The following is a 121,896-nucleotide window of genomic DNA, read 5'->3' on the forward strand; positions in this document are numbered from 1 at the left end:
TGCACAGCAAATCACTAAAGCCATGAGATTTATGTTCGCATTTGATGTGCGTCCAATTTCCCCCATCAATGCATCAGGGTTTAGCAGATTAGTTGAGGTCACATGTCCATGATACCAAATTCCATCTCGATTACTTTTCTCCCGAGCTGAAAATCCTCACCATACAATGCCAGGTCATTCACAGGCAAGCTACTCTTTGTAACACTGCTTTAACTTAGTCACTTACTAGTGTAAATCTGTTGGAAAATGCAGGTAAATGTTACAGCAAAATGACTCAAGAATCCTCTGTATTCCTAGTTGCCGATAAGGGAGCGAACATTTTGTGTGTATTATGAATGGGTGAATTTCAACTTGTACTATGCATTGTGCACACAATAAATTTGGTGGATCAGAATTTCTTAAAAAATGAAAGGTCAGTGCAGGAAATGCTTTCTGTGGCCTGTACACTTTCTGGGCATTTTCAGAATTCAGCGACCCCATATAGAACATTGCAGCAGCTGCAAAAAAATGTATCATCTGCCATGCCACCAACTTATTCAAGAGGTAGTAACAAGGTGGAATTCCACACGTTATATGCTTGAGCGACTAGAGGAGCAGCAACAAGCCATCAAGACCTACACATCAAAGCATGAGATTGGGAGATGGGGGATACGTTACCTTACTCCAGCTCACTGGGAAATCCTTCCAGTTTTATGCAAGTTACTCAAACCATTTGAAATTGTAACATATGAAGTGAGTTTAGACACTGCCGGCCTGGGTCAAGTCATACCCCTAATCAGACTACTGGAAAAGCAGGTAGAGAAGCTGAAGGTGAAGATGAAAGTGGTTCTGCTAAGTATGTTGGCCTTGTAGATTTTTACTCACGTCACCATTTGCAGCATTCTGAAATTGGATCACTGCATTTTGGCAACCATGCTGGATCCTAGGTTTAAGTAACATGTAATGTCTGTCTTTCCAACTGATTCAATTATTCACAGATGCAGATTCTTATGAACAAGTTGTGGGCTTCCAGTGGGGATAAACTAATATTTTGTGATGATGATCTTGACATCATTGATGAGGATGATGATGAGGGTGATCACGGTTAGCCTGATGCCCATTAGTAAATAATTAAAATCTGTATCTAATCTACAGTTCAACAAGCAACAATCAAAATGTTCTCTTTTGTGGAGTCCCCCCAAAAATCAAGTCATTCAGCCACATTCCCTGTCGCTGAAGCGTTTGGTTTCTTAAGTTCTGCAGGTCCTTTTTAACATATGGGTGGGTGGCAGGTCAATTCCATCTTGCACTATTTTACATTATGGCCTTTGCTCACCTTGGTCTATCGTTTTGTCTAATTATATAATTATTCACTAAAGACACTTATTTACACTTTCCTCCTTCAAACGTACACTCAAAACTCACCTCTTTCTCAAAGCCTACCAACCATCAACTTAATCCCCATCTCCTCCGCTCATTCTCTCCTCTCTCCCATTCCCTCAACTGGCTCCTCTTGTGCTTGGTCTGTTTAACCCTCCCTTAGGATGTAAGCTCGCATGAGCAGGACCCTCTTCCCTCCTGTCTCCTTACCTGTTCTTCTGCTCCGTGTCTATTGCATCTGCCTGCCTGGAGTTTCTGAAGTATTGGTACTTTTGTTTATTGTTCTGTACTGTTACACTAACCTAGTCTACTGTTTGTACTATGTGCGGCGCTGCGGAAACCTTGTGTCGCCTAACAAATAAAGGATAATAATAATAATAATAATTCCTATTGATGCAGCTGAAATTCGTCTAAAGAGCTATTATTACTGCCTCTCAACAATATGTCATACATGCTGTCTAACACTGCCAATTACAAATAAATGCATTGTCTTTCTCAAACTATTTGACTTCTGGGTGCAGGATACCATGGTCTATGTGCTTTTCTAAAATGACTATTGATGCCACTGCTATCCGTCTAATGAGATTTTATTACTGTTGCTGCTCTTTCTGTCTTCAATGTGTCACACATGCTGTCTGACATTGAATACAAATTAGTCCATTGTCTTTCTCCCATCATTTCACTTCTGGGTGAGGCCCACCTTGGTCTATCTTATTTTCTAAAATGACCATTCTATAGTCCAGTTCTCTGCCTGTATGTATTAAAGGTGTCCTTTTTCTTTATTAAACTGCCATTCTATCTGCTACTGCTGTGCCACTGTGTTTTCATAGGGATCATATCTTTAACTTGCCATGGTTTTGTGCCTCTGCTCTGTCACTATTTTTAGCCAACTAGCTTGCTGCAGGTCTTTGGTCAATATTGGGGAAAATATTGAAAGTGATGAGGTGGTCATAAGAAAATAGACTGTAAATGAGTGTAAGTTAATGTTAATTATATAAATACTAATGTAGGAACAAAAACAACTCAAACTTTGATTGTACCTTCACAATTTTTAATGAATCCAGATTCAAAACATGAAGCGCGAATATGGTTTTAGAACAAAATCCAAAAACACGGGGGGCTACGCACATCTTTCGCCCCAACACGTTCCACTCTTCCCATCAGAAGGAGCAAAAAGTTGTTCCTCAGCACACATGGTCTAACAAAATGATATTTGTTAACCCTTACACCATTGTTCACGTTAATTTTGGAATCAAGGCCACCTCCTTCAGTCTCTTAACTTAGATGTGAATACAAGATGTGATGTCAATGACCATTGTATTTGTAGTTTGTGTTTGTGTAAGATGCTCTAGAAGATATTGTATACTGCTATAATGTCTTGACGGTCCTTGGTGCACTACATTTACCACATGCTTACCAAACTTGGATATAAATAACAGTTAAGAAAATATTCCTTTTTAGTAGATATGAAATTAAAGAGCATAGAGAGTCTGTGAACAGCAGCAGGATCTATATGGCCATAGAAGTGCTCCAAGAGTAGAAAGGTGAGACAAAAACATGATCTAATCTTTGGACAACATCTTCTGCCAGGTAAGTCCATCAACTTTCCAGTATCCCAGCTACATTGCAATAAGTGTTGTGGTGCATCTGGGCCTTTCCTACACCTTTAAATAAATGTACACATTTCAGAAATAAATTCTAAAAAAGTTTAAGTTAACTCCAATCATGAAATAGTTTTGCTTTAATTTAGGATTTTTTTAGTATAGAAAAGAGAGAATAATAAAGGAGCAGTGGTAAAAAAATGCACAGTAACCAATCACAACCAATAAAATATTCGCTTTTAATGTTTAACTTGTTCTAGATTAATCAGAGATGAGTAATTGCTATGATTACTCAGCTATGATTCTTACCAAGACTGCACATCTACATCATCTGCTGGATCCAGTGGCCTCCACAGATTTATGGACCATACCACCTTCATATGAGGTGGGGAAGTTACAGGTTCTCTTTGAGAGATGAACGGGGGCTTAGTCACTTCCTATAGCATAAAACGTTACTGGGGGGACAAAAGAGTTAAGTTCGTGAACTTTTTGTTTCATTGTACTTTTTTCTCTCATTTCTATTTTACCACTAGGTCACCTTTACCCTCTCTTATTTAAGTTCATTTCATTGTATTTATTTACGGCATCTGATTTTATTTTTATTTCAAACTTTATTTTTTGCTTACTGGTACTCCATTTTGTCTCTGACTCTGCCCTTCTATTCTGCTCTTAGCATCCTCGCCCTAATCTTTTCGTCTTCCACTTTGCCATTGTCTTCCATGTTGCCATTGTCTCTCACTTTGCCATTGTCTCTCACTTTGCCATTGTCTCTCACTTTGCCATTGTCTCTCACTTTGCTATTGTCTCTCGCATTGCCATTGTCTCTCATATTGCCATTGTCTCTCATATTGCCATTGTCTCTCATATTGCCATTGTCTTCCACATTGCCATTGTCTTCCTTATCGCTATTGTCTCCCTGGTATTATTCTTACCTGTTATTCTCTATCTTTTTATCTCACTGTTCTGCTACTCCTTGCCCTCCCTGCTCTATTTCTGTTTTGTCTTCCTAGCCCTCCTTGCCTTATCCTTAGCTCCATCATTCTAGGCCTCTCTTACCGACCTCATCCCTTTTGCTCTTGGTCTCCCTTCCTCCTCCTTCCACCCTCTTTTCTGCCCTGCTCCTTTCCGTCACCCCCCCCTCTCTCTCCCTACTATGCCTCCCCACTCTCGCTCCATACCCATACTCTTCCCCCGCCCTACCTCTCCTGCCCCTCACCGCCCTCCCCAGCGCTTTGCCCATCTTGCTAACCTCATCCCCATCTCCCCCCTCTCCTCTCCCCCTTTCTCTTGTGCCCTCTGGAACGCTAGATCAGTTCGCAACAAGCTGACTGCTATCCACGACCTCTTTTTATCCACCTCCCTTAACCTTCTCGCCCTTACTGAAACCTGGCTCTCCGACTCTGACACCGCCTCCGCCGCTGCCCTCTCCTATGGTGGCCTCTCCTTCACCCACTCCGCCAGACCTGGTGCCCGCCCAGGTGGGGGAGTGGGCCTCCTCCTATCCTCCTCCTGCACTTTTCGTGTCATTCCCCCTGAACCCTCCCTCTCCTTCTCCTCCTTTGAAGCCCACTCCATCCGCCTCTTTTTCCCCATCCATCTCCACGTCACTGTCATCTACCGCCCCCCTGGCCCCACCTCCCTCTTCCTTGATAACTTCGCTGCCTGGCTTCCTCACCACCTCTCCTCTGACCTCCCCTCCATCATCCTCGGCGACTTCAACTTCCCCATGGACAATCCCTCTGACCCTGCTTCCTGCAAACTGCTCAACCTTTCTTCCTCCCTTGGCCTTACCCAATGGACCTCCTCCTCTACCCACTCCCTTGGCCACTCCCTTGATCTTGTCTTCTCCTACCTATGTATTCTCTCTGACTTCTCCCTCTCTCCCTTTCCTCTATCTGATCACCATCTCCTCTCCTTCTCTCTCTCCTCCTCTCCTGCTCCCCCCCCTGCGCAAACCTACTCTATCCATACGCAACATCGATGCCCTTGACCCGGCCACTCTGTCCTCCTCTCTTGATACTCTCCTTTCTCCCCTTTCCCGCCTCTACAATCTCACCCTCACCTCTGCTCTGGATGCGGTCGCCCCTGCCCACTCCGTCCACCCCCGCTGCTCCAAACCCCAACCCTGGCACTCCAAACTTACCCGCCTCCTCCAAAAATGCTCCCGTACTGCTGAACGCCACTGGAGAAAATCCCGCTCCCTGGCTGACTTCCTCCACTTCAAATTCATCCTATCATCCTACAGTTCTGCCCTCTCACTCGCTAAATAATCTTTCTTCAAGTCCCTTATCCTCTCCCAATCCTCTAACCCCCGCCGCCTCTTCGCCACCTTCAGCACTCTCCCCTGTGTCTCTCTGTCAGTCTTCCCCTCCCCTTAGATTGTACGCTCCTTCGAGCAGGGTCTTCTCTCCTCCTGTCTTCACCACTTTTACTCTGCTCGCCAGCTACCTAGCCTTACTCCTTGAGGTCCCTCTTCCCCTGGGGGTCTCCCTCTAATCCGTGCCCTCCCTCCTTGGTGCCGTTGTTGTCTGACCTTCCCCCGCCCCTCTAGCTGTGCCTTGAGCTCACTGAGTACTGTGATTATTGTTTACTGTTCTGTGCCGTCTCTCCTCGTATTGTTATTTCGTTTGTCTCTGTACGGCGCCGCGGACACCTAGTGGCGCCTTGTAAATAAAAATTAATAATAATAATAATAATAAAGTGAAGGAGCTGACTGTAAATTTATGAGGTTGAAGAGTAGCAAGGTAACCCAGATAAATGATGGTTCTAAATGATGGAAGAATGTTGTAATTAAATTGGGGAGAGATAGATAGAGGCTCGGACAAGAGGTTGGCTCTTAAATAATATATCATACTATTTGGTGCATATCTCTCTTCCGTGGTTAATCTCGAACGTTCCAACACAGTCTTTTGTAGAAAGTCCTGTGTAAGCAAGAGTATGGAACCAGCATGAAGTATCTGAAGATAGACACATGACAAGTCCAAGAGATAATCTCCCGCAAAAGGAACCTGCCATATTGGGAGAGAAATAGGAAAATAATGCGTTAAGTAATTCTTTCTTGTTTATATATTGAAACATTTTATATGGATAATAATATAAATTTAGTGTAAATAACATGAACCATACTTTAATTAGTTTCTAAATTAAATCCCTTCCCCTACAGAATCTTTTCAAACTCCTCACCACCACTTACAAGGCTCTCTCTCAGTCTACTGCCCCTTACATCTCTAACCTCCTCTCCATTCACACTCCCGCCCGCTCCCTGCGCTCGGCCAATGATCGCCGCCTCTCCTCCACTCTGATCACCTCTTCCCACTCTAGAATCCAAGACTTCTCCCGTGCTGCCCCCCTTCACTGGAACGACCTCCCTCGCTCCATTCATCTCTCACCCAATCTGTGCTCCTTCAAGCGGGCACTTAAAACTCACCTGTTCCTTAAGGCCTACCAACCATCCACTTAACCTCTCAACTCTTCTGGTTCTCCCCTGGCCTCTTTCTCTCTCCCCGTTGCTTCACTGGCTCCCTTTTGTGCCTGACTTTGCTTACCCTCCCTTAGGATGTAAGCTCGAATGAGCAGGGCCCTCTTCCCTCCTGTCTCCATACCTGTTCTTCTGCTCCGTCTCTACTGTATCTGCCTGCTTGGAGTTTCTGAAGTACTGGTACTTTGTGTTTATTGTCCTGTACTGTTTTACCCTGTATAGTCTACTGTTTGTACCATGTACGGCGCTGCGTAAACCTTGTGGCACTTAACAAATAAACGATAATAATAATAATAATAATAATAAATTATTCTTTGTACAGCTAATTTGAAGGTAAAAGCAAAGTTTATTTTGAGAGAGTCAAAGTAAGGAAGAGGAGGCTGGGTGACAACTGCACCATGGAGGTGGCTGCCAGGAAACCAGGCGGCAGCACAAATGAATTCTCTGTAGAAGGGAGAAGAATCAATTTGGACCATGGTTATGGATGTTCTAAGTTTCGCAAGAGTGGTCATCATGTGCCGCCAAATCTATTTGAATGGATCGTTAACTATGCCAATTGTTGTCAAAGATTGAAATTCTTAGAATAATATGTTGGGGGCAGATGAGGACCAGGGTTGAGAAATATTATTATTATTATTATTATTATTATTATTATTATTATTACTAAAGAAAGACAGGATGAGTGTCTTTACTTTTCATTATAACACACATTAAAAACCAAGATAAACATAAAAACATTAGCAACATATACATTAAAACAATGCAATTGTTCTAACTGATATAATGAAATAACAAACCGTGATTATTGCTGTACCAACAATCAGCATAGCAGGTATAGGGCCTGATGCACAGTTGGAAGCAATTTAATTGAGACATACTGTGCCCAAAATAAAAAGATGCATTCATGTTGGACGTACATTGGGCATAATAACGTTAACCTCTGAATATATGCTGAGCATTCATATTTTAGATGCAATGGCAAATGCATCTTCTCCTAACACTGTCTGTAAGTGCAAAATTATTTTGAGATGCTCTCTGGTGTATTATATGTCATATTTTCAAAACTTAAATTTATACTTTTCTAATGTTAAAATTGCAGTACATCACTCGGGTGCCTATTTAGAAAAGTACTTTTTAACCTAAAATAGCCGCAAAATAAAGTTTTGAAGTTATTAATAACTAAATGATCGCAGCAGATACCTCCGATAACTGCTGTGTCCCCATAGGTTTCTAAGGGGACTGCAGTTTTGCGTGATTTAACAAATTCCGAAAATCTTTGTCCATAATAGCTAACATCATCTGAAGATGGCATTAACCATTGATGCCTATGGGGAGAGCAATGTGGTAGAAGGATCATCGAATCCTTCACCGTAGCTTACCTGCAGGGCTGGACTGGCCATCTGGCACTTCTGGCATTTGCCAGAAGGGCCGATGGCTGTATGGGCCGATACCCCACGCAAGCGATCATGTGAGTTTTGTATACTCACATGATCGCGGCGCCTCAGCTCCTATGACTTCACTCTTGATTTTTTTTTTTTTTTCTTTTTAGTTATTTCTTTTTCGGCAGCGGGGCGGGTGCACGCGAGCGAGATCATGTGAGTCACATGATCGCAGTGCCTGCGTCCATCTCCCCCCTCCACTTGCACTGAATGTCGGGCGTGACGTCATCACGTCACACCCGACATTCAGTAAGGTGCGGCGACACGGAAGAGAGAAGAAAGAAGAGAGAAAAGAGAAGAAAATAAAATAAAATAAAGATGAAAGCAAGTAAGGTAAGTAAAAAAGTGGAGAAACAAAGAGAGGCACAAGCTGATGAAGAAATGGAGAGGGAGGGATAAAAGGCACACAGGGATAAAAGGCACACAGGGATAAAAGGCACACAGGGATAAAAGGCACACAGGGATAAAAGGCACACAGGGATAAAGAAGGGGGGATAAGAGGCACACAGGGATGAAGAAGGGGGGGGGGGATAAAAGGCACAGGATGTTATGCGGCTCACCAAGCTATTGATTATGTTTTATATTTTAATTTACTGCTTTTCAGAAATCTGTTCTTATTACCATGTGTTGCTGCTATTCTGATTTTTCAACTTAATACAGTAATGTATTAACAGCAAATAGTCAGATTGTACTTTTGAAGCTAAACAAATTATATTACTACCATGGAAAGTTGCATATAACATGGCAGAAAGGCATATTAACTTTTAATCATCATGTCACAGCTTATTAATTTTTCTATGGGCGAGTATTCCGAGTGGGATGTTTTCCGTTGTAAATAAACATTATTTATTAGTTTACCTTGTATTATAATCATATCTGCAAATATCTTTATTAGCTTGTAGTGTAATTTGCAAGAGCTGTGTAAGTCTTGTTATGTAGTCATAGGGGAAATGTACCAGTGTCTTTCCCCTGTAAACTAACCTTTGTGGAAAAATGTTTATGAGCTGTATCAATACTAATGTTGCTATGTAATATGGATCTATCTCTGTTGATATCCCACACTTGCTAATATCTTTGATAATAATTTCAGGACTGGTCATCACACATTTTTTACTGCGCCTGCACTTCTCTGTGAAGGTTTCATGCTGGTAATCATTAGGCATGTAGGCACAAAGGTGATTTAAACCAATCTTTATGCTGCCATCAGCATAACTGACACTTCAACATTTTTACTACTAAAGTGTACATGTGTGCATTAGCAAAAAGAATAAGGTAAGCATGTGTTAGAAAAAGACTGGGCCCTCACTGAAATATGTTTATGTTTAGTAGATAAAATTTGGTGTGCAGAAAGTTTAGTGATTGCACAGTATTAGTCCAAAAGACCTTGCAATTATTTATTAACATCTGTTTATATAGTGCCAACATACTCAACAGAGCTTTACAATTGGTAACAAAAATAGTAACACAAAAAATATAGAAAGATAGGCGGTTGCTACAAATCGCATATTGGTCCAGTGAGATTGGAATGGAAAAAACTGCTTAGTGGGACTTTATGGCCTATATGATCCAGTCACACAGCAATGCTTGTTTAGGGGTGATAAAATTGTCTGAGTGTAAAAGGAGAATAAATGTAAGTTTTCAGTGAACTGTGTAAAGGGGTGGTAATGGGGTTGAATAACTTAGGGAGAGGTGAGTTTTCAGGGAATGCCATACTTACCAATATTCTGAACTTCCAATCCGGGAGCCTGAGTAGGAGGTGGGCGTAATGGGGGGGGCTCCAAAATGCACTTTATTTTGTACCCGCCCCCATGCCGTGATGACGCAAAACACGTCATTTGACAGTGGGGGCGTGGCCAAACGCCGCGATTCACCGGGAATCGCGGCGTTTGGGACTTAATTCTGCCCACTTCACTAGGAAGTGGGCAGAATTATCCTGATGCGGGAGATTGCCACACTCGCCTGGGAGTCCGGGAGACTCTTGCAAAATGCGGGAGTCTCCTAGACATTCCGGGAGAGTTGGCAAGTATGGGGAATGCTTGAAGATTTAGAGCATAGGGAAAAGTCTATTATACAAGGGAGGGAATTCCATAGAGTGTTCTGGACGATAAAAGTCCTGGAAATGGGAGCAGGCAATCACTGGATAAGTGAGTGGTATAGATTTTGGGCAGGGCTGGGAGGTCATTTTAGGATATTTTGAGACAATGATAAAGGTGTGTGTTTGTGCAGTTATGTTAATGGATGTGTTAGTAGAAGCATATTGGATTTGGTAAAATACAAGCAACCAGCATAGGGATTGAAAGGGCACAGTAGCAGAGGAATGTTTTTTGCAAGGAAAATTTTGCAGCTGCATTCAAAATGGATTGTGGGATGAAAGTCTGGGTAGGAAAAGACCAGTAAAAAGGGAATTGCAATAGCCAATGTTGGAGATTATGAGTACATGAATTAAGTATTTTTAGTGCCTTGTGTAAGATGTGTCTGTCTGTGTGTGTGTATGTTAGGGAATTTAGACTGTAAGCTCCAATGGGGCAGGGACTGATGTGAGTTCTCTGTACAGCGCTGCGCAATCAGTCGCGCTATATAAATAAATGGTGATGATGATGTGTGCATTCTGGAAAAATTCTTAGATTTATTTGACAGGATATGGATACAGTTGGGATGTAGGGAGCAAAGGACTGTTCTGAGTCAAGGATGACACCTAGGCTGCCTAGGAAAAGGCTTTATTGTTCTGTTGTCAAACAAATAGAGATATCATGTAGGTAACTTTTGTTGACTGGTGGGAAGATTATTGGATCTATTTCTGGTATTATTGAGAAATCAAAGGCACAGGGGGAGGAAGAAAGGGGGGAGAGACACAAGGCATAGGGGGATGAGGAAAGGAGGGGGGTACAAGGCACAGGGGATGAAGAAGGGTGGGAGAGATAAAAGGCACAGGGGGAGGAAGAAAGGGGGGGAGAGATACATGGCATAGGGGGAAGAGGAAAGGAGGGCGGTACAAGGCACAGGGGGGATAAAGAAGGGGGGAGCAGCATGGCACAGGGTGATAAAGAGGGACAAAAGCAGCATGGCAGAGTGTGAGGAGGGGCAAAAGCAGCATGGCAGAGTGTGATGAAGGGGGGGGAGCAGCATGGAGGGCGCAGTGCGATCATAAGGGGGCATAGCGTGGTGATGATGAAGGGGCACAGTAATGTGTATGTGATCGCACAGGGAGCTTTTGGCAATGTAGTGTGTGTGAGGTAGATGGTGGCTAATTAATGGGTGCTATTTTGTTTGCGGGGTAATGGTAGGGCAATGTAATAGTAGGGACTATTAATTTAAAATGGGGTAGTTTGGGGGCTATTGAATGTGAGGCTGAGTTTGGGGAGAATGAGGTCTCTTTATTAAATGTGACTATAAATTTAATGGCAGTGATGGTTGCAGGAAATAGGTATATTTATGAAATGTAAATACTATTAATTTAATGCTGGGGCTGTATGTAGGCAGGGAAATAGGTTTATTTATTAAATGTGAAAACTATTATTTTAATGTTGGGGCTGGAGTGAGGTCTAATTTTAAAACGTGGGTGCTATATTGATTTAACAGTGGTGCTGGTTGGAGTTTTCTAAATTTCATGTACCTATTTTTTTTTACAAATAGGGACACCAACATTTCAGGATCCAGACAAGCAGCAACTGATCTAAAGACACCAGCAGCCACAAGCGGTGAAAATGACAAGACAGGTAGGAAAAAGCAGGACAGTCTGCCAACTGTCCTGAATTTGGTGGGTGACTGTCCCGCTTAGTCAGGATTTGGTCTGACTGCAAGGACAGTTGAGAGGTATGTCCTACTTCACATTATACTGCTTGTGAAGGCAGAACTGTGTGCACCTAACAGTAGTGCTCACAGTATTGCCTGTGTATTTGTTGAAAATGTGTCTAATAACCATATTACATCATAGGAGCCCCCCTGTGTTAAGTGCCAAGGGCCCCCCGAGCCTTAATCCACCTCTGGTTAGCAGGAGGAATCTGATAGCTGCTCCCAGTTCCCGGACAGGACACAGCCTGCAGAGCAAGCCGAGGAGCTCTAAGTCGCATGAGATTTCTTAATCTTGTGTGACTAAGAGCTTCTCTGCTCACTCAACAGGAAGTTCCCACCCTGATGAATGTCAGCAGCAGCAGAAGCATAGATAAGTACAGTGGATTGGGGTGTTGTAATGTGTTTCTGGGGTGGGAGGTGGCGTGATGTGGATGGGGAGGACTTGAAAAATGTAATGTTTTTTTATAATGTATGTATCAATGCCCAATGTTGACCACGCTCCCAACATAATGTGGCCACACCCTTGGCGCCGCTGCGCCGCGGTAACACAGTTTTTTCCTGCTCATCAACAGAGGTGGGCCTGTCGGCTTTAAATGCCAGGGCTGATTTTTAGTCCCAGTCCGGCCCTGCTTACCTGTTCTCCCCTCCGGTCACTATCGCAAGTATGATCTAAGACCTTAGGTCACCCTTGTGCAAAGCAACATTGCCATGGTGCCCGCAGAGAACGGGAGTTTTAAGTTAAGTGAAATCATCACCGGAATGCGCTGTCCCGGGATTATTTTTTTATTAAATAGGGACGAAAAATCATCTGTTATCGCTTCTACAGATGAAAATTAACTGTGCAAAAGAGAGTCTAATAAATGTAAAAGAATACAACATTTTTTGGGGGGGTAACCAATTTATAAATATAAACTCCAATAACAATATCATTTTTTTTTAGCAAAAAATGTGACCAGCACTATTAAAAAAAAGTAGCAAAAAAAAATGGAACATTAGTCCTCCAGCAGCCTTTGGAAGTCATCCAGGATGTTGGCGCATACAGCACTGCGGCCCTTACGTGCTGGAGGAAGTACCGGTTCCTGACTTGTTGGCTGTGGTCCAAGAGGAATATACATCACATTATACATCATTGAATTGTATTGGTGTTAACTTACTGTAACCTCACAAATTCTAAACACACACTCGAGAAAACATTTTGAAAATTAATCATTGAGCCAAAGTGTTTGGTGGATACTCATCATTTAAGGCTACATTTCTGCAGATGTCATAAAGATGTTTTCTAAAGTTGATTATTGTTAAGCACACAAGTCAATTAAAAGAAGAAGTCTATAAAAAATGTAGATATGGCTAAATAATCACTTTTTGGGGGGCTGACTTTTGGGCTCAAATACAGTTTTATTGTGGGTTTAGTTACTCTTTATTTTGTTTGGCCATTCAAAAGAACAGAGCATTGCAAGAAAATGGAAAAGTGTTTTATAGACCCTTTTTTTGGAAAGACAAAAAAAACATTATCAGACCATATACTTACAAACAATAGAAAGAACATATTGGTCCGGATTCATTAAGGAAAGCAAGGCAAAATAATGACTAGGTTTTCTCCTGAACAAAACTATGTTACAATGCAAGGGGTGCATATTAGTTTATTATTCTGCACATAAATTAAGTACTGGCTGCTTTTTCATGTAGCACACAAATACTTGATAGCTTTATTCTTACACTGAAATTTAAAGTTGATCTAGGACATGCCCTACCCCAACTATAAACCTGTCCCCACATTTTAAATTTAGCTCCCCCTCCAATGCAACATGGTTTTGCAAGGGTGCAAAGTTACTAATTTTTTTGCCTTACTTTCCTTAATGAATCAGGCCTATTGATTTGGAAATTGACCATTCCAAGTGTGAATCATTTGTCTAACCAAGGGAGGAACAGTGCATTGCTGGGTCACATAGTACAATTTGGGTTGGGGCCACAGTAGGGGAAGGGGCCTCTTCTGTATATGCACTGAACAGACGCCTCTCTAAGGACAGAGCATAGCGAGAGCTTTGGAGAGGGAGATGACCCATCATTGCTTAGCCCCCCACACCTCTAGACCCTGCATCTGCCACACCACCTTTCTCCCTATTGTTACACCTCTGTCCCTAACTATTTAGCGATAGTGGTCAGGAAAACACAAGGAATGCAGGGTGACTGTATTGGGTGGGGGCAGGGGCAGACTGGACTGGGTGGCATCAGCCCCCCGGTCCAGTAGTATAGTAGGCTACCTTGAGCTGGGTCACTGGGCCACCTGCATTTTTTTCCCATTAAAATAGGCTGCTGAGTTGAGTCTTGCCCTCGGGATAAAATTTGCCAACCCCCCCCCCCTGGGTGGGGGATTACAGGTGTGCCATAAGAGTTGTAAAAAAATAAGGGCTGCTTTTTTGTTTAGGGATGTGTATGTCACATTAATATATTCATTACTTGTATGCAGACTTCAGATTATGATGTTCAAAATCTAAATTTAAAGATTTTTTTCTGCTTAGTGAAATATTTACACCCATATTTGACAAATTTTTACTGCAAAAGCATACATTTACTTGCATAACACATCAGACATTTATGTTATTTATGATATTAAATATACAATAATTACCTTGCTGGGTGCTAAGCTGGCTCCTCCTCCAGCCTTATGTCCACCACCTTCAAATCTGAGACGGAGCTGGCCAGCTCCACCTCCTGCCACCCCTCCTACTTCACCTCTGCTGGGGACTTAGTCTCCTCCACTTCTGTTACTGCTTAGGACGAAGCTCCTCAACTGCTGTTACTGCTGAAGACTAAGGCTCCTTCTTTGCTACTACTGCTGAGGGCCAATAGCTCCTCCATTGCTGTTACGGCTGAAGACTGGGGTTCCTCCACTGCTGCTACTGCTGAAGATTGGGGCATCCCCACTCCTGTTACTATTGGGGACTGGGGCTCCTTCATTGTTGCTGCTGCTGAGGACTGGGGCTTCTCCACTGCTGTTACTGCTGGGGACTGGGGCTCCTACACTGCTGCTACTGCTAAGGACTGGGTCTCCTACACTGCTGTTACTACTGGGGACTGGGGCTCCTCCATTGCTGTTACTTCTGAGGACTGGGGCTCATCAACTGCTGCTACTGCTGAGGACTGGGTCTCCTACACTGCTGTTGCTACTGAGGACTGAGACTCCTCCACTGCTTCTACTGCTGAGGACTGGAGCTCATACACTGCTGTTACTACTGAGGACTAGGGCTCATCCACTGCTGTTACTGCTGGGAACTAAGACTCCTACACCGCTGTTACTGCTGGGGACTGGAGTTCCTACACTGCTGTTACTGTTGGGGACTGGAGTGCCTTCAATACTGTTACTGCTGGAGACTGGGGCTCTTCCACTGCTGTTTCTGCTGTGGACTGGTGCTCTTCCTCCACTGTTGCCACTGGGAACTGAGGCTCCTCCATCACAGGTGAAGGTGTTTTGTAAAATATAATACATGACCATGTATATGTTCTGTATCATATGTGTTTGACTATTACAGATGACATTACTTCCTGAATGTAGGATAAGAATGCAGGTTCACACTTTGTATATTTACTAAACAGTGAGTTTGAAAAAGTGGAGATGTTGTTTATAGCAACCAATCAGATACTAGCTGTCATTTTGTAGAATGTAGTAAACAAATCATAAGTAGAATCTGATTGGTTGCTATAGGCGACATTTCCACTTTTTCAGACTCGCAGTTTAGTAAATATACAGCTAAGAGTCATTTTTTATGCAATACTCTGGAATTTTTCGTGTCATTTAACAAACAAAAAATTAGATTTTTTAAAACTAATTTTAAAAAAATCATAAATGGTCATCTACTATGACAAGGTGACCACATTCAGATTGATGGCCTAAATGTGGTCACAGCTTAACTTTTCACACTAGATGTAAATTTATATTTGATTCAAAATAGCCACTAAGAAAGTATATTTTATAGCACAGATTATTTAGAAATATTACACAGTTTAATACAGGTTTTTATTTAATACGGATTCTAACGTGTACTTCTACATTCAGCAGTAATGGACCTTTACATACATTATAAAACATCTGTTTTATGGCAGCAATACATTTGTGGTGAAAAGACATGTTTTTTATACCACATATTGGAATATTATTAAAAGACTTTTCAATTACACAAACAATGATGCCATAATAATATTAATTTTTTTATATACAAAAAAATAAATTCTCTCTTTTTCTGTCTATTTCTCTGTCCGAAAAATTATATTGTATAATAGAACAGTTGCATTGAGGATTTTAGAATGTTTTACATACCTGCTCTAATCATTATCCTCAGATGCCACAGCGCATCTGGCTGCCTGCAGTTCAGATTGTTCAACCGCTTTTGAAGTTGGGAAATAAAGCTATCCTTGTTTAGTTTGGTGAGGATTTTATTCCTTCCTGGAGGCAAAAATATTCCATTATTTTGTGGGAGAGACAGAAAATGCAAGGACTACAAGAAGTTCAGTGACTCCTGCCACACAACCATCAACTAGGCCCTTCAAGTCAACCCTGCAACCCAACCAACTGCCACAAGGAAAAAAAAGACAGCCACAATTTTTATCAGCAGGTGGATGTTCTAATTGACAATGTATGGACATGCCAACAGAAACATGACAGCAGCTGCCAGCTGATTCTTTGGCAAGAAATCAAAGAGAAAGTCAAGGCAGTGGCTCCCATAACATGGTTTGTAGAGGAAATAAAAATGATGGCAGGACTTCAAGCATCGCATCAAGGACAAATTCAGAGAACATAACAGACATGCTAGTGCCCAGCGTCAACTAACAACATTGGAGCAGAGAGCAATGTCCTGCATTCATCAAGGGCAGATTGAGGAACTGGGTGGAGTGGACAGCAATAGGCCTCCCTCTTCCCAGCAACAGCTAAAAATTTCTAAATACCATATTAACATCTTAGTAGCAAGGCCCTCTATCTTACTGTCTTCTTTTCCACTTCAACATGCTATGGACACTGATTTCTGTTTCCAATTTTAATCACATCATTTAAAAATAAATTCTTAATGAGATAACTACTGAGGAAACAAACAGACAAAAATTACCTTAGCTGCAACGGTTTTATGGTCTATGTCTAATGTCTGCAGATCGTAGCATTTAGCAATGTTCAACACTTGTCCTTAGCTGGCTCTGTTATAAGCTTCATCTCTCTTTTATGTACTATGCTCAATATATCTTTTAGTGTCTTTTGAAAACAACACATCTATCACTATTAGGTGTTACAGCTCTTTACAGTAACTGTGAAAATATTTTATTGCTTGTCTCATTTACATAGATGTGGAGGAATAATATTGCTCACCATCCCCAAGGTTGGACTTTCAATGTCCCTCACCACAAGTCACCACCACCACCAAACTCACCAGCCACAACACCTGCCGAGATACCTCTACAGCACAAAATTCTCTGGGAGCTACACTGAGACAACACTGTGCAAGAGAATATAATGACCATTTTGTGGAGATTTAGGGCCTGATTCATTAAGGAAAGTAAGGCAAATAACGGAGTAAGTTTTCTGCTGGATAAACCATGTTACAATGCAAGGGATGCAAATTAGTTTATTATTTTGCACATCAGTTGTTTTTTCATGTAGCACACAAATATTTCATAGTTTTATTTGTACTCTGAAATATAACGTTGATCTAGGACATGCCCTACCCCACTATAAATCTGTCATTACATTTTAAGTTGACATCCCCCTCTAATGCAATGTGGTTTTGCCAAGGTGCAAAGTTACTCCTTTTTTTTGCTTTACTTGCCTTTTTGAATCAGGCTGTTAGTGTCAATAACTCGCTCTCCAGGAAAGACAAGACGAAGATGTGGGGGTAAATGTAGCTGGCGGGTTTGAAAAGTGGAGATGTTGCCTATAGCAACCAATCAGATTCTAGCTGTCATTTATTTAGTACATTCTACAAAATGATAGCTAGAATCTGATTGGTTGCTATAGGCAATATCTCCACTTTTCAAACCCGCCGGAAAACTCTCAGCTTGATACATTTACCCCGTGGTATGTTAAAAATAAAAAGTTGCCAGATACTATTTTTTTTATTTACAATCTCATTAAAATGTACATATTATACTTATATTGGTGATTTTCTGCCTTTACAGGTGTTGGGGCTATTCTGTATAGATTGGCAACTACACAGTAGACAAAATGCCATACTGGAGGGAATGGTGTCTGTTTTACAAACAATAAGTGACCAAATTATGCTGACACCATTAGCGGCTCATCTGGCATGATTGAGCCTGAGCCTCGTGCACCCTCTGCTGCTAGGCTCAACTGTAGTCAAGTGAAGAACCAAGAGGCAACACACATGTTTGTGGGCAAATGCCTAAAAAAGAAAATGTTAAGGTCACAAGTCTACATTTCAAAATAATATTAATTTGACCCAAATGTGTCTTCAAATGACTTAAACAGCCATACATTAAGCACTTTATAAAGTATAGGGTATTGTGTACAGATAGGTCCCTACAATTATATTTTTAAGATATGACTGTCAATAACCATGTTATGGGGCAAGGTGTTTAACGTGGGGTGTCCATTAAAACTTTGGAGGGAAGTGTCTTATAAGTCTCTGAAACTAAGTGTAACCCCCTGTCACTGTGTGTAGTGTGGGGTGCAAAGGGTACACAGTGCACCTCCTTCTCAAGCCCTGGCTAGCTGATGGGCATGGGTGTAAATGATCAGGGGGTCCCTGCACATGCAGGTGTTTCTTTGTAGTTAGTGGGACACAGGTAATGTCACTTTGGTGCAGTGTAATAGAAGTCACAATAATTTGGGCGCCAGACCATCTCTATAACAACTGAACTTTTATTTACACTCTTCCTCCAGCACGATAATCATAATGGTTGCAGAATATATACATCTCCTTACTTTCTCCAGCACAGTTCTTAATGAGCAATACGAATATGGTTGCAAATATCTTATCACTCCTCCTGCACAGTTCTTAATGTTATCCAGATGTTAAATAACATAATTTACATGTCTCTTGCACTCCATACTCACTGCAGATCACCCTTTCTGCAGGGGCACATGCATGGATGCTAATAGGCAGGCAGCCTCTCCTCCATGCAGCTCTGACACACTCTGTGTACCTCTCAACTGCAGCTCATCCCTCCTCTGCGGGGATAATGTCTCCTGTGCTCTGACACGTCACTCTGTGTACTCTCAGCCTCAGGATCTGACACTACAGCTACCAGGCCTCTTGTAGCAGCCCTCACTCCAGGGCCTCTTCCATGCGAAGTGTCCCCCTCTCTCTTGGGTTCTCTATAGTGGCATGGAGTTCTCCCCCTCATCCAGGGCACACATTCCTTGCCCTGGCTCAGTCACCACGCTCAGACTTCCAGGGAATGCTGGGGGAGCCTGGGAACTTCCACCCCAGGTCCCCAGCTACAACTCTCCTCTTGTGTCTCCCTTCTCAGTTCCTATCCCCCCTTAATGACAGCCCCTCCTTCCTCTCACTTAGTCTCACAGGCTGGGCTGGGTTATCACCATGGTAACCAGTTTATGTAACTTTTCAGAAACTTCTATCTTACCCTCTAGGTGACCCCTCCTCTATTCACTGAGGTAAAAGTTTAACTAAAACACCACTAGGGGGGTGTTACATAAGAGCTAGCAAAAAAATAGATGAACAGGATTTATAGACTGCTTCCATTACATGGACCATTTGTATTAGATTTTTGCATTGGTACCCCTTCCATTGCTACATATTCCACCATGGCCTCATCAGGAAGAAGTCTGTGTGATAAACTGCTAAGCACACCCATATTGTATACAAAATATTACATAAATCAAAACATATGAGGTACTTGTCTAACATCATATAAGTGGCATTTTACACAAAAGGTTAGGGTGTGAGTGTCACTGTAAACGTTGGAGGGTTTCATCTTATAAACCAATTAATGTATTTAATGTCAAACAACATATGACCAGGATTCTGAGTGGGGATGTAGCATTTTTCCTGGACCATAAGATGTTGTGACCAAGAGGCAAACATTATTACATTTACTTATCCAAGATATTACTTGATAACAATAATTGTTTAAGTGCTTTGCAATATAAATGACCATTCTTGCCAAAGCCAAATGTTGGCAGCAATGTATTTATATGTAGTATGCCAAAGCATACAAGTCTTTGCCTGGGGCAATGACATTTAGCACATCTGGGATGAAAGATTATAAACAACATATTACAGCCATTTAACTGCTTGCTACGCTTGCACTACAGAGAATATATTTTTAGTTGAGTTTTGTTTGTGAACATTAACAACACCCCTAATGCAGAACAGTTGTCATAAGGGTAAACTTTGATTCCAGACAAGGAGAAATGTTGGAGCTATATACCTGTATGTAGTTTAATACATTAATGTCCTAATTGTAGCCATGGACTTTGTGATTGAGCACTATACACACTTACTTACCTACTAGCCACGTTTCTTCACCTTGTCTTTTAGTTAATCCATAAAGATTGCCTAATTATGATGCAGTCATGGTTATTACCTAGATAATCAGCAATCATGCTATGGATTAGGAGAGATGCATCACATAGTATGTACACTGATGGAAAAATAGGGTTTCTGATTATGAAAGATGGCCTCAGGGTCTACATGTGTACCATCCACTGCTGCTATGACATGCAGAAAATTAGCAATATTATAAAATTGCAAATGAATAAACTGGCTGATGCGCTACAAAAATGCCCATAGTACCTGCTTCAGTCGCTGATTAAATGCAGTCTGGTACATTCCTGCCGCCACAGCTACTGTGGACTGGAATGCCAAAAATTTAGTTAGTGGTGATATTACTGTACAGATGTTGATCATAGGCTTCAAGTGCCCAATAGCCCAAAGTCTCCATGATGACATGAAGTCGAAGCCTGAACCAACATCTCACCTTGTTGTTAGGTAGTCCTTACATTTGACCGGTAAACATGCTCCCCATGCCTGGGCTATAGCTGATGTTGTTCCTGGTGACAGCGCCACCATGCAACTATGTATGTTTATATGACACATGAAATCAAAGAACAAAATAATGATGTCAGGTGTGTTCATTATGTAAACTTCATGTGATCACATTTACAAAACTTCTCATTTCAATAGTGAAATTTGTTTAATAAGTGTGTCAAACAGTATATATAATTATGGCATAGATTGTAAGCTTGCGAACAGGGCCCTCTTACCTCTTTGTTTGTATGTATTACTCAGTATTGTTTTTTACTGTTTGTTCCTAATTGTAAAGTGCTACGGAATCTGCTGTTGCTATATAAATAAATGTTGATGATGATGATGATGATATCTCATCCATGCAACATGTATGACATATGTGCAACATTTTGGAGCATGTTAGTATTTTACTTTTACAAAAAATTATTTTGCATAAATTGATTATATCAAATTAGATCTGTAACAAATCCTACATAATTTTATTGTAAGTAAACAGATCCAGAAGAAAAAGTAAGATTACACATTTTTTGTGCACATGTGAGGTATGAAAAAGCAAATTTTATGCAAAAAAAGAAGCATTTTGTCATGGTAACAATAAGCACAGTCAGTTACCTGGATCCAATGACTGGACCCCAAAGGCTGGTAGATCTGGAGTGTAGGCAGATGGTGCAGCAGGAAGACCAGAGATCAGCCTGGAATGCTGTAGGAAGGTGGATGAGAAGAAGGGGTCCAGTAGTGCAGCCCTTGATAAAGCTAGGGAATGCACCCAGGAAGACACAAAGAAAATTAAGCTTCATGGTTTATAATAGCATAGTCCATCGATCCAGCTGGGTCGGTATAGAGCAGGGGCGGATTGGCCATAGACCTTACAGGGAAGTTTCCCAGTAGGCCGATGGCCTAACGAGGCCACCTCAGATTTTCCCGGGGGGCTCGTTTGGATGCGGCGGGGGGAGGCACGTACAGGAAAGCAATCTAAAATATTGGTGTTCAGTGGGCAGCAACAGGCAGCCAATTGCTAGGCTCCCACGGTGCTGTTTGGCAGACAGGAAGTCTGACTTCACTTCCTGTCTACCTGATGTGAGAAGAGACGCTGCTCAGAGCAACTGAAGGTAAGTGAGGGGGGCTTAGTATACTATGCTATACTAAGGGGGGGTCCTATACTATACTAAGGGGGACTACCTATACTATGCTATACTAAGGGGGGCTGACTATACTATACTAAGGGGAGCTACCTATACTATACTATACGAAGGGGGGCAACCTATACTATACTAAGGAGGGCAACATATACTATACTATACTAAGGGGGGCTACCTATACTATACTATTGGGGGGCTACCTATACTATACTAAGGGGTGGCTGCCTATACTATACTAAGGGGAGCTACTCATACTATACTATACTAAGGGGGGCAACCTATACTATACTATACTAAGGGGGGCTACCTATGCTATACTATTGGGGGGCTACCTATACTATACTAAGAGGGGGCAGCCTATAGTATACTATACATTTGCCCTGCATGGCTTTAGAGATGACCCACTGTGTGTAAAGTCATCACATCTAGGTTTTCCTAAATGTTACTACAACAAAATTCCTGTAGTTCTAAATCCCGCCTACTTTTGTGTTGGCCCCACCTACAGTTATTTTGGTCCCGCCGACATGAGGCCACTTCAATAATTTTTTCCAGGGCCACTTTAAGTTCCCAATCCGCCCCTGGTATAGAGTACTGCAATTAGAGTACAAGCGAGATTTCAAAGGCTTAAACAGCAGCAAGTCCAATAATCCAAAGCTAAGTCTGTACACAGTGTAACAATATTAAACAAATGAGGTTCCAAAGGGTTAAATGGCAGCAAGTCCAGTAATCCAAAAGCCAAATCAGTACACAGAAGAATAAAAGCATATGATACAAAAGGCTGGATAAAGTTACAACAATTACCTTGCAGTGTTTGCCATGAAGAGGGTTCACTTTTATATGTCATGTGCATCTTGATGACATTGGCAGGAGTTCGGAATTCTGCGTATACACAGAACCGCTGCAATGGGTTGCCAGGCAATGCAGGAGGCTAGTATGAAACTTCCGTTGGAGAGTTTGAGCCAGGCTTGCAAAGACAAAAGAATTGTACAGGAGGGCAAGCCATGAGAAGATGTGGCATATCCAGAGTGGGTGCAGCATGTCCAGAGTGGGGAGGGACATGCCGTTGCTACAGTCCCCTCTGGCCATGACACATACGTCCATCTATACAGGAGCCCATTAGAGTAAAATATAAGACTTCTCAATCCAGAATACACACTTTAGTTCTGTAACAGTAGAATTATTATTTGGATTGAGAAGTTTATTAATTAACACTATGGGGTCTATTTATGATTGTGGTGTGGAAAGTATCAATATGTATTGCTGAAAATCAAAGCAATACAAAATGAAGTACTGCTTAAATTTACTAGGCTGTGGGTGCTCTGGGAACCCTAGCAAAGACCGGTTCCTCCATGAAGGTTTGAGCTATGCGCATGTGAGGCTGATGTTGGCGCATGCTCATAGCGATTTGAACTGTGAGGGATCCAACAAAGTCAGAGAGGTATCTGCTGGATCCCATTGTAAAAGTCAAGTAACACTATTGTGAGATCCTGTGATGGCGTTACTTTGCTGCAAAGCTTTGTGAAGAGGCATTCCCCGAGCCAGTGAAGAGAGCGAAAGAAAAGAGAGAGAAAAAAAAGATAAAGAAGCCAAGAAGACTAACCTGTCATGGGATCCATCAATGGCAAGTACTTCGGTTCTTCACAGGCAGCTAACAGCATAACATTTGCTGTTAGCTGCCTGCACCCCTTGACCCAGGTCCCTGGGCTCTAGCCCAGTTAGACCTCGGGCTAATCCGGGCCTTGTGCATCAGTGATACACTCACGCTCCTGGGTGTGAGGAGCTCCAATATAATTAATAAGTGATACATTCATGCTCCTGGGTGTGAGTGGTTCCTAAAAGAATTGCACAATGATAAACTTGCGCTCCTGTATCTTTATCATCAAGAGAAGCCAAATGAACAATACAGAAGTGACAGCTGTTCCAGGCGGGTTACCAGCAGCTTGACCATGTCCTAGACTTGCATTAAAGAAATTAAGAGATGTCAGAGGCTGGGAACCTGTGGTCCCCTGGCTGCTGTAAAACTACAAGTCCTACCATGTTCTATGAGCAAATTTGGGTATGGCTGAATGCTTGCATTGCATGCAGAAACTTGTAGTACCACAACAGCATTAGGGCCACAGGCTGCTATGTTTCTGACCTATTTTCTAACACTAAATGAATTGTTACCCCCATTTTTAAAACTGAATCTAATAAGCCCCACAAGTAATCTTCAAGTATAAGCATATACCCAAACTAGGGATGAGCGCGCTCGGATTTCTGAAATCCGAGCCCACCCGAACGTTGCGGATCCGAGTCGGATCCGAGACAGATCCGGGTATTGGCGCCAAATTCAAAAGTGAAACTGAGGCTCTGACTCATAATCCCGTTGTCGGATCTCGCGATACTCGGATCCTATAAATTCCCCGCTAGTCGCCGCCATCTTCACTCGGGCATTGATCAGGGTAGAGGGAGGGTGTGTTAGGTGGTCCTCTGTGCTGTTTAGTTCTGTGCTGTTTAGTTCTGTGCTGTTTAGTTCTGTGCTGTTTAGTTCTGTGCTGTTTAGTTCTGTGCTGTTTAGTTCTGTGCTGTTTAGTGCTGTGCTGTTTAGTGCTGTGCTGTGCTGTGCTGTGCTGTGCTGTGCTGTGCTGTGCTGTGCTGTGTTCTGCAGTATCAGTCCAGTGGTGCTGTGTGCTGTGCTCTGTCCTTCTGAGGTCAGTGGTGCTGCTGGGTCCTGTGCTGTGTCCTGTTCAGTCCAGTGGTGCTGTGTCCTGTGCTCTTTGCTTCTAAGGGCATAGTTATTTCCCCAATATTCCCCTGTGTTTAAAAAAATAAAAAAAATTTTTTTTTATAAAATACCAAAAACTACTTTAATATTTTTTAATTACCACAAAATTTTCACAACCAATCCTGCAGTATAAGCCCATTGGTACTGCAATATTACCAAGTTCACACATTCAGCAGTAAAAGTCCAGTGGTACTGCAATATTACAAAGTTTACACATTCTGCAGTATCAGTCCAGTGGTGCTGTGTCCTGTGCTCTGTCCTGCTGAGTTCCGTAGTGCTGCTGGGTCCTGTGCCGTGTCCTGTTCAGTCCAGTGGTGCTGTGTCCTGTGCTCTGTGCTTCTAAGGGCATAGTTATTTCCCCATTATTCCCAAGTTTGTAAAAAATAAAAAAAAAGTAAAAAAAAAAAAAAAATTAAAAAAAAAAAAAAAATATATAATAATTATAACCAAATTTGCAAAACCAATCCAGCATTATAAGTCCATTGGTACTGCAATATTACCAAGTTCACACATTCTGCAGTATCTTGTGCTACATATAATGGAGACCAAAAATTTGGAGGATAAAGTAGGGAAAGATCAAGACCCACTTCCTCCTAATGCTGAAGCTGCTGCCACTAGTCATGACATAGACGATGAAATGCCATCAACGTCGTCTTCCAAGCCCGATGCCCAATCTCGTAGTACCGGGCATGTAAAATCCAAAAAGCCCAAGTTAAGAAAAAGTAGCAAAAAGAGAAACTTAAAATCATCTGAGGAGAAACGTAAAGTTGCCAATATGCCATTTACGACACGGAGTGGCAAGGAACGGCTTAGGCCCTGGCCCGTGTTCATGACTAGTGGTTCAGCTTCACCCACGGATCTTAGCCCTCCTCCTCCTCCCCCCCCCTACAAAAAATTGAAGAGAGTTATGCTGTCAGCAACAAAACAGCAAACAACTCTGCCTTCTAAAGAGAAATTATCACAAATCCCCAAGGCGAGTCCAAGGGTGTTGGTGGTTGTCAAGCCTGACCTTCCCATCACTGTACGGGAAGAGGTGGCTCGGGAGGAGGCTATTGATGATGTAGCTGGCGCTGTGGAGGAACTTGATGATGAGGATGGTGATGTGGTTATTGTAAATGAGGCACCAGGGGGGGAAACAGCTGATGTCCATGGGATGAAAAAGCCCATCGTCATGCCTGGTCAGAAGACCAAAAAATGCACCTCTTCGGTCTGGAGTTATTTTTATCCAAATCCAGACAACCAATGTATGGCAATATGTAGCTTATGTAAAGCTCAAATAAGCAGGGGTAAGGATCTTGCCCACCTAGGAACATCCTCCCTTATACGTCACCTGAATAACCTTCATAGTTCAGTGGTTAGTTCAGGAACTGGGGCTAGGACCCTCATCGGTACAGGGACACCTAAATCCCGTGGTCCAGTTGGATACACACCAGCAACACCCTCCTCGTCAACTTCCTCCACAATCTCCATCAGATTCAGTCCTGCAGCCCAAGTCACCAGCCAGACTGAGTCCTCCTCAATACGGGATTCATCCGAGGAATCCTGCAGCGGTACGCCTACTACTGCCACTGCTGCTGTTGCTGCTGTTAGTCGGTCATCTTCCCAGAGGGGAAGTCGTAAGACCGCTAAGTCTTTCACCAAACAATTGACCGTCCAACAGTCGTTTGCCATGACCACCAAATACGATAGTAGTCACCCTATTGCAAAGCGTATAACTGCGGCTGTAACTGCAATGTTGGTGTTAGACGTGCGCCCGGTGTCCGCCATCAGTGGAGTGGGATTTAGAGGGTTGATGGAGGTATTGTGTCCCCGGTACCAAATCCCCTCGAGATTCCACTTCACTAGGCAGGCGATACCAAAAATGTACAGAGAAGTACGATCAAGTGTCCTCAGTGCTCTTAAAAATGCGGTTGTACCCACTGTCCACTTAACCACGGACATGTGGACAAGTGGTTCTGGGCAAACGAAGGACTATATGACTGTGACAGCCCACTGGGTAGATGCATCCCCTTCCGCAGCAACAGCAACAGCTGCATCAGTAGCAGCATCTACAAAATGGCTGCTCATGCAAAGGCAGGCAACATTGTGCATTACAGGCTTTAATAAGAGGCACAACGCTGCCAACATATTAGAGAAAATGAGGGAAATTATCTCCCAGTGGCTTACCCCACTTAGACTCTCATGGGGATTTGTGGTGTCAGACAATGCCAGTAACATTGTGCGGGCATTAAATATGGGCAATTTCCAGCACGTCCCATGTTTTGCCCACACCATTAATTTGGTGGTGCAGCATTACCTCAAGAGTGACAGGGGTGTGCAGGAGATGCTTGCGGTGGCCCGCAAAATTGCTGGACACTTTCGGCATTCAGCCAGTGCCTACCGCAGACTAGAGGCACATCAAAAAAGCTTGAACCTGCCCTGCCATCACCTCAAACAAGAGGTTGTGACGCGCTGGAACTCCACCCTCTATATGCTGCAGAGGATGGAGGAGCAGCAAAAGGCCATTCAGGCCTACACAGCCACCTACGACATAGGCAAAGGAGTGGGGATGCGCCTGAGTCAAGCGCAGTGGAGACTGATTTCCGTGTTGTGCAAGGTTCTGCAGCCATTTGAACTTGCCACACGAGAAGTCAGTTCCGACACTGCCAGCTTGAGTCAGGTCATTCCCCTGATCAGGCTGTTGCAGAAGCAGCTGGAGAAAGTGAGGGAGGAGCTGGTAAGCCATTGCGATTACAGCAAGCATGTAGCTCTTGTGGATGTAGCCCTTCGTACGCTTTGCCAGGATCCGAGGGTGGTCACTCTTTTAAAGTCAGAGGAATACATTCTGGCCACCGTGCTCGATCCTCGGTTTAAAGCGTATGTTGTGTCTCTGTTTCCGGCGGACACAAATCTACAGCGGTGCAAAGACCTGCTGGTCAGGAGATTGTCCTCTGAAGAGGACCGTGACATGCCAACAGCTCCACCCTCATTTTCTTCCACATCTATGGCTGCGAGGAAAAAGCTCAGTTTTCCCAAAAGAGGCACTGGCGGGGATGCTGATAACATCTGGTCCGGACTGAAGGACCTGCCAACCATTGCAGACATGTCTACTCTCGCTGCATTGGATGCTGTCACAATAGAAAAAATTGTGGATGATTACTTTGCTGACACCATCCAAGTAGACATGTCAGACAGTCCATATTGTTACTGGCAGGAAAAAAAGGCAGTTTGGAAGCCCCTGTACAAACTGGCTCTATTTTACCTGAGTTGTCCCCCCTCCAGTGTGTACTCGGAAAGAGTTTTTAGTGCAGCGGGGAACCTGGTCAGTGAGCGGCGAAGGAGGTTGCTTCCTCACAACGTTGAAAAAATGATGTTTATAAAAATGAATAATCAATTCCTCAATGAAGTACAGCACTGCCCTCCAGATACTACAGAGGGACCTGTGGTTGTGGAGTCCAGCGGGGACGAATTGATAATGTGTGATGAGGAGGAAGTACACACTGTAGGGGGAGAGGAATCAGAGGTTGAGGATGAGGACGACATCTTGCCTCAGTAGAGCCTGTTTAGTCTGTACAGGGAGAGATGAATAGCTTTTTTGGTGTGGGGGCCCAAACAAACCAATCATTTCAGTCAAAGTTGTTTGGTAGGCCCTGTCGCTGAAATGATTGGTTTGTTAAAGTGTGCATGTCCTATTTCAACAGCAGACCTCTCAACTGCAGCTCATCCCTCCTCTGCGGGGATAATGTCTCCTGTGCTCTGACACGTCACTCTGTGTACTCTCAGCCTCAGGATCTGACACTACAGCTACCATGCCTCTTGTAGCAGCCCTCACTCCAGGGCCTCTTCCATGTGCAGTGTCCCCCTCTCTCTTGGGTTCACTATAGTGGCATGGAGTTCTCCCCCTCATCCAGGGCACACATTCCTTGCCCTGGCTCAGTCACCACGCTCAGACTTCCAGGCAATGCTGGGGGAGCCTGGGAGCTTCCACCCCAGGTCCCCAGCTACAACTCTCCTCTCCTGTGTCTTCTCTCTCTTTCTGACACTTTAAAGATCGTGCCTTTAAATGAAAAAGTCAGTCTTCATTGCACGACTATGTGCAAGTGCAACAGGGACATTTTTTTGGGTTTACAAAGTCAAACAATAACACTACGACCCTGTCTGTCTGGGGTCTGTCAATGACGAATTGTCTGGAGCATGTTTTGAGGAGGTATTGTGGCCCCGGTATCAAATTGGGTACCGGGGCCACCCCACTATGCAGTCCAGATACTTGTTTGGTGGAATTCCGACACGTGGAGGGTTTTTAAATTATATTGTGGCCTCGGTACCAAATTGTGTACCGGGGCCACCACACTACGCAGTCAAGATACTTGTTTGGTGGAATTCAGACCAGTTGAGGGTTTTATTATTATATTGTGTGGACCACTCTATCTATACCACACTACAACTCTATACCACTCTATTTCCTACTTTAATTCTATTTAATTCTATTTCCTACTTTAATTCTATTACTAATTAATTACCATAAAGAGGAACAAAAAAAACCAATTTTACCAAAAGTATAATATGACTTAGACTTACAAACACTACACTTGAAAGATCGTGCCTTTAAATGAAAAAGTAAGTCTTCATTGCACGACTATGTGCAACAGGGACAGTTTTTTTCTTTACAAAGTCAACTAATAACACTTGGACCCTGTCTGTCTTTAACATACTTAATGGGATCTCAATGACGAATTGTCTGTAGCATGTTTGGAGGAGGTATTGTGGCCCCGGTATCAAGTTGGGTACCGGGGCCACCCCACTACGCAGTCCAGATACTTGTTTGGTGGAATTCTGACACGTGGAGGGTGTATTTATTTTATTGTGGCCCCGGTATCAAGTTGGGTACCGGGGCCACCCCACTACGCAGTCCAGATACTTGTTTGGTGGAATTCTGACACGTGGAGGGTGTATTTATTTTATTGTGGCCCCGGTATCAAGTTGGGTACCGGGGCCACCCCACTACGCAGTCCAGATACTTGTTTGGTGGAATTCTGACACGTGGAGGGTGTATTTATTTTATTGTGGCCCCGGTATCAAGTTGGGTACCGGGGCCACCCCACTACGCAGTCCAGATACTTGTTTGGTGGAATTCTGACACGTGGAGGGTGTATTTATTTTATTGTGGCCCCGGTATCAAGTTGGGTACCGGGGCCACCCCACTACGCAGTCCAGATACTTGTTTGGTGGAATTCTGACACGTGGAGGGTGTATTTATTTTATTGTGGCCCCGGTATCAAGTTGGGTACCGGGGCCACCCCACTACGCAGTCCAGATACTTGTTTGGTGGAATTCTGACACGTGGAGGGTGTATTTATTTTATTGTGGCCCCGGTACCAAATTGTGTACCGGGGCCACCACACTACGCAGTCAAGATAGATAGATGCGTATCATAGATAAAGTACATTCAGTGGTGTGGGGCAAATTGAAAAATATTCAAAATGCACTGACATTATCAAAAACAAGAGGTTGTCACACGCTAAAACTCCAACATGTATATGATGGAGAGGATGGAGGAGCAGCCGTATGTGTAGTGTAATGCAGACCTGTTGAAGGTTTTTTATATATTTTATTGTGGTGCCCAGTGCCCACTCCTCTACGCAGTCCAGGTACATTTATTGGTGCGATTCATAAAAGTTCAGGGTTTTTAATATATTGTGGTGACCCACTCCTCTACGCAGTCCATGTACATTTATTGGTGCGAATCAAACAAGTTGATGGTTTTCTTATTATATATATTGTGGTGACCCACTCCTCTACGCAGTCCAGGTACATTTATTGGTGCGATTCATAAAAGTTCAGGGTTTTTAAGATATTGTGGTGACCCACTCCTCTACGCAGTCCAGGTACATTTATTGGTGCGATTCATAAAAGTTCAGGGTTTTTAATATATTGTGGTGACCCACTCCTCTACGCAGTCCAGGTACATTTATTGGTGCGATTCATAAAAGTTCAGGGTTTTTAATATATTGTGGTGACCCACTCCTCTACGCAGTCCAGGTACAATTATTGGTGCGAATCATAAAAGTTCAGGGTTTTTAATATATATTGTGGTGACCCACTCCTCTACGCAGTCCAGAAAGATACCTTGTTGCAACGTTTTGGACTAATAACTATATTGTGAGGTGTTCAGAATACACTGTAAATTAGTGGAAATGCTTGTTATTGAATGTTATTGAGGTTAATAATAGCCTAGGAGTGAAAATAAGCCCAAAAACTTGATTTTTAAACTTTTTATGTTTTTTTCAAAAAAAATCCGAATCCAATACCTTAAATCCGAACCGAGACCTTTCGTCAAGTGTTTTGCGAGACAAATCCGAACCTCAAAAATAACGAAAATCCGGATCCAAAACACAAAACACGAGACCTCAAAAGTCGCCGGTGCACATCCCTAACCCAAACCAGGATTTATTTGAGTATTTGAGCCAAATAAGGTTTTTAGCTAAAATTTTGCTTCTTTGTAGAAAATACTTCATTAGTTCAGGATTTCTATTTGAATGGTTTTATTTTGTGACTGCCTTTAGATGGCAGCACGTTGGTGTACAGATAGAGATGCTGCAGTCTTGCATATGGCCATTAGGTGGAGACAGAATGTATGGTTTTCAGTATCTTATATATCAAGCTAATGACTGATTACTTGCACCTTTTCCCAGGACTATGTATTCTCTGCCACCTGGAAGCTTAATTCTTTGAATGGTCAATGTCACTTGCCCATTGCCCTAATTTTGTATTGTACATATACCTTGTATCTTGTATACTCAGCCTTAGCATCCAGTTAATACCCATTTTTGCATACCTAAGAAACTTATTTAATTTGGGATTCAAGCTTGCCGCTAAGCACGAAAAGGGAACATGGTCTCACTACACAGTGGACTTGCCACGTCACATTGGGGGCATGTGTCGTCCCGTTTTGGAAGCTCTAAGCCGCCCCCAGCCTTATTCCCCTCCCCTAAAATCATCCCTTCAATGCCACACACACCTGTGAGGGGTAAGTGGGGCACTCAGTCGACCATATTTCTCAACAGTCCCCGAATTGGGACAAAAGTCCTGCTACTTGGACCAGCGCTACAGTCCTTTCAAATTGCCTAATCGGTTGGGTACAGTTGGGAGGTATTTTTGTGTGACTGCCCTTGTCCAACTCTGTGGACCTTCCCTCACTCATTTGTTTTATTTTCAAGTGTCTGGACTGTGTCTGCCTTGCTCAGACTATCCTGGTCCCTGTTTGGTATCCTGTTCCCTAGCTTCAGTACTGTGTATCCCAGTTCTCTGTAGTCCCTGTGCTTGTCCATATTAGTTCATTTCTCTGTGTTCAGCTTGTTCATTATTGTTTATTATTACCTATATTTGTTCACTGTTTGTGTGCTATAGTCAGATAAATTACATAAAGAAAAAAAATGTTTTGCTATTTTTGTTCTATTGTCAGCCATTCACCTCAGTGTAGGAGAAGGTGACTAGAGGAATACGAAGCAACACCCATAATTACACTAAGCTCAGCTGGGAAGCTCCTCAACCATCAGCTTGGTGTGCAGAGAATTCAATCTCAGGTCTGTTTCACAAGAATGCTAACTTCATCTATTATTCATGCATTTAGGATGTGTGCAAACCACATGAAAATACATCTATGATATGGAATGTTTTTTTAAAAAAATAAGCATATATTTAAGTAATTTCTAATCTATCTACTTGTGAGCTGGAGATCAACCTGTGTTTTATGAGAATGGTCTGGTCTTTCATATCTCCCTCCCTGTTCAATTCACAACAACAGAAGTTGACAACTTGAATTCTATTTGATCAAAATGATTATTACTCATCCATCATAGTCATCTTATGTCTTCTAATCAGCTACAGGTAATTTACGTTCTCATGATCTAATCTCATAATGTGATCTAAAGCTTCTCTAGGATGGCAATGTGCAGCCCCTTCGTCTTGCTAACCACAGCCTTAGAACATCCCAGCCTGCACATACATCAACCAAATAATGATCACTGCCTATTCATTACCCGTCTCTGAAGGGTTTCAGGCAGGACCTTTCTTCCATTATATCTGGTTCTTGGTGTGGACTCCAGGTACAGTAGAAATGGCTAACAGACTCTCATGAAAGTGGGGATAAAAAAGAAGAACTGCTTCTTAGGACTTAAGTTATGGCTGTGGAGAAGTAACAGCATGACCGTCTACGGTAAACAATACAAATTTTTTGTGCAATCATAAAGGGTTAATGGACATATGATGATCTGTTACCCACACTGGAACACCCGTCTCCCTTTTTCTTACTCTTCTCCTCTTTCTCTCTCTGGTTACAGAGCCCCTGTATTGGCTTAGACCCCTTTAACCAGTCTTTGCAAGGACCTCTCTGCTAACAGCACCCACTGTACTCCGATTGGTGGAGAAATGAACGTGAACATTCTCTCAGACAAAAATCGCTCTCCTCTGTTAAAAGGTGATCAAGTGTGATGAAACAAGGGAGCATTAAAAAAGACCACCTAGAACCTCCTTCATTATAGGACACATAGCCTAAGGATGTGCTCACTATTGATTTTATTATTATTATTAATTTTTATTTATAAGGCGCCACTCAGTGTCTGTAGCGCCGTACAGGGACAAACAAGTACAGTACAAGGTGGGACGGCAAAATACAGTAAACAATAAGCACAGTAACTCAGTAAGCTCAGAGCACAGCTAGAGAGAGGGGGGAGGGAAGACCGGCAGGCGCCGGAGCCCAAGAGGAAGGGCGCGGGTGACGGGGAGACCCCCAGAGGGGTGGGGGGAAAGGTAGCTGGAGAGCAGAGTAAAAGGTGTAGGAAACAGGAGGAGAAATGGCCCTGCTCAAGGGAGCGTACAATCTAAGGGGATCTTAGCCCTTATGTTGCCCAAATATTCCCTGTCATCCCCCACAACTTTACAATGTTTTTATACATTGATCTGTATTGCTTCGACTGTGGTATTTTCCCTGTTCTACCAAATTCCACCGCATAGATGTATATGTCAGACTGACCAGCAGTGAGTGATATAATCTTTTGTTCCCAGAAACCCGTTTAAACTAGCGTGGGGTTAATCAATTTCCAGTTTTCGCAGGTGATAATGCTTCACTCAGAAAATTCTTCATGCACCAAAATCCAAATTCAAATTTTCATCTTACAATACAAAAAGGCGCAGGAGCGAAAAGTCCTATTCAGTTCTTACTTTTACACTCATGTAATGAATTATCCCATGAATCTGCTTACCACACGTTGGGTTATGAAAAGATACACAGACAGTGAGATTCAGGCACATTTGTAATTCATAATGAATGTATATTTTATTTAAAAATATATTTATTTTTAAATATATATTTGCCAGATTCCATCCAAACTGCTTGGATGACTTCTATGTAATTGATAATGGCTCCAGATTGGTCAGCATAGAACTGCCTCTCAGAAACAAATCAGACCTTGTGCGGAAAAGCAAATTGAAATGATTGACATCCTAAGAGTTGCAACCATATTGGTCCCAGAATAATGAACATTTGGGGCTAGATTTACTAAGCTGCGGGTTTGAAAAAGTGGAGATGTTGCCTATAGCAACCAATCAGATTCTAGCTGTCATTTTGTAGAAAGTACTAAATAAATGAAAGCTAGAATCTGATTGGTTGCTATAGGCAATATCCCCACTTTTTCAAACCCACAGCTTAGTAAATCTAGCCCTTGGTCCTTAAGATCCATGCCCATTATACCAAAATTATATAAATAGGTAAATAAAAGAGAGACATAGTTTAAAATAAGGGTTAATTAAATAAAACACTCCCTAGATCACATCCTATTTTAAAATATATTCTCTCTTTGTTCGCAATCTGTCCTAATCTATTAGTAAATACTTCTGTCTAATCTAATAGGAGAATCCCCTCCAAAACAGTTGGCACAGTTGCTATGAGCACCTGCTGCTGAATGACTGTGACCTGAAGTGACTGGGAGTGCTACTAGCTGCTCACTCAATCAAGCAGTTTCCCACATGGGCTGCTTCTGATTGGGAAATCCTATTTAAATCAGGTCATAGTTTTTCGGGTGCTCATAGAGAGATTTTACTTTACATTAAAGTGGTGAATGAGGGATTTTGGTGTTTTATTCAATGAAGCTTTATTTTAATATGAGTCTGTGGGTCTGTTTTTCTGTTATCATGGAATTACATGACCCACCAGCACTGACAATCATTGACTGGAAGGGGTATTATTGTTCTTGTGATTCAATGACCACCAGCATGCCCTTGCAGTCATTGGCTGGCAGTGCATACTGGGACATGTAGTTCTGAAATAAGTTAGGCAAAAAGTGTTCAAAGCTGAATGTGAAATGTTTTAGTTTTGCTTCCAACTCTCCTGCTGGCCAAGCCTTGTACTTTTCTTGTGAGGTCCGGTGTGCAGGCACTTCCATTGAAGTGGGGAATGCTTTTAAAACTGTAAGTGGAACTTATCTCTCCAAATTGAATCTATGCAGTCTCGTCAAAGTCTATGTGTTGTGATATGCTCGCAGCTGTAGGTGAAAAATCTACAGCGATTGACTATCCCAGATACTTTCTAAACAGAGATGTTCACTGACCCCTGTGTTTTGGTTCTGGTTGTGCATCTGGATTAAGTTCGTGTTTTGGTTTTGGCAAAACGCCTTCGCGTGGTGCAAGATGGAATTGTCCTTGGGCCGTCCCACCCACCCTTATGTCAGATATTGAAAAGGACATGTACAGTTTAATAACCAAAGCACTCCAGCGACAAGGAGTGCAACTTTTGTGGCTGAAGTGCTTTGTTTTGTTTGGGCCCCCACAAAACAAGCTTAGCTGCCTTAAGCCTAACAGTGCTGTCAATGAACTCTACATTATTAAACCATGTCTGCTCGTGCTGCATCTTTAATCTCCTTCTCCTCTGTGGATACCTCCCTCTTATCCCTGAAGAACTGCCAAACTTATGTAGACACAGGAATGGATATTACAACTGGAGTGCCATTAGATCTGCTTCAGACAGACTGTGACACGGAACATGTGGGCAGCATGGAATCTGTCATGTTGGAATACGCTGCATCGAACAGAGATTTAAACCAATATATAGACACAGTTGAGGTGAGTGTACTTGAGATAAAATGTTACCCACCGGATGAGATCCTGGATTTAAGAGAGCTTGTACACGAGAGATACACTGCACTTCAGAAGAGTAATACAGAGGAGGCCCTGAGGCAGGACGATAAATATGTTCAGTTTAAAAAACAGCTAAGAAACCTGAGAAAACAAATGGGTGTCACCGGCCCCTGCAGACGAAGCTTTGGAAGATGAAGAAGAGGACATCGCCATCACCCAGAGCACTCCTATAACACAGTTGGAGATGGGGAACCCAGTGAAAAAAAAGTATGTGGTCACACGTAAGAGAGAGAAGCAATTGAAAGGCTGATTGAAAACAAACTTCAGAAGGGTAAATCCGCCAGGTGTCCAAAAATTGACTGTAATCACTTTGACATGAGTATATCGGATCTTGTCCTAGACAATGCACTAAAAGAGCTGAGTTTCAAATCAGCCTCAATTCCCCAAAAATTTAAATATAGTTAGGTACCTTTGATGTAAAGTGCAGAATTACAAACACTTTGTGCAATACTGATGAAACAGCAGCAAAGTGGAAGGTTTGACTAATACATATACACGTCTATTTAGACATCCATGCTTACATTACTTCTGCAAGCAACATTGTTCTTTGTTAATAAAACTGTTGTCTTTCTACCGTTCAAAAAAATTAATAATAATCCTCCACCATTCTTTGGATGTTGATAGTTGACAGTAGACTTAAGTGGAGTTACAGCACAGGTGTCACTAATTTTGGTCAATTATTTTAAAGTAGACTAGACCAAATGTCAAAATGTTTTGCAAATCAAATCCAAGGTTCTCACCAACAAAAGCACAGGAGCAGGCTAGGTACAGAAAATGTTGTGCTGAGTCATCTGCATCATCAATGGGTGTCTTTAAATTTTGCAAAGCACACAATAGTATATAGCACATGTAAGCAACATTGGCACACAGTGATAGCTGAAAGGAAAAGTTGTGCAAAATGGTGCACACTGTTGTCAGGATTAAGGTAAAAATAATTCCACACATAAGAGGTACATTTTTTGGTCTTATGTCCAGGCATGACAATGGTCTTCTTCTTATCACGTGCAAGAACTGCTTCCACTGGTGCAGGACTTACACAAACAACATCATCCTCATCAACATCCTCATTAGCGCAGTCGTCAGCTACCAAAATATCCCCCTCATCCTGTTGCAATTCGAAAGTGGCATCCTCAATTTGTGCATCACCAGCTACACTTGGGCTGCTCACCCACACATCTGCAGAAATGCTGAAAGGAAATGAAAGGAGGCTTCTTTATGAGTACAGTATCATAAAGGTTAGGCTTACACACAGCACTCGTGAATAGACTCCCCTCAGGGATTGGTGTCATTTCTGAATCTGAACATACATTTTCTTCTAATGCCTTACTGTTTTCTTCCAGCTTGGCTTTTACACGTAAAAGTATTTGGGCACCACTTTTTGAGTCAGAATGACAAGGTCTTGCTTGGTCATGGCTGACCTTACAGGCAAATTCTACTGCATTATATAGGTAATTGTTGAAATAGAAATTATAGGCCTGCCTGGCTTGGGCTAAATCTGCAGTTACATTTTATTGTATCATAGCTCACTCAGAAACAGGAGAGGTGGCAGGGTTCAGTGCTGAAACAGAAATTGTAATAATAGGGCTGTCAGTGTTCTTTAAGTCTCCGTGACATTGTATTGTGCCATAGCTCATACAGAAACAGGAGGAGTGACATTGTTGGTGTCACTCTCCAGTCTCAGTCATGATGATACTAATCCCTCTAACTCATGTGCTAAAGCCTATGTTGAAGTGCATAGTGGTTTTAAGTCAGGGAAACAAAAATGTAAATAAAAAGCTTGTACCTTTTTAAAGAACAAAACCTCTCTAAAAAAGGTGAAAGTTTATTGTAGAAAAACATAAAATTGCCAAGATACCATTCTACCCAAAATATTACCAGGCATACCAGCATCAGGTAGCTCCCTTCTCTTGGCTAGATTTCAGCACCTGCTGCAATGTACACTGTCATCATATTCACCCTCATCATTGTGTACATCTTCCTCAAACAATACTAATTCATCCCCGGTGGAATGCACCATCATAGAAGTCTGTGTACTTTGATGTAATTGCCGATAATGGCCTTCCTTATGGAATTTGTAGTTCATTTTATGGCAGAGCTGTCACGATTTTTGGCCAATTCTTTTAGAGCAGAGCAATATCAAAATGTTGTGCTGACTCATCTGCATCACTACTGGGTGTCTTGAGAAAGCTAAGTTTTTTCCGACAAGCAGTTGCCAGAGAAACATAAGTAGACGTCATTACAAGATGTTGATAGCTCTTGGATCCTGGCGAAGCAAATTAAGTACTTAATCTACAATTACAATATAGTTAGCAGATTTACTTTGTTTTATTTCATCCATAAAATTTCTTTAGCTGCTTCTCAAAAAGTATAATTAAGGCAATCACTTGACTCAAGCTAACCGTGTCTGCACTCTCTTCACAGGTGACTACTTCGCTGGACTTAAGTACATTCCCTTCAAATGCTAGTCTTCTTGCAGCTGCTGCATTCTCCTACATGCTGTTGCAGAATCCCAAAAATGACTCTAAATTGTTCGGGACACAAACAGCATCTCCTGCATGTCATTGTCAGTTTTTAAAAGTTCTGTAACACCAAGTTAATTGTATGAGCAAAACAGGAAATGTGATGGAATTTTCCCCCGCTGTAATGCTCTAACAATATTGGCGTCGTTATCAGAAATCACATATCCTCAGGAGAGTCCAAGCAGGATTAGCCATGTCGCAATGGCATCCCTTACTTTTTGTAACAGATTGTCAGCTGTATGCCTCTTACTGAAGCCGCTGATACACAAAGTAGCCTACTTCTGAAAAATGTAACGTACTTAGGTACATGCTGCTGCTGTTCCTGCTAGTGAAGGCGAATCACCAACCCGGTGGTCTGTCACAGTCATATAATCTTTAGTTTGCCCAGTTCCTCTTGTCCCCATATCTGTGGTTAAGTGTACAGTGGGTAGAATGGCATTTTGTAGCCCAATAATTACTTTTTTATGAACCTTCTGGTAGAGGTGAGGAATAATTCTAGTAAAATGGTGTCGTGATGGAATTTGGTAATAGGGACAGAAGACCTCAAGTAACTGTCTAAAAGCAGCTGCATTAATAATGGACATTGGACGCAGATCTAATACTAGCATAGTCCCAATGGCGTCTGTGATCCGCTTTGCGACTGGGTGACAGCTTTCTTACTTTCTTCCTCTAGCAAAGGATTATTTAACAGTCAATTGTTGTAAACTACTACTAGTCTTCATCTGGGTTTAAGATCCACCCCCACCAGCAGCAGCAGCAGCAGCGGGACTAACACTCACTAATTCTTCAGATGATTCATGGTTAGTGGAGGAGTCATCTAGAATTAGGAACTTGGATGCAGGACTAACTCCCATCACTTGTGAGGATATTGATGATGAAGGTGTTGGGGGTGTAGATTGCAGGTGCTGGGATGTAGATGAGAGAAGGGAGGTAGATGATGCTGGGCTGCTTGTTGTTAATTTTTTAACATAAGTTTCTGATTTACCCAACAGCTTTCCATGAACTCGCTTAAAATGCCGTAACATGGATGAGGATCCTAGATGGTTAAGGTCATTACCTCTACTGAGTGTGGCTTTACAATGTTACAAATGGCTAGACAACTGTTGTCAGGATTTGTGTAAAAATAATTCCACACTTAAGAGGTGGATTTTTTGGTCTTATGCCCAGGCATGACAATGGCCTTTTTCTTATCACTGGCAAGAACTGCTGCAATCTTTGTTTGAAAGTGTATGAAAATAATATTGTGATCTGTGTGGTGGTCAAAATTGTATGAAAATTAATGGAAATTAGTGTTAGTGAGGTTAATAATAATGTAGGTACAAAATAATACCTAAATTATGTGATTTTAGCCCCAAAAATTTAATTTTGAAAAAAATAGCAAAACAAAACCAAAACCCGAAGGTAATCCAGATCCAAAACCAAAAGCAAAACACGGGGGTCAGTGAGCATCTCTAGTTTAAACACAGGAAGCTGCGGATCCAGAGATTGAATGGTAAATATACTGAAACTCAACCCAGCCTCCCCAATACCTGATAAGTACGTTGTGATGTTAGTTAAGTTTGTTTAAATCTTTTCTGTGTATTTTTATTGTGATTACATAATCTTTAGAATAACTTACAGTTTAATTTCCTTTTAGAAGTTGTCTGAGTACCTGTTTCCAGTGCTTCTGTGCGGTTATCGCTGCGTGCACATTCCCACATAAGAGACAAAGGAGTAGATTTACTAAGCATCGTGTTTGGTGGCGCTGCTAAACTGCCATACCTTGCCGGTGGTTTAGTGCTCCAAACTGCCGCGTTTACTACAGAGTGGTTTGAGGCTGGGATGTCGGGAATGAAACTCATGACGCCAGCACTGTGAGGCTGAAATGCTAATCACCGAGCCACCATGCTTCAATCATACTGATCTCTTAAATAAATAAGAACCTGTAAACACCATAGGATTGTGTTTCTCACTTGTACAACAGGTTCAGCTTAAAGCCTTCCACCTTCCTTTGCAGATATGTAAGGGTATTCATCAGACGTTGGAGCTTCCTGCTTTGGACTAATTCATTGGTGTGAAGCTTGACATAATTCCATGCAACTTCTTACCGGACCCGCAGAGCTCTAGTGGTGGTTGATGGTGAAGTGTGTCCACCATCTCCATGGTAACTACATCAACAGCCAAACACTGATCCTGAGAATCCTGACAATCCTACATAGTACACATTGTGTTCATGTATTATCTAGACATTGAACAATACGTTATTATCTCATGGGTTATTGGAGGTAGCTCCTCTTTGTTAGTGTTATGCACCCTCTACTATCAAGGACCTGTGCACTGTCACTCTACATAACCACACCAAACATCTCCATGGTCCACCATCCAACCTTGAAAAACAATGATCATTACATTTTTAATAAAGACCTTTATTTACAATAATTGCCTGAGGTAGAGACAGAAAGAGAATGGACATGGAGGAGAAAGAGAAGATTTCTTAAAAATAAAAACAGGATGAAAGATGAACGAAGAGAACCCTCACCAGCCAATGTCCTACTCTCTCAAGCCCCTTCCCTCACATAGTCAAAGCCCTGAAACAGGCTCTGTTCTGGTGGGTTTAAATTCCGTGGCTCCCGGGGAGGTGTCAGCTCTGGTCCTTCAGATGTGAATTCAGGGTCAAAGTTACTGATGTCGTGTGGTCCTTTCACAGATGGGGTAAATGGAGGAGGGAGGGTGCGGGCAAGGAGGGCTTTGAAATCCAGCTCCTGAAATAGAAAAAAATGATATTGAGACACTATGACCTAGCTTATCCCTGTACTGGTTACTGCTACAGTTACTGTACTCTTAATATACTCAGGGTCAGCATAGGAAATTCATTATGAAGGTATTTTCCTGCATGTGCTTGTACATTTTGGGAGAACCTATGATCAATGACCCTTCTGTTAACAATATGGACAATGGTTTCCACCTTCATAGGACTGTTATTTAGTGGCTAGGACATGTCCTCCTACAACTTTAACTAAGAGCATTGCTTCATCTTTCTAGCTTCTGTGTTGTTGAGCCATGTCTTTATATCATCAGAGAGAATATCCTGTTATACAATATGCTCTGCTGAGGTCTCTGCATATGACACATAATATATAATATATCCCAGGACAACAAAAATAAAACAATTCAAAGTAGTGTATTTAGTAAACATTGATGGAAGGCATGTTCCTGCCAGTAATCTAAGTTTCAGTCTAGTACGAATATTGAGAGATTCAAATAGCAGCTTGTAAGCATTAATATAATTGTTTGTAATGGGCCACACACAATGGGGCATATTTACTAAACTGCCTATAGCAACCAATCAGATTCAAGTTATCATTTATTTAGTACATTCTACAAAATGACAGCAAGAATATGGTTGCTATAGGCAACATCTCCACTTTTTCACACCCACAGTTTAGTAAATACACCTCAATGTCAGCTCCCTACTGCTGTTATTGGACATTTCCACGTTTTTATAAAATCCCATAGTTACTATTATAGATTTTCAGTTCAGCGTCAGATTGTGTAAATCATGGGTAGAAAACTGGGGTCTCTCTGGTAGTTGTGGAACTACAAGTCCCAGTATACCCCTAGCATACTGGGACATGGCTGACAGGGCATGCTGTGATTTGTTGTTCCACAAAAGCTGGAGGGCCACCAGTTGCTCGAGCGTTGCATAAATTAATTGTGGCTATGTGTCTAAAAAAGTTTTCATTTAAATTATTTTAATACTGAAATCCATCACGCAGTAAGTTAACAATTCAAACACCAGGGGGTAAATGTATCAATATGCGGGTTCTTCAACACCCGCGTGTTCAGCCTCTTCCGCGATTAAATTTCGAGCGGCGCTGCATTGAAAAGGGTTAACTTCCCTTTACAATGCGGCGCCGCTTGAAATTTAATCGCGGAAGAGGCTGAACACGCGGGTGTTGAAGAACCCGCATATTGATACATTTACCCCCAGAACTCACAAAAAGGTGGCAAGAAAACAATGTAAAATTACAATTTCTTCTGTTATTTTGTATTTTATTTTAAATATGTTCAATGCATGCTTTTTGTTACAATATTTATATATGCAACCACTTACCTTAAAGAAAGGCTGCTTCTTGACATCCTCAGCGTCTCTCTCTCCCGATCCCAGGCGCCTGTCCGGATTCCTGCGCAGAAGCTGGGGACACACAGATGGAGAGAATAGGCGCAAGTATTGAAAGCCAAATCTGTGATGAAGAGCACTGAATGGTCTGAGGTGATGTAAGTGACAGAACTTCTTTACACAAGTGACATTTCAGGTCATGGACATATTTGGTCCCAGCAGTATATGTCACACTAACAAATATGCTGCCATTGTGCTGATTTGTGTAATTACTTCAATTTGAATCTAGGCTGTAGATGCCAGAAGGGCTACTAGTTAGGGGCTTGGCCACTTTTTGACAACCTTAAAAATTTCTCATTGATTAAAAGAGGGGTGTCAGACTGCAATGCATTTGCTACATGTGGGATCTCCCTATTTGCTGTACAAGGGTAGGTGGGGGCTGGACTTATAGAGTGGATAACTGCTTTAAGACACACTTAGGGGTAGATTTATCAAATCTTCTAATACAGAAAAGTGGAGGTGTTGCCCATAGCAACCAATCAGGTTCTAGCTATCATGTATCTATTACATTCTAGAAAATGATAACTAGAATCTGATTGGATGCATTGGGCAACATCTCTACTTTTCACCCGCAGAACCGCAATACCCAGGCCCACCTCAGTTCAGGAGAATCTCGGTGCCACCGTGGTGCTGTAGCTTGTGCTTCTACCATGCTAATAGTTGAGAGAAGTTTGAAAGTAATATACCTGCATTGTAAGGCTGTCCATAAGCTTATTGGACAAGAACCAGTAGCTGTCCAATCAGCTTCATTGACATTCTTAAGACAGATGCCTCTTACTTTCTAACTGAGCCTTCAGGGAGCATCAGGTGTAACACACAGGTCAAGGTACCTTCTGAATCGCTGTGGTTTTTCGCTGCTATTCCCTAACTTAGCATCTGTATAGTTAATACATTTAATCCCGATGTCAGTTAATATGCATTTAATGCTATTACTGCAATATAGGAAAAGTTAATGCTCTCACCCTCCTCATGATTGCGATGGCTTCTGCAGAGAGGAATCGTGGGTATCGGACCTCATCATTAACAATACTGTCAAACACCTCCTCCTCTTCATCTCCTGGGAATGGAGACTGAGACACAGAGGGAGACGGTTAATAATGACAGGAAGAGAAACACAGGACGCAGACATATGGCAGCAGATAAAAGACATCAGGTCATGTAATCTGCCCAGCTACTGAAAAACAGCTCTGCTTTGAGAGCATACTGCTCTTTCTGCCTCTGGTTAATATTTACTATTACATTATGCTGAGTCCAAGGATTTTATAATTCTTTTACTAGCTTAGACTCAGCTTTTACGGATTGAAGCTTCTTGCTAGCATCCACTATCATCATCATCACCATTTATTTATATAGCGTCACTGATTCCGCAGCGCTGTACAGAGAACTGACTCACATCAGTCCCTACCCCATTGGAGCTTACAGTCTAAATTCCCTACCATACACACACACAGACAGACAGACAGACAGACAGAGAGAGAGAGAGAGAGGGAGAGAGAGACTAGGGTCAATTTTGATAGCCACCAATTAACCTACTAGTATGTTTTTGGAGTGTGGGAGGAAACCCACGCAAACACAGGGAGAACATACAAACTCCACACAGATAAGGCCATGGTCAGGAATTGAACTCATGACCCCAGCACTGTAAGGCAGAAGTACTAACCCCTTAGCCACCGTGATCCACTATGGTTTATGTATTCCTTCCTATCGCTTGCTCACTTATGCTGAAATATACTTCCCTGAAGAACCGTATAGAGTTCTCTAAGGTATGAAACCATATCTAACGTATCCCCATTCTGTCTTTTCTTTCCACCTTTCTGTAAACTGAGGTATTTGAGACAATTCAATAAGATAATTCACTATCCTAGTTGTTCTTCTGTAATTTTTGTTGTTAATGTCTATCATAGGTGCAGGCCCACAGCCGGGCTTTTGGAGCTGCTCATGGAAAATCAATCTCCACAAATGTGGGTCCGACTAGAAACATCCAAAGTGGAAAAAGAGAAAATGTCACTACAAAGACCTGTCTGCAAAAACTTTAGGACCTCCGCTTACATACACTTCTAATTTTCTGTTTTTCTCCTACAATATTGCTTGGTTTAATTTTATTTTTGTTTTAAATTAGTCATCAACGTGAGGGGACAATTTGCCTCATAGAAAACAGAAAGTACTCTTACCTCTCCAACCATCATCTTATAGTATACAGAAAGCACTCTTACATTTACAACCATCATCTCATTATTATTATTATTATTATTAATTTTTATTTATAGGGCGCCACTAGGTATCCGTAGCGCTGTACAGGGACAAACAAAATTACAATATGAGGTGAGACAGCACAGTACAGTAAACAATAAGCACAGTAACTCAGTGAGCTCAAAGCACAGCTAGGGGCGGGGGAGGGGAGAGGGGAAGGTCCGCATACGATGAAGCCCAAGAGGGAGGGCACGGATGACAGGGAGACCCCCAGAGGGGAGAGGAGGGAGCGAGAGGGGACGGGGGGAAGAGGGTCCTCGAGGAGGGCTAGGTAGCTGGAGAGCAGAGTTAAAAGTGGTGAAGACAGGAGGAGAGATGACCCTGCTCAAAGGAGCTTACAATCTAAGGGGTGGGGTAGACAGACAGACAGAGAGACATGGGGGAGAGAGGGAGAGAAGGAGGAACGGAGGATAAGGATAAGGATAAGGGAAGGGGAATGAAGTGGAAGAGGCTGAAGAAAAGGTAGGAAGTTAAGTGGGAGACTGGAAGGCTTTAAGAAAAAGGTGGGTTTTTAAAGCCCGTTTGAAACTGGAAAGATTAGGGGAAGTTCTGATGTAGGGAAGGAGCTTGTTCCAGTGGAGGGGGGCAGCACAGGCGAAGTCTTGGATACGCGGATTGGTAGAGGGGGGAGACATGTCTGTATCTCATAGTATACAGCAAGCACTCTTACCTTTCCAACAATTGTCTCATAGTATACAGAAAGCACTCTTACCTTTCCAACCATTGTCTCATAGAATAGAGAAAGCACTATTAACTTTCCAACCATCGTTCTCATAGCATACAGAAAACAATCTTACCTCTCCTACTATTGTCTCATAGTATACAGAAAGCATTATTACCTTTCCAAGCATTGTTTCATAGTATACAGAAAGCAATATTACCTTTCCAGCCATCGCCTCATAGAATACAGAAAGTACTCTTACCTCTCCAACCATTGTCTGATGGAATACAGTAAGTACTCTTACCTCTCCAACCATTGTCTGATGGAATACAGTAAGTACTCTTACCTCTCTAACCATCGTCTCAAAGAATACTGAAAGCATTCTTACCTCTCCAGCCATCAACTCATAGAATACAGAAAGTACTCTTACCTTTCAATCCATCACCTCAGAGAATACATAAAGAACTCTTACCTTTCCAACCTTCGTCTCATAGTACACAGAAAGCAATCTTACCATTCCAACTATTGTCTCATAGAATAGAGAAAGCACTATTACCTTTCCAACCATCATCTCATAGTATACAGAAAGCACTTTTACCTTTCCAACCATTGTCTCATAGAATAGAGAAAGCACTCTTATATTTCCAACCATCATTCTCATAGCATACAGAAAACAATCTTACCTCTCTAACCATCATCTCAGAGAATACTGAAATCCCTATTACCTTTCCAATCATCAACTCAGAGAATGCTGAAAGCGCTCTTACCTCTCCAACCATCATCTCATAAATCAGGACACCAAAGCCCCACCAGTCCACTGCACGAGTATAGGAGGCATCTGTAAGAACCTCAGGAGCCAAAAACTCTGGGGTTCCACAGAAAGTGGACGTGCGATCAGATGGACCCATACCTAAGTTAAATAGAGACATGAGTAAAATAGATTACATTATATAAGAATACATAATAAAAATAGCTGAAATGAGATTTGTGGAAGGGACCAACCTCTTAAAGATATGTTAAGAAAGAGAGTCTGAAACTGAATCAATTCAATAATATCTACAAAAAACTCCTATGTAAAAAAAAAAATAAGACTGTCCTCCTTAAGACTAATGTGTATTCCTGAAGAAAGTTTCAACAATTTAATATTTCCTCACACAGAATCCTAATGTCTTAGGCTATTGTCAGATGGGTGACTTTGAATGTTGTGATTTTGTTCCATGAAAACAAGGTTTTCTATAGAAATGGTACACTAAATTTGGGTAACACCAAATAAATGAGGATCTGTGTGCTTTTCACGCCAAAACAATAGAGCTGTCAAAGTGCTTCATAAGGCGTATTGACATTGGAATCGTTTTGGTGTGGGAGAGGAACAGTTTCTCTGTTCCCTCTTTATGTTACGTAGACTGTATATATCATCACTTTAGATGTTTTTGTATTCCTTGTTAGAAAGTCATGTTGTTCTAAAATGTCTGCTGTGGATACCTTCCACCAGTGTAGGTAAAGGACAACACATGATGTAGCAAAACAAGGAGTTAAACCTGACCAACCTGCAAGAGGAATGAAATGATTTCAACAGTAAACAATCCTTTATTATATTATATTATATTATATAATCACTGGAAAAAAATAGAGAACTGATGTGTAAAGGTTGAATTCAATCCAATGGATTTATAACTGAATTAAGGACGAATACTTTGTGAGAGTTTTCATTCTTTCATCCTGTGAGGAAACGAGGGGTTAAGTTGACAACACCATTCGTGCGCCTTGTTGCTTAAAACGTATGGACTTTGATAAACATACAGGCTAGTCCTTTCTAGGCTATTGGACTGGTGGGTACCAGTATGTTCTGTTTAAGGTTAAGTCTGTCGGAACCCACTCTCCCTCTGTGGGAAGTACCGGCCATCCAGAAAGCAGATTGACAATTCAGGGTTTAAGACCAAGAAACAAAGCCTGGTCATATCTCATCACCAGTGATCAATCACTTCTCCATGGCAATCTTTTGAACCAACCTGGTTACCACAGAGAGCATTGAGCTGCCACTGGCAGGAGGTCTAAAGACAAATACGGGCAGTATCTGAAACCCAGTCCAACCTAGCAGATAACAGCCGCCAATCAGTGATCCAATGGAGGCATAAACTCTTCCCTAACCCAGCCCCAGGAAATAGGGGATCTTATTGGAAATTCTGACGCAGATGCACCACTCTGAAGGCTGGAAACTGGAGAACAGTTTAAAAACACTGGGAGAGAGACAATGTTGAAGGATTGTCAGGACTGATGTGTAAGGGGTTACATATTGGGCTATATTAGGCAGCAAGTGAAGAGTCAGTTCTTGAAGTTGATGTGTTGAGAGCAGGAAAAATGGGCAAGTGTAAGGAACTGACATGATATAAGATAATATAAGTATCAGCTGGAGGGTAAAAGGACAGTGTATATAATGTATAATATAACATGAAAATGTATATATGATATAAGTATCAGCTAGAGGGTCATATGATAGTGTATATATTATATAAGTATCAGCTGAAGGGTAACAGGACAGTGTATATATGATAAAAGTATCAGCTGGAAGGTCACAGGATAGTGTATATAAGTATTGGCTGGAGGGTGACATGGGAGAATTTTGGTGTAGAAGACACAAGTAACAACCCAAGGAGAGGAAAGGGTATAGGACAAATAGAAGATATATAGGTTCAAGCATGGGTTTGACTCTACATTCTCTGAAAATTTAAAGTAATTAGTAGTAAAGTTTAAAGTAATTATTTGAAATTATATATAAATATATATATATATAGTTATAAAGATATATAATTTGCTATAAACATTGTATGCAAATAAAAAAGAAACATTGAGCTACATGGTGCACATACCCTCTTTGCACAGTCCATAATCCGCTAGTTTGACATATCCTTCTGAGTCCAGCAACAGATTATCCAGTTTTAAATCCCTGCAGGGGATCAAAGATCAGATTAACCTCCATAATGTAACAACATCTAATAATACAATGACCCCGTGACTGACAACATTGTTACACATTTATAGGAGCGCAGTGCAAGTACTATTTTGATTTGCGGATTGAGACTGTTTAAGTTGGATAAATAGATGGATAAAGCTATATATATAATGGGTGTTTTCTGCTGTGCAGAACACACAGACTGTTTCTCATCTATATGTATAACTGGGCTTTTCCGCCACCGCTTATCCTCTACTTTCCATTACTCTCATTTTGCTCCTTTCAGCTGCAATTTTGTGGAAAGCGCATTTCTAGGTGTTCTCTGGCCAATGCAGTAAAAACATTAATACTCAAAAATGACACATAATAAATCATCATTTCACATGTACACACTGTCACTACTCATCATTTCTGACACCATCTGCAGGTGTACACATTGTCACCACTAGAGACATCATCAGATTAGTGCACACGGTTCCACAGAAGACATATCAGGCCCGATTCATGTTTAGATGCCAGCTGCACACAACTTGCGTTTAAAACAAGAGCACGGAACTAGAGCGAAGTTCCGACCGCATTCAAAACCAAGAGGATCTCAACATACGCTTCAATTTTAATCAGGATACAAATACGCTCTGCCTCAATGTTAATTGCCATAAGCAGACAGACACAACAGAGTGCAGGATATGCACAAGTGTCTGCTCACTAGAAGGTCACATGACAACACATGCAAAAAAAAAACAAAACTATACATTAATTATCAACTCATAATACTATAATTACTAATAAAATTATTTTTGTTATATTTTTTTTGCATGAAATACATAAATCAGTAAGTTCTTAATGCCTATTGTACTTATAATGCGTTTTATATTCTCTTTTACTTGCATAGAAGTGTTCTTTGCTATCTAGGGCCACTGTATCAGTTGGCAGTTGCCTTGTAGCTGGTGCAAACGCTAGGGCTAAAAAACTTACTTACCTGAACCCCAGAAACCCAGAACTTCAATCTGCATTGGCACGTCCTTACTGTACATTGCCCACGTTCATTTGCCCCTTCCCATCCCTGATCTGCCCTTTAAGTTGTACACAGTCACAAGTGTCACTTGCGTTTAGACGTGAATTGCAGGCAAAGGGACATAAGTCCCAACATGAATCAGGCCCATCATGTGTACACACCTTCACTAGTTATATGCTCATAGACCACATCATCTCACCTGTAAACAATGTCCTTGCTGTGAAGGAACTGAAGCCCCAGTAGAACACAGGCAGCATAGAACCTGAGCAAGGGATAGAACACAGAAAGTTTTGATACAATATGTCCTCTCATTTAATACTGTATATAAAGTCAGTACATGCATCATGTACCGGGCACAGAATCACACTCACATTGCCCGTGCCTGGCTGAACACCTCCGTATGTATGTGAGTCATTAGGTCTCCACCGGCCATATAGTCCATGACGAAGCAAACATGCTCTGGAGTCTGGAAACAACCAAGTAGGCTGAGCAGGAACGGGTGGGAGGCCCCACTTACGGCCACAAACACCCGCTTTTCACACATGAGACTGCAGAATAAAAAGTACAATGACTACCAGACCCAGAGGTCATTACAGGTAAAGATGGGCTAAATTATGACAGTGAGAAAAGTAGCTTGGTGTACGCACTGACCTTTCCACTTCATCCCGGGCAATAATATCTCCTTTCTTTAAAGCTTTGATGGCAAAAAATTCTCCAGTCTGTTTGTACTCGGATAAGAGGACCTGAGCAGGAGACAAATATGTGAGACAATTGCCAAGACAGCGAATGAGCTTTCGATACTGGTGTGCTAAGAAAAAGACTGACAGATAGAAGACACCCTTAGTGTCTCGAAAAAATTTTTAAGGCACCCCTAACCCAAAATTATTACCAAGTAGTCCTCTGCCTTGCTTACCACTGGTCCTGGCCAAGGCACCCCTGTGAGATCGCCGAGGCACCCCAGGGAGCCTAGACACACAGTTTGGGAACCACTGCTCTAGAGGGCTGCCCCACACTCTATAAAGCTGCTTGCACACAATGGTGCAGACCCCATGATCACATAGGACCCAATAGGCCATTGTCTTCACACACTAATTGATTCAGTGCATTTTCTATAATTTCCCATCAAACTTCGGCTGGTCGATTTGGGTCTACAAAATAAAGACGTATAGGAAATTGGACAAGTGTCTGACTTTTTCATCTAGTGTGTGCAGCTGTAGAGTATCTGTTTGGGGAGTTGTACCTGACACAATGTAAATATGTGAATATATATTTTACCCGATATCCGAGATATTCTTGTTTCCTATTTTTATGTATTACCCATATCAATTCTCAAATCGAATTGTTGTCGACAATTACTACATCACATTTTAGGTACTTTGCACTTTGGTGGAGGTGTCTCATTCTTTAGTATAAATGTCTCAATGAAAATAAATATGTTGGGCCTAATTCATTAAAGAAAGTAAAGCAAAAAGAATTAGTAACTTTGCACCTTGGCAAAACCACGTGGCATTGGAGGGGAGGTAAATTTAAACTGTGGGGAGAGGTTTATAGTTGGGGTAGGACATGTTTGAGATCAACTTTAAAATTCATTGTAAAAATAAAGCTATCAAATATTTATTTGCTACATGGAGAAACAGCCAGTATTTAACTTATGTGCAAAGAAATAAACTAATTTGCACCTGTTGCATTGTAAGATGGTTTTGTCTAGGATCAAACTTACTTCTTTTTTTATTTTGCTTTCCTTAATGAATCAGACCTGTTGTGTTCACTTTTACTTCAGTATGAATACCCCTAAAATAACAACTATTGGCAGCCACCAAGGGCCAGAGATGGTACTATGAAACACTCCCTGCTTTGTGAGTATACATGGGAGAGTCTGGCACAACAGAGTTTAGATTTCCAGGGGTAGAACCTTGCAGTATCGTACCTCCAAATATTTCTGGCTTCTCCCTCAGTTCATTCTGTAAGGGTGCCTTTTTAAAAAATATATATTTCAGGTGGTCTCTCACAGTTATTGAAGCTTCTAGTCTTAGTCTGCTAATCTGCTTCACTCACCTTTCCAAAGTGCCCCCTTCCCAGCACGGCCAGTAGTCTGAAATCTTCTAAAGATAGACGAGAGACATTGTGCACTCTGTAAAACAGTCCCAAAACAAGCATTACATATGTGTCTCTGTATTACACTCGACACTTATGTCCAGCAAATGGATATGCATGTACAGTCATGGCCAAAAGTTTTGAGAATGACACAAATATTATTTTTTACAGTTTTATGATGGCAATTTGCATATACTCCAGAAAGTCATTAAGAGTGATCAAATGAATTGCAATCAAGTCCCACTTTGCCATAGCAAATTAACTTTATCCCAAAAACAACATTTCCACTGCATTTCAGCCCTGCCACAAAAGGACCAGCTGACAACAGGTCAGTGATTCTTTCATTAACACAGATGAGAGTGTTGACGAGGACAAGGCTGGAGATCACCCTATCATGCTGCTTAAGTAAGAATAACAGAAGCTTAAAAAGGTGGGTGGTGCTTGAAATCATTGATCTTCCTCTGTAAACCATAGTTATCTGCAAGGAAACATGTGCAGTCATCATTGCTTTGTACAAAAAGGGCTTCACAGGCAAGGATATTGCTGCTAGTAAGATTGCACCTAAATCAACCATTTATCGGATCATCAAGAACTAAAAGGAGAGAGGTTCAATAGTTGTGAAGAAGGCTTCAGGGCACCCAAGAACATCCTGCACTCCCCAGGACCATATCCGAAAGTTGATTCAGCTGCGGGATCGGGCACCCCCAGTGCAGAACTTGCTCTGGAATGGCAGCAGGCAGGTATGAGTGCATCTGCATGCACAGTGAGACGAAGACTTTTGCAGGATGGTCTGATGTCAAGAAGGTCAGCAAAGAAGCCACTTCTCTCCAGGAAAAACATCAGGTACAGACAGATATTCTGTGAAAGGTACAGGGATTGGACTGCTGAGGACTGGGATAAAGCCATTTTCTCAGATGAAACCCCTTTCAATATGTTTGGGGTATCTGGAAAAATGCTTGCATGGAGAAAGAAAGGTGAGCGCTACCATCAGTCCTGTGTCATGCCAACAGTAAAGCATCCTGAGACCATTTATGTGTGGGGTTGCTTCTCAGACAAGGGAGTGGGCTCACTCACAATTTTGCCTACAAACACAGCCATGAATAAAGAATGGTACCAAAACATCCTCCAACATCAACTTCTCCCAACCATCCAAGAACAGTTTGGTGATGAACAATGCCCTTTCCAGCATGATAGAGCACCTTGCCATAAGGCAAAAGTGATAACTAAGTGGCTCGGAGATCAAAACATCAAAATTTTGGGTCCATGGCCTGGAAACTCCCCAGACCTTAATCCCATAGAGAATTTGTGGTCAATCCTCAAGAGGCAGGTGGACAAACTAAAACCACAAATTCTGACAAATTCCAAGCATTGATTAGGCAAGAATGGGCGGCCATCAGTCAGTATGTGGCCCAGAAGATGATTGACAGCATGCCAGGGCGAATTGCAGAGGTCTTCAAAAAAAAGGATCAACACTGCAAATATTAACTCTTTGCATAAACATAATGTAATTATCAATAAAAGCCATTGACACTTATGAAATGCTTGTAATTATACTTCAGTATACCATAACAACTTCTGACAAAAGGTCTAAAACACTGAAGCAGCAAACTTTGTGAAAACCAATACTTGTGTCATTCTCAAAACTTTTGGCCATGACTGTACTAAATAACTAGAGACATACAGAGCAGATGGAGTGTATTTAAACATTGTTAATTTTTGTTGTGATCACAAATGCACAAAAAAACAACACAAGTGATATATACCAAAGTAGACACCACTTAATAATAAAAAACAAACAAAAAAATAAGTGTTTCTACTCATCACAGCTGATTAGTAGATACAAGGCATCCATTTTTCTCATAGAGATTTACCTTAACACACATTCTTTCTGCAGTAACACAAACACAATAATATTATAAATTATTTAGTAAAGGGACATTTACTTGATGGAACTGTTTTGGCTGAGAACTGGTGAAACCACTCAATGTTATATTAGAGATTCAAAGTACCTTTGCATAAGTTTGTATAAAGTGATATAGATTGTTTTGAATGTGGATAATAAAGATTTATTAGAAGTTATCATTACCAGGAAAATGTATCTCCAGGCTTTTACTCTGTATAAATGGAGACGGAAAGGAACCTGAAAGTAACATCTGATGCAGAAGCGGATGTGATTGGTGGCACCCCTGGGATGCCAACTCCACCAGACTGTTAGGCACCATCTTCCTGAGCTAAGCGGAGATGCTGCACATCAGACAACAGAAGGGCATCAGTGGTACCATTAACTGGTACCAGCGATGTGTTTGCAGTCTGTAAAGGGAGACAACTTGAGGAAGTCTCTTAAACCATAGTAAGACTTAGGGACAGAGATGAGGGAACATTTTTATTACAAAGACATCAACCTTGTCCAGTTCATCTATTAAATCAATATATTGGCTGGGTTTTACAACACATTTTTATGGTTTTATGGTCTAGGAAACTTATTGTATTTAATCATCATCCCCTGTTTGTCTGGCATGTCCTTAGTTTTGAAGCGGGCAAGCAATTAACAAACCTGTAATTATCAGAATGTGGCGTGTGCTGATCTTGCGGGAGGCAGTAACCTGTCTACTCCTCTTATTACGTTAATGAGGATGGGGCTGTATGTGACAGGGGCATGATGTTAGGAGGGGGATGGTGCAAGCAGTAAGCCACCGACTGCACCAATGGTTCCCACGCCTACTTTACACTTTTACTTACATCAGGGGCGGACCTCGATTTTCTTTTTAGGGTGGGGGGCGACTTAGTGCCACATTCTCTGTTTCACTAAGAGCAGTAGCCTGCGGCAGCACCTGTATGTCATGCTGGTCGGCCTCGCTGATTGTGTTTAAAACACAATCAGAGTGGCCAGACAGAATTCTCTATCTGCTTCTCAGCCGATGAGGACGTGTATAAAGCGCCCCTGTCCCGATCTCCCCCCTCCCCTCCCAGATCCGCCACTGCTCTACACCTCCGTCAATGTACAAACTGAAGGTGCATAATGTGGCCCATTTAAAGTATAGGACGAGACCGGATTTACACCAACTCAGAGCTGGTTAAAAAATGTAAAGTGTTTTTGCGGAGTGAAAATGCTCCTTTTCTATCCTTTTATCTCGTCAATACTCTCCCACTGCAAAATGACATCTTGTTTCTGTACTGCTTTACTATGTCTGTGATAGCAACTGTGGAGACGCCGGCTCCACACACGGGCCGCGGGCCAATCACGGCGCCCGCCCACGGACCAATCACGGCTCCCGGCCGTGATGAGGTCATAGGGAAGCGCCTGGCCCGGGGATATCGTCGGCGGCCACGTGGGAAGCGTCCTGTTCGGCGGGAAGTGAAGCTGGAGGAAGGACGTCCGGACGCAGCAGCAGCACCCACAGCAGCAGCAGCAGCAGCACCCTCAGCAGCAGCACCCACGGTAGCAGCAGCAGCAGCAGCACCCACAGTAGCAGCAGCAGCAGCAGCACCCACGGTGGCAGCAGCAGCACCCTCAGCCGCAGCACCCTCAGCAGCAGCACCCACGGTAGCAGCAGCAGCAGCAGCACCCACGGTGGCAGCAGCAGCACCCACGGTAGCAGCAGCAGCACCCCCAGCAGCAGCAGCACCCACAGCAGCAGCAGCACCCACAGTAGCAGCGGCAGCAGGACCGAAGAGGAGTTACGCTGACGTCGCGAGCGAAGGACCTAGACCAGGTAAGACCCCAGTGGGGACCACCCCTCCCGGGCCCACGCCCGCATCCTATCGGACACTCTTTACCCGGGCCCAGGGCCTTCTGCCGGCGTCCATTAAGTCTGCCTTTCCATTTGGCGTAGTCGGCAGGATCCCGACAGGTAACTATGGAGCCCACGGGCAACAACAACGCTCCAGAGGGCCGGCCGTCTGGAAGGCCGGCGAGCGAGGAGGATCTGCCTAGTGCCGCCGGGAACATCCCACGCGACGTGGAACCGGTAGGGGAGCCGGCGGAGCGCTCCCGAGTTGTAGCGATAGGGGCGGCTCTTTCTCACGTACCGAAGTTCGATGGTACGAACATAACGTTAGCCGACTGGGAGATGCAGTTACGAATGGTCATCCGGCTATATGGTGTGCCCCCAGACATGCAAGCGGAAGTGGCCGTGCTCGCCTTGGAGGGAGATGCCCGCCAGGCCGCACTTCTATGTGAGCCTGAACAGCGAAAGACTTTGGCGGATGTGTTGAGGGTCTTAAGCGATGTGTATGAGGACAAGTCTACCACCGCGACCCTGCGCAAATGTTTTTTTACCCGATTTCAGCGAGAGGAGGAGACCATCCCCAAATTCGCTATAGCCCTCCAAGGCCTGCTGGCGAATTTAAAGAAAAAGGACACTAAGGTATTGGGAGAAACAGATACCGTACTACGGGATCAATTTATCAACGGCTTACGTAGTGAGCACCTGCGAACCTATATGCAGGACCGATTGGAATTGTTGCCGAGCATGACCTTCCATCAAGCACAAACCACGGTCATCGCCCGGGACGACAATACAGGCAGCGGCCCGAGCACCGTGGCCGTGCAGCAGGTCCGCGCCCCCATCCCAGCGTCCTCCGCACCATGGGAAAGCTGCATCCGAGACCTGACGGACGTAATTCTACAGATGAAGGAGGACATGGGACGGATGCAGAAGCGGATCGAGGGAATACCGTCCGGCCGCGGGGATAGAGAGTATCCACGGAATGAACCAAGGGACGCCCCACGGCGACGCCCAGCGGACGGGCCCCGGTGTTGGCAATGTGGGCAGGTGGGACATCTGGCCCGTAATTGCCCCAACGCCGCACCCAGGCCGACTTTAAACTAGAAACCCTTGCGGTAGTGGGACCCACCGCAAGGGAAGCCGACTCAGAACGACTGATTGTTAATTCGGCTGAATTAGTAGGAGAGTGTCCCGTAGTTGTGGCTCGCTTCCAGGGTCACAACCAGCGTTGCCTATTAGACACCAGGTCCCAGGTCACCACGATGACAGCGGCCTGTTTCCAAAAGAACTATCAACATCTACAACAGGCCCAGACGGGGGACTGGATTCATCTCACGGCCGCCAATAATCTACCCATCCCTGTGGTGGGAGTCGTGTGGATGGAGGTGGAGCTCTACGGGCGCCCGTTGGGGAAGCAGGGCATTGTGGTCATAGACAGCCCGGAACTACGACATGGCCCCGTGATTCTGGGGATGAACATCCTCCGAGGATTAGACCATATGCTGTGGTCCGAGAGGGGTCCGGCTTACTGGAAGAAACTGGGGTCCAACGACCGGTACAACAGGCGCTACAGCAGGTGAACCGCCTGCGAGTCCCAACATTTCCCCAAGGCCGTCCTGCTCCCCTGGGATCCATCCGCACGAACTATCGGCAGGAGGTGGTCGTTCCCCCTCGGCAGGAGCTCCTGTTGTGGATGAGGGTGGGGACCAAGCGGAGGCTCGAAGGCCGGGAGGTGCTCCTCGAACCGGTATCCTCGGGCGGGACGGAGGAGAGCAACCAGAGGATGCCAATGGTTGGCCGTGCACTGGTCAGGATACGGGAAGGACGAGTCCCCGTTCGTTTCTGTAATATGGGCGACCAACCACAGAAAATACCGCCCAACACCCTGCTGGCCTTGCTCCACCCAACCACCGGAGAAGAGGTGGAGACCACTCAAGATGTGTCGTTGTTCCCCGACCCCCAAAGACCTTGGACCATGGTGGTCCAAGTAGCACCCCCGGAACAACCCACCTCCACCTGGAATGGACGGGTAATCCGTGAAAGCATGGATGTTTCAGAAGGTGACCTACCGCCGAACGAAATCCAACAACTGGAAGCGATGCTGTGGAGAAGACAGCGAGTGTTCTCCCGACACGAGGACGATTTCGGGCTAACGGATCAAATGGAGCACGAGATCCATACGGACGGGGCCGTGCCGGAGAGAGAACGTTACCGTCAAATACCCCCGAAGCTGTACCAGGAGGTCAAGACCATGCTGCGTCAGATGTTGGACAACGGGGTGGTGACTGAAAGCCGTAGTCCCTGGGCGGCACCGATCGTCCTGGTGCGGAAGAAAGATGGCACTGTCCGGTTCTGTGTGGAATATCGGAAGCTTAATCACTGCACCGTGCGCGATGCATACCCATTACCACGCATAGAGGAATCACTCGCGGCGCTGGGCCGGGCCAAATACTTTTCTACGTTAGATCTGGCAAGCGGCTATTGGCAGGTACCCGTGGCCGAGAAGGACAGGGCAAAGACGGCGTTTATTACACCCATGGGGCTATTCGAATTCCAACGAATGCCGTTTGGGTTAACCAACGCGCCAGCCACCTTCCAGCGACTCATGGAGCGCTGCCTCGGAGATCTGAATTTTGAAGCCCTGTTAATCTACCTGGACGACATCATCGTATTCGCATCCACCCTGGAGGAACACTTAGCCCGCCTAGACCTGGTGTTCCAACGACTGGAACGGTTTGGGCTGAAACTCAAGCCGAGGAAATGCCATCTGCTGAAGGATCAGTTGGAGTACCTGGGCCATGTGGTGTCGCGGGACGGAGTGCGTCCCACCCAGGACAAGGTATCCGCGGTGACCAATTGGCCAGCCCCCACGACCATCACGGAGCTTCGAGCGTTTCTGGGCCTCGTTGGGTATTACCGCAGGTTCATCAAGGGATTCTCCAAGATCGCCGGACCATTGTTTGACTTGCTCCGAGGAAGCCCTGCGGGAGCCAAGTCCCGAGTGGAGGCGTGGAATGCCCCCCACGAGGCTGCTTTCACCCAGCTAAAAGAGGAACTTACCCGCGCCCCCGTGTTGGCATACGCCGACTTCAGCCAGCCGTTCATCCTGTACACGGATGGCAGCCACCAAGGGCTAGGAGCAGTACTGGCCCAGATACAGGATGGTAAGGAGCGCGTGATCGCCTATGCCAGCCGGACCTTGCACGACTCCGAGCGAAACCCCGCCAATTATAGCTCCTTCAAACTGGAGTTCTTGGCAGTCGTGTGGGCCATGACCGAAAAATTTGCAGAGTACTTAACGGCCGCGGAGGTGGAGGTAGTCACCGATAACAGTGCACTGGTGCACCTGGACTCGGCCAAATTAGGAGCCTTAGAACAACGGTGGCGAGCCCGCTTGGCCAAGTTCTCTCATCGCTTCCGCTATCGCCCCGGCCGGAATAACGGCAACGCCGACGCACTCTCCAGATTCCCAGTGGTCATGACAACTCACTCCAAAGACGAAGAAGAGGAAGAAGTGGAAATCCCAAACTTCACGCGGTTTCACAAAATGGTCTCCAAGACACCGCTAGACGCCAGAATATGCGCCACCCTTCTTGCCAACCAGATGCCAGACTGGGCCGCAGAACAACAACGGGACCCCGGTATACGCCAGGTCTTCCAGTGGTGCCAGCAGGGACACTGGCCCTCGAAGGGGGAGAGGAAGCGCCTGCCGGTGAGCGAACAGAAACTTGTGGAGCATTGGAACCAGCTGGCGGTGCACGAGGGCGTGCTGCGACGCCGCGCCTATTTGGAACACGAACTACGGCCGGTGTGGCAGATTGTGGTGCCAGCCGAAACCACGCGGCGCCTGGCCGAGGAGGCCCATGTTCGAGGCGCCCACCTGGGGGCCATGAAAACAACCCAATGGCTAAGACAGCGGTTCTATTGGCCAGGGCTGCCAACGTTAGTGGAACAAGTGTGCCGTGAATGCCGAAGATGTGGCGTGACCAAACCCACCCAACAACGGGTGCCCGTCCACACCATCTCGTCGGGACGGCCCCTGGAGCTCCTCATGATCGACTACGTGGCTATCGGAGAGTCTACCCGCGGACACCAGTATGCATTGGTCATGACCGATCATTTTACCAAGTTCACCGTCGTGACCCCTACTCGGGACCAGACGGCTGAATCCGCCGTCACGGCCGTTGTGGAAGACTTCATCAGGAAGTACGGCTGCCCGGAGCGAATCCACTCCGACCAGGGAGCCTGTTTCCAGGGGCGCATCATGCAAGGACTCTGCGACATGTATGGGATACGCCGGTCTAGGACTACCCCCTACCACCCCCAAGGGAATGGCGGGTGTGAGCGCTTCAATCGGACCCTAATCCAGATGCTGCGAACCCTCGAAAAGGAACAGCGGACCCACTGGCCAGCCGCGGTGCCGGATCTTACGTGGGCTTACAACAACCGAGTACATAGCACCACCGGGTACACACCCTATTTCTTAATGTTTGGCCGAGCAGGGAAGGACATGCAAGAGCTGGCTCTGGGACCGGCAGAGGAGGAGCAATGGACATGTCCTGCCTGGGTCATGGAGCAACGGCGGCGGCTGAAGATCGCATGCAGCCTTGCCAAACACCACATCGAAGCCAAGATCCATGATAGCGCCCAGCGAAAGGCACCCCCGGACTTCACAGAAGGGCAGCGCGTCATCGTCCACGTGTCTAAACCGGCAGACAAGCTACAAGAGAGGTGGGAAACCGCCCCCTATGTGGTCCGGCGGCGGTTGAGTCCAGAAAGCCCCGCCTACGAGGTTGAGTCCACCAAGGTACCCGGACTCACGAAAATACTACACCGAGACAAGCTGAGGCCCTGCCTGTTCCACCAGGCCCCAGCAGAGGACCCGGTTCCGGAAATCCTGGGACCCGCACCATGCCCAGGGGGTGAAACCGAGAAAGGGTGGGTGGAGGTACCCCGACCAGCTTTGCCGGGCTCCCCCCGAGATAAAAGATCGGACGACCTCGCAGAACCACCCGGAAACGTAGGATGGGAGGCGACAACCCTACAAACCCCCACCCTTGGCCCCCAGACGCAAACGGACCCGGATCGCCCTGTCCCTTCCTCTCCGCTAAGACTCATGGCGCCTCGGCAGTCACAGAGGAGCAATCGAGGCGTTCCGGCCCCACGATTCGCCGATCCGCATTTCGATTGGTCCCAAGCCGTCATTGCAGGGACTGCAATGGGAAACGTAGGGGGATGTGTGGAGACGCCGGCTCCACACACGGGCCGCGGGCCAATCACGGCGCCCGCCCACGGACCAATCACGGCTCCCGGCCGTGATGAGGTCATAGGGAAGCGCCTGGCCCGGGGATATCGTCGGCGGCCACGTGGGAAGCGTCCTGTTCGGCGGGAAGTGAAGCTGGAGGAAGGACGTCCGGACGCAGCAGCAGCACCCACAGCAGCAGCAGCAGCAGCACCCTCAGCAGCAGCACCCACGGTAGCAGCAGCAGCAGCAGCACCCACAGTAGCAGCAGCAGCAGCAGCACCCACGGTGGCAGCAGCAGCACCCTCAGCAGCAGCAGCACCCTCAGCAGCAGCACCCACGGTAGCAGCAGCAGCAGCAGCACCCACGGTGGCAGCAGCAGCACCCACGGTAGCAGCAGCAGCACCCCCAGCAGCAGCAGCACCCACAGCAGCAGCAGCACCCACAGTAGCAGCGGCAGCAGGACCGAAGAGGAGTTACGCTGACGTCGCGAGCGGAGGACCTAGACCAGGTAAGACCCCAGTGGGGACCACCCCTCCCGGGCCCACGCCCGCATCCTATCGGACACTCTTTACCCGGGCCCAGGGCCTTCTGCCGGCGTCCATTAAGTCTGCCTTTCCATTTGGTAGCTCCCGTTAAACCCAATAGGGCACCAGGCCCTGAGTAGATTCCCTAGGGCGCGAGGCCCTCAGGTCACCCCTGGGCTTTAGGCCCTGCCTTGGAAGTCTGTCTTTGTTCCCTCTCTCCCTTTTCCTAACCGTATCACCCTTGGGGCAGAGTAGGACAGGAACACACACACTCTGCTTTGATATTACACTTTTCCGTGTTAATAGTGTCCTGGGTATTGTACTGTGCAATTGAGTATTGTATTGTGAGTATTGTACTGTCAATTGAGTATTGTATTGGGGGGTATTGTACGGTGTAGTGGGCGGTTGGGGCGTGTTGTGTCTCCCTGCAGGGGTCGGAAAGTGGTGTGTTGGGACTGATCGCCGGGTGGACTCAACTCGTTCCCGAGCCGTGCGTACGGCCTAGAAAGGGCAAGTAGGCAAGCTACGTCCCACCCCAGGGAGAAGGACCGAGGAGGGTCTCCCGAGCCGGTAAGTATTGTCTATCCCCTTTCCCTTCCCCCTTCCGTGTAGGCCCTGGTGGGGCAGATCCTTGGGCGGCGGTGTGGCACGACTTCTTCAGGGGCTGGAAGAGATCCAGGTCTCCCTCGGTGCCTTGGAAGTAGTGTAGCACAGCCCTTCTGAGTTCCGAGGGCGGTTCGGGCGTTCCGCGGTTCCACTGGGGCAGTACAGCCCTGCCCTGGTGAGTTCCGGGGTTGGTCACGGCCGTCCACGGTTCCATTGGGGTGTCTGGCCTGAGTTCCGGCAAGGTTGCCTGGCGGTTCCAGGGCAGACGGTGCCTCGTGGGGTAAAACGGAGTCCGCCCGCACGCCGGCAGGAGACTGACGGTTCTGGGTGGGGACTGTGATACCTCGCGGCGCACCGCCGGCGGAGTGAGTCTTGTCCCCACACTGGTGGCCCTCCCCAGAGGGGAGTAGGGAGTTCGGGCGAGAACGTTCTCTACCCCGAACTCTTGGAGCCGCGTGGCTTGGCCAGAATAAAATGGAGAGTCGCCAAGCGGGGCTGAGTAACCCTCTAGTCCTGGGCGGCATTCCGGACACCCCCTTCCACTTCCCCCATTGTTTTCGTGCCTCTGTTCCTCTCGCACGCAGGAGGGACCGTGACTGCAGCAGAAGCCTCCTGCACTTGACGGGTTCCGCCCATAGCGACCCTCGGGATCAGGTGAGAACCTTTCCCCATTACAGGGGATCCTTTGAGACGTTCTTCGGGAGTACCGGTCTCTCTCACACAACCCCACATCTAAACTACATTTGTTACTAGCATGTGCAGAGGCACCTGTCCGGTGAACTACCCGCTGGGTGGTGAGTAAGAGGATCTCCAGAGGTAGGAGCTTTACAGAATACACCTACATTACCTGATAGGCCAACAAGGGCACAAATAAAAAAGCTGATTTTTACCTGACGGGAGGCACATTATAGAATATGCTGATGACAACTTATTTCAGCACCTTAGAACATGTGCACATCGGGATGGGTATACTGACCTTCTCTGACTGTCTTTTCTTGTAGCTGTAATTTGCTTTATCACCGGGGCATCCACCTGTGAATTACATAGTGTTAGTGCACTGATCTTCATACTGCATTTTATAGAATGATTTAGGATGATATTATACTGTATTATACTGCAAAGTGTGGCTCTCCAGACTGAGCTTTCCTGCGATCATTCCACTCAGCGCTATTTGCATCCAAGTCCATTGCTGTCACTAAAAAGCAGAATAATCTATGGTGCAGCTAACGCGTTTGGGTCAGTGCAATGACTAAGGGCTAACACTAGCCTGAAACGCATGAGCTGTAGAATGGATCACTCTACTTTTATTTAATTATGTTATAACTTTTCTGGATTTTAGAAGATTACAATTGCTTTCTCAGAATGCAGATTATTTACTGTATGCAGTCTTGTACTCTGAGAAGCTATTACCCTTTTAGCAAATTAAAACAAAAATAACAGCGCACCAGTCTCAGAGGATCGTAAAAATGCATCCATATAATTATAAATCTGCTGCAGCTTGTGTGAGCCGGAGCTCCACTTTATTGTGGAAACTAGCATGTGACGTTGTGTCTTCTTATTATCATTTTAGTGTTTGTAGAGCATTTCTCAGTGAACCCCACGCATTTGTTGGATTAAAATATAGCAATAATGTAGGGAAAAGAATCCTAAAGAAGTTGAAACTCACAGAGATGACTTGTGACTGTGCTTCGGTTGAAAAAGAGAATTGTCTCCATTTCTACATGTACTTTTATTTGATTTAATTTGATTATGGTTTTGTTTATTACTTTATTTTAACATAAATGTAATTATTTATTTTTCCTCTCTGCTTGTGGTTCGCACTGTCTGCCTGCGCCAATTGATTTCATTATATTGGATATATACCATACAGCATCAGTTCTCTAGCCAGCCTACCCATGCCTATTTTGCATTAAATGTAGTAAAAACAATTACAGAATCCTGTTCCCACTAAACTTATTAAATAGATAGATTGTGAGTCTGAATGCACGCACACAAGTAATGTGGCTTAGCATTCTGTACTGGGTTGTAATGCGTGTCTTACTTACATAGCAACTGACAAAGATATGAATTGTGATATTTATATATATATATATATATAAATATACACACACTCATAATCAGGAGTTCATTTATGACCAAACAATAAAGCACAGCAAGTTCTAAAGGCATTCCATGGCAAGATGCCCTATTTTGTGAAGGAGCAAATGTTTGCTTTGGAAGATCTTTTCGTATAACCAGACTGTGTTGCTGTAAGTCCGACAATTGTAAAAGTGAATTTCTATTATGTGTGAGAGATATTTACATGACATACAGGAAGTAGAAGGAGGACAAACTTGAAAGCATTCCCTACTTTGCTCAGTGGAGGAGGGTATTTTCCCAGTGTAAAATATGATTGTAATGCTAGGTCCGAGATGAGATCATCCACTGCTTTCAATGGGCGCACAAGTGAAACAAGGCACACAATTGTGCTCCAATGATCCACTCTATTTAAACGATTATTTGTAACAGTACAAATCCATGCAGCCAAGAGAAGCAGTAAAGCTGGGTATACACTACAGAAAATTAATGTGATTTCTGTAACGATTTTACCAATGACTGAAAGTACCAATGAGCATGCAGATTTATGCGCACACACTACAGGTTTTTGACCCAAATTTCGTAACAATCACACGAATAACGACTGTTAGGTTTGATATCGCATTAGTGTGAACACTAATCAATCATGATTTATCGTACCAAAGCACATTCTATTGTTTGATTCGATATTATAAACTGACTTAAAATTACTATCAATGATGGAACGAGGTTGGATAAACGTGGAAGTGTGTATGTACTCACGACCAGCAGTGTAGGCAGATCTCCATAGAGTTTACAGAGTCATGATCTTTTCCAGTGGCGCACGCAGGGGGGGGTTTCTGGGTCTCCAGAAACCCCTCCGTTAACTAAGTGCCCCACATAGCGGAACTATACTATAAAGAAGCATCCGCGGCGGTGCTGTATAAAATACAGCAGCTCCCTCGCTTTTTTTTTTTTTTCCTGTGGCGGGGAAACCCCCCCCCCTTACAATCCTGCGTGTGTCCCTGTTTTCAGTAGATGGTTATGACAGATGAGGAGCACAGATCTTAAGGTAAATTGTGTAGGTTTGTACACATGACTCCGCATGCTCATTGGGACTTCCAATCATTGCTAAAATGTTGCAGATATCTAATCAGGAGAAATTTTCTGTAGTGTGTGTGTGTACCTAGCTTTACCTTCAGATCTGTGCTCTTCATCTCTCATAACCATCTGCTGAAAAGATTGTGACTCTGCACACTCCATAGATCTCTGCTGGTCATGAGTGCGTACACACTTCCACATTTACCTGACATCGTTCCATCATTGATCGTGATTTATAAAAGGTTTATAAAATCAAATCAAATGATACGATGTACTTTGGTACAATAAAACATGATCATGGAAGAATACATATATATATATAGAGTACATATCTAATGTGATTTCTTACCAAACCGACATTTATCGTGTGATCGGCACGATAATTAAATGGAAAACCTGTGGGTACCAAGCTTTACCTTTCAAGGTTATAATAGCGAAATGTGGATGTCGGGGGGAGAGGAAACATACAATGTAATTCTTTATTGATTAACAACACAGACCGGATAAGTGAAAGGCTGCTGGCAGATGATGAGATAGTAACACAAACCAGCAGTAGGAGACAGGACACTAGATATGATTATTCAGAGGCAGATCCACGCAGACAGGAACACTAGCACAGGATTTAAGTTGCGTGCTAACAGTATACAGACAGAGTCAGGGAACAGCAGATACAAACTAAAGTCCAGGGGCAAGCAGCAAACACAGTCAGGGAAAGAGGCTAGGGTCTGGAAGCACAAAAATCATCATCATCATCAGCTATTTATATAGCACCACTAATTCCACAGCGCTGTACAGAGAACTCACATCAGTCCCATTGGAGCTTACAGTCTAAATTCCGAGAGAGAAAGAGACACTAGGGTCAATTTGATAACAGCCAATTAACCTACTAGTATGTTTTTGTGGTGTGGGAGGAAACTGCAGCACCCAAAGGAAACCCAGGCAAACACAGGGAGAACGTACAAACTCCACACAGATAAGGCCACGGTCGGGAATGGAATGGAACTCATGACTCCAGCACTATGAGGCAGAAGTGCTAACCACTAAGCCACCGTGCTGCCCAAGAAATCAGCATGGATACAGGCAAAAGGAGATTCAACGCACGAGAAATACATAAAACAGTTAAGCTGCAGAAATGCTGGAAACACAGACACAAAGCCAATGATCTGGTAAGATCTTATTATTCTCAGGCAGTGGTCTAAATATACCACTAGATATAAGCAGCAGCTAACATTGTGGGGAGAAGCACTGAGCATGCGCCAAAGGAATGCACACTGAGCATGCTCAGGAACTTATTAATCATCATCATCAACATGTATTTATATAGCGCCAGCAGATTCCGTAGCGCTTTACTCCCATACACACATGCAACTGAGCATGCCCAAGTACTCTGAACGTTGCATAGATATCACAGAAAAGGAGTGATCCAGACAGCATACTGATAGTGGTCAGGCAAGTAGTACTAGGTAGTGCTTTCACTGGAATTTTTTATAACTTTGCACCAACTGAGTGGTGCAGTCGTAAAGTGTCTGTGTAGGCGTAAATTTCATTGTACTTTGGGGTGTAAATCTAGATATGTGTAGTCCAATAAAAAGGTGAAAAAATGGAAAAGAGGATGTGCTTATTTGGACTGTGCCATCCGCTTGTAAATGACCCCACTGTATTTATTGTAAAATGAAATAATCTCACAATTCTCACCTCGTCTTTAGTTTCCTGAGTTGGTTCTAGTGTAAGAGAATCCAGGCGCAGTTCTCTAATAACCAATTAAAACAGAGAGTGAGACACACTGGTAGGAAAATAAGAACTAGTGGTTATACTATTAGAGCCACGACACTGGAGATGGAAGCATGTTTCATATACCGCATATATCATACTAACAATGACTCAGAAGGAATGCTCTAAAAATGGGGCAATACAGAGATGCCGATAACTTGATAGGAAATAGAATAGGCAGCAAGTTCTCAAGATATGACAGACCATCAGATATCTGCAGAAGGATTGCAGGACAGAGATAAAGATACATTTTTAATGGAAATGTCACATGACTCACGCTCCACGCTCAGCAGGACTGTACCCTCCAGAATTGGCAGGAATCGCTCTGCGCACAATGCGGAGCCAAGTTAAGGGATCAATGTTCATCTGTCTTGCACGGAGAAAGCCCTTTCCTGTGTACAAATGGTGACATAACACAGCGTTTAATAAAAGATGCAAAATGCACATATAACCAATATTCACATTCAGAATTGCAAAATAAGAACTAGCATTCTGAAAGTCATAAAAATGAATTATTTACTAATACAGAGCTGAACAAGGTGTCAATAAGCTTGATCCAGTTTCATACCAGATGTACACTAAAGACACGTAACTGCCATGCAGAAATTAGACAATCACTGTTCATCACAGACACATATCTACACGTATGCATATCCAATGAAATGTATCAATACAAAAGTAGTATAATTACAAAATACAAGGTAGATTTTAACTTATACCTATCAACAATTAAAGGGAACTATCAACACCAACTATTAATCCATTGGATCATTTAAAGAGTTATTCAACTCCCACATGCACACTAGCTCAGTCACACCCATTGCTCGGTTCAGCATTGTCCTGGTATTTAGAATCATGGGCACCTCTGCTGGTCAGCTTGTGTAAACATCTAGTAGTACCATAGTGGGAGAAATCTGAAGAACTGCCTGGAAATGACAGCTGTCATTTCTAACCAGTGACAGGTCTCTTCCTTTTCTGGTGCATATAGATGTTTACATAAGGTAACCAGTGGAGGGCCCCTTGGAGAGATAAAACCAGTACACTACTCAATTAGTGCCAAGGAAGATCCTTCATTAAAGTTCTAATGTGGGAAGTAAAAGAATAAGTACTGTAAGGTGGAAAATGATTTGAATATTTCTGCCTGGAAATAGAGTCTATTTACTGCTCCATGTGTCCAGTTTTTCATAGGACAGTCCATGTTTTTCTGTAATCTTTAAAGCAAATAGGGGGAGTCATCCTTATAGAATTATATTCCGGGGCGCATCTATAGTGAGGCGAGGTGAGCTTCATGCCACAAGCAACACCATGGAGAGACGGGCGCGGCACATTCTGACAGTGAGAACTGGCATGTAAAAGTCTCTGCATTTGCCGTTGTTTATCTCTCACCATGGTGCTGCTAACTCTGGTTACCTTCCATGACACTGTATGTGGTCCTATCTCATTGTCCATTTCCACACAATGGTCCTAATTCCAAATATTGCGTCATTTTGGCCCTGCCCCTGTAACGTAATGACGCGTCATTTTACAGCGGGGGGACGGGGCCAAATGCTGCGATTTCCTGAGAATCGCAGTATTTTGGACCTAATTCTGTCCACTTCACTAGGAAGTGGGCAGATGCGGGAGACAAGTATGGGACAACATACCTCTCAATTGTCCTGATTTTGGCGGGACAGTCCCAATTTTAGGGCTCTGTCTTACTGTACATGTTTGTCCTGCAGGTGGGAATCATTGGGAGGCATCTTCTGTTTACAGCTGCTCTGCATAAAAGCGCAGTGGTGAAAGGGTGCAGTATGTTTGGGAGGGAAGAGACATTTCTAATGGGCAGCCTAGTATATGACAGTGCTAGGTAGCCCTCTGGGGATAGGCCACGCCCCCTCTGTGATGTAACCACGCCCAAATGGTGCCAGGTTCTAAAATGTTGGGTTAAGCTTCACTCAAGTCACACTCTTCTCACAATATGCACACAGAATTACACTGGTACATAGATTCACCCAATATACATACCTTGTTCTTTGGAAAATATCTTCTTCTGTCGACGTAGTTTAGAAAATCTTTCGATCACTGGATTATAAAATGCTACCTGAAATACAGTACGATAATATACATCCATTATGTTGTATACAGAATCTTAAAGGAGCACTATCATGGAACAGATGTATTACATGTAATACATAAGACGCTATCCAGTTTCCAATGCTAGAAAAACAAACAGTCAAGTTTATGTTTCATTAACTTAGATGAAAAATTACAGAGCCGCAGCGGCCTAGCCGCAGGAATGTGCCTGACATACAGACTTGTAGAATTAGTTATTTATATGTTTTTTGGACATAAAAGATTATTTTATCTATATACCTCCAGAGTGGTCGCCCATTACTTTGCAATATGTAGGTACAATTTATACAACAAAGAGTGATTATATTCATAAGGAAAAGTTACAGTGTAATGAAAACTTTAAAATGAACAATTGCAACACATAAACCTAGGCCTGATGTTCCCGTAATGTCAAAACTGTATTACTTTATAATATGCATGGCTGTCATTCATTGGTGGAATGAAAAATCTCTATAGCGGAAACAAAGCAGAAACTTCCCTTCAATGTCCTGTTCACTGCCACTTAGGACCACCCCCCGGTTTATATTATCTCTCTACCATACTGCTTGTTTGAGCCTCAGTTATGTCTTGATAAACCGTGGCAGAGGCAACAGCAGGATTGCCTTTATTTTATGTGCTACATTTGTATATTTGTTTCTCTTACAATGGAATTTGGAATTTGTGAACCCAATAATGTGTTTCCCTTGTAATAAATGCCCGATTGGTGTATATTGCATCGTACTGAAAGTATAGGCTGACTCCCAATTACTGGCTTCTAAGAGCACATCTGAATATGAAGTTGTTTCTGTAGTTGCCCGCTAAACTGTTGAGGTACCCCTAAATGTACACCTGTCTCCAAACTTTTCCTTGCTATGTTAGAGGTCCCGCATTCGGTGTAGTGGAGTCATTACTTCCTACACATGACCTGGTCATGTCCAGGGGCGCTCAGTCAAACCGCTATTAGGGCCGGGGGGTAGGCCGGCCGGCCACCCCCCGGATGCAATATAGGCTATTTTCAGCCGCGTCAGCACACAGGCGGCCGCATCACATGACAGGGGACGCGGCTGCATCCCGTTTCTTGTGATGCGGCCACCTGTGTGCCCCCCGGGCTTCCCTCTCCCAGCCCGTGCCTGGTCATGTCCCAGGGTACATGCATATAATTGTCCTTTATGTAGCCTGTAGTATTTGCCTGTGGTGGAAAAACCTGGTAACAAAACAAGTGGCCACCCAGACTCTGCTGAACCACACACTAAACTATCAGTGGTTATCCTAGTAGGCCTCACCACAGAAGCCCCACACAACAGAAAGAGAAGGGGAAGTGGTATATTATATAAGGAGGGGAGTGCAAAAATAAATTACTTTAGTGTGTACTGATCCTTTCATCATCATCATCATCTGTTTATATAGGGCCACTAATTCCGCAGCGCTGTACAGAGAACTCATTTACATCAGTCCCTGCCCCATTGGAGCTTACAGTCTAAATTCCCTAATATACACACATATACATCCTTTAAGCTTAAGATGGAAATTGATCTCCTGCCTCAGTTCATGGTTGCTCAAAATTCCATTAGAAAAGCTGCATTTGGCCGCCACTACAAATTTTGCGGATAATTTGGGTCATTTTACTATTTGCCCTTAAACATATCTAAATAAAAAATGTATGTACCTCGCACAGAAGGTTTCCCTGAGGTTCCAGTTCCAGATATGTTTCATTCCTCTGGTCATCTAGAAATTCTTCTAACTTTACATATTTGATAGCACAAAGAGAGCGGAAATCTCTTCTGTACACAGAGACCTGCAGCTCCCGCGCCTGTATATAGAGAACACATAGATGCACAACAGATAATACACACAAACACAAATAGAGGTGTACCCGTGCATAGCGGGAATTACCTTAGATCTGCAATCCAGCACTGAGCACTAGTGCTCCAAGCTCTGCACTTATGTCTGTAATGTGTTACGCTTGCACCTTATTATGGGGGTTCAAATTCTGGCTTCACTGGGCTCCCCTGACTAATTATAATGTGCTATCACACAATGAGATTTATGTGCCAGGGAAGCCCAGAGTAGTTGAACCCCGAGAAGCTGTATACATAACACTTACTGCCAGGATCCAGAGAAATGCAGAACTCAGTGGTCATGCTGGATAACAGGTAAAATGTAAGTCACTAATATTTAATTAAAGTGCTATCAAAAGTGGGGTTAGATAGGGCAAAAAGAAATCAGAAACATATTAATAGTATCGTCTATATCATTTTCTTCACTTCTCTTTTCTCCTAATAACTTCAACCAGATTTAACTGCAACCACGTCTCTATAGACTCCTCTACTTCATCTTCTGCTCACCCTGTTCCTCTATTTTACTTTACACCTCCTATTCCACATAGAGTCCATCTGTATCTCTCTCTCTCTCGTCACATCTCCTTTATCTCTTTCACATTGTCTATTTATACTCCTCTTCTGTCTCATCTACTCTGTTTCTCTCCCCAGCCTCATCTCCTCTACTTTCTCAAGTCTCATGTCTATCTCTCTCTTTCCAGTCGCATCCCTTTATCTAAATGCTGTCTCCATCCCCAAATCCCCCTCCCTCTATCTTTTATCTGAGTTCTGTTTCTCACCAGACTCATCTCTTCTGTTGAGTTTCATCTCCTCTCTTTCCAGTTTCATCTCTGCTATCTCTCACTCCACTCTCAACTCTTCTGTCTTTCTCTCCAGTCTCACCTCTTCTTCCTCTTTCAGTTCAACTGTCTCTCTCACTAGTCTCATCTGTTCTATCTTCCTGTCAGCTTCATCTCATCTATCTTGCTCCCAGCCTCATCTCTTCTATCTTTCTCTTAAATCTCATCTTCACTATTTTACTCTCCAATAACAGTACCCCTGTACGGTTTTCATCTCATCTGTATTTCTCATTAGACTCATCTGCATTGTTCAGTATCATCTCCTCTCCTTCCCCAGTTTCATCTCTTCTCTCAGTATTATTTCTTCTTTCTCATCAGTTACATCTTCTCTCTTTCTTCAATCTCACTTCTTCTATCTTTTTCTGCTGAACTGTCTCTCTCACTTGTCTGATTTCCTCACTTTCGCCAGTCTCATATCTGTTATCTCTCTCTCCAGTTTCACCTCTTTTCTTTTTCTTTCCGGTTTCATTTCCTCTCTCTTCAATTTCATCTCTCCCTCTTTCACTCTCTGTTCAGTTTAATCCCCCCCTTTTCTCTCTCTCTCCAGTTTCATGTCCTCTTACTCTACATTCTTACCTTTTCAACCTTCTTCTACCTTTTTTAACTCATCTCCTCTTTTGCCAGTTTCATCTCTTCTATCTCTCTCTCCAGTCTCACCTCCTTTCTCTCTCTCTTTCTTTTTCATCTCCTCTCTCTCTAGTTTCATTTCTCTCTCTCTCTCTCTCAACAGTTTCATGCCCCCCTCTCTCTCTCTCTCTCTCCAGTTTCATCGTCTTTCTCTCTCGTCAGTCTCATGTCCTCGTACAGTCCAATCTTACCGTTTCTACCTTTTACAACTCAACTGATTCATCAGTCTCATCTCTTCTATCTCTCCACCTAATCTCTTATATCTTTCTTGAGTCTAATCTCATCTATTGCTTTCTCCAGTTCCATCCCTCTATCCCCCCAACCAGCAGAGGCTGGCTGGGCTGAGCGGCAGGGGAGCATCTTGCTCCTAGTTGGGTCCATTAGTGGACTACCTTGGGCTAGGTCACTGGGCTACCTGCATTTTTTTTTTCCTCTTGAGTCTAACCTCCTCTATAACCTTTATTCCTCTCTCTAATACATGTCCCTCATCTTTCCAATATGTTCTCTATGTCCTTTCTTGTCTATCATTATTGCTACATCTTTGTTTTTCTCACCCTCTCCAGTTGTAATTTGAAAACCTGATCCCACGTGTCTCGTCCTTCTGTCTTCCAAGAAGTCTGCCCTACCACAACGTTATCGAGTCGTAGGACAACACTGATCTCACCTGAAGACACAAGCAATATCTACTGAGATAACGATAAATCATATTTTGGGGATAACATACATACATACATAAATACATTTATTACATGACATTTATGTAAAACATACCACAAAAACAAATCCATATGTAGAACACTTTGCAGATTATATGTTAAGATGGCGACACACAAAGTAATTATGCAGTTTAGTGTCTCAACATCTCCACATGGGTGGCCTCAAAATGAGCGTGATACTCATGACCGATATTGGCCTGTGTATCTGGTAATCTTCCGATCGCACTATTAGGTCCCCGTGCTTTATGGAAAAGTTCTAGCGATGCTTCCTTTGGCCCTTTACCAAATAGCCATATCTCCTTTGTTTTGGCCACCCATAGGTGTGGCAAACTTGGAAATTATACAGAGTGGCAGGATTGGCCAATGTGTGGTCAGCTTTAAACAGACACACCTTCCAATGAGATTAATGTCATCCAGTACACAAAAAACCTGCTTTGGTTCTTCCAAATGCAGTTATCTGCACAGGATTTTTTCATTGATAATAAAGATGTTTTTTGGGAAAGAACATCAGCAAACTTTTATGTTTCTAGCAAAAAGGACTGTAAGGAGTGAATAGATATACAATGCCAGTTTTTTTTAATGGATAATTAGGTTTAATATGTTTTTTTGATATAAACTATCCTAAATAGCTAATTATTATTAATAGTAGAGGGAGTTGCATTTATATAAAATATACAAAATGTGAAAATATTTTAATAAGAGATATATACAATGTGTTTGTATCTGCCTTCAAATGAATGGATCGCCCTGGAACTTGGGGACTATCAGTGAGACAGGAAGAAATGTAAACATTACCAAACTAGTGGTATCAGGACAAGTGGCATCTAATCCCATAGAAGGAAAGCCCACCCCTGAGATACATTGACCTCTGTCTGGAGTTCTCTATTAACATAACTTAATTGCATTCAATGTACAACTGTATCTATAACGTATGATACAGTATATGGATTGTATTTTTCATTTATTGTGTATGTTGGCTTGTACAGTCATGGCCAAAACTTTTGAGAATGACACAAGTATTGGTTTTCACAATGTTTGCTGCCTTCTGTCAGATGTAGCTATAGTATACTGAAGTACAATTACAAGCATTTCATAAGTGTCATAGGCTTTTATTGACAATTACATTAAGTTTATGCACAGAGTCAATATTTGCAGTGTTGAGCCTTATTTTTGAAGACCTCTGCAATTCGCCCTGACATGCTGTCAATCAACTTCTGGGCCTCATACTGACTGATGACCGCCCATTCTTGCCTAATCAATGCTTGGAGTTTGTCAGAATTTGTGGTTTTCTGTTTGTCCACCCACCTCTTGAGGATTGACCACATGTTCTCTATGGGATTAGGGTCTGGGGAGTTTCCTGGCCATGGACCCAAACTTTTGATGTTTTGATCCCCGAGCCACTTGGTTATCACTTTTGACTTATGGCAAGGTGCTCTATCATGCTGGAAAAGACATTGTTCATCACCAAACTGTTCTTGAATGGTTGGGAGAAGTTGCTCTTGGATGATGTTTTGGTACCATTCTTTATTCATGGCTGTGTTCTTAGGCAAAATTGAAGAGTCAACACTGCAAATATTGACTCTTTGCATAAACTTAATGTAATTGTCAATAAAAGCTTTTGACACTTATGAAATGCTTGTAATTTTAGTTTAGTATAACATAGCAACATCTGACAAAAAGGTCTAAAAACACTGAACACAAACTTTGTGAAGACCAATATTTGTGTCATTCTCAAAACTTTTGGCCATGACTGTATATACATAATGTCTAAATATGTTTATACAGTAGCTAATATTACAAATATAAACTCATATTTACTTGACTGTTCATCACTGCGGTTCAGGCTGGATGTGCGTAAATACATGCTCCGCCCAGTGCGCACTTTTAAGCTCTTTCCCTCCAAGGGGCTGTTTCCGGGTAACCAGAGAGGTGCGCTCCGTGTACGCCCAGGGACCGTGTCTAACAAGTCTGTACAGCCCAAGAGACGAACCTGTAACACGCCTGTAAGAAATTATTGGATTTAGAAGAAAATTCAATGTTTTAAAGACATATTTTTCTCGTGTCATCTACTTTTCTGGACCTGTAGTTGTTTACAACAGCAGTTATAGTTATGTCCTATAATAATAATAATAATAATAATAATAATAATAATAATAGCCTTGTCCTTACTGTACTGTAATGGCAGCAATTTAAATGGAAATACAGATATGAGACATATTGTTCAGAACGCTTGGGACTCCATAATATGGAACTCTATCACTAAAATATACTAAATTACATTGAAAATGACTCAAAAAAATGAGCCCTGCCTTTCTTTACTCCGCACATGAAGTCCCTTTTAAAATGTGTATCAATGCTGCTCAGAGTCCTGTAGGAGGAGCCACTTGATGATTATGTCTGTGTGTTTCACATTCTCCTCCTTATTCATTTATTTATGTAGCAGTGCTCCTCACAGTGATAGCTCGGAACTTCCTGGACAGCGGTTTTGCAGCTAACAGATCCCATATCAGTATAGTGACCAGGCACTGTGTGTGGGGTATTTTACATGAAATGGACTCAATCACCCTGCATAGTATTTGCATATGCAAAGTTACGCCTTACAAGTGTGCGGGATTACCTGTGAGCGGGGCGGATTTAGAGAGAGTGCTGTATGGAGAGGCAGGTGAGGGAGCACCGAGTCTTGTTGGAGAGACACACATAGCCATCTCCTCTCGCAAGAGACATCTTTTAGGGTGGTCATGAGGTAAGTCCTCAAGACACCTCTGAAGAGACAGCGTCAGCAGATCCAGCCTCTGGCGAGACTCTACAAGGCGAGACTGCACCTGATCAATAACAGACAAAAAACAGTCTTAGATTTACTTATTCTGACAGCCTGCTAATGCACATAGACAGAGAATAAGTAGGACTGAAGTAATTCACACTTGCAATCATAAAGAATCATGAAATCAGTGAGCAAAATGTTGTTTTAATGATGGACAGTGACATAAGTTAGGCCCTACATGGGGGATGGGAGTTTTACTACTGAAGACCTCATATGAAAAGAGTACATGGTTGGGTCATATGAAAAGCTGTGAGTCTTCACATGATCAGCTATGTGAAATATGCTGGTATGCAGGCTTAAATGTTTTGATCAAAATATGAACCAATACCTCATGGTTTCATTTTGCTAGTTACACACAGATATGCAGTGATAAGGACAAGCGCTGACAACTGTCTTTTTTTTTAAATACAGAAACAAAGCTGAAATCTTCACCATTCATCTCCAATCCATGTTGTTCTTGGTAGAGAACTTTCGGAGGGACGCTACTTCATAGCACTAAAGGGTGTGCACAGTATTCTCCGCAGCAGGAGATACAGAGCAAGGAGAAACCACATGGCATGTATTTGTTTCTATAAGTTATGTTTAATTGGGCTGACAGCAATGAAGTAAGTTGTGGTAAACCGTTTAAATGTTCACAGAGATCACTTGAAGAAAGAAGACCTTTATACACACCTCGTTCACCGCACTCTTCTCCTGAGCCTTAACACCACCCAGCATCCTCAGGGCATTCTCCGCTCCCTCAGACACAGCCCACTCCACCCGGTAGTGGTGTCTCAGCTCCTCGATGTGGAACTCAGTCTGTGATAACTCCGACGTGCCTGTGGATAGGGGCGAGCAGATGAGGATGTCCCTACTCTCCAGAAAAAGTTATGGTTCTGCATAATATAACTTGTCGAGTCCTATATGCTAGAAGTAATTCTCAGATCTTACAGTCTATGCTACAAAAGGTTGGACTTTAATGTGAAATTAGCACTTGTGCAGAGTGATCCTCAAACGATTTTTCCATCTCTCCTCTATGGGACCAAGCTTATGGCTGCTCTCATTGGACGGACTATCAGGGCACATTGGTGCAAAACCAATGTGTGCCTTCCAGGGGTGTCAGGCAGATCTGACAATCAGCCCCTTTTCTTTACAAAAATGTCCATAGCAACAGTCACAATTAGATTTAGATCCTTACTGTATCTGGATTGACTGAATTCCCCTAGATTAAATCATGGAGTGTCTTTTGTGTACTGAATAAATGTCACATCACAGCGGTGTCCTGATTTTAGAGATCATTTGTACTCAATAGGAAAACCATACATTTATTTGCAGTAGCACAGTATCCAGTATATCCTATAATCGTCACTTGACCCTTCCCCCTTACCTGCCCCTGACGCAGTCTCCTGGGAAGCCCTGCGGATCTGTGTGCGCAGAATGTGGATTTTTGTGTCACTATCAGATAACATCTGCTGAGCGGCTGAGAGCAGCTTCTTATCCTGTAAGACAGCGTACCTGCTAAACAAGGATCTTGAATACACCAAAATAATGCATAGAATAATGATTTAATTAGGTTTTCACTTGCTGTAATAATTGCCCTTTCACTAAATCTTCCTAATAAATTTGGGAAAGGAGGGGCATAGAGGCCTAAAGTTTAATTGGTGTGCAGTCTCATAGGTAACAGAAATAATCCATACAGAATGGTGAAGTCAAATACAGAGGCATGACCAGTGATGCCACAGTAACCATCTCAAGAGCTGCTTAATTATCGGCTCCATAATCACTGTGAGGAGGGAAATAATGTATATAATTAATATATTAATAATATATTATTAGTAGTAAAAATTCTGAGAAAGCTTAAGAGGGTGAACACCTTGAAACAACCCCTGCTATTTAGAGCAACATCCCTGCATACGCACACCTAGCTTTACAGGGATGGGCAAGGATTCCTGGGACAAAATAATGGGTATACAAAGACCTAGAGAGCGGGTCTTGTACTTATTATAAGACACAGTTTGCACCTTACAGTTTCACTGCTTTGGGGGAATTTCACTACCAGATGGAACTTGGCCGATAAAGTAAAAATCATCAAACCAACAAAGTGAAACCAGTAATAACGACAGCCACAATGTCATCCCATTCTCATGATTAATGTAAGACACAAATGGGTCTAAACTAATATGTATGACAAAACAGGCGTTATAGAGAGTGGTCCCAGTATGATAGCAGGTTAGACTTTGATGTCACATTTTTACTATTACCACAATTTCATCATCGGCCAAACCACAAATCCAAGCGCAGATTGTTTTTTATGTGAGTGTTGCCAACTGCTGTGTACGTGCAACTTGAAGTGCACTTGGTGGATGAGTAGGCACATCTGTGGGTCTACAGATTTTGCGGCTCATTAATAACCCTTACTGTCCCTAGAATGCGTCCTGCGCTGACAGCCGGCAGAGGTCAGCGATGGTGGCCCAAACCATCTAAGCGATCAAGCACTCAGACCAGGAGTGTGTGAGTAAAAGCAGCTTCTAATTCAACAACATCTGCGGCCAATTAGAAGCTACATCACTGTCTACATACTGAGTGGGACTTTGAATACTCGCCAACATTTCAAAATAATTATAAAGGACACTTTGCTGCTTGCTGCTGACCTAGTGCATCCAGTCACTTCCTGTTTGGGAGGAATTTGGTCCTCTACGATCCCCATAATGGCATGTTCATTGAGCCTGGCATTTTTTTGCATTTTGAATATCGATAATAAATGTACATTAACTTGTAAAGCCATATGAATAAGAATAGTGTGACTTGCTTTCAATAATATTATTATTATCTTTTATTTATAAGCACTAACATTTTACTCAGCTCTGTACTTTGAGGGGGTTCATGACATAAAAAAAAGTAAATATAGCGACATAAAAATGAAGGTAAAGATTGCCCTGCTCAAGTGAACTTACTAGATATAGAGTAGGGTTGTATAGTGCCGTTGGCCAATACTGAAAAATAGGGACAGTTCAAGTGTGAAAGTTTCCTGACATTGACATGACCTTGTTCCTGGACGTTAGTGCCAACTTCTGACATCTCTCGCCTCTACCCGCTGTCCCCAATGGCAGTGTTCGGCAGCAATTTAAAAATATTGGGGTTCCCAATGTGATTACCTAAATAGCAGAATTTATCTAAAGGAGGAAACATCCCCTTTAAATCCTGCATTTACTTCCATTCTTCCACTTTTAACAAGTCACTTTCAGATACAGCTATTCCAATCCGTACCTAGTGACCATAATAAGTATTTATACAAAAATGTATGCACTTAATAAAACAGGTAAAAGATAATGGGAAAATATACTGTATTGATAAGTAGCAGTAAGCTGAACTTAATTGTCTATTCAGGTTCAGAAAAACATAAGCATATAAATAACTCAGTATAGAAACCCTTCTTTCCCCACGTCACTTACTAATGTGACAGCTGGCACTTGGTTTAAATTTCCAAGGCAAAAGGAAATATCACCCGCAAACAGCAAAGGACTAGTGCTACCATGTGTCAATACAAGATACAATCATTTATGTGTATATGTTATAGGGCCACTCTCTGTATAAATATACTATATGTTCTAATAGATTATTTTTGGCTGTATGACAAACATTTTACAAGAAAGGGAGTGTATATAATGAATGATTGGGTAAAGGATAGGGATTATGGGCCTGATTTCGAGTTGTACGTAAATCCAAATGTGACCAGTAAAAATCCACTTTGCTGCACTAAGCATGTGCATTAAAATACAGCCATATTTATAGTAACTTGCACTTGTGATCTCTGGAGAGGGGGATGGGGAGCGTACACTGTTGAGTACAGTAGGGGGTGCCCACATACAGCACTTAGGCTCATCCAGGCACCTCTGATGCCAGCAATGCCAAAAATTGTAAAGTAAAAATTCTATTAAATGCTACTGTGGAAATACAAGTCCCAGCAAGGCCTGGCAGTAGTTGAATGCTCATCGATGCAGATGCTGAAGGAACTACATGTGCCAGCATGTCCATGGTTGCCATGGCCTGCCAGGATTAGCCCGTAGCGATATTCAGCAAAGGACTGGCTCTCTCTAGGCTAGGGGAGGGGGTGCATGATTTGACACTGTGCTGCAGGCAGACTTGCCAACTTTTTTGTATTGGCCTCTGGGAGATCCACGATCAGGTGGCCGTGTGGGGGTGGGACCTGGCGAAATGCATGATTTTGGCCCGGCCCCCACCTGCTTTACCAACTAAGTCAGCAGGATCCGGGAGGTTGCCCTGTTTTCTAGGGAGTCTGGGAGGACTGCCAGAAATTCAGGAGTCTCCCAGACATTCCGGGAGAGTAGGGAACTATGGCTGCAGGACTCCCTGTTATGTGACAGCCCAGCCTGGCATAGACATTCTGCTGGTTATCACCTTTGTAAGAGTCCCCTCATGCTTGCTCTCCCCTTGCATTAGCAGTTAGCCATAGCTCAGGTGCTGGTTACTTTTATTTTGGTGGGTTGAATATGTCATGTTTTTATTTAGAGAGACCAAAGATAGTATGGACACACTTGCATAAATATAAATGGAATAAATTAAATACATTTTCTTTAATGCATTTCATGAACTAGATAAACATTAGGGTGTGGCACTACCGCTATCAGAAAGGGAAGGGCTTTAAAGATAGTAAGACAGTCAGAATTATGCATCTGATATTTCATGTTGCGGTCAGGATATGTAGTTGTATAGTAGATAAAAGAGGGTCTAACAAGTGCAGAGTAGTGTGAAAACAGGAAGTTTAAATGAATAAGGAGGATGTCCACATGTGATAATAGGACATGCCTTGAGCTGATGATTCTGCATGCTTGAGTCACAGTAAAAACTCTGCAGTTATTATGCAAACTGCCTGCACAGATGGACAGTAACATTAATCTGGGGGAGTAGACATAGTTATGTACAGTGCATTACACAATGCACAGGAGCTCAGCTGCACTCTTTATTTTTGCATTCTCAATAACCTCCAGAATAATGTAAATTACATTTTTTCAATTAGTAGGAAATCATGATGATTTCTGATAATTACACCCATTTGATTCTTCTCCTCTCTATTTCCATTGCTGCAATGTCCATTCCCACCCCTACCACGCAGTGATCTCTCCAATACACCATATCATGACTTTCCCATCACTACCCAGTCATGTGCATTTTCTGTCTATTTCCTCAAATTAGATAATTCTTTTCTCCTTTATTTAACGTAAATATGCACTAATCACCCTATGATGGTGTGATGAAATGAGGAGGTGAGACATTCCGTGTGGCTGAAAACCACAAGGAATGAGTGGGTAACCTTTGTTGAGCCCACTTGGCTGTACAGCGCCCCCGTATCGTGAGGGGGTCCTTACAGAGGCAGCTTGGTTAGTAGCAGAAGCTGAATTAGGGAAGGAGGTTCTCCCTGTATAAGAGCTCCTTGGAAAGTGCCCCCATACCTTGAGCGAGGGTCACTGTAACTAGGAAATGAGTCCCCACTGTGAGGTACAGAAAGAGCCCTGCGGTAGTGTAATGATAACATCAAGTAAGCAGAGGCCCTGGCTAATGGGACATTGTGAGAAGACTGCCTGAGTACATAATAACTGTGCATTTAACTGCACAGTAACAGCAGCATAGTTCCCAAGTAGTTAAATGTCACTGGATATTGGAATGCAATTTGTCTCTGCAATGGGATGGGGTGCACCACGACACGGAGAATCCCTGGATAGTGGTATATGGTTAATCCTGGCTGGAATGAGTGCAAGAACTTATGAAGTATGTCCATTGTTTGCTGAGACCTGGAAGAGAGAGCCAAGTATTTTCAGAGCGTGTGGAACTACTGCACAGAGGAACATCGGGTACACAGCTGTGTCATTATTGATGCTGGAAGTAAGAAACGTGCAGGTGGAGTAACTGAGTGAAAGTATAACATCCGCTGTGTTATGTGCTGGAGGCATGTGGGAGAAGTTGTACTTGTAACCGGTAAGTTTATGCGCAGGAGGAGAAGGCGATTGAATAAAATGTTCTTTTATTTGTCAGATGGCCTGGTGCCCAACATTTCTTTAATATTGCACTGCACCAATACTGGGTTATAGAGTAGAATAGTACTATTCTGAGAAATCATTTATGAACTGGAAAAACGTGTCTCAGTTGAACACCACTCTTACACTTTTTAGAGCTTTCCCTCTTTGCAACTTTTATGTGGGATTGTCTAGATGAAAACATATATGATATAAGAGTACAAATTCCACCTCAATGTCCTGGCTACTATAATTTTAAATTCAATTCAACATTTCTTCTGCTAAAATACAGCTTGGTAGAGCCTAATTTATTTTCTTTATCGGGAATGTCTTTGTTACATGTTCCACAATCATACATTTAAATGATTTGCCACTAAATGCGATTTCCCTTATAAAGTGCACCTGACAGGTGTCAAACACGTCCCATTTAAAGTATAGGGGCCCGATTCATTAAGGATCTTAAATGAAGAGGATTCTTATTTCAGTCTCCTGGACAAAACCATGTTACAATGCAAGGGGTGCAAATGAGTGTTCTGTTTTGCACATAAGTTAAATACTGACTGTTTTTTCATGTAACACACACATCAACTTTAAATTTCAGTGTACAAATAAGCTATCAAGTATTTGTGTGTTACATGAAAAAACAGTCAGTATTTAACTTATGTGCAAAACAGAACACTCATTTGCACCCCTTGCATTGTAACATTGGATTCGTCCAGGAGACTGAAATAAGGATCCTCTTCATTTAAGATTCTTAATGAATCAGGCCCTAGGTCTAGAGCCTCAACTCCGCTGCATCCACGTATGTGTAAAAATTCGGGCAAATACCCCAATTTATGCACTTTCTCCACCACTTGCGGATCTTTCAAATATTTCACCCCAAAATGTAGTCTCTTTTTTAGCATGTTGGCACAATATGAGGATCAGCAAGGAACGATCTCCCATGTTCAGCCAGCTACATCGGAAGATGCAGCTTTCTGCACTATCCAAACAGAAATGTGATGGTAAACAAACCAGCTGCAAATAAATGACCTTTTATGTCATCTCTCTACTACCACATCATCTGCCGCTACACAAACAGCTTCCTTTTGGGGATTGTGTTCTGAGGTACCAACTTTACCCAGAAACAGTATAGAAACAAACACGATAACTGTGTCTCACCTTGACTGATCCATTACTGTACATCTGGATCATATTTTCAGCGCCCTGCCTCACTCTCATCTCAATGTCCAACTGACGCTCTAATCTTGACATACGAGAGTGCTGGGTTTGACAGAGGACACTCGAGGAGAGGCTGCTACCTGGAAGAAATGAGAGGGAAGGTGCACAGAATGTCAGTGTACCAAGCAATCTACTGTCCCCTGTGTCTATGCAACCCTAAAGAAACCGTTCAGGCTTCATAAGCCAATCACATACACTGAAATGTAATTCAAGAGCCACCTACCAGGCACTAAAGGGGAAACGTACTGACATTTAATGTCACTGCTTAAAATTGCCTAAGTTTGTCGGAGGACATGAAGCACAAAGAAATACATATCATTCATTTCAAGTTGTCCAGATTTGGTGGGGACTGAATGGGTAAAATTATGGACCTATAGTATGAGGAGATAAAAACCAATAAAGTCTCTGTAATCGGTTAAATCTCATAAACATTATCCCCAGCTCTGAGGAATTACAGTACCTGAGTTGGGACCCGGGGATGTTGGAGAAGCATCAAGTTCATCCAGCTCTTGTCTTAAGTTATCTAATCTCCTCTCACATGTTCTTAGCATGGTCTCCACATGTCCCAGATTCTTTCGCTCCGTGGTAGCTCTGCGAAGTCTCTCCGCTCCATCCTTAATCTTTAACTCTCTGCAGATCTCCCTGCGCAGACGCTCTCTTTCCTCCTCCAACCCTTGGTGTTCTCCTTTATCACCATCCAACCCTGGGAGATCTCCGGCATCTAAGTTCTGCAGCTCTTCACTCTGTTCCCCAACACTGACTCTTCCTCCTCTCACCGACTGCATCTCTCCACTGCCCAATGCTACCTGTCTCCTGGCCCCCTCCTCTCCCTTCTTACTGCAGGGAGCGTAGACATTAACCTGAGAAGAGAAAACATAAATTGGGTGAGTGGGAGTATAAGATGCACAGAGATTAAAATAATAAGAATGATCATAACTGCTATTACACTGAGACATGTCTATGATGAGCTCCTACAAGGAGATGAAAAATGTGACAATTTAATAGCTTGAGTAGAAGAAAATATATAGATTTGATTTTTTATTTATTTTTAGGTTATTATTCCCTTTGTTCCTTTAAGCTATAGACATCCCTGCTGCAATCCTTAGTTGGTGTGGGCAGCAGTTCCTGTGACACTTATGTCATGTGACCATTCAGAGCCAATGCCCTGAAAGCTGGCAGCCTTATGATGCTACTCAGGGAACAGGGACCATGTCCTGCCAGGACATGGTCTGTTCACACTCAAGACTAATTAATAATCATAGCTGCCCAGCGTATGGATAACTGGTTAACATGCAGATGTGCGTACATGACAAGCAAGTCATGTACATACAGACAGTGGATAATGTGAGGGTAAAAAAAGGGAACTACAGTCCATTTAAGATGCTTACAACTTTGCAATAATAACCAGAATTGTCACTCTAATCACAATCCAGAGTAATATATGTGCATTTAAAAGTTATACTTTGTTTGACAAAATGAATAAGTATGTGTCACGCAGGTCATGTGATCAGGGGCTTTCCCAACGCTCCCTGGCTGCATCTCACACACTCAAACATTCAATTGATAACTGTAGCAAAAGTGACACCTGCTGGTTATAAATAAATAGATCATCCAAACTACTAATGAGGAGCAGCTTAAGTACAGAGCAATAACTGTAATAAAATCATTATTGAATAGCTTACAAAATAAAATTATATGTATATCTACTGTACACAACATATTAAAAAGGCAGATTGATGAATGTTTTACTTTAAATTAGTGCCTTGAAGATCAAATGAATGCAAACAGCCTGCCTAACTGGCTAAAGGTCCCTTCTCTACGTACAGGGTGTCTGGGAACGAGCAGACTGATAAGAAATAGGGTCATTTATGAAGCACGAAATAGGAGTGTCATAAAGCATAACTATGGTGCCGATTCAAATAAGGGCGATGTGCCACGAATCGCTTCTGGGGCGGTAGCGGGGGCACTCCGCGGCGATGTAACATCACAAATTTTGCATTGCACCCTATAGAGCTGTGCAGGAGAATCTGCAATGATGGCTACCGTAGTACCTAGAAATGTGTGCGGCCGATCTTTGCAGTGATGTTCGGCCGCACATTGCTGAGGATTGAATCAGCCCTATGACTTTTCACTGCACACTATTGTGTGGTCCAACATGGCATATTTTGGGAGGTAGGATGGTTTTTGCTCTGCATGATGAAGAGATTGGAAAGAATTAAGGCGTTACTGTGGTTTACAATCTAGGCATAATTTTGTGGCCTTTTGCATGCTTAACCCAGGACTATTTTAATACATAAGTGGGCCCAGAGCGAAGATCACATTCTTGAGCCCTTAACTCTATGTGGAAAGGTAACATCATAGCTCTGTTAAGAATCAGGATAGTTTTGGTACTTGATCATGTTTAATTAGGGATCTTAGATCAAGGCTCTCCTTTCTCCTTACACCAGTAGAAAACTTTTAGAAACTCTGTGGCCAGGCCCCATTGGACATCATTGACATATTTTAATTTAAAGTATTATAAGTTAAAGTAAGTGCACAGTTTTGCCCATTGAAACCATTGTGGCACTGAAAACTAAAATAAAATACCATGTGACGTAGACCACAGCACCGATAAGCCCTTAATTTTCATACCCTGATATAAACCAATGAAGACAAAGGAAATTCCTGTGTAGCTTTAAAACAGCCTCTACATTCCAGGGCTGTGAGAATACTCTCTCCTATTTTATAATCTATTGTATAATCTCCGGCATCAGTACTGCATGAACTAATATTTTCCTATTTCCTATTCCTTTGTTCATACTTCTTGATTTGCACCTAATCAGCTTGCTTAATTCCTCTCATCTAGAAGTCCTCATATACACTACAGCTACAGTCTATACTATATCATAAGCATATTATAAGGCATATTATAGGCACCCAGGACACTATACATATTTGCAATCTAGGTGAGGAAATCTGAACATTTTAGGTACAGCCCTGATGTGCCCAAACCATACCCATAAATAACAAGACTCTGGGCCTGATTCATTAAGGATCTTAACTTCAGAAACGTCTTATTTCAGTCTCCTGGACAAAACCATGTTACATTCCAAGGGGTGCAATTTAGTATTCTGTTTTGCACATAAGTTAAATACTGACTGTTTTTCATGTAGCACACAAATATCAACTTTAAATTTTAGTGTACAAATAAGCTATCAAGTATCTGTGTGCTACATGAAAAAACAGTATTTAACTTATGTGCAAAACAGAATACTAATTTGCACCCCTTGCATTGTAACATGGTTTTGTCCAGGAAATAAGAAGACATGCTAGAGATAAACAAATGTTGAACAAATCTGATCCCGCAAACTGATATCACCATCAGTATCTGCATACTAAGACTTACTTTGTGCCGAATGACAGCAGGCTTGAGCTTAGTTTGAATCTTTCAATATAGGGTGACTTTACAATGAATAGGAAAATATAGGTTTTTTTCCTAACAAATGTTCCGATCTGAACTGCAACATACAATACATATAAAACTGAACCAGACAGATTCATATACAGTGAAATCCTTATTTTGCATTTCCTGATTTTACACTTTCCAGGAATTGACACTCATTCCCCAGTGCATTTCAATGGGTCCATTTCCCGGATTTAACACTCCCTCCTCCTGCATTTTACAACACAAAATATGTCCATAGAACACAGTTTTTGTTGTCATATTGATGTACAGGATATTTGGGATTCCAAATCTCTGGTGAGTTTACATTTTAGATCCCCCATATCTCTGATGTCCTTAGAATACAGATACTCTAAGTATCTGGTTGTGACAGACTGGAGAGCCCAATTAGATTATTTACCCCTCCTGTGGCCTGGAGCTCAGATACCTGAAGAAAGCACCCACAGGTTCATCCAGGAAGGATACCATCACTAAGTACATATGCAGTGATTAGAATCATTTGTGGAGATCTGTTGTGGGATCCCATTATCTGCAAACTTTTTGGGGTCTAAAAAAGACCCAACTGCAGGGACAGTCGGAAGGTACGTCCCACTTCACACTGCATTTGTGAAAAGGGTGGGAAGATTTGGAGAGCAGCATTGCAATGTCTAAAACATAGCCAGGCCCCTTGCATGCTGTTCATGCCCATTCCTGGGGTTTTGCGTTGTAAAACCACCAAGATTTGGGGGGTCGATTGTTAAGCCACCAGATATTTGGGAGTCTGCATTGCATAGTGGCCTCCAGAACAGAGTCAATACTATATCATGGGGAGTAGTATACACTGTGTTTTATACAGTGGTCACTAATATGATGTCTGTACTGTATATTTGTCGCTAGAATGTTGTCTGTATAGTATTCTGTATTGGTTACTAGGATGGACTCTGTATTTTTATAGCTAATACTTTCTTTATTGTATTTCAGTCAGTTGAACATCCTCTGTAATGATTATTAGTCACTAGAGTGCTCTCTGTACTATATATTGGCACCAAGATGCTCTCTGTTTTGTAAAGCGGTTGCTAGAATACTCTCTTTATTGTATAGAAGTAACTAGAATGCTCTCTGTATTGTATAGAACTTCTATACAATACAGAGAGCATTCTAGTTACTTCTATACAATACAGAGAGCCTTCTAGTTACTTCTATAATAGAAGTAACTAGAATGCTCTCTGTATTGTATAGAAATAACTAGAATGCTCTCTTTATTTTATAAAGACCACCAGAATATTCTCTGCATTGTGTATGTCTCTGTGGGCCTGATTCAGATTGAGACGTACCCCCTTTGTGTAGCATATCTGTGCATTATTTTGCACTGTGCATACTCAGAAAGTAAACATCTGCAATGATGGCCAAACCTGCAACTTTTTTGGCATCTATGAATCCTTACGCCTGAAGAAGCGTGGGGAGGGAAGGGGTGCTCTAATGTAGGCAATGTACAGTAAGGGCGTGTTTGAGCAATTGCTTATGGATGGGACATAGCCACAGATGTGGCTGTAATGGGTGGTTTTATTTGCGAGTGGTCACAGGCAGGTGCAAGTAGCGGATAATTATAATGAACACTCGAACTAGCAAACTAAATATAGTATTAATGGCACTATAATGGAAACTACTGACGAGGAAAGGGATTCAGAAGTCACTATTTCAGGTGACTTAAAGGCAGGTAAGCAATGCAACAAAGCAATGAGGAAGACAAGTCAGATGCTTGGTTGCATAGGGAGAGGAATCAGTAGCAGAAAGAAAGAAGTAATAATACCACTGTATTGTTCATTAGTACGACATCATCTAGAATACTGTGTTCAATTCTGGAGGCCATATCTCCAGAAGGATATAAATACATTAGAGACTGTACAAAGAAGGGCAACTAAAATGGTGCATGACCTACAGCACAAAACTTACCTGAAAAGATTAAAAGATCTTAATATGTATAGTTCGTAGCAGAGAAAAGAAAGGAAGGACATGATATAAATGTTCAAATATCTCAAGGGTTTGGACAAGGTACAGGGGGGAATGATTCTTCACAGGAAGAGAATTATTAGAACACGAGGACATGCACTGACACTGGAGGGGAGGAGGTTCAGAGGAAATTTGAGGAAAAATTACTTGACAGATTGGGTAGTGGATAAGTGGAATAGCCTCCCATCAGATGTGGTAGAGGCTAATACAGTAGAGCAATTTGAAAAAGGCTTAGGATAGACCAAACAATAACCGTATTGAGAATAAAAGATGAAATAGGATTTGAGGTTACCATAGGTTAATAAAACAATGGGTAAACTAGAAGGGCCAAGCGGTTCAAATTCTAAACCAGATGTAATTAGAGGTTTGCGAATGATTTGCAGACGCTTTTTGAGGCTCTAATACTCGCTAGGTTATAGATTAAGATTTGCTGAGTATATTGTACTAAAGAAAAAGTTAAACAGTTTTGGATGCATGTCAGGAAGTTGTTCCTGCTGTATAAGATTGGTTATTCAAGATTGCATGATGCTTCATAGCAGTTGCATTCATAGCATATTAAATAAAAGATTTTTGTACATATTCCCAAGTTGGAGTGTCTGAGGGGTGTGTCTGCTGTCAAACATACGCATCTGCTACTCATTCAGACCTTGACGCCTCTTTATACGGCGTGCATACACATACATTTGCTTACGCTTGTGTTCTACTCTGAATCAGACCCTGTACTGTATGGAGGTTACTAGAATGTTCTTTGCATTTTATATGCCACTAGAATGATCTCTATACTGTATATCTGACATGAACTCTGTATTATTATTACCAGCTCACCCCTGTAGAGGGCTGGATATGTTTGCTCAGAAATGGGAAGTTTATATTTTTTTGTCAAGTAAACATTTAATTTTACATTGCAGATGTGATTTTACATGCTGGAGGAATCTGTTTATCACAATAACTTACAGCTGCTACTTGTAAATTGTCTTGTGTCCTTTTTACATTTTTTGTGCTGGGGTACTATAATAGCAGTGTCCCTGTGACCAAATTCACTCCGGTGATGGGAACCCCAATGCCTTGCAATGTGTTTGCATGGTGCTGGAAACAACAGGAAGAAGCAGGGGGTGGTGAGCAGAGAGGAAGCCCTGTATGGTAAAGAAGGAGCCTACGGAAATATCAGGCAGCAGTGGTTCTTAATTACCCTACGGTATAATTTGCTTGTATTATAATAAGCTTCATTACTGGTGTGGCTTTCCGCATTAGCCCTGGCTTATAGGTTACAGGGTATTTTCACTTGCAAAATACACTCTCGTGAGCATTATTAGAAAATAACCTACTGTGCATTTTCACTGGCGTATTACAATCCATTTTGCATTATCACTAACCTAACAAACTAGGAGGCATATCGCTGCCATATTGCATCCAGCGACTTATTTTATCTTTTTGGGCATTATCACTGGTATATTTTATTCTACTAGGCGTTATCACTGGTATATTCTCTTACTGAAATAAAAACCTAAGTGACACATTACAGCCCGGGCAGGGCCGGTGCTAGCCTCCATGGCGCCCTAGGCATTTTTACAAAATCGGCGCCCCAGCCCCCCCCCCCCCCCGCAACAATCGGCGCCCTCCTCCCTCCTCCCCCCTCACCCCGTCTTTCCTTACCTCACCACCGCTGCCTCTCTGCTCCGTCTCCTCCCCTCCACTCACTGACACTAGTGAGTGGAGGGGAGGAGACGGAGCAGAGAGGCGGCGGTGGTGAGCAATAGCCTCTTCCCCCCTCCCCTGTGCATCTGAATGCTGTGCGGCGGCCGTGACAGGTACGGTCAGCGGTCGTGTCACTCACCGGACTGTGAGTGCTTCTTCCCGGACTATTAGGAACCGTGGACGTCCTCTATCCTGAGGGACTGCGCATGCGCAGCCCTTTCCAAACCTTCAGTGTATGTTCCTTTAACTTAATTGGCAGATCAGGCAACCTCCCTATATTAAGCACCTGTGGTCAACGCCACGTTGCCTGATCTTGGAGTCTCATTCCCCATGAGTCTCTGAAGGTGTTCCTGTGTTTCCTCGTTTATTCAGCCCAGCTGATTCCTGTGGTTTCCAAACCACTTCTACCTCTGTGGTTTCCAAACCACTTCTACTACTGTGGTTCCCATACCACTTCTACCATCTACTATATCATCGTGACTGTGAGCTGATTCCTATCCGCTGCCTCCGTGCACTACAGTCTTCTAATCACTTCAACTCTACCATGTATCATTGGGACTGTTAGCTGATGCCTATCCGCTGCCTCCGTGCATTACAGGCTTCAACCACATCCACTCACCTGTTCATGATTGTGACTGCCAGCTGATTCCTATCCGCTGCCTCCGTGCACTACAGGCTTCAACCTGCAACTCGTCTGTGTTTCATCATCGTGACTGCTAGCTGATTCCTATCCGCTGCCTCCGTGCACTACAGTCTTCAACCTGCAACCCGTCTGTGTTTCATCGTGACTGTTTAGCTGATTCCTATCCGCTGCCTCTGTGCGCTTCAGTCTTCAGTCCTTGTCTACTCTACCGTGTTTCCTTGAGTCTGCTGCCACTATTGCTACCCGCTACTCTCCGTGATCATCTGTTCCAGTTCAACTCTGCTCCGGTGTCCCATCGTTACTGCACCTGCTGGTTGCTATTGGTTACCTCCGTGTTCCCGCAGAGACCCGCTGCTGTTACTTCTCAGCGCTACTCATCCATCTACTGCTGATCCGCTCTCCACGCCTTCCTGTGTTCCCTGCTGGTCTACCTACCCGTGCGCTGCACCTGCTAGACCACCGCTTCACCCATCCAGGGACTTTGCATCCTGCCGGCCTCCTGCCGTTCAGGTATCTCTGCACTTCTGTCTGACTGCCTTCTCCTGAACCACGGTATGCATACTTCCCATTGACTGTGCTGTGTATTGCATACCTTGCTGGACTGTGTTGGTTCTCCTCTGGAGTGTACTATCCGCTGAGTCTATTGCCATCATTGACTGTGTTATCTCATGCTGGATTACTTCAAGAGACTTTCTATATTGGCAGTGTTGTTCAGTCATTTATACATTTATATTGTGCATATTACTGTGGATCAAAGTCAAGGTGCCCGTGTATATATTGTGTTGCAGTCTCTCCCCGTGCACCTCCTCACATATATATTCAGTGGTACAACTTGCTAGTGGCAGACCACTGACCCCTGTTTCCAGTTTCACCTGCTCCAGTATCCTCTCACATAGCAGTGGTACAACTTGCTAACGCAGACCACTGACTCCCCGGATACCTCCACTTGGATTCCATTCCTTCACTCAGACAGCGGTACAATTTGCTATCCGCAGACCGCTGACTCTCATCACCTCCTCGTTTCTGTTGGACATTCCTCCTCACTATAGCAGTGGTACAACTTGCTACCGCAGACCACTGACTACCTTCACGTGTCCTTTGTCCATACAGTTCCTCGTGTATTACTACCTCCATATTGCCAGTGCTGCTAGTCATAGACTTTCCTGAGCATCTCATCATCTGCTATTTCCTGTTCCGTGATCACCCTGCTACCAGAGTACCATATTACCACCTATACTGCTCTGGTAAGCCTATCACCTGGTGATCCCTGGGTAAAGACTCCTAGTGCCCGTGACAGTAAGATCAGGCCATGACAGACCCAGATACGGAACCTACCGCTAAGGAGATGCTGCAGCATCTGGTCAGCCGTGTGGAGCAACAGGATGCTCGCCAACAGCTGTTACTTCAATGTTACCAATCGTTAACCTCCCAAGGAACATCTGGACAGACTGTTACAGCTAATATTGAAGCTCCTGTGCTTGCCTCCGTTTCCCCAGTGCCATCCCAGGTGTCTACAGCTCCTACGCTTCACCTGCCTACTCCGTCAAAATATGACGGGGACCCCAAAACTTGTAGAGGTTTCCTTAACCAATGTTCAGTCCATTTTGAACTCCAACCTCAAAATTTTTCTACCCATCGTTCCAGAGTGGCCTATCTTATCTCATTGTTTTCGGGACAAGCCCTGGCTTGGGCCTCCCCCCTGTGGGAAAGAAACGATCCAATTCTACAAGATAGTGCCAAATTCATTTCCACGTTCCGAAGTGTGTTCGATGAACCAGGTCGTGTGACCTCCGCTGCTTCCAGCATTCTTCGTTTACGACAAGGCTCCAATACAGTAGGACAGTATGTCATTCAATTTAGGATCTTAGCCTCTGAACTTCAGTGGAATACTGAAGCATTAGTTGCCGCCTTCTGGCAGGGGCTCTCCGATAAAATTAAAGATGCACTGACTACCCAAGAGCTTCCTTCGTCACTAGAAGATTTGATCTCTCTTTGCCACCGTGTAGATATGAGATTTCGTGAAAGAGAGTCTGAGAAAACAACGGCTGTTAAAGCACCTCTTCGTTCAAATCCTCAATTTCGTCCAGCTCCATCCTCTGTGATTCCCATGGAGATAGGACGTTCCAAATTATCTTCAGAGGAGAGGAAACGAAGAGTAAAGAATAGACTCTGTATCTATTGTGCTGATTCCACGCATACGCTCAGCTCTTGCCCTAAGAGATCGGGAAATGCCAGGCCCTAACTAGTTCTGGAGAGGTGAAGTTAGGGTCCCTGGAGTCCTCTCCATTGTCTATGAAATCTAAAGTCTGCGCCTTTGATGTGACTATCTCCCTTGCTACCAAATCCTTTGAGTCACAGGCATTGATTGATTCCGGAGCAGCAGGAAATTTCATTTCTAAATCACTAGTGAATCAATGGTCCCTACCAGTGATCACTTTAAAAACACCCATTACTGTGACGGCTATAGATGGATCACGTCTCATCAATGGTCTCATCACCCAGAGTACGTCTCCAGTAACCCTTCAGATTGGTGTACTACACCATGAAGAAATTTCGTTTTTAATTCTTCCAGTTACGACAAGTCCGATTGTCTTAGGCCTTCCATGGCTTCAGTGTCACTCTCCCCAGATTGACTGGCGCACTCCTCAAGTTACGTCTTGGGGGTCTGAATGTCACCATCGTTGTCTTTCTCAAGTGACTCCTCTTAAAGTACAGCAATCTTCCATCACATCTTCCTCCCCGGGACTCCCTCCTCAGTATGCTTTATTTGCCGATGTGTTTGATAAAGCTCAGTCTGAACGTCTTCCTCCTCATCGTTCTTGGGATTGTCCGATCGACCTTCTACCTGGCAAGACTCCTCCCAGGGGCCGGGTCTATCCTCTCTCGTTGCCTGAAACTCAAGCCACATCTGAGTACATACAGGAGAATCTCCAGCGTGGCTTCATTCGACCTTCCACCTCTCCCGCTGGAGCTGGGTTCTTCTTCGTCAAAAAGAAGGATGGATCATTACGCCCTTGTATAGATTTTCGTGGACTCAACGCCATTACTATCAAGAATCGGTATCCCATTCCGCTGATCACTGAGCTATTTGATCGCATCAAGGGAGCTCGGATATTTACTAAGTTGGATCTTCGTGGTGCCTACAATTTAATTAGAATCCGTTCCGGTGATGAATGGAAGACCGCGTTTAACACCAGAGATGGGCATTACGAATATTTAGTAATGCCCTTCGGGCTGTGTAATGCCCCCGCTGTTTTCCAAGGTTTCATCAATGAGATCTTTCGGGACTTATTATATGTATGTGTCGTTGTCTACCTGGACGACATATTGATCTTCTCACAGGACCTGCCTTCTCATCACCAACATGTGGCAGAGGTCCTCTCCAGACTGCGGAAAAACTCATTGTTCTGTAAATTGGAAAAATGTTCATTCGAATTACCCCAGATTCCATTCTTGGGGTATATAGTTTCCGGAGTTGGCCTGAAGATGGATCCAGACAAAGTAAATGCTGTACTACATTGGCCTCAGCCAACTACTCTTCGTGCCATCCAGCGTTTTTTAGGTTTTGCCAATTACTATAGACGCTTCATTCAAGACTTCTCGTCCATTGCATCTCCTATTGTGGCCCTGACTCGTAAAGGGGCTAATACTAAGCAATGGTCATCTGAGGCTCTCCAAGCCTTCCAAATTCTCAAAGAGTCCTTCTCGTCTGCTCCCATTCTTCGACAGCCTGATGTGACACTTCCCTTCTTCCTAGAAGTAGATGCCTCTAATGTGGGCTTAGGAGCCATTCTCTCCCAACGCTCGGAGCAACAAAAATTACATCCTTGTGCCTTCTACTCTCGGGGTCTTCTGCCCGCCGAGAGAAATTACACTATCGGGGACAAGGAGTTGCTGGCCATCAAAGCTGCATTAGAGGAATGGAGATACTTGTTGGAAGGAGCTCGTCATCCGGTGACGATCTTCACAGATCATAAGAACTTGTCATATTTGCAATCTGCTCAATGCTTGAACCCTCGTCAAGCAAGATGGTCTCTTTTCTTTTCCCGTTTTGAATTAATTATAACCTTCAAACCAGCCGCTAAGAACAAGAAAGCTGACGCTCTATCTCGAGCTTTTGTGACGTCCTCTGATGTAGAAGAGGTTCCCAACCATGCTATTCTAGACCCCAAATGTATTTCTCTGGCTGCTTCATCCACCAAAATGCTACCATTTGGGAAGACCCTCGTGCCTCCTACCCTGAGGAGGAAAATCCTTTCGTGGTACCATGCCTCTCGTTTTTCTGGACACGCCGGTGAACATAAGACCTTTGAGATGCTCTCTCGAAGTTACTGGTGGCCTTCAATGAGGAGAGACGTCAAAGAGTTTATTGCTTCCTGTGATTTATGTTCTCAGTTCAAATCCTCCCGCAGAACTCCAGCAGGGTTGCTGCGACCACTACCCATTCCGTCCAAGCCTTGGACCCATATTAGTATGGATTTCGTTACTGATTTGCCACCAAGTAAGAATCACAATACTATTTGGGTAGTGGTAGACAGATTTTCGAAGATGGCTCATTTCGTCCCTCTGTCCGGTTTACCTTCTTCGTCTACTTTGGCTGAACACTTCATTAAAGAAATCTTCCGCATCCATGGATGTCCGTCTGAGATTGTGTCAGATAGAGGAGTACAATTCGTTTCCAGATTCTGGCGGGCCCTTTGTAAAACTTTGGGCATACGATTAGCTCTCTCATCGTCTTACCATCCGCAATCTAACGGACAAACGGAACGAGTCAATCAAGATCTTGAGACTTTTATTAGGATGTTTTCTTCAGCCAACCAAGACAACTGGGTAGAATTGCTCCCTTGGGCTGAATTCGCCCATAACAACATGTACCATGAGTCATCATCCAAAACTCCATTCTTTGTGGTCTACGGTCACCATCCGTCTTTTCCGGAATTTCCTGCCCTCCCACCCACCCAAGTTCCTGCTGTGGAGACTACTTGTCAGACCTTCAAAAATATCTGGTCTCAGGTCAAGACCTGTTTAAAGAAGACATCTAACAAATATAAGTCTTTCGCAGATAAGAAGAGGCGGGCTATTCCACCACTAAAAATTGGAGATCGGGTTTGGTTATCTACCAAAAATATTCGTTTGAAGGTTCCATCTATGAAATTCGCTCCTCGTTTTATTGGTCCATATAGGATCATTCAAGTTATCAATCCAGTATGCGTTAAACTTCTTCTTCCTAAGAATCTTCGGATTTCCAATGCCTTCCATGTGTCCTTACTCAAACCTCTTATTATCAATCGTTTCTCGACTCCTCCCTCAGCACCGCAGCCAGTTCAAGTTCATCAGGAGGAGGATTTCGAGATTACTGAGGTATTGGATGCAAAAATTTCGCGAGGAGTCCTCCGTTTCCTCGTTCATTGGAAGGGCTTTGGTCCTGAAGAGCGTTCATGGATCAAAGCTGAAGATCTTAATGCTCCTGCCCTTCTGAAGAAGTTTTATTCCAAAAATCCGGACAAGCCCGGTTCCAGGCGTTCTGTGCCCACCTTTAAAAGGGGGGGTACTGTCACTCACCGGACTGTGAGTGCTTCTTCCCGGACTATTAGGAACCGTGGACGTCCTCTATCCTGAGGGACTGCGCATGCGCAGCCCTTTCCAAACCTTCAGTGTATGTTCCTTTAACTTAATTGGCAGATCAGGCAACCTCCCTATATTAAGCACCTGTGGTCAACGCCACGTTGCCTGATCTTGGAGTCTCATTCCCCATGAGTCTCTGAAGGTGTTCCTGTGTTTCCTCGTTTATTCAGCCCAGCTGATTCCTGTGGTTTCCAAACCACTTCTACCTCTGTGGTTTCCAAACCACTTCTACTACTGTGGTTCCCATACCACTTCTACCATCTACTATATCATCGTGACTGTGAGCTGATTCCTATCCGCTGCCTCCGTGCACTACAGTCTTCTAATCACTTCAACTCTACCATGTATCATTGGGACTGTTAGCTGATGCCTATCCGCTGCCTCCGTGCATTACAGGCTTCAACCACATCCACTCACCTGTTCATGATTGTGACTGCCAGCTGATTCCTATCCGCTGCCTCCGTGCACTACAGGCTTCAACCTGCAACTCGTCTGTGTTTCATCATCGTGACTGCTAGCTGATTCCTATCCGCTGCCTCCGTGCACTACAGTCTTCAACCTGCAACCCGTCTGTGTTTCATCGTGACTGTTTAGCTGATTCCTATCCGCTGCCTCTGTGCGCTTCAGTCTTCAGTCCTTGTCTACTCTACCGTGTTTCCTTGAGTCTGCTGCCACTATTGCTACCCGCTACTCTCCGTGATCATCTGTTCCAGTTCAACTCTGCTCCGGTGTCCCATCGTTACTGCACCTGCTGGTTGCTATTGGTTACCTCCGTGTTCCCGCAGAGACCCGCTGCTGTTACTTCTCAGCGCTACTCATCCATCTACTGCTGATCCGCTCTCCACGCCTTCCTGTGTTCCCTGCTGGTCTACCTACCCGTGCGCTGCACCTGCTAGACCACCGCTTCACCCATCCAGGGACTTTGCATCCTGCCGGCCTCCTGCCGTTCAGGTATCTCTGCACTTCTGTCTGACTGCCTTCTCCTGAACCACGGTATGCATACTTCCCATTGACTGTGCTGTGTATTGCATACCTTGCTGGACTGTGTTGGTTCTCCTCTGGAGTGTACTATCCGCTGAGTCTATTGCCATCATTGACTGTGTTATCTCATGCTGGATTACTTCAAGAGACTTTCTATATTGGCAGTGTTGTTCAGTCATTTATACATTTATATTGTGCATATTACTGTGGATCAAAGTCAAGGTGCCCGTGTATATATTGTGTTGCAGTCTCTCCCCGTGCACCTCCTCACATATATATTCAGTGGTACAACTTGCTAGTGGCAGACCACTGACCCCTGTTTCCAGTTTCACCTGCTCCAGTATCCTCTCACATAGCAGTGGTACAACTTGCTAACGCAGACCACTGACTCCCCGGATACCTCCACTTGGATTCCATTCCTTCACTCAGACAGCGGTACAATTTGCTATCCGCAGACCGCTGACTCTCATCACCTCCTCGTTTCTGTTGGACATTCCTCCTCACTATAGCAGTGGTACAACTTGCTACCGCAGACCACTGACTACCTTCACGTGTCCTTTGTCCATACAGTTCCTCGTGTATTACTACCTCCATATTGCCAGTGCTGCTAGTCATAGACTTTCCTGAGCATCTCATCATCTGCTATTTCCTGTTCCGTGATCACCCTGCTACCAGAGTACCATATTACCACCTATACTGCTCTGGTAAGCCTATCACCTGGTGATCCCTGGGTAAAGACTCCTAGTGCCCGTGACAGGTCGCCGCACAGTTTTAAAGTAATTTTCATTCTCCAAGCGCCCTCCAGAGCCCGGCGCCCTAGGCAAGTGCCTAACCTTGCCTAATGGGAGCGCCGGGCCTGAGCCCGGGAAAATAAGTTCTTAAAGGGCCCCTTACCCACACCCAGAGCCAAGGGCTGCTCTGTGCAGCTGATTTCCCAGGGCTCCTCTGTGTCTCTCACAGATCCAGTGCTTATCCACCACCATTCAACGCTGGTGAGCTTTACAAATTTGTTGATTCTATGTTACAGAAGCTCCAAGTAGCAGCCCCCAGTGTCTGGCTAGGGGTAAGGAGGCACCTCAGAAACACTTTTCTAAAAGGTAATGCAGATTAAACATGACAGGAAACATCTGTATAGTAAACACTGCAACAACTGCTATGTAATATAATATGCTGAATAAAAATAAGGTGCACATTTTAATCAAATTGTGAATTCCGATCTACCTAGACATGGTGACCTTATTCACATGGGAACCTACTTGTTTGTATGTATTGCTTTGAGGATTGTGACTCCCTCCATCTTGGTGCAGCATCTCACCCATCTATCATTAGATGGTTTTATTTAGAGCAAGCTAAAACCAGGTTCCTACCAGCTAGGGATGAGCGCACTCGGATTTATGAAATCCGAGCCCACCCGAACGTTGCGGATCCGAGTCGGATCCGAGACAGATCCGGGTATTGGCGCCAAATTCAAAAGTGAAACTGAGGCTCTGACTCATAATCCCGTTGTCGGATCTCGCGATACTCGGATCCTATAAATTCCCCGCTAGTCGCCGCCATCTTCACTCGGGCATTGATCAGGGTAGAGGGAGGGTGTGTTAGGTGGTCCTCTGTGCTGTTTAGTTCTGTGCTGTTTAGTTCTGTGCTGTTTAGTTCTGTGCTGTTTAGTTCTGTGCTGTTTAGTTCTGTGCTGTGCTGTGCTGTGTTCTGCAGTATCAGTCCAGTGGTGCTGTGTGCTGTGCTCTGTCCTTCTGAGGTCAGTGGTGCTGCTGGGTCCTGTGCTGTGTCCTGTTCAGTCCAGTGGTGCTGTGTCCTGTGCTCTGTGCTTCTAAGGGCATAGTTATTTCCCCATTATTCCCAAGTTTTTAAAAAATAAAAAAAAAGTAAAAAAAAATAAAAAATTAGAAATTAAAAAAAATATATATAATTATAACCAAATGTGCAAAACCAATCCAGCAGTATAAGTCCATTGGTACTGCAATATTACCAAGTTCACACATTCTGCAGTATCAGTCCAGTGGTGCTGTGTCCTGTGCTCTGTCCTGCTGAGTTCCGTAGTGCTGCTGGGTCCTGTGCCGTGTCCTGTTCAGTCCAGTGGTGCTGTGTCCTGTGCTCTGTGCTTCTAAGGGCATAGTTATTTCCCCATTATTCCCAAGTTTTTAAAAAATAAAAAAAAGTAAAAAAAAATAAAAAAGTAAAAAATAAATAAATAAATATAATAATTATAACCAAATTTGCAAAACCAATCCAGCAGTATAAGTCCATTGGTACTGCAATATTACCAAGTTCACACATTCTGCAGTATCAGTCCAGTGGTGCTGTGTCCTGTGCTCTGTCCTGCTGAGTTCCGTAGTGCTGCTGGGTCCTGTGCCGTGTCCTGTTCAGTCCAGTGGTGCTGTGTCCTGTGCTCTGTGCTTCTAAGGGCATAGTTATTTCCCCATTATTCCCAAGTTTTTAAAAATAAAAAAAAAGTAAAAAAAAAAAAAAAATTTAAAAAAAAAAAAAATATATAATAATTATAACCAAATTTGCAAAAACAATACAGCAGTATAAGTCCATTGGTACTGCAATATTACCAAGTTCACACATTCTGCAGTATCTTGTGCTACATATAATGGAGACCAAAAATTTGGAGGATAAAGTAGGGAAAGATCAAGACCCACTTCCTCCTAATGCTGAAGCTGCTGCCACTAGTCATGACATAGACGATGAAATGCCATCAACGTCGTCTTCCAAGCCCGATGCCCAATCTCGTAGTACCGGGCATGTAAAATCCAAAAAGCCCAAGTTAAGAAAATGTAGCAAAAAGAGAAACTTTAAATCATCTGAGGAGAAACGTAAAGTTGCCAATATGCCATTTACGACACGGAGTGGCAAGGAACGGCTTAGGCCCTGGCCCGTGTTCATGACTAGTGGTTCAGCTTCACCCACGGATCTTAGCCCTCCTCCTCCTCCCCCCCCTACAAAAAATTGAAGAGAGTTATGCTGTCAGCAACAAAACAGCAAACAACTCTGCCTTCTAAAGAGAAATTATCACAAATCCCCAAGGCGAGTCCAAGGGTGTTGGTGGTTGTCAAGCCTGACCTTCCCATCACTGTACGGGAAGAGGTGGCTCGGGAGGAGGCTATTGATGATGTAGCTGGCGCTGTGGAGGAACTTGATGATGAGGATGGTGATGTGGTTATTGTAAATGAGGCACCAGGGGGGGAAACAGCTGATGTCCATGGGATGAAAAAGCCCATCGTCATGCCTGGTCAGAAGACCAAAAAATGCACCTCTTCGGTCTGGAGTTATTTTTATCCAAATCCAGACAACCAATGTATGGCCATATGTAGCTTATGTAAAGCTCAAATAAGCAGGGGTAAGGATCTTGCCCACCTAGGAACATCCTCCCTTATACGTCACCTGAATAACCTTCATAGTTCAGTGGTTAGTTCAGGAACTGGGGCTAGGACCCTCATCAGTACAGGGACACCTAAATCCCGTGGTCCAGTTGGATACACACCAGCAACACCCTCCTCGTCAACTTCCTCCACAATCTCCATCAGATTCAGTCCTGCAGCCCAAGTCAGCAGCCAGACTGAGTCCTCCTCAATACGGGATTCATCCGAGGAATCTTGCAGCGGTACGCCTACTACTGCCACTGCTGCTGTTGCTGCTGTTAGTCGGTCATCTTCCCAGAGGGGAAGTCGTAAGACCGCTAAGTCTTTCACAAAACAATTGACCGTCCAACAGTCGTTTGCCATGACCACAAAATACGATAGTAGTCACCCTATTGCAAAGCGTATAACTGCGGCTGTAACTGCAATGTTGGTGTTAGACGTGCGCCCGGTGTCCGCCATCAGTGGAGTGGGATTTAGAGGGTTGATGGAGGTATTGTGTCCCCGGTACCAAATCCCCTCGAGATTCCACTTCACTAGGCAGGCGATACCAAAAATGTACAGAGAAGTACGATCAAGTGTCCTCAGTGCTCTTAAAAATGCGGTTGTACCCACTGTCCACTTAACCACGGACATGTGGACAAGTGGTTCTGGGCAAACGAAGGACTATATGACTGTGACAGCCCACTGGGTAGATGCATCCCCTTCCGCAGCAACAGCAACAGCTGCATCAGTAGCAGCATCTACAAAATGGCTGCTCATGCAAAGGCAGGCAACATTGTGCATTACAGGCTTTAATAAGAGGCACAACGCTGACAACATATTAGAGAAAATGAGGGAAATTATCTCCCAGTGGCTTACCCCACTTAGACTCTCATGGGGATTTGTGGTGTCAGACAATGCCAGTAACATTGTGCGGGCATTAAATATGGGCAATTTCCAGCACGTCCCATGTTTTGCCCACACCATTAATTTGGTGGTGCAGCATTACCTCAAGAGTGACAGGGGTGTGCAGGAGATGCTTGCGGTGGCGCGCAAAATTGCTGGACACTTTCGGCATTCAGCCAGTGCCTACCGCAGACTAGAGGCACATCAAAAAAGCATGAACCTGCCCTGCCATCACCTCAAACAAGAGGTTGTGACGCGCTGGAACTCCACCCTCTATATGCTGCAGAGGATGGAGGAGCAGCAAAAGGCCATTCAGGCCTACACAGCCACCTACGACATAGGCAAAGGAGTGGGGATGCGCCTCAGTCAAGCGCAGTGGAGACTGATTTCCGTGTTGTGCAAGGTTCTGCAGCCATTTGAACTTGCCACACGAGAAGTCAGTTCCGACACTGCCAGCTTGAGTCAGGTCATTCCCCTGATCAGGCTGTTGCAGAAGCAGCTGGAGAAAGTGAGGGAGGAGCTGGTAAGCCATTGCGATTACACCAAGCATGTAGCTCTTGTGGATGTAGCCCTTCGTACGCTTTGCCAGGATCCGAGGGTGGTCACTCTTTTAAAGTCAGAGGAATACATTCTGGCCACCGTGCTCGATCCTCGGTTTAAAGCGTATGTTGTGTCTCTGTTTCCGGCGGACACAAGTCTACAGCGGTGCAAAGACCTGCTGGTCAGGAGATTGTCCTCTGAAGAGGACCGTGACATGCCAACAGCTCCACCCTCATTTTCTTCCACATCTATGGCTGCGAGGAAAAAGCTCAGTTTTCCCAAAAGAGGCACTGGCGGGGATGCTGATAACATCTGGTCCGGACTGAAGGACCTGCCAACCATTGCAGACATGTCTACTCTCGCTGCATTGGATGCTGTCACAATAGAAAAAATTGTGGATGATTACTTTGCTGACACCATCCAAGTAGACATGTCAGACAGTCCATATTGTTACTGGCAGGAAAAAAAGGCAGTTTGGAAGCCCCTGTACAAACTGGCTCTATTTTACCTGAGTTGTCCCCCCTCCAGTGTGTACTCGGAAAGAGTTTTTAGTGCAGCGGGGAACCTGGTCAGTGAGCGGCGAAGGAGGTTGCTTCCTCACAACGTTGAAAAAATGATGTTTATAAAAATGAATAATCAATTCCTCAATGAAGTACAGCACTGCCCTCCAGATACTACAGAGGGACCTGTGGTTGTGGAGTCCAGCGGGGACGAATTGATAATGTGTGATGAGGAGGAAGTACACACTGTAGGGGGAGAGGAATCAGAGGTTGAGGATGAGGACGACATCTTGCCTCAGTAGAGCCTGTTTAGTCTGTACAGGGAGAGATGAATAGCTTTTTTGGTGTGGGGGCCCAAACAAACCAATCATTTCAGCCAAAGTTGTTTGGTAGGCCCTGTCGCTGAAATGATTGGTTTGTTAAAGTGTGCATGTCCTATTTCAACAACATAAGGGTGGGTGTGAGGGCCCAAGGACAATTCCATCTTGGACCTTTTTTTTTGGCATTATATGACCAATCAACAGTCGTTTGCCATGTTCAAAAAGTAAAACCAAATTTAAAAAAATACAAGAAATTAAACCAAAAGTAAAATGCCGTGTCATAATTTAAAACAAGAGGTATTGACGTGCTCTAAAACTACTGTATTGTTGTTTATATTTTATAAACACTACACTTGAAAGCTTGAGTCTTTCAATAAAAAAGTAACTGTCTATTGCACGAATATTTGCAACAGGGACAATTTTAGGGTTAAGAAAGTCAACTAATAACACTTCGACGCTGTCTGTCTTTATAAACACTACACTTGGAAGTTGGAGGAGGTATTGTGGCCCCGGCACCAAATTTACTACCGGGGCCACTCCACTGTGCAGTCCATATTTAGGTGTATCAGATATTAAACAACGGTGACAGTTGATGCCCAATTTTTTAATTACATTGTGGCCTCGGTACAAAATTGTGTACCGGGGCCACCACACTACGCAGTCCAGATACTTGTTTGGTGGAATTCAGACCAGTTGAGGGTTTTATTATTATATTGTGTGGACCACTCTATCTATACCACACTACAACTCTATACCACTCTATTTCATACTTTAATTCTATTTCATACTTTAATTCTATTTCATACTTTAATTCTATTTCATACTTTAATTCTATTTCATACTTTAATTCTATTACTAATTACCATAAAGAGGAACAAAATAAACCAATTTTACCAAAAGTATAATATGACTTAGACTTACAAACACTACACTTGAAAGATCGTGCCTTTAAATGAAAAAGTCAGTCTTCATTGCACGACTATGTGCAACAGGGACAGTTTTTTGGGTTTACAAAGTCAAACAATAACACTTTGACCCTGTCTGTCTGGGATCTCAATGACGAATTGTCTGTACCATGTTTGGAGGAGGTATTGTGGCCCCGGTATCAAATTGGGTACCGGGGCCACCCCACTATGCAGTCCAGATACTTGTTTGGTGGAATTCAGACACGTGGAGGGTTTTATTATTATTATATTGTGTGGACCACTCTATCTATACCACACTACAACTCTATACCACTCTATTTCATACTTTAATTCTATTTCATACTTTAATTCTATTTCATACTTTAATTCTATTTCATACTTTAATTCTATTACTAATTAATTACCATAAAGAGGAACAAAATAAACCAATTTTACCAAAAGTATAATATGACTTAGACTTACAAACACTACACTTGAAAGATCGTGCCTTTAAATGAAAAAGTCAGTCTTCATTGCACGACTATGTGCAACAGGGACAGTTTTTTGGGTTTACAAAGTCAAACAATAACACTTTGACCCTGTCTGTCTGGGATCTCAATGACGAATTGTCTGTACCATGTTTGGAGGAGGTATTGTGGCCCCGGTATCAAATTGGGTACCGGGGCCACCCCACTATGCAGTCCAGATACTTGTTTGGTGGAATTCAGACACGTGGAGGGTTTTTTAATTATATTGTGGCCTCGGTACCAAATTGTGTACCGGGGCCACCACACTACGCAGTCAAGATAGATAGATGCGTATTGCGTATCATAGATAAAGTACATTCAGTGGTGTGGGGCAAATTGAAAAATATTCAAAATGCACTGACATTATCAAAAACAAGAGGTTGTCACACGCTAAAACTCCAACATGTATATGATGGAGAGGATGGAGGAGCAGCCGTATGTGTAGTGTAATGCAGATCTGTTGAAGGTTTTTTATATATTTTATTGTGGTGCCCAGTGCCCACTCCTCTACGCAGTCCAGGTACAATTATTGGTGCGAATCATAAAAGTTCAGGGTTTTTAATATATTGTGGTGACCCACTCCTCTACGCAGTCCAGGTACAATTATTGGTGCGAATCATAAAAGTTCAGGGTTTTTAAGATATTGTGGTGACCCACTCCTCTACGCAGTCCAGGTACAATTATTGGTGCGAATCATAAAAGTTCAGGGTTTTTAATATATTGTGGTGACCCACTCCTCTACGCAGTCCAGGTACAATTATTGGTGCGAATCATAAAAGTTCAGGGTTTTTAAGATATTGTGGTGACCCACTCCTCTACGCAGTCCAGGTACAATTATTGGTGCGAATCATAAAAGTTCAGGGTTTTTAAGATATTGTGGTGACCCACTCCTCTACGCAGTCCAGGTACAATTATTGGTGCGAATCATAAAAGTTCAGGGTTTTTAATATATTGTGGTGACCCACTCCTCTACGCAGTCCAGGTACAATTATTGGTGCGAATCATAAAAGTTCAGGGTTTTTAAGATATTGTGGTGACCCACTCCTCTACGCAGTCCAGGTACAATTATTGGTGCGAATCATAAAAGTTCAGGGTTTTTAAGATATTGTGGTGACCCACTCCTCTACGCAGTCCAGGTACAATTATTGGTGCGAATCATAAAAGTTCAGGGTTTTTAAGATATTGTGGTGACCCACTCCTCTACGCAGTCCAGGTACAATTATTGGTGCGAATCATAAAAGTTCAGGGTTTTTAAGATATTGTGGTGACCCACTCCTCTACGCAGTCCAGGTACAATTATTGGTGCGAATCATAAAAGTTCAGGGTTTTTAAGATATTGTGGTGACCCACTCCTCTACGCAGTCCAGGTACAATTATTGGTGCGAATCATAAAAGTTCAGGGTTTTTAAGATATTGTGGTGACCCACTCCTCTACGCAGTCCAGGTACAATTATTGGTGCGAATCATAAAAGTTCAGGGTTTTTAAGATATTGTGGTGACCCACTCCTCTACGCAGTCCAGGTACAATTATTGGTGCGAATCATAAAAGTTCAGGGTTTTTAATATATTGTGGTGACCCACTCCTCTACGCAGTCCAGGTACAATTATTGGTGCGATTCATAAAAGTTCAGGGTTTTTAATTTATATTGTGGTGACCCACTCCTCTACGCAGTCCAGGTACAATTATTGGTGCGAATCATAAAAGTTCAGGGTTTTTAATATATTGTGGTGACCCACTCCTCTACGCAGTCCAGGTACATTTATTGGTGCGATTCATAAAAGTTCGGGGTTTTTAAGATATTGTGGTGACCCACTCCTCTACGCAGTCCAGGTACATTTATTGGTGCGAATCATAAAAGTTCAGGGTTTTTAATATATATTGTGGTGACCCACTCCTCTACGCAGTCCAGGTACATTTATTGGTGCGAATCATAAAAGTTCAGGGTTTTTAATATATATTGTGGTGACCCACTCCTCTACGCAGTCCAGGTACATTTATTGGTGCGAATCATAAAAGTTCAGGGTTTTTAATATATATTGTGGTGACCCACTCCTCTACGCAGTCCAGAAAGATACCTTGTTGCAACGTTTTGGACTAATAACTATATTGTGAGGTGTTCAGAATACACTGTAAATTAGTGGAAATGCTTGTTATTGAATGTTATTGAGGTTAATAATAGCCTAGGAGTGAAAATAAGCCCAAAAACTTGATTTTTAAACTTTTTATGTTTTTTTCAAAAAAAATCCGAATCCAATACCTTAAATCCGAACCGAGACCTTTCGTCAAGTGTTTTGCGAGACAAATCCGAACCTCAAAAATAACGAAAATCCGGATCCAAAACACAAAACACGAGACCTCAAAAGTCGCCGGTGCACATCCCTACTACCAGCAATGGTTATATTATGCTGGCAGGTGCCACTGAAAGTTCTTGTTCTAGAAATAGACTTATAGGGCTAGATTTACTAAGCTGCGGGTTTGAAAAAGTGGAGATGTTGCCTATAGCAACCAATCAGATTCTAGCTTTCATTTATTTAGTACTTTCTACAAAATGACAGCTAGAATCTGATTGGTTGCTATAGGCAACATCCCCACTTTTTCAAACCCGCAGCTTAGTAAATCTAGCCCATAGTGTAGGTAACAATCTAAGTTACGTTACTGTACCTTGTGCACTAGCCATGGGTTAAGTAAGTGCCAGCAAGTCCAGCTCAAAACTTAAAAAAACGGGTTGAATCATGTTGTGATTAGGTTGTTCTGTGAAATAAGGATGGTGCCCATTGTGAAAACCATTTATTTCCCAACTTCAGGGAGTGGCACCCGGCAGGGCATTGAGGCATAGTATTGACCGGTTTTACACCTTGGAGTCTCCCTTAGGAAATAAGGGCAGTCAATCCAAACTGTCCAGACGTGGCTGCCCCCACAGCCCTAACTTTAAATTTTAGCACCTGGGGCAAGAAGGAAAACTTCCAACCCGCTAGCTCTCTATTTTAAACAAATGAACCTTCATAAACTGCGCTCCTGTTCAGCGCTGCACCCTGGGCAGTTGCCTCTCTGGCACAGCCCTAATTACGGCCCTGGCTCCTCCTTATTACCTAGAACTGGTTGTGGATTACGATACCTGCTAAAATTCCTGGAAAGTCAGAACATTCTGGAGAACGTTACTTTAAGAGACATTTTTTTTTCAAGTGTGCAGACCTTGCTCTCGTGTGTGCCCGCTGAAAGCAGAGTAACATCAGTGCTTGGTCACTGCCAGCCCGGCAGCTACACTACCCCAAGCAACATAGCACTGCTGAGCTGCAGTAGTTAAGAGTCAGGCGGAGGACCACTGAAGCAGGGCCGGATTTACCACTAGGCAACCTAGGCACTTGCCTAGGGCCCATCGGTCGCCAGGGGGCCCGGCTGGTGGTGGAGGCGCCTGAAAAGAAAAAAAAATATTGTGTCCAAGGGAGAAAAAATAAATAAATAAATAAATAATCGCGATTGCAGTGGCCACCGGCAGCCTCCTCTCCTCCTTCCTATTCAGCTGCGTTCCACTAAATGTTGTGCGTGACATCATCATGCCCGATGGCATATTCACTGAAGACTCAGAGGAGCGAAGAGGAGCAGCGAGCACAACGGGGCAAGAAAGAAAACAGAAGATGAGAAAACAGAAGAGAAGAAAGCAATATAAAGGTAAGTAAACTAACGGAGGAACAATGGCACACTATAAAAAAGGGGAAACAAACTGTTCCCAAAAAATTATGAAAAGGGACAGAGGTGATGTGAAGGTGGGCAGAGGTGATGTGAAGGGGGACAGAGGTGTTGTGAAGGGGCACAGAGGTGATGTGAAGGGGGACAGAGGTGATGTGAAGGGGGAGAGAAGTGATGTGAAGGGGGAGAGAAGTGATGTGAAGGGGGACAGAGGTGATGTGAAGGGGGAGAGAAGTGATGTGAAGGGGGACAGAGGTGATGTGAAGGGGGACAGAGGTGATGTGAAGGGGGAGAGAAGTGATGTGAAGGGGCACAGAGGTGATGTGAAGGGGGACAGAAATGATGTGAAGGGGGACAGAAATGATGTGAAGGGGCACAGAGGTGATGTGAAGGGGGACAGAGGTTATGTGAAGGGGGAGAGAAGGAATGTGAAGGGGGACAGAGGTGATGTGAAGGGGGAGAGAAGTGATGTGAAGGGGGACAGAGGTGATGTGAAGGGGGACAGAGGTGATGTGAAGGGGGACAGAGGTGATGTGAAGGGGCACAGAGGTGATGTGAAGGGGGAGAGAAGTGATGTGAAGGGGGACAGAGGTGATGTGAAGGGGGACAGAAATGATGTGAAGGGGCACAGAGGTGATGTGAAGGGGGACAGAGGTGATGTGAAGGGGGAGAGAAGTGATGTGAAGGGGGAGAGAAGTGATGTGAAGGGGGAGAGAAGTGATGTGAAGGGGGAGAGAAGTGATGTGAAGGGGGACAGAGGTGATGTGAAGGGGGAGAGAAGTGATGTGAAGGGGGACAGAGGTGATGTGAAGGGGGACAGAGGTGATGTGAAGGGGGAGAGAAGGAATGTGAAGGGGGACAGAAATGGATGTGATGATGGAGGGACAAAAGTGACAACTACTAGGTTACTAGGTATGTTAGTTGTTGCCGCTAGGCACGCTAGATTGTTGCTGCTCGGTACGTCCCCAATGATGCAAGTTATGCCCCCAATGATATGGCCACACCTCCTTTGACGCCGCGTCGCTGCTGCACGGCAGCACATAGCTTTTCTTCTACTCAGCTATAGGAGTATATTGTATGCTAAAAAAACATAGTGCTATGGATTGTTTCAGGGAAGGGGGGTCCCCAACCAGTCTCTTGCCTAGGGCCCGATGAGGTCTAAATCCGGCTCTGCACTGAAGCACAGCCTGCCATGTGTCTGAACCTGCCAATCCATACCATACTTACCAACTTTGAATAGTTGGTTTCCGGGAGCCTGTCATGGGAGGAGGGCGTGATGGGGCGGGGCTCCAAAATGCTCATCATTTTGGACCCGCCCCCATGATGGCGTGACGCAAACCGCGTAATTTGACAGCGGGGGGCGGGGCCAAATGCAGCGATTCACCGGGAACCGCGGCGTTTGAGAGCTAATTCTGCCCACTTCACTAGGAAGTGGGGCACTTCCTAGTGGAGTGGGCAGTCCCGGGAGATTGCCACACTCGCCCGGGAGTCTGGGAGACTCTCGCAAAATGCGGGAGTCTCCCGGACATTCCAGGAGAGTTGGCAAGTATGATCCATACTATTCATTTCTGTAAAGCAAGTGTGACAAGCTGTTGGTCACTGTTTTTTTGTTTAGTTTAGTTTGGTTAAATAAGCACCTCTCTCCTTGCATGGCAACCTGCTGTGAGGAGTAAAAGAGAGGGGTGGACATATATACTTAAGTATAAACACTTAAGTTATTTCAGTCATATTAATTAGCTGAGTAATGCATAGCCTTTGATATATATTAATGACACATAGTGTCCTTACTTGATCTTTAAAGGAGACAGAGGACCCTTCTTGTTAATTACGCGTCTTTCTGACATGCTGAAATATAGTCACTGCCTCCTCCCTGCTCAACATTATCTCTGCAGTCCATGCTCTTCCTATCTGTCCCTCGTATGACCTGACTACTGGTCCTGCTCACAATACAATTTGATTACATTCTATACATAGTATACAGCACCTGCCCAGCATGACCTGGATTCTGGAAATGCTCATAATACAATTATATTATACAAAATATAGAAAATGGACACTGCCCCTATCTATACAAATATATTACACTCTATACATAAAGTGCTACACCTACTCAGTATGACCTGACCACTGCACATGATCATAATGCTATTCTATTATACTCTATAAGGTCATGGAACACGAAACTCTCAAACATGACAAAATCTTAATACAATTGTATCACGGCCTATACAGACAAATAACACTACACCTACCCAACAGGACCTGATCACTAGACTTGATCATAATACAATTATTTTGAACACTATAGAAGTGTTGAACACTACACTTACTCAACGGACCTGTCTGCTTCATCATTATAAAGTGTATTGGTTGGCAACCAGTATCATGAGGTATTAATCTGGCTCTACTCTATATAGCACTGCACCTCTAACATGACTTAACCACAGGACACCGTTTATATTCATTTTTTTTTCATGCTTTTGGGATAAAAGACGTAATGCACTAGACGTGACCATTTTTGTCTTTTTGGGTTCTGTGGAAGTCTGTCCATCTTTGTGAGGTTGACCATCATAAGCGATGTTTTGAAGGCATGAATATATCGACAATCTTGTAAGCATATACTCAAAAGGGCTGGGCGTGTGTGATGGTCAAGGGTGACACATTGGATATATACCTTACCTTGGATATATACTTTTCTGATGGTAGAAAGGACTTTTACATTGGACATTGAGTCTATACTGTATTACACTATGTTATGATGCATGTATTTGTAGGTCATATCCTGTGATACATCCTATCAGGGGACTTTGTAAAATTGGAGAAGACTCCACGTATATGTGTTTGGAGGGAGCGCCTGATGTATGTATATTTTTTTTTTACTGCTTCCAAAATATATGACTGGTTCTATGTTTCCAGAAGACTTAGAGCTCACTACCAGATTACCCACTATAATCTGGAGGTGATTTTTAGTTATTAGAGATTGAGTTGATTGTATTGTTCTACTCAGCTCCTATCTGGAATATAATGGTTGATTTCAGACAGCTGTACTGTAATCAGGGTGCAATGCTGAAGGGGGCGCAGTTTATAAATATTTTAGGTTAAGTTGGTTAAAATTTAAGGCTGGGGGGGGTGGCAGTTTTCCTTCTCACCCCAGGCACTAAAATTTTAAGTTACAGCTCTGCTACAGTTATATATTTAGTATAATTTAAAGTAGGGCAAAGGAACTACGTCATTGCTACTAATATTGTGTAGTTTAGAGGGCAGTGAACATATAATATATATCACAAAACTTTCAAGAAGACTCAACAAGGTTATGGAGATGTGTGACATAACTTTAGAAAGATTGCAATGTTTTAACTAAGTAGTGGATTTGTGGACCCTTAGCATTTAAGAATGAGAGCTATCTTATTCATTGGGAATCTGTTGGACTAAATAAAGTGCCTTGAAAAAGTTTTTTGAATTTGAAATAGATTAAGGTATGATTTTTTTTAGCACTGATCCGGAAAATATTGAGCACCATTTCAAATCAAAATAAATATTCCAAAGCATTTCCTCAAATTGCTGAAAATAAAAAACAGAAATAACAAAAGTGCAATTCGTTATCTAAAAAGTCACATTCTGTTCACTGATACCTGTGTAGGAAATTAGTGAATCAGTGTTTTCAATGTTATTGTAAATGTAAATACCCCTCTATGAGGTCATTCAGCATAAGAAAGATTGATCAAAATTAAGATGGAAGAGCATTCCAAAAAAAATTAGATATATGATTATAGAGAGCCACAAATTTGGCTAATGGTAGAAGAATACTGCAGTGTAACTGATCAGTTCTCGGTGCTCAATGCAGTCCATTGTACAGAAATGGAATTAGAACTGAGGGATGGATTAAGCCCGAGGGAGATTAAAAGCTGTGGTTTGTGTACATTACTATTTGGATCACTAAGGGTTAACAAAGAGTATGAAACAAGAGGCACTGCCTAGATCTTGCCTTCCGTTTACCCGATAGAAAGAACATTTATCAGAGAAGGTACTTAGAGGCCAACTGTGACATTGAACAAGCTACTCAAATCACTGGCTGCAATGGAATATAACGTAGATGGGGCAACTATCTCCATGGCATTCCACAAACAGGGACTTTATAGGAGAGTCACAAGGAAGAAGTCCTGGCTAAAATAAGAAAAATTCATGCCTGCAAGGACATTTGTTAAATGCTATCTATGGGCCTGATTCATCCAGGCACATATCTGCCGATTTTGAGCGTATTGTGCCCAGAACTGGACCATAAGCCAATAAATGCAGCCATGTCCGCTCCATCTTCATACGCAAAGGACACTTACTACAGAAACAAACGCACGTTGCACTCAGTATGCGCACCTTGATGAATCAGGCGCTACAAGTCTAAAGTAGCTTTGACTAAGCAACATTTAGGGGACTACGCTTCATAGCTTAGAAAATTTGGAGTAACTCCCCATGAGCAGGAAAGGAGGATTTAAAAGGCTCATTTTAGAATGCCAGAGAAAAGGCCCTAGGATGCACTGACGCTAGTTCTGGGGATTCCGTTTGTGTATGAAATATTGTTCAAGTCCATTGATATAGGCTCGTGCTTCCAAGTGGAGTTTTGCTGACAAAAAAAAATGGACAATGGGCACAAAAAGAAAGTTGCGGCAGAGACTTACACTGGCCAAGTTTGGAGTTGCAGTCTACCCAGAGCCATGTATAGTTGCAGAGACAGTGAGTGCATTTGTAGGCATGCTGGGTCTGCAGGTGTGCTAAGCCTGAGACTATTGATTCAAACCAAGGAGAGAGCAGAGTCTGTGAAGACAGGACAACCCCACATACTGATAGAGCCTGATACCTGTAACTGTGTAATACATGTGAGTCTAGTGAGAGGGACCAGGGACACGCGACATGGAGAGTGTCCTAATGTAGGGATCTGCTGAGAAGGACAGTGTGGAAGCAAATGACCATCACCCCCAGGACAAGAGTTCCCCCAGCTCTTGTGCAAAATTGTGGATTAGTCAGAAGTATATTTATTGCAACTTTTAAGTGTTTGCTGGAGGAGTTCAATGTAGGAGTGAGCTATAGCGAGAGACGCTCTGATGTCCATTCTATTCATAGCTGTGATATGTACAGTACCATTACACCTATGTCGAATAACATCTGAGATAGTTTTCAAACCCGCATGAGCAAGGGCCCCTTTTTTACACTTTAACCTACAGAGTTTGGGAATACAAGGGGGATTGATCTCGCCTGGTAAAACCTGAGTAAGTGAATGTTAGCGAGCAGCTACAACACCACAATACAAAAAGGGCTACATGATACCGCAGAGAAATGACAGATTGTCTTGTGTACAAGTGTGGAACATTTGTCCTCAATGCTAAAAAGTATTATGGTGCAAATCAAACACTACAAACCAGCCAGGTAACACCATTCCCACCGCAAGATGTCAGTGGTATATTACAGGGATGGCTTTCAGCTGCAGAGACTGGCAATGTCAGGATTGATGGGCAGATGATTGGTGCACATTACAGAGAAATCCTAGACAAAAACCTGCTAAGCTCTGCCAAAAAGCTCAAACTCAGGAGGAAGTCGGACCTTCAGCAGACAATGATCACAACACACTGCAAGGGCAACACTGGAGTGGTTTACATTTAAGAAAGTGAATGTCCTTGTGTGACACAGTCAGAGTCCTGAACTTAATCATAACAAAATCCATTAGCAAGACTTGACCCAGCTTTAGCACTTTTGCAAGGAGGAATGGGCAAATAATGCTTCTTTGTGTTCAAAGTTAATAGAGACTTATCCAAAAAGCATAATAGCCAACATTTAAAAACGTGAATTCCGGGAGATCCCAGGTAGGGGGCGTGGTTGGAGGGTGGGAGGGGTGGGGCACGGTGAATAGTGCCATTTTGACTCCGCCCCCGCGACAAAAAACGCTATTTGTTGCACAGGGCGGGCCAAAATGACGCTATTCACCGCAAATCGCGTTATTTTGGGGAGTAAGCTCCAGTATGTGGGATACTTGCCTGCTCTCCCGGGAGTCCAGGACCTCCTGACCAAGGAGGATTAATGTGTGAAATGTACTCTGAAGAATAAACATTCCAGATTGTTCGATTCTAAAGTGTGAAAAAGGGTCTGTTACCGTGGCGACTCACTGTCTACTCCCAGGCCAAGTCCGGCCGCAGCCATGACAGGTTCGATGCTCTGTAGTTAGTGCCGCATCCTGGCATTGAGAGGCAGCCGGGCCAGCGCATACATTACCTATTTACTAATAGCCTACTGGACTGATTACTCCTCCTGTAACCCCTCTTCTCTGATTGGTTCTTCTTGGTATTTAAGGCAGGGAGGGCTTAGCCTCCCTTCGGCCTATAGAATTTTCCTGTTGGATTGCTGACCTGCTCTGTTCTGTGTTCTGTTTGACTGACCTCCTATTGTGACCCTTGGCTTATTATTTGAACTATGTTTGAATTCTGATAGCCCTGACCTTCGGATCTGTACCTTGGATTTTACTGCTTGCTGCCAGCCCTGACCCTTGCCTGTTTCTGACCTGTCACGGACCCCTGACCTCGGCATGCTACTGACTAGCCGCTACCATCCTGTCAACCACCTCCTATCCTGGTATTGCTCATAAGCTTACACTACACTAGAGTTAATACCTGGGAGCATCGCAGTACCTGTGAGCGTGACAAGCTCTACGGGAAAGGTGGCTGCCATAGGCAAAGACCTCTATCACTAGTTCTGCAAGCTTATGACAATAGCTGTTAGCTGTAACAGGGTCTGAATACTTTGTAAGGCTGGATACATTCTACAAAACTTTCCGACCAATGTGTTATCTACGACGATTTTACTAATGACTAGAAAAATAAAAATCCAGATCAGCATACTGATTCATGCGTACACACTATACATGTTTTAAAAGATTTACCCTCAGATCTGTGCTCTTCAAATGTCATAACCCTTGGCTGAAAAGATCATGACTCAGTAAACTCTATGGACATCCTGTTTGTGAGCGCATACACACTGCAGGATTGGAAGGACATCGTTTCATAGCTGAACGACATTTATAGGTCTGCTGAACAATCAAATAAAACAATGGTTGGTACTTTGGAACGACGATCATTCATCGTCTAATTGTACTCACTAGTGCAATATGGTCTGATAGAGGAGAACACAGCAAGTCAATTACATATATGGGAGAAAACACGTATGTGTTGTGATATGCCATCTTACACTGGATGTATACAGGGGGAGGCTCTAGAGTCACAGTGATAATGACATATCCTACAGATGCATACGGTCTAACATCTCCTGACTTTCGTAATGTCTGACTTCCTGAATCTCACCCCCAGTCTTTCTTCATTAACTCCTTCTCTGGAAACTTCTATAGAATAATGCCACATATCAATATCTTAGATAGGGTCACTTTAATCCTTTCCCTGCAGCTGCCTGCAGATCATTACTCCCGAAATTTCTTCCTTGTCCTCCACGTGCATCATATCGTCAGTTAACAACCCTACCCCATCCAAGCCTATACAAAGCATCTCACAATAAACCATTCTCTTGCCACACTCCTCCATAGTGCCGCTTCGTTGTTAACCCTCGGTGGGCCTGCAGAGACTGTTCCCTCCCTTGCCACCTGTCTAGTTTCGGTTGTACACAAACAGGGCTATATAGAGGAAGTCCTTACACGCAAATACACAGCGCAACAGTAGCACATACATGACACGTATGCGTGATATAGACACACGCTTACCCACATCTTCACAGGCATCCAAGAGGAAATAGCAAATGTTAAATACTAACCCCTTGGCAAAGATTCACTGGGATACACAATGTCAGATGACACAAAGTTATTTTCCCTATATGTAAAACGATAAATGTCAGTATATGCAAAACCACCTGACCCTGCTCACTAATGTACAACCAAGCTCCTGAGATACTTGCATTACAGTTAAATGATACACATATAAGAACAAGAAAATACCATACTAACAATAAAACAGCAACTTGCAATGATAGATGTAAAACACACAGACAAGACAGTCAAAGTAACAACTACAATGTGAAATCCTACAACAGTAATACACATAAAAGTGAAGCGGTGACTTCCTCAGCCGCACACACAGACACCTGTACCTCTGTATCCTGCTCCTCACTTGGGGTGTGTGGCATTATTTGACGCACAGTAAGTGGCACGCGCACTCAGGGTGTCACAGTGTCACCACTGCTGCCCTTCAGCCACACACAGGATGACATGATGTGTCACACACACACAGAGTGACGGTCTCTTGCTGCCGGTCCCTCCCTGTATTTCCTGTGTTCAGTGCTGCAGATTGAGCTGTGAGCCTATAATTGTGCATCAGCCCTCAGTGTGATTTCAAGTCACAGATCTAGTACTTGCTGGGGCTCATTTAGAGTTGGACGAACATAGAAAAAGAGACACACAAATAAACTGAACTTATAAACATCTCAAGAGGCGTCCAGCTTAAAAACAGTAGCATTTGTGAAGGCCGTACGTTAGGCATATGAGGGAGTATATTTACGCTCACGGCAGCATAGAGAGTTGGATTGACAGCGTCAGTAGTAAATGCTAAAGCTGCATTTGTACACAATATTATAACGTAATGAATTATTATATATTTGTTGCGTTTTCAATATAAAGTGCTATTAAACACAAACTCCTCCATTTCTGTTCTTTCCCACTTTAAAAATAAAATTGGCATCTTCCTTCCTGCAGTAATCCAAATTAAAATGTCAATTAAGTAATGTGAATATTTGGTCGCAACGTAGATATATTATAGCAACGACGCTTAAAATTCATCAGTTGGAAGTGTTAAGATGCCATCAGCCAATTGAAAGTGGCTAGATAGTGCGGCACATAATCATCATCATCATTTATTGCTACAACTGCCCTCCAGAACCTGTAAGAGATTTGCTTCCTATCAGAGGATTTGTCAGTGTCTAATTGTTTTTATAACTGTTTTCAGATTATTCCACCGCTCTATTCATAAACTATAAATTGCATGAAACACAAACTTATACATACAGTGCGGAAATTGGACCTCAAAGATTGTATCGCCAAGACTGCGAATCAGTCCGTTCTATTGTGAAACTTGAGTGGTACTAAAGTTGTACTAATGCACTTGTGGAACTCAGCTCAGATTTGTCTATTTATGATATAAAGCAGAGAATAAGACTGAACTGGAGCACCCGGTTTCCGCATCACATGAGGTCACACAGCCAGTCAAAGGAGGAGGAAAAATCTGCACCGTTTGGTCTTCCTCCTTCTTCTGTGCCATCAGGACTACAGGGAACTATTTTTTAGGCTGCAATTAGATTACTAGATTAGCTGGTGAGTGGGGGCATGTGCAGAATTTAGTGGCATGTGGATGCATGTAGGGAGGGCTGAGTGACTTGGTTGATGGTATGTGCATGTGTGGGGGAGTGAGGTGATCTTAGTGGGACGTGGGCATTGGCATATGCCCGCTTGTAATAGACATCAGCAGATGTAAGTAAGGAGGTTAGTCTACATATAGTCTTATACAGAAAGTTGGTTTATTTAACAGGATACAGGTTAGTGTATTCAGTAAGCAGTCTTGTGGAAACAGGTTAATGTCACACGGAAGTTAGGTGCTGCATGTCCATGCAGCTTTGTTATACACACAGCACACACAGGAAGAAGCCTCTGCTCACACGCAGTAGGCATGCAGATGGGCCCTGGCAGCACCTCACTTCCGCCACCCAATCATCAGAGAAAGATCCTATCGCTCGCCTGTCTTAAATGGGCAGGTCTGATTGGCATGTTGGAGGGTCCAAGAGTTGCCCATCACTGTACTAGCTGGATTTACTCCTAACTCTAGATGAGGCCTTAAAGTTAATTTATGAATCACAAATGTGTAAAACAAATGCTATTTTGTGACACACCTAGATGGCCAAGTGTGCCTAGTTTTATGGGGAAAGTATGTCATGGGTAAAAAGTTTTCACTGTCCGATGTCAGGAATTGGGGGGGGACGTGGCTGGAGAAAACGGGGTTGGGGGGGGGGGGTTACATTCACAAATCCCCACGAGTTACATACTATTAATTTAAAGGAACTTCAGGTTTGAGCAACCATTTATTCTATTAGTATTTGCACACAATTTAGCTCTCCCCTGTTGCTGTCTATTAGTATAATTACTTTTACATCTGTAGAATACATTTAAACATAACCAAAGGTAATCTAAATGACATACATACAGCGTTAAGCTATTTATTAAAATCTTGTGGGCAAGAGGGCACGTGAGAACAAAAACTTGCTATGCAGGGGGGTATGTTTGAGAAAAGCTGGTGGTGAGGGGACATGGGCAGCACAGTGGCCTAGTGGTTAGCACTTCTGCCTCACAGCGCTAGGTTCATGAGTTCAATTCCCGACATGGGCATTATCTGTGTGGAGTTTGTATGTTCTCCCTGTGTTTGCGTGGGTTTCCTCCGGGTGCTCCTGTTTCCTCCCACACTCCAAAAACATACTAGTAGGTTAATTGGCTGCTATCAAAAATTGACCCTATTATCTGTATGTCTGTCTGTCTGTGTGAGTGTGTCTATATTAGGGAATTTAGACTGTAAGCCCCAATGGGGCAGGGACTGATGTGAATGGGTTCTCTGTACAGCACTGCGGAATTAGCAGCGCTATATAAAGAAATGATGATGATGATGATGTGCGACAAAAGCTGGTGGGCAGGGGGATGTGTGAAAAAAGCTGGCTAGGGCGCCGGACGCAGAGTGCATATGAAAATAAAGCTAGGTTGCAGGTAGGCATGTGAGAAAAGCTGGTGGTGGTATGTGAGACAAAAAGCTGATGGGTATGGGTGGCATGTGTAGCTGGTGGGCAAGGAGCATGTCTGAGAAAAACTGGTGGGCAGCAGGGGACATGTAGCAAGTGAGTGATTTTTTTTTTTGCTTTGTTCTGAAATCTACAATTTGGAGCCTCCCCTCTAGATATCCTGTGTTTGCTCCTGGGCAGCAGTGAAGCCTGGACAGCATTCTGCATTAGACATCAGTGCATCTGCACTGCAGCATTACCAGCCAGCCAAGAAGAAGTAAGAGATACTATTTTTATTTTACAAACGTCCAGTGGTGAGAGACCGGGAAGTGAGAATTAGGGGTTGGTAGACAGAAGCTTCGCCTAAGGCACCGAAAAGCCTTGCACTGGCCTGTCACAAATCACCCAATGAATTATCAGAATCTCTTGATGACGAGAACTTCACCTTTAGCAACCACCTTTCCCATGGAACCAGATATGTTCTTTGGTGCTCAGCTGTCCACAGGACTTAATCTTGAGTAGTGATAACTTAACTCAAGTAGGCAGGCACCATGAAAGACTTGGCAGCAGGATGCTGACAGAGATATCTATGGCACCAGAATATACTAAGTTGCACTAACATGTAGTACTAAACTCTACCAGTATAAAAGTTTGGCAGTGTAGAGAATGGAGCTGGGGAGCAACACAGTACAAAGGAAGGTGCTGGAGCAAGATAAAGTTGTCAATCTGGATGGTGAAACACCACTGACAAGTCCATCCAATGGAGCAGATCATGGGCACCACAATCCTGCGGCTGGATGGTGGTCTCTCAGACAAAAAGCAATGTCAAAGCAATGGGTCAGTCCAGGCAGAGATATACACAGTCTGAGTCACAAGCAAAAGGTCTATACAGTCAACTCATAAGCAGAAGTCAAAAACAAGTGTCAGGCAAGAGCACAATATTCTCAGGAACAAGGGGCACATAGACGCAAACATGTGAATGCTATAACTAGCAAAGGCTCAGTGAAATGTACAGGTAATTAAAGCAGTAGTAGCCAATCAGGGCAGGTGTCAGATTGAGCTGCAGGTGAGAGGAATTGAAGTGATCACAACCAGGCTGATATCAACACTGCAGCAGCCTAAATAAAAACAGCAGTTACCTGCTGTTCCTAACATGGCCTGGCACAAGCTCACCCATTTCTGGATAAACTCCAGGCCGAATGGCACTTCCAGTGAAGTGTGGCCAACTGCTAATGCACAAAATGCATAGTATGGCACTGGTGGGCTAGGGACCCTAATGTGCCCAGGTGACAGTAGCTCTTTTAAGGAAAGAATACAGCGGTGCCCAGTAAATCCACATGAAGACATTTAAGAACAGTGTATTCTGTAAATACATATTACAGAAGAACATATACAGATTGAACCAAGTAAAGATGTCAAGCGGGCTTAAACTTTATTTTCACCCTGCTTTATTCTCACCACAAGCAGCACTATGTAGCCACTTTTGATTGGCCATTTGCATATTGATCCCTACAGCTGAATAAATTCATTATCGTGCTGACTATATTATGAAGTGACAGACGTCTATTTGCCTCACTTCATAAACATTTCCCTTTGAACTACTGCGAGACAGATAACAGATATGGGAGTGTTTAGTTTTTATATTGAAAATGCGACGTCCACATTAATTGAAAACTGTCAACACACTCTACTCTCTTGTGTACATAACACTTCAGTACATTATTATATTGTGTACAAATAGGTTAATGCAATGTTAGCATTTACTACTAACACTATCAAATCACATCTCTAATCTATTGTGGGGTGAATGCAGTGGTCGAAGGGGGTCAATATAAAACAATATAACTTATGGACACTTCCCACTGCTCAGTCTAACTCATTCCTTAATCACCACTTGGTGATCAATTGTCACAATCTAATTTGTCTCCAATGCAGAAGCCATAGTGGGTGAGTTATTTACATAGGCTTCAGTTGCATTTTGGTCTACAGAAAAATGGCTGCCACCAACACAACTTAGTCAATAATAAAGATACACAGTAAAATAATGTTTAAAATTAAATAAAAAATTGTAACCAAGCTTGACGACCATTCATTTTGGGGATTGTAGTGCACCATAGTCTGTCTAGATCAGACGTCGGCAACCTTTGGCACTTGAGGGCTCCAAGGTTTAGAAGGCGTTACTATATCCAACTCTACAGTCAGCCTAAAGAACTAATAGCAGCATACCATGGATAGAGGCCCAGTGGATACACTGACAGAGCAGCAGGGGTGGTCCTTTCTGCTGTTCTGCCTCTCTTGGTCTCAGTGTCATGTGACTACTACAGTCACATGGTACACAGTAGTATGGGCTGTGGCTGCTGCAAATGTTCTTGTGTTGCTGAGTGTACTGTTGGAGAATCAGGTTAGAAAAGTGTAATAGGGGGCATACTGGTAAAAAGGAGGGACATGTAAGTGCAAAGCTGGTAGGCAGGTTGTGGCACATGTGAGAAAATCTAGTGGGCAGAGGGCATTGGAAGAGAAGAGCAGGTGTTTGATATTGGTGAGACCTGTGTATAGTGATCAGTGTGTGTGATATCTATGTCACCTGTGTATAGTGATAAGTGTGTATCAGGTGTGTGATATCTATGTCACCTGTGTATAGTGATCAGTGTGTGTGATATCTATGTCACCTGTGTATAGTGATCAGTGTGTATCAGGTGTGTGATATCTATGTCACCTGTGTATAGTGATCAGTGTGTATCAGGTGTGTGATATCTATGTCACCTGTGTATAGTGATCAGTGTGTGTGATATCTATGTCACCTGTGTATAGTGATCAGTGTGTATCAAGTGTGTGATATCTATGTCACCTGTGTATAGTGATCAGTGTGTATCAGGTGTGTGATATCTATGTCACCTGTGTATAGTGATCAGTGTGTGTGTGCGATATCTCATCTGTGTATAGTGATCAGTGTGTATCAGGTGTGTGATATCTATGTCACCTGTGTATAGTGATCAGTGTGTATCAGGTGTGTGATATCTATGTCACTTGTGTATAGTGATCAGTGTGTGTGATATCTTTGTCATCTGTGTATAGTGATCAGTGTGTATCAAGTGTGTGATATCTATGTCTCCTGTGTATAGTGATCAGTGTGTGTGTGCGATATCTCATCTGTGTATAGTGATCAGTGTGTATCAGGTGTGTGATATCTATGTCACCTGTGTATAGTGATCAGTGTGTGTGATATCTATGTCACCTGTGTATAGTGATCAGTGTGTATCAGGTGTGTGATATCTATGTCACCTGTGTATAGTGATCAGTGTGTGTGTGCGATATCTCATCTGTGTATAGTGATCAGTGTGTATCAGGTGTGTGATATCTATGTCACCTGTGTATAGTGATCAGTGTGTATCAGGTGTGTGATATCT

General features: G+C 43.4%; 1 protein-coding gene across 2 annotated transcripts; it reads right to left on the reverse strand.

Annotated features, from left to right (window-relative positions):
• Positions 1-40,637: 40,637 nt before the first annotated feature.
• LOC142151351 (serine/threonine-protein kinase N1-like) lies at positions 40,638-120,771 on the reverse strand. 2 transcript variants are annotated; one of them, XM_075206892.1, is made up of 22 exons: positions 120,716-120,771; positions 83,036-83,435; positions 82,516-82,655; positions 76,710-76,821; positions 76,016-76,161; positions 75,140-75,344; positions 74,341-74,523; positions 72,361-72,470; positions 70,169-70,312; positions 68,416-68,491; positions 66,689-66,803; positions 66,337-66,391; positions 62,462-62,517; positions 51,344-51,419; positions 49,940-50,031; positions 49,660-49,836; positions 49,488-49,550; positions 48,191-48,267; positions 46,091-46,233; positions 43,375-43,482; positions 42,347-42,427; positions 40,638-40,994 (listed from the first exon to the last, which is right to left on the reverse strand). In XM_075206892.1, exons 1-22 carry the CDS (start codon positions 120,716-120,718, stop codon positions 40,791-40,793), a joined length of 2,766 nt encoding a protein of 921 aa, XP_075062993.1. In that variant the 5' UTR covers positions 120,719-120,771; the 3' UTR covers positions 40,638-40,790. The 2 variants fall into 2 exon arrangements, with proteins under 2 accessions (XP_075062993.1, XP_075062992.1); XM_075206891.1 differs by lacking the exon at positions 120,716-120,771 and adding an exon at positions 115,829-115,958.
• Between the last annotated feature and the right edge of the window lie 1,125 nt (positions 120,772-121,896).

The sequence above is a fragment of the Mixophyes fleayi genome, chromosome 4, assembly GCF_038048845.1.
Source record: "Mixophyes fleayi isolate aMixFle1 chromosome 4, aMixFle1.hap1, whole genome shotgun sequence".
NCBI lineage: Eukaryota > Metazoa > Chordata > Amphibia > Anura > Limnodynastidae > Mixophyes > Mixophyes fleayi.

Bases quoted from the DNA above. Each gene is read 5' to 3' on its own strand.
- LOC142151351 (XM_075206891.1), bottom strand. From the start codon at position 115,864: ATGCCACACACCCCAAGTGAGGAGCAGGATACAGAG. The intron at 82,656-83,035 runs GTACTGTAATTC...CATTTCTTCCAG, and splicing joins ATCCCCGGGTCCCAACTCAG to GTAGCAGCCTCTCCTCGAGT. The intron at 46,234-48,190 runs GTATGTGCACCA...TATTTAACTTAG, and splicing joins TTATGGACTGTGCAAAGAGG to GTATGGGTCCATCTGATCGC.